Source organism: Primulina tabacum, chromosome 12 (assembly GCF_025594145.1).
Source record: "Primulina tabacum isolate GXHZ01 chromosome 12, ASM2559414v2, whole genome shotgun sequence".
Taxonomy (NCBI): domain Eukaryota; kingdom Viridiplantae; phylum Streptophyta; class Magnoliopsida; order Lamiales; family Gesneriaceae; genus Primulina; species Primulina tabacum.
Genome location: NC_134561.1, coordinates 6,922,504 through 7,066,682, shown reverse-complemented (window position 1 = coordinate 7,066,682; position 144,179 = coordinate 6,922,504). Strand labels below are relative to the sequence as shown.

The following is a 144,179-nucleotide window of genomic DNA, read 5'->3' as shown; positions in this document are numbered from 1 at the left end:
TTTGAAAAGTTGCATGATTTGATATCTTATGATGTTGAGTTAGTTTTTATTTCTGACAGACATAAAGGAATCATCAACGGTCTTGCCTATGTATACAAGCAAGCACGACATGGGCATTGCATGTGGCATCTTGGACAAAACATCAAGTCAGGGCCAAAGTCCAAGGTAGGTGGAATTGCGTTTTTTATGCGAGCTGCTAAAGCTTATAAACAGGTTGAGTTTGATGAATTGTATGAAGAGATGAAAAACAGCTATCCAGGTATCACAAAATATCTCGAGGGCAGTATTGATAGAGAAAAATGGGCAAGAGCATACTTTCCTGGTTCTCTGTATAATATTATGACAACAAATGGATCAGAATCAATCAATGCAAAGTTGGTGTTTGCACGAGAGCTACCAATTATTGCTTTGTTGGATGCGATTCAAAGTCTCATCTCATCGTGGTTTAATAATCACCGCAAAGCTGTCGTTGCTTCAACACAACATCTTACTCCATGGGCTGAGACGACCTTGCGATCAAGATTTATCGAGTCACAAAAAATGGAAGTTGTTCAGATGAATACTTTTGAATACCACGTCATTGGAGTTGGTCATGATGCAATCGTAGAGTTAAATAGAAGAACATGTCGTTGTCGAGTTTTCGATATTGATAAACTTCCATGTGCACATGCTATTGTTGCTGCTGTTCACCATGGTATAGACATATATGAATTGTGCTCACATTATTATACCATAAATGTATGGGCTTTGGCATACACGGAAACTATTTATTCTATTCCCCTCTCTGAAGAATGGAACATACCAGCTGGCATTGATTTTCTTATTGTACTACCTCCTAAGGTTAGAGTTAACAAAGGGAGAACAAAGAAAAAGAGGATTCCTTCTAATGGTGAATTTAAAATCAGAAAGAAGAAATCAATAGTTATTTAATTTTTTAATTATTGTTAAGTTGGTATTTTGGAACTTACACGTTCATATTTTTCCTCTGTTTCAATGACATGTTCCTTTGACATTTGAGCTAATAGGGAAGAACATACATGCTAGAATTTGTAATTATTTTCAATTTTTTCTAATTCTTGTTAAGTTGGGATTTTGGAACTTATGAGTTCTTGTTTTTCATCTATTTCAAAGACATGTTGTTCTTTGGACATTTGAGCTAATGAGAAAGAATACATCTGTTAGCATTTGTTATTGTTTTCAATTTTCTCACAGTTTCATAAGATTAAACTTTAAGTAAATTTTCACAAATAGCAAAATTAAAATAATAAACAGTCCATTTCTATTTATTATTTTTCTAATTTCTTAAGTATTTTTGGCATCTCATTATTAAATAAGCCAACCAAATACTTCATTGCATCCAATTTTTTTCTTTATTTCTCAATTTAAAATGAAAACTTGAAAATGAAAATTCATTTTATACATTTTTTCTGGTATGTCGTAAACAAAAGAACAAAACATCATTTGTGATTCTAGTCGTTTCTTTTCAAAACATATCTGTTGTCATTTGTAATTTTTTTCAATTTTGAAACATAAGCATTTTCTTATTAGATTTATGTCAAAATGATTTTCTTATTGGATTTATGTGAAAAGGGTAAAGAAGTAACAATAACTTAATTGAAAAAATAAAGTCATATATCTCTTATTGGATTTATGTGAAAAGGGTAAAGAAGTAACAACGACCTAATTAAAAAAATAAAGTCATATATCTAAGTGAGAGTCAAATGGAGGTTATATTTCTAAATATTCCCTTTTTTTTTTCTATCCTTTTCAGCATTATTTCTTTAGCAAGCTTTGGCCATGGCTTTTTCTTGCAAAAGAAAATCTCGGCCACTTCAATTCTTGCAACGAATAATTCTCCCGACGATCGTTCTTCGATCTCCTCGCTTCTATAACATCTAAGGCACGCTTTTACTTTCATTTTCTCATCACTTACACTCTAAGTATTATGTAATACATGTATATGTATGTTCGGTTTGCGGTCCTTCATGTGTGTGCGTTTTTGTGGTGTTTTAGTATGAAACTTGCATCACTTTGTTTAAACCACTCGCGTTGCCGGTGATCTGTGGAAGGGGATGCTGTGATGTGTTGTTAAGGGGCTGAACATGGAGACATGATGTTGTTTTGGGGATTATATCGCTGCTGGTGGCTGTGGGATGGAGGGCCGAGTGGCGGTGTCAAGTTTTGGTGAGGGTATGGAGGAGATCGTGTGTCAGGGATGTAGCCGGTGGTGCAAGGGCCGGCCCAGGGCCTGGACAAGACCATTTCGGGTATGAGCCGTGGTTAAGGGAGGCTCGAACACCGCTGATGCAATCCAGAAGACCGAATGAGTGTGGGTAGGGATGGCAATGGTTAGGGTATGGGTCGGATTTCATACATCCATCCCCATACCCATTTATTAAATTTGTGGTGCCCTTAGCTCCTAATCGTTATTACAATGCAATCTGATTAGGGTTAATTAATTACAGCGGGAAACGAGTTTAAATGTTCTTTACAATGAGCCCAAATCATTTTATTTGAATATTAAAAATGGTATTTCATCTCACGTCATACACATACCCACACGTAATCAAAACCAATCATATACAAACAACTCATATCCTCGGGACATGCCCCGGTATATAGATACATATACATATATAATGGGAACAAGACATAAACATGTGGCTCCCTCCAGAAGTACCCTCTCCGGTCTCCTGATATCCTGGAGTACCTGCCATTGTCCACACACAAAGACAACAACAGCCCCCCTTGGGGGTGAGCAAAGCTCCGTATGGAACAACCAATCATATATACCACAAGTATCTAAACAATGATATATGGTATGCAATGCATGTATGTCGTGAAGGTATCAGGTCAAATGCCCATCTACTGAGCACATGTCAGAATCAATCGAATCGCTATCAAATCAATGCTCGAGCTGGCACACATGCCAATATGGGATACTCGTATGATAGTGTCGGCAAAGAGCCATCAAATCCCAAATCTCATATCCAATCATATGGGGCCACAATTGTCTATGCTTTACGGGTCATATAATACCGGCATAGCGATTGTGTTCACAAACCCCGGAATCCAATCCAATCATATCAAGGTATCCAAGGATCATAGCTCAACGTGCATGTCATGTATCGATGTATGCATAAAATGATGTGTGTTAACAAAACATTTATTTTATACATCGATATCTCAATCTCAATGTCATGTATGCCACATCAATCAACAAATAAGGCATATAGACACATAATCTCATTCCAATCAATCAAATCAATCCGACATATATCATATAATACAGATACCTGTCGTATGTTACCCGGTCGCAACATACCTCAATTCTTCGTTTCCAATTGATGTAGCCTGAAGATATCGGTATAACACTTTATCTACATCAATAACATACTCATTCCAAACAATGACATACTCCAAAATCATTAATATGAGTTACAAATATCATTTGAAACTTCAAAAATTCATATCAAATCAAATTCATATCATAATTCAATTCCGACTTCGAATACAAGTTTCTTGTCGGTTATTCTACTACATATCAAAAATTCAACTTCAAATACATGCTATTCCAGCACTTTGATATTTAGAGCTGCTGGAACTAGAAGAAAATTACATCAGTCAGAAGCCCTCAACGCGAAGATCACAAATATATAATTTGTTTCACGTTTAGACAGCGTTTCGAAGTCGATTTGGACGAAGAAAATCGGAATTCTCTCGTGTCTCTCTCGAAGCCGTTGAAAACAAATGAAGAAAACGTACAGCAAACTCGTACTTATCTTCCACCGCTTACCGCGCTCGGGCGGTAGAATTCTCGCGCCCGAGCGCGAGACATTCTGCCCCCGGCTAACAAGTGCACCGCGCTCGGGCGGTCACAAATTACCGCTCGGGCGCGGCATGTTCTGCCCGAACATAAATGTCACATACCCTGGCGCTCGGGCGGTCATTTTCTGCCGCCCGGGCGCCACACGTTCTGTACAATTATTTTTGTTTGTACTAAGTTGGCGTCCGGCCTCTCCACTCGAGCTCTTACAACGTTAAGTCATATTCAATATTCATTTTCTCAATTTCCTTGTCACGATATACATCAAATACATAATCACATGACAATTACATACATTATCGATAATCACATAGGATTTACGATAATACAATTCACGGTCCTTACAAAATTCATCCCCATACCCATCCCCATACCCATCGGGATTAAATTTCATCATCATCCCCATACCCATCGGATTATCGGATACCCATACCCTACCCAAATACCCTATTATCATATACAATTGAATTTTTTCAAATTTAAATTGTTTCAATGAAGTTATGAATATTTAAAAAATTAGTTAAATGAACAATAAAAAAATATTAATTATAAAAATTTGCAAAATAAACTTTATAGAATAAATAACAAAATATTAAAAATAGTTTATATTAGTTGAACAAAAGTACGCAATTCAACAAAAATATAGCAAAATTTATATCATATCCAAAAATTCATAATTCAATTGCTTAATCATCTATGGGCTACCCCTAATTTAATCATATGTAAACATTATCAACCCAAAATCAAACTAGATCGGTTTATCTCCGAACTAATCGTACATGTCTTCATCACTTGACATTGTAGTGTCCTGCAAAATGATGAAGAACAAAATAAATAATTGACCCAACAGTTTATTTTCAATGTAAAATTTAACAAAATTAAATTATATTAAAAACTTACAATATCAACATCAATAATGTCCTCATCATATTCAACTGAAGAGTAATATGCTTCTGTTTCTTGTGAACTTGTTAGCTACAAAATTCAAAGAAAAAAATAATTACTTTATATTGTAAATTAATAATATTTTTGTTCAAAAACAATAAAAACTAAAAATGCAATTTATATTACCTTGTTTCTCATTCAATAACCAACTTTGAGTGCACATCAACGCTTCTATGGCTTTTGGATGAAGCCTGCTTCTATGGGAACTCACAAATCTGCCACCAGTACTAAATGCTAATTCTGAAGCCACCGTTGATATTGGAATGGCAAACAGATCTCGTGCCATCCTCATCAAAGTGGGATATTTGATTCCATTGGTTTTCCGCCACTCCAATATGTCAAAATCAACATTTCTAGGCAACACTTTGTCTTCCAAATAATGATGTAGCTCAGTCTTCATATCAGTGTAAACATCACAGTCAAGTGCTACTTTTTTATCAAAACTATCCAAAAAATCATCAGTACTTGTATTCAATCTAGTCTCCGTTGATCTTTGTTCAACACTTGCATAACCATTATTATTTGTATAATCGTCAAGCAAATCATAACACATCTTTTTAAATCTTTCTAACATGTTCTTTAAAACCACTCTCTCCATGTGTTCTTTTGAAACAATACTCAGCCAACTTTGTCTTATATCTTGGATCTAAAATAGTAGCTATTCCCATAACTCCATGAATATCACACCAATACATCTCAAATTTGGAAAGCATCCTTTCAGTCATGGAAGAAATTACCTTGTTAGGAGAAGTGGTCCACTTGAGCAATGAAGCTTTAATTTCACAAACATTGGGAAAAAAGATATTAGTTGTGGGATATTTTCTTCCAGAAAATACTTCAGTCACAGAATAAAACACTTGCAACATTTTAGAAACCTCTTCTGCTAACAACCACTCATCATCTGTTGGGAAACATTTATATGATGGATCACGAAATCTCAGACGAGCAAACACATCTTTAAAAGATATAGCAGTCATGAGCATCACATATGTTGGGTTCCAACGGGTTTTACAATCCAACACCAATTTTTTAGCATTCATATTGCGTACTACAATCCGTGCCACATCATCAAACTTTTGCTCTCTTTTAGGAGATGCTTTCCAATATGTGACACTTTCACGAATTTTCTCAACACTAGGTGCAATGATATCAAAACCATCTTGGACAACTAAATTCAAAATATGAGCAGCACAACGCATATGAAGTAATGACCATTGCAGCATAAGTGTAGAATAATCAACCTTATGCATCACATAGTTCATAAGAGAATCATTAGTGGAACAATTATCAACAGTAATGGTGGATATTTTCCTATCAATATTCCAATCCATCATAGACTTAACTATCACATTAGAAAGGACTTCCGAGGTATGTGGAGAACGAACATAAGCAAACCTACATAATTCAATTAAAATAATGTATAATGTAAGTATCTATTTAATTGAAATCATAAAAAATGTGAAAAATATTACATATTTGAGTGACAAATAGAATATATACCTCAAAATACGACCTTGCAAAGTCCAATTATCATCTATGAAATAGGCAGAAATAGGCAGCCAAAGCCAAAAATCCTTTCCTATGATTAGATGCAGTCCACATGTCGGTGGTTAAAGCAATTCTGCCTTTAATAGATTCCAATAAACTCAATACTTTTGTCTTTTCATAGTCATACATTTTCAGTATATCACTCTTGATGTTATTGCGACTTGGAACCTTGAACAAAGGCTGAAGACTTGATAAAAGTTTATGAAATCCATGATGCTCCACTATTGCCAATGGATACTCATGTAAAATTATCATTTCAGCAAGAATTGACCTTGATGTTTCTTGATCGAATTGAAAGCCTTTAATAGCAAAATCTCCCTTGTTTTGTTCTTTAATCAGCAGTTTCTGCCTTATATCACTAACAGTTATCCTTGGACAAATTTTGAAATGTTCACGTAAATGTGTTGTCCCATGTTTGCTTTGACCAGAAAGAGATTTTTTGCAGTAGTTGCAAATTGCCTTATCCATTCCATTAATTTTCTTCCTTTCAAAATGATTCCACACATCATAAGTTAACTGTCTCTTTCTTGTTTCACTAGGAGAGGCACCATCAACAGATGCTGTATTTTGTGGAACATGTGGAACCTCGTGATTTATTTCAGATTGTGGTACTTTATTTTCTGTTATATGATATGTTGAGTCCATTTAATATACCTGAAAGTGGTGAAGTAATGTATGTTAAAAAAAGACAATAAAATAAATAAAGAAAATAACAATGTTTTTTTAGTTCAAACTTAAGAAGAATGAGAATAAATATTAGAAAAGTCTTAGCTCTTTCTCATATTTGGACGCAAGTTTTTACTAAGATCAAGAAGTCAAAAGTAAACATCATAAAAAAAATAAATAATGACAAATACCTTGAGGATACACTCTTCTGTCACTTGTTGAAAATTTAGATTCACCTTCTTTTCATCCAAACACAAGACAAGTAAATCAAAAGGGAAAAAAAAGAGACATAATAAAAATAGCTACAATTGATAATCCACCAAATGAATCAAGGCATGGAATGCATAAAAAAATTCATAGAAAATACCAAATAAGATTAAATTGATTACTGAAAAATCCCAACATATATTATCCACAATTATGTTGCAGCAAGGATTAGTAAACCTCTCAATCAAAGCAAATTAATCAATAAACTTGGTAAACATACAATTATTGAAATAATCAAAATCCAAAACCTAGAAAACTATAATTTTAAATTATAGTTATATCATAATATATTTTGCTATTATCTTCTTTCGGCATTTGAAATGACAAGTGGTTTCGCTTTCTACTGTAACTTTTTATGGATTGTTGGATTTCCATCTCTCAATCAAATCTAACCTTAACGAAGAAATATTGAGAAAAATAGCCCAAGTTAAAAAAAAAACAAAACCAAAACCAATAAAAAACAAAGTCACGTACATTCCAAACTCCCAAAATTAATTGGTTAAAAAACCTCTAAAATGAATTGGGAAATATGCAAACAAGAAAAGAATACAATGAACCATAATCAAGAAATAAAGTATTTTTCAAATTTTGAGGTCAAACATGGAATAAACTTACCAGTGGAGAAGATGAGAAATTGAATGAAAAATAAAAGAGTGGTAAAACCTTGAAATGTAAAAGTGAAAGTGAAAGGGAAGAGAAAAGAAAAAGTACCGATTTACTTGGATTTGAGAATATGAATCTTTAATATAAATAAATATAATTACTATATATATACATATATACATACATATATATATATTTATATATATTAATTTAAACGGGTATTCGGGTCGGATTATATCAAACCCACCTCCATACCCGAACCAGAAAATCCCCCTACACGATTATCAAATTATTTAATCGGGTCTAAAAATACCTCCATACCATCTTAGATTCGGGTCGGGTATCGGATCCTCAAAAGGGTTCAGAGGAAATTGCCATCCCTAAGTGTGGGTGAGAGGTAGCGACCGTGCGTTGGAGATCTCGGCGTGCTAGTGGGTGATCTCGATTTCCAGCGCGCATGGGGCTGGGTTTGTGGGGGTAGCAGGTCCATTATGGTCTGGTCTATGTCCTAGGAGGGTGGGCTCGTGGCTGGTGCAAGTTGGTTGAGTCTAAGGATGCTTGATTTCGAGTTGGTCACGTCAAGGGTGGTAAGGGAGGGTAACTAATATATTCCAGCAACTCTAGGGACTTGGCCGAGGGGTTAAGAGCCTAGTATTGACTGATTTAAGGGTCTTTTAAGTGTTTATGAGGTGTGGTAAGAAGTTGGGAAGAATTTGGTTTAGTTTCGAGTCGATTCGGGTTAAAACCGGGACCCCGGTCTAAGTTTTAAAACAATTCGGTTAAGTTATGAAATGAGCTCGAGTTTACGTCTAGGAATGATTTTAAATATGTTTTGAGATATTTTTAAGAGTTTGAAAAGTTTCGAATCAAAATAATAAGTTTTGGATTTATCTGAAATTTAATCGCCGTACGAAACGTTAATTAAAGAATTAATTGAAACGTCTATAATTAAGCCAAATAAAAATATGAGAAAATTCATGTAGGCTTAAATAATTATTTGGAACATGTTAGAGTCAATGGAATTAAGAAAATGTCAAAAAAGTGAAATTTTACGTTTAGGGGCAAAATGGAAATTTTTGGGTTTCCAGGGGCAAAATGGTCATTTTGCATCCGTGGTGAGATTTTGGTTCTGGCAGCGCCCTGAGCACAAATTTATGATATTTTAAATGTTTATGCATCATGATCACGATTTTAAAATTTTATGAAGATATACGTCGCATGCTTGGATTTAAGAAAAATTTCATTGGTGTATGATTTTTATAAGTGATGAAAATGGTAATGTTTGAATGATTGAAATTGGTTGTGGCTATCGAATTATATGTAAATGCTGATGATGAGGCCTAGGCACAGGGGATGGGTAATCCTATCAGTGATGTCCGACAGCCGTCGGGTACCGCAGTTCTATGTATGATGGATCCATCGTAAATGATGAATGATGTACGATAGTCACTTCTAATGAACTGAATTCGCTAAATGATAAATGATGAATGATGAATGATGAGCTGTTTTTGACACGTCACGATTGCATATGACACGACACGTTTACATTAAGCTTTTAAAGTTCATGAAAGATATGTTGAGTATGTTATTTTTTTCACTGTTGTGTGCCATGTATATGTACCTGTTATTCCTTGTATAGGTGTATTGAGTTTTTAGACTCACTAGACATGTGTGATGCTGGTGAGCTTAATGATGAGGAGACTGGAGGTGCCGAACTCTGAGTAGGCAGACCTGGTGCGATGACACGACCCGAGGACCACATATTTTACGCATTATAATTTATGAGATTGAGTTGAGATCAATATTTTCATACGTTGATGATTTTTAAGATTTTGATTGGTTCATGTTTACGTATGATTTTGGGATGAGTTTGATTATTTTAAACTGCACTATTTTTACCGTCAAATATTTAAGATCATTTTTAAATGTTATAATTTTCTTTACAGCGCATGCAGGCGAAACGTTTAAATGTTATTTCGAAAATGTGAGTTTTTTTATAAAAAAAATTACGAGTTGACGTTACAGTTGTATCAGAGCAAGGGTCTTGTATAAGGTGGTGCCACCGCCAGCTTTTGCCGCTCAGTCTTCAAGCCTCAGCTCTGTAAGTTTAAATTTTTTAAATGTTTTTAATGCTATCACCTGCATGTTTACATGATATACATTTTACGAGACACGTTTATCTGTCGTTATGTTTTGAGATTAGATGCTTTAAAATTTTTATGCATGTTACGACATGAAACGAGAAATTACATGATTTTCATGCATGCTGGCTTTGTGGTGGAATTGGACATGATTAAGAATTTGGCTAATGGGTGTTAGGAAATGGTTGAAAATTATTCGACTATACTGAATTGTGGTTAGTGGTACTGATGTTTTACTTTTTGAGTCATAAGTTAATCATGAAAATTAAGAACATGCAGATTTTCTACAAAATTACTGATGGTACGTGGTTGCTAGTTGAGTTAATTTTTGAGGATTTCATGTAAGGAATAATGATTGAAAGACTACGAAGATCTTTGGAAGTATAAAGACGTAGAATTTATTTAGTATGCATGTTCTACCTAGTTAGATTTAAGGATTGAATTGCATGAATTGAGAATTTGAAGGATCTAATTGTGATAACCAATAAATTGAGGACCTAAGTGCAAAATAAAATCCTAAGAGACTATTTCGTATTTACCGAATTTTGGAATTAAATTTTGAGTTTGAGAATTTTAAGGTTAATGGGGTTAAATCAAAAATTTTATAAGGATAAAAATGTAAATTTCGAAGAATGGTATGGCCAAAAATGTAATTTTCGAGAACTTTAAGGACCAAATTGCAAATTCTGAAATTTTTTAGGGTTAAATTCGAACTTTTGAGGAACACTTGGGATTTGAAGTATATATGGAAATGTAAAACTGGTTATGGGAATTAATTTTGGGATTAATAAACTTAAGGCTATTGAACTTTATGATACGAGAAACCTATAAAATGAAATTGAGAACGCCGAGAACTGATGGTTAATTGTGGAATTTTCGAGATTAAGGAAAAAAAATTGGATAATTTTCGAGGAAATTAAGAATTAATTTTGTAATTTTTAAGAAATTTGAGGACTAGTTTAATAGTAAGTGAGAATCGAATGGTTTAAAGGATAGGAATTTTCGATGATTTAAGCTTGAAGAGATATTTAGAACCTGGAAAAATCTGAGTTATAATGTTGTAAGGAATGGTAATCAAGGGTATTGTCGGATAAATCAACATTGAGCTTGAAAATTTAAGCGTTAGTGAATTAATGTTGTGGCAAATTAAGAATTTAAAATTATGACAATTTAAGGTAAAGTTGATCGGTTAGCTAAGTTATAAAAATAGACATTGAGTTAGCAAATTTTTGGGAATTTAAGTTTGATGTGTCATAAGTTTTAATTATGATCTTAACAGTTAAAATTATACTTTTGTGGAATTTAATTTTCTAGAAAGTTGGGTATAATTGATGGTTAGGTTACTCGACAGACGCATGTAAGAAGTGAGTTAGACACCACCTCATAAGGAATTTTTTAAAATCATTAAGAAACTTGAGATTTAAGTGGATATGTGCGTTGAAATTATGTTACCTAATACTATTTGGGTTGTGTAAGTAAATTACAAGTTTGGGAGACAGGTGATTATACGAAAATTTTTGGGGAAAATAAAAAAAAAGAGGAAGTAGGGGGTTCTACATAGGTTACCAATGAACGAGTATTAAGAATAATATTCTATCGAATAAGTAATCTAAAATTTCGATATGAGAATTCTAGAACTCTATGGGTTATAAGTGGAGTTGATTATTAGAGTTAGTCTAATGATAACATGGGTTAACTTATTAAGTTTTACATTCTAGTATTAATTAAGAATTGAAGATACGTAAGAATGCGACATTCGTTTCAATGAAAAAAGTCCAAGGTCTTTGGGCTCAATTTTATTGTAATTGGGAAGATAATAGTTAGGCATGTAATTGAGGTTAGAAGGGTTTCATTATTTAGGTAGGAGATCGACCGACATGGGATATTTTGGGTTTTATGGATTATCACTACTTGAGTTTAAAATTTGCAACGATTTTATATTTGGGATGTACTTGTAATTAGTTAAAGTTACGAAAGATTGGTGTCGTAAGATAATGATTCGATTCAAAGATCTAGGCTAATATTATTATGAGGTTGAGATAAGGTAGAACTTTTAAGTGCATTACCAAGGATATAAGCCGATCAGTAAATTTTGGTGTTAAGATTTCTTAAGTTGCATAAATGATAACGTAATAGGTTGATAAACATTACGGGTACAGTATAAGAAAAGTAAGACACAATAAAATTCGGACTGCCATTTCTAATATTAGGAAGTTTGAGAAAAGTCAGAATTCGAGGCCTGAGTAGAATAGAACTAAGCCGCCATAAGTCGTTCTAGGTTGCGATTCGCAAATAAGGATTTCAATAGGCAAAATAATTAGGATTGAGGAGACGTAAGTACAACTTAACACTTATTTTATCATAGTAGCGCAGCGGAAGCGTGAATTATTGGGATATTAGAATTAAAAGTCTGAACTTTCTGTTTATCGAGGATAAGCGAATTTCGAGGACACAATTCAATTTAAGGGGGGTAGATTGTAACGTCCCAAAAATTTGAAGGTCCACGTGAACCACATGCATACAAGGTATTAAATTTCTTCGGTATTTTATTAAATTGTTTTAAAACATTAAATGCATGTTTATTTCATTAAGTTGTGTTTTAATTTATGATTTATTTAAACATCATGCATAATTATTACATAATAGAATTTATCTCATGAAATTTTAAAGGTTCATGCATTAAATATTTTTAAGTTGCATTTCGCGCTCGAACGAGGAGCGGAGACCGAGAAATTTTCAAGAAAATTATTTTTATTACACGATTAATTTTTATTAATTAATATAAGATGTTTTAAAGGTATTTTTTTTCAAGAATTTGGATTTAGTAGGTATTTTTAACCCCATAATTTAAATTTTTAACGGTACGTAAATTTTATCGAATCAGGGGACTTTTTGAGGGTTGGCTAATATTTTCAAAAACTTTCAAACACGAAATATTTTTTGAGAGTGTGTTTGGATTTAATGGGCCAACTTTTAATCTCTTTGGGCTTAAAACTCTTTTAATCTTTTAATTAAACAATTTAGGGCCCATTAGCCATTTGATTACTATTTAATTAACACTAAACTATTCTTTGACCTAAACCTAATTATCTTCTCTCACAAGCCGACACTCCCCTCTCCCACCATCTTTTTCTATTGTTTTCAGCATTATTTCTTCAGCAAGCTTTGTCCATGTTTTTTTCTTGCAAAATAAAATCTCAGCCACTTCAATTCTTGCAACGAATAATTCTCCCGAAGCTCGTTCTTCGATCTCCTCGTTTCTATAACATCTAAGGCACGTTTTTACTTTCGTTTTCTCGTCACTTACGCTCTAATTATTATGTAATACATGTATATGTACGTTTTGTTTGCGATCCTTCATGTGTGTGCGTTTTGGTGGTGTTTTAGTATGAAACTTGCATCACTTTGTTTAAACCACTCGCATTTCCGGTGATCTGTGCAAGGGGATGCTGTGATGTGTTGTTAAGGGGCTGAACATGGAGACATGATGTTGTTTTGGGGATTAAATCGTTGCTGGTGGCTGTGGTATGGAGGGCCGAGTGGCGGTGTCAAGTTTTGGTGAGGGTATGGGGGAGATCGCGTGTCAGGGATGTAGCGGTGGTGAAAGGGCTGGCCTAGGGCCTGGACCAGACCATTTGGGGTCTGAGCCATGGTTAAGGGATGCTCGAACACTGCTGGTGTAATCCAGAAGACCGAACGAGTGTGGGTGAGGGGTAGCGACCGTGCGTTGGAGATCTCAGCGTGCTAGTGGGTGATCTCGATTTCCTGGGCGCATGGGGCTGGGTTCGTGGGGGTATTAGATCAATTATGGTCTGGTCTAGTTCCTAGGAGGGTGGGCTCGTGGCTGGTGCAAGTTTGTTGAGTCTAAGGATGCTTGATTTCGAGTTGGTCACGTCGAGGTTGGTAATGGAGAGTAACTAATATTTTCCAGCAACTCTAGGGACTTGGCCGAGGGGTTAAGAGCCTAGTTTTGACTGATTTAAGGGTCTTTTAAGTGTTAATGAGGTGTGGTAAGATGTTGGGAAGAATTTGGTTAAGTTTCGAGTCGATTCAGGTTAAAACAGGGACCTGGTCTAAGTTTTAAAACAATTCGGTTAAGCTATGAAATGGGCTCGAGTTTACATCTAGGAATGATTTTAAATATGTTTTGGGACATTTTTAATAGTTTGGTAAGTTTCGGATCAAAATAATGAGTTTTGGATTTATCCGGGATTTAATCGTCGCACGAAACGTTAATTAAAGAATTAATTGAAACGCCTAGATTTAGGCCAAAGAAAAATATGAGAAAATTCTTATAGGCTTAAATAATTATTTGGGAAATTTTAGAGTCAATGGAATTAAGAAAATTTCAAAACATGAAATTTTACGTTTAGGGGCAAAACGGAAATTTTTGGGTTTCCAGGGGCAAAATGGTCATTTTGCACCCGGGTTGAGATTTTGGTCCTAGCAGCGCCCTGAGCACAAATTTATGATATTTTAAATGTTTATGCATCATGATCACGATTTTAAGATTTTATGAAGATATATGTCGCATGCTTGGATTTAAGAAAAAATGTATTGGTGCATGATTTTTATAAGTGATGAAAATGGTAATATTTGAATGACGGGAATTGGTTGTGGCTATCGAAGTATATGTAAATGCTTAAGATGTATATGTAAATGCTGATGATGAGGCCTAGGCACAAGGGATGGGTAATCTTGTCACTGATGTTCGACAGCCGCCGGGTACTGCGGTTCTATGTATAATGGATCCATCGTAAATGATGAATGATGTACGGTAGTCACTTCTAATGACTGAATTCGCTAAATGATAAATGATGAATGATGAATTATTGACGATGAACGATAAATGACGAATGATGAATGATGAACGATGATTAACGATGAGCTGTTTTTGACACGTCATGATTGCATATGACACGTTTACATTAATATTTTAAATTTCATGAAAGATATGTTGAGTATGGTATTTTTCACTGCTGTGTGCCATGTATATGTACTTGTTATTCCTGGTAGAGGTGTTTTGAGTTTTTAGACTCACTAGGCGTGTGTGATGCAGGTGAGCTTAATGATGAGGATAATGGAGGTGCCGAAATCTGAGTAGGCAAACTTGGTGCGGTGACACGACCCAAGGACCACATATTTTCCACATTATAATTTATGAGATTGAGTGGAGATGAATATTTTCATACGTTGATGATTTTTAAGATTTTTATTGGTTCATATTTACGTATGATTTTGGGATGAGTTTGATTATTTTAAACTGCACTAGTTTTACCGTCAAATATTTAAGATCATTTTTAAATGTTATATTTTTCTGTACAGCGCATGCATGCAAAACATTTAAATGTTATTTCGAATGTGAGTTTTTTTTAAAACAATTACGAGTTGACATTACACCTACGTTGCCTCATATTTAAATCAAATTGAAAAAATAGATATTTCAGATTCTTATGATTCGAAGAGATAACAAACTTTTTTCCATACAAATAATGACGCCAAATTTTCAGAGCAAACACAATGGAGGCCAATTCAAGGTCATGAACATGGTAACGAGCTTCATGAGATTTTAATTGACGAGATGCATAAGAAACCATCTTGACATGTTGCATCAGAACCAGATGCATCTGTACACAGTAAAAATCCTCCGGTACCTGAGAGAATAGTAAGCACTGGTGCTGTGGTCATCTTGTCTTCAATTCAAGAAAACTAGCTTCACTTTCATCTGACCAAATGAATTTCTGATTCTTCCGCGTCAGTTGCATAATAGGTTTAGTTATTTTCAAAAATCCATCAATAAAACGACGATAATAACCATCTAAACCCATGAAACTACGGATTTCAGGGACATTCGTAGGTCTCGGCCAATTCAATACAGCTTCAAACTTAGGAGGATCAACAGATATGTCATGTCTCGAAATTACGTGGCCCAAAAATATTACTTTGTCCATCCAGAATTTACATTTGGACAATTTAGCATATAAATGACCATTGCGAAAAGTTTGAAGTACAAGTCTCAAATGTTCAGCATGCTCCTTTTTTGATTTTGAATACAAATATATCATCAATATAGACGATAACGAATCGGTCAAGAAAATCTCAAAAGGCACGATTCATTAGATCCATAAAGACAACAGGAGAATTAGTGAGACCAAATGGCATAATCAAAAACTCATAGTGGCCATACCTGGTACGGAAAGCAGTTTTAGGCACATCATCTTCTCGAACTCGTACTTGATGATAACCAGAACAAATATCAATCTTAGAGTATACAGAAGTACCCTGAAGTTGATCTAATAAGTCATCAATACGAGGAAGCGGATACTTATTTTTCACAGTAGCCCGATTCAGTTGTCTATAGTTAATACACATTCTCATAGTACCATCTTTCTTTCGAACAAATAAAGATGGAGCACCCCAAGATGATACACTCGGTCGAATATATTCCTTATCGAGAAGATCTTGCAATTGTTCTTTCAATTCTTTCAATTCCAGAGGTGCCATGCGATAAGGAGCTTTAGAAATAGGCGCAGTCCACGGCACAAGATCAATACTAAATTCGCCTTCTCGATGAGGAGGAAAATCAGGAATTTAATCGAGAAATACATGGGAAATCTTTAGCAACAGGAATATAAGATAAATACATCTTCTTTTTAGAGACATCAACAACATAGATAAGATAACCCTCATCCTTGCTAAACAAAACCAGGGACATTTCCAGAGAGGATACCAAAGAAATTTTAGCTTGGGAACCTTTGCCATAAAACTTCTACCTATGTCCATTAACAGGCCGAAATCAAACCACCCCATGAAAACAATCAACAGTAGCTCGATTGGTTGTCAAGATGTCCATGCCAACAATACAATCAAATTCGTGCATTGGAAGGACAATCAGGTTCATAAATATCACATTATCCTCATATATCAATACACAATTATGCACAACTTGCTCACACATGATAATCTTTCTTGCTGGCGTGGCTATCGATAAATTATCATACAATAGAGTATACATTTTATCATGGGATGTAACAAATGCATGAGATATGAATGAGTGATATGCTCACGTATCAATAAAATACGTGAAGGATAATCGCAAAGCATGCAGATACCTACAATAACACAACCAGGAGCTTCCTTTGTCTGATCCTCGGTCATGGCATACACTCTAGCTTGGGGAGGGCCTTGGACAGTATGACCACCAGGTCCTCGATATCGTAGAAAGTTCGACTGCTGGAAAGAGGGAATAGGAGTAGCAGGTCTCATCGTACTATGACCACCTCGAAATCCTGGTTGGGGTTGGAAAGAAGACATTTCTCTATTCGGACATACATGTGTGAAATGGTCTTCCTGCCCACATGTTAGAGTAGGTGCCCGTCGAGCCAAGTGTTGGCCGATGGTTCATGTTTAAACTCTATGTATGAACAGTCTTTATTTTAATAATATTTGAATTTATTGTTTTGGCACTTCTTTATCTGTATACCCATGCTAGTTGCATAGATAAAGTCCTTGAATATACAAATAGTAGAAAGAATATGAGATGCTCATATGATGAGTATCATGAAACTCATATTTGGAATACTGTATATTCTAAACAGTTCCTAGTCGATTCAGCCGCCGCTAAGAAGGATATAGGCCGCTCGAGTTCGAGACTAGTATCTGCGATGTGAGTACCATGTTTCATTGGTCGGGAACATTGTGATGTCCGAGCATGCAGATAGGTGCTCCTGGTAGAGTGTACTGAACAACCCTCCATAAAGGACTTTCCAAGTGGTTCTCACTTATCGAGTGGAAAAGTCCTAGTTTATGGTTGTACACCATTAGTCCTTATGATCAGGGACAACATTGAGACTCTATGTGCTAGAATTACACTTTGACTTGTTTACCGACTCTCATGGGGTCATCAGGTGGCAAGGTTGGGTGTTCTGTCGAAACATATAGGAGTCGATACATTGTAGTCGGGGATTCATCGCTTAACTTCGGGTATGGATATTCTATGTGTTCTCATGTATGTGTAGTATGAAATCTCTGATCAGAGTATGGTGGTAATTATGAAAGGGGTTTCATAGATTACACCATCGATGCAACTACGACATGACACATAGTATCGATTCATTGACAACTCTCGATATACCAATGGTTGTCGAATCGATCGGGATATATGAGTTGAAGGGACCGTACTGTACGCTAACCATAATTGAATGGTTCTTGCAGGCACTATCATTTGATACCTAGGGAATCATGTAAGCGATGCTGCTAGGCGTTTAACATGATTGATTGGGTACTATCAGACTTGAGTTCTGACATTCTTGTTATCAAGGAGTTGATAAGTAAGAATGGAGCAATTAGGGTATGCTCGTATAAGGACATGTTTTGTCCGAATCACATGTAGATGTGAACCCACGGCTAGTTGTATCAATGAACCATTGAGGCCACACAAGTACTAGCTTTCTAGATCCCGTTGAGAAGTTAAAATAGTTCAATGTGTTGAACGGCTTATAAAGGAGTTTATAAGCTTGAGAAAAAATAGAAATATGACTTCAATGAGGGAAATGTAATTTTTAATTTATGAATGTGTTCTTAAATTAAAATTTGGCCAAATAAATAATGTATTTGAAAAATGTGATTTTCATAAACATTATTATGGACTAAATTAAATTAATTCAAGTGTTGAATTAATTAAACACTAGTGGGCCTAGTAGAGCCCAATTGAAAATAATTATTTATCTAGTGGGCTTGAGTAAAATCAAGCATTGTTTAATTGGGTTCAAATATGTTTGAGACAATTTAAATTAAAAGTCCATGAGCCCTTTGTAAATGTTACAAGCCCACTTGATTTGCTTGCTTGGGAGGTGAAGGGTTGTGGATTACTTTTGATTAAAATATGGGCATGACATGCACATGTTTTTTTTTAGCTTTTTGCAACCCCAAGACAACTCATTCACTCTCCCACTCTCCCTCACTTGGCCGAAAATTGGATGACATTATCTCTCCAATTTCTCTTCATTTTTGGTTGAGGAATTCTTATACTTCTCAAGAGAAAAATGCCCTACATTTTCTAGTGCAAGTGTAAGGTGGATCTTTTAAGTTTGGTGGTGGGCTTGATTTTGAAGTAAGGAAGCTTGTAGATTTGTCTTGCCTTGAAGAGCTTAGTTGTATATCAACTAAGTTGGAGCCATCATCAATCTCAAGAGATTGATAGGTAACGATTTCTCAACACCCTATGAATGTCATAGTTGTGTTTTTGTATATGTTACATGCTAGTACATGAGGTGTTCAAATTTTTCTTTAAAATTTTCGGTTTTCATGCCTTGAAAACAATTTTGAACTTCCGTTGCGCATTTTAACACCCTAAAATCGATCCCCTTTCAAGTGGTATCAGAGCTAAGGGTACTAGTTTGTGTAGCATATACATAATATTATATTGAGATCGATTTCTAACCGCATGAGATGAAATTTTTGCAACAAAATCAAGGCATTTTGGGGAAAATTTCGGGCAGCAAGGGCAGCCTGAGGGGCTGCCCGAATGTTCCCCTCAAAAATAAAAAAAAAAAATTTTTGTTGGCCGGAATCCGACGATGGCGATGACGACCAGGGTTTTCAAAAGGTGTTTTGAAATATCAAAGTGTCATGGGCCTTGAGTTGTTGGACCATTAGATGGCTAACATATTTGTGAATTTAAATGAGCCAAAATATTTTTGGTGAAAAATGAATTTTTTGGGCCCTTAAGTTTAAATTTACAAAAGTTGCAAATATTTTCTCATAAAATAAATAATTGAAGTTGGACTTTAATTATTTATAGTAAATTGTGATTTACAAGAAATTCAGTTATAAATAAATTAATTGGAAAGTAGACAAAGGTGTTTGTATACTTTGTTAATTTAGTTTATAATCGTGGCGGTTAGTGATTGGTTCAAGATATATAATATTGGATCAATTAATTATTGTGATAATTAATTGATGGTGTATGATATGTGATATTATGCATGAAGGATGATCAAAAGCCCAAGCCCAATTTGCTAGGTATATGCTAGGATATTTTGTGTTGAATGATTGTAATAATTATCAAATTTAAAGTGGGCTTGGTTTATGGGCCGTTCCCACCCCATGAGATGTATCCCTATTTGCCATGGATATTTATTTGTAAATATTAGTATAGTGGAAGATCAAGATTGGAAGATGGTGGCCTTGATGAGTATGAAGATCGAAGACATGTAAATATTGGAAGTTTATGTAATAGTTGCATTTGCATCCCTTGCATTTCCCTAGGATTGGGCCTAGGCCCGTGCTTAGCTCACACGGGCCATTAGTTTGGGGCGATTGATCATCCTTGTTTTGTTTACTGTTTATAATATATGCATGATATGTTATAAATAATGAGTATGTGCGTTATTATTATGATAATAACAAAGTTGCATGAATCCGGCAAACATACGATCAAACATGACGAGCTTTTAAATAAAATTAATGATGAGACCTTTCAAAATTAAAAACCCTCATTTTGAATAAGATTCAAAATTAATATCAAGCCCGAAAAGGGGAATTATAAAGTTGTTTATAATTTCCATGTCTTCCATCGACAATGGGTGCATGATGAACGCTACCCGTGCTCGGGGCTCGGCTCATATTATTGGGGGGGCCCTGGGTGCCGGAAAGCTGTGACATCCATTGACATAGTGATGTGAACTACGTGGAACTCCCATGATTTCGGCTCATATTATTGGGGGAACTCATGGCGACCGTCCATTAAGGTTCAACATCGATGGGTAAGGCTTGACACGTGTAACGCCCCAGATTCGACGACTGTCCTCACTGTACCAAGACGAGTCTTTACAGCGTGCTTATGTTCTCAGTCACACGCACCCTGGGAAACTTCCCAGGAGGTCACCATCCCAAAATTGCCCCAAGTCAAGCACGCTTAACTTTGGAATTCTTATGTGATGAGCTACCGAAAAGAAGATGCACTTTCGTGATATGAGTAGTACAAATCAAATCTTTTAAGCCCTCTTCAACTGTACAGTCCATTACATTGAACAGTCTCGGAATCCCTCTCATTCCCGTGTGGGTCGGTTCATTCATGTTCCCTCCACCTAGAAGCCTGCCAGGAGTCGCTCATTGTCCGTGCAACTGATGGCACCGACGATCACCCCTCGCCCTCTTCGGCCCCGGGCCTCACACCGTACTAAGAGAGGTCGGCTCTGATACCAACTATAACGCCCCAGATTCGACGACTGTCCTCACTATACCAAGACGAGTCTTTCCAGCGTGCTTATGTCCTCACTCACACGCACCCTGGGAAACTTCCCAGGAGGTCACCCATCCCAAAATTGCCCCAAGTCAAGCACGCTTAACTTTGGAGTTCTTATGTGATGAGCTAACGAAAAGAAGATGCACCTTCTTGATATGAGTAGTACAAATCAAATCTTTTAAGCCCTCTTCAACTGTACAGTCCATTACATTGAACAGTCTCGGAATCCCTCTCATTCCCGTGTGGGTCGGTTCATTCATGTTCCCTCCACATAGAAGCCTGCCAGGAGCCGCTCATTGTCCGTGCAACTGATGGCACCGACGATCACCCCCCGCCCTCTTCGGCCCCGGGACGTCTGCCCTCGGTCTCCAGTCCTCGATCATCACTTGAATATTCCTTAAAAATCCATTTTAATGCAATCAAGTAGAAAAATATATTTTAAACATGCAAATATGCACAATATAATTAATTCATGCAATTAAAACATTTAATTAAAATATAAAAGAATTTAATAATTGCATGCACGTGGTTTGCGTGGACTTTAAAATTTTCGGGGCGTTACAATCTTCCCCCACTAAATTGAATTTCGTCCTCGAAATTCGTTTATCCCTAATCACTCAAAGTTTAGACTTAGTTCTAATATCCCAAAAATCCACGCTTCCGCTGCGCTTACTCTAATAAAACTTAATTTCTAGAATGTCCTTACGTCTTCTTGATCCCAATTAATTTTTCTTCTAAATCCTTATTTGCAAATGGCAACTTAGCAAGACCCATAATTACTTAATGCTATATTATTATAACCTCGAATTTCAACTTTTCTTAAAATTCCCAATATAAAAATATGGATGACCATACTTATCGTATATTACTTTCTTATTTTATACCCAAAATGTTCATCAATCAATCAATTTAAATCTTAAAATCTCAAACGCAATCGTTAACGCTTAGATTTTCAAGCCTAACATCGTTCATCCCTAAAAATCCTTTATTAAAATTTCTTATAATACTAAAACCAAGATATCCCAAGGTTCCAAATATTCGTAAAAGTCTAAATCCTCAAAATTCTTATCATTTAAATCATTTAATTATCGCTTAATGCTAAACTAGTCCCCAAATTCCTTAATATTCACAAAATTAATTCTTAATTTCCTCAAAAATTATCTTAATTGGTCCTTAATTTCAAAAATCCTACAGTTAACCCATAAATTCTCGGTATTCTTAATTTTCTTCTACAGTTTTCCCATGACATAATTTCAATAAACTTAAACTTATTTACCCAAAAATAAATTTCTATAACCAATCTTACTTTTCATCAACTTAAAATCCCAATTTATCTATTTTTTTTATTCCCAAAGTCGTTGTAATCCTCGAATAATTATTCCTTATGTCTAATTCCCAAAAATTAATTCAACTAATAACCATGAATCATAAATATTTTCTTAGAAAATCTACGTGTCTCAAAAGCATTCATAATATTCACGATTAACTTATGGTCCAAAAAATAAAATGTCAATACTAAAACCCAAAAAGCAACACAGTCCAATTCCACCACAAAATCAACATGCGTTGAAATCACATAATTTCTTATTCCATGTCGTATCATGTATAAAAATTCCAAAGCATATAAATCATATATTATCATAAAGTTATTAAACATGTGACGTGAACATATAATTCATGTACTTATGCAGGTAATATCATAAAATCATATAAAGTGAAACGTCTGCTATTCGTTTTCTTAAAACGTGCTAGATTTTTTTTTTAAATCTCTCACAGCATCGGCCGAATTGCATACACAAGCATAAAATATTTTTGACATCATTTTAAAATAAATCAACCAACTAACATTTGAAAGTATAGCCCATACTATAACCTCTCAAAAGCCACTCATAAATAAATTGTGGTAAAAAAATATCTTTAACATTATTTAAAATCATAAATCATGACTAGTGCGGAAAACTAGCGTCGGTCCTCGGGTTATGTGCACCTTCAGTCCAGCAAAGTCAACCATCAAGACCTCCATTATCATATTCATAATCAATATAACCTGTATCAATCACACCTAGTGAGTCTAAAGACTCAACACGTCATATTCTTGATAACGAGTAATACGTAATACAGTTAACATATAACAGTGAAAAATACTTGTACTTAAAATATCGTTTTCATGAAGATGCATAAACATAAACATTTTCGTAAACATTTTCATGATGCATAAAAATTTAAACAGAAACATTTTCATAATGCAATCATAAACCTTAACTTTTTCCTTTTTCCTCAACATGACATGGCATAAAACCTTTAACATGATCATGAACATTTCCCTTTTTTTTCCTTTGTTGAATTCAGATCGTTAATTGTGACTTTCATGATCATGCTCATGAGGGTCGATGGATCCATCTACATAAAACCACAGTACTGGGCGGCGGGGGACACCAGCAACACTCTCACCGGTCAACTGGGCCCTGGCCTATCATGATTCGAATAGAAATATGATCGTCGGGGCTCCCTCTGGGGCCTTTTCCCATAAATAGGCTCCCTCTGGGGCCTTTTTCCCCACGATATTCCCATTCTTCCGTTACCACAAAATCGTTACCACATATCCATTACCACATATTCGCAATGATGGAAACACGATCGTCGGGCTCCCACTGGGACCATAACCCTCACGACGTCGCCAACATTAACGAATTAGTCACAATTATTTCACATCCTTCAACATTTTTCATTCATATCACTTTAGAAAAATCATGAATATCATTACGTTTTTCATTTTTGAAACCAAGCATGCAACATGTATTTTAAATGTCTTCTTAAATCATAAAAATCCCTTAGACATTTAAAAATCATCATTTAATCATGAACAATTCATAAACATTTAAAAATAATCATATTTTCATAAAAATAGCTTTTAGGGCACTACCATGACCTTTACTAATTTTTAGGTGTAAAAAGACCGTTTTACCCCTGGACTCGACATTTTACGTTTTCGACTTTTTTCTTGATTTCATGACTCTAACATGTCCCAAATAATTATTTAAGCTTACGTGAATTTTTTCATAATTTTATTTGGCTTAAATGTTAGACTTTTTTAATTATCTTTTCTTAATTGTTTTAATAGTGTTTTAATCCCGAAAAATACTAAACTTTAATATAAAATTCCTAAATTAAAAACTTAGATTTATAATAATTATTTTAGCTTAAACCTAATTTTTCATAATTTTATAAAGCTTAAAACTAGGCATTTCAATTAACTCGTTAATTAGCGTTTCGTGCGGCGATTAAATCCCGAATAAATCCAAAACTCGTTATTTTGATCCCAAATTTTAAACACAACATTTTTAAGATTTATTCTACCCTTCCAAGTCATGAGCCACCCCTGTGAACCCATGGAATCAATTTTAGCCTTATAATTTTCGAAATTGACACCCTAACGAACCCACCGAGCCATCTCCCAATTTACTCGAGCCACGCCCGAGCCACCTTGAACCAAAACCTAGAAAACCCATCTAGGGACCCTACTGTGCAAGCCCAGCCCGTAAGAGAAGCCCTAGCCCGCTCAAAACCTTCCTGAAACTTGACCCAAAATCTGTACATGTGTGTGTGAGTGCCTTTTAGCCTATCTTAGGACTCCTAGCCAACTAGGACACCTCCAACCCTTAACCACTTGACCCCTCATGACCCTAACCTTCCCTACCCCACGCCCAGACCAAGCCCAGACCAACCCATGCCCTGGAATCAAGCAGCGAACCACCCTCATGCCAGCAGCAGCTTACGCGCAGGTGCTCTCCTCACGCATCCAAGTTTCCCTCGAGCCAGCAGCCTCCCAAACCGCACCAGCCCCTACCCAGACCATCTTTCACCCTCTTAGGACCCTAAGGACCTAGCCCAGCCCAGCCTAGAGCCCCATGGCCGAGCCACTTCTCCCCTAACCCAACTGTCAACCTGCGCGCTATCCTTGCTCTCGGGTGGAGTCCTTCTTGGCAAGGACTCCTCCCGGCCCCTTATTTCCAAGTCCTAGCGTGGCTAGGACTCTTCCATGACTCAAACCATGACCCTGCCCTGTCCCCAGATGAACCATGCAAGGCCTAGCCTCTTATTCCCCAACATCCGAGCCCTCACAGTACACAACACCATGTTCAGTTCCAGCTTCACGTTTCTGTTTTGTTTTGTGCAGCGTTTTGTTGCTTCTGTGTGTGATTCTAGACTTTTAAACTTGTGTAAATACATGCTTATTCATATCCTAGTTCATGGCAGCCCCTTAAACATCATATAAACATGATTTGCATCCAATAACAAAGGTTTAAACACAAGCATCAGCATAGTTACGAAATTGTGAATTGTGTGACTTGTTTTCATGCAAAAATTCAATAAATAAAATACTATTGTGTGATGATGAGTAAAAGGAGAATATGGCGTGCCTTTGCGTAATTTACGCACGAATATACGTTGACGAGTCGAAGAACGGCGACGAGAAACCTTGGGTGAATTTTCCCTTGAACCTTCAAACTTTCTAATTGAAATTGTGTGTGCCGTGTCTTGAGTTTGAGGGGAGAGTTTGATAGAATTTTAAAGAGTGGGAGGCGTGTATATGTGTAGGGTTTGGGGAGGGTTTAATCATATTATATAGTTTAATTAATAACTAATTAGGCTTAAGCCCAATAAGGGATTTAATTAGGCCCATTAATCTTTAATTAAATATTAAAAATAATTTTGTGAAAATAAGTTTGTGAATTTATTAGCCGGGTTGCCCTAAAAGTTCGTATTTTTGTTTAAAAACCAACACCGATAAAATCTACATCCCGGCGTATAAAATCACCTCAAAATCCCATATTTTCAAAAATAAGAAAAAAGCATCACCCGTATTTTAAATAATTAAACACAACTATTTAATAAAAATATTTTCTATTTTTCAGCCACCGGTCTCCGTTCCTCGATCGCAACTCGATTACCCTTTAAAAATACATTTTAAGGCAACAATGTAGAAAAATATGTTTTAAACATGCAAAATGCACAAAATAATTAATTAATGCAATTAAAAAAATTAATTAAAATACACAAGGAATTTAATAATTGCATGCATGTGGTTTGCGTGGACCTTTTAAATTTTCGGGGCGTTACATAAAGCATGTAAACTTACAGATTGAGGCTTGACGACTGATCTTTCCGGCGCTGATGGTGGCACAACCCTTTACAGAACCATTGCTCTGATACCAACTGAAACGTCTGCCCTCGATCTCCGTTCCTCGATCGTCACTTGAATATTCCTTAAAAATCCATTTTAATGCAATCAAGTAGAAAAATATATTATAAACATGCAAATATGCACAACATAATTAATTCATGCAATTAAAACATTTAATTAAAATATGAAGGAATTTAATAATTGCATGCACGTGGTTTGCGTGAACTTTAAAATTTTCGGGGCGTTACAACACGTGAAGATGAACGACGTCATATTATTGGGTTATAATCAAACGTGAGACAAAAGTTTACGTAAAGGGTTGCATGGTGATGCAATTGGAAACTACCTTTTTGGAATTATGATTGGCTGATATTATTCAGGATCATAATTCGCTAATTGGACCTTACGTACCTACTGAGGAAAGGAGTTTCCCGTCTTCACTAGAGGGTAGTGAAAATGTCAAAACAGTGGGAGCGATTATTTATGAAGTAAAAGTCCTTACTTTATATCTTACTAAATATTTTAAAATAGTCATTAACATTTATATGTTTTACTTTTCAGTACAATTTTTTGACAATGTCTTCGATTCGCAATCCGCTATCTACAATACTCGACAAACACGTATTAACAGGACCTAATTACCTCACTTGGCTAAGAAACCTAAAGATCGTCTTGAACTCGGAAAAGATTGCATATACACTGACTGAGTCGCCCCCTGTTGAGGCTCCGACTAGCTGCACTCCTGAGAAATTGCAGACTTACAAGGAATGGTGTGACCATGACTTGAAAGCCAGGTGTTATATGCAGGCTTCTATGAATGATGAGCTGCAGAGGCGTTTTGAGGATGCAAAGAGTGCTGCTGACATTCATTTGCATCTCAAGGAGCTCTTTGGTGAGCAAACACGGCCTCTTAGGCATGCTACCGTCAAGGAGCTAATCACTTTGCGCATGCGAGATGGGGCTTCGGTCCATGAGCATGGCCTAAAGATGATTGGGCTCGTGGACAAGCTCGTTGGCATGGAACTTACGTTGCCTTCGGAGTTGACCACCGACGTGTTGCTCTTGTCACTGCCTAGCTCATTTGATTCTTTTGTGGTGAACTTCAATATGAACAAGATGGAGCCGACCCTTGAGGAGTTGGTGAACATGCTTGTGACCTTTGAGTCCACCATCAAGAAAGAGAAGCCGGTTCTTTATGTCGGTTCTTCATCAGGTACGAAGATTGATCCACATGGGAAGGGAAAGAAGCGTTCTTTCCAACGTCCCAATAAGAACGTGCCCTTGATGAGGCAATCTCCGAATCCCGTCATGGCAGCCACACTAGTTAAGGCTGACAAGACTAGTGATGTTTGTCATCACTGCAAGAAGCCTGGACATTGGAGGCGTAATTGCAAAGAATATCTTGCTCAGAAAAGTTTTGAAAATGGTATGTTCAACATTGAAATAAACATTTCAATTAACTCTACTTCTTGGGTATTGGATATCGGCTGTGGCTCACATCTCTGTAATGATTTGCAGGTGGTGGGAAGAAGTAGGATACTAAGAGGAGATGAGACCTTCTTGAGGATGGGCAATGGGGCAAGAGTTGCTGCCAAGGCTGTTGAAGATGTTTACTTATTGTTGAACAATAATTTTAAGTTAATTTTTAAGAGATGTTTTGTTTGTACCTGATTTGATGAAAAAACATTGTTTCCATTTCTATGTTGATAAAGATGGATATTCTTGTTTGTTTAGCAAAGGTTTTTGCAATATTTACAAGAATGAATGTTTGATTGGTACTGGTGAACTTGAAAACGATCTCTATAACTTAAAATTGAAATATATTCCACTAAATGTCCATTCAAAGGCAGACACCATATGAGATATGGATGGGTAAGCCTCCCAAATATTCTTATCTTAGAATATGGGGGTGCCCTGCTTATGTGAAGCAGGTAGTGGGAGATAAATTGGATAGTCGATCCATTTTATGTTACTTTGTGGGATATCCAAGGAATTCAGTTGGATACTATATCTATCATACCCAAGAAACAAAAGTGTTTGTTTCTAGGAATGCAACTTTTTTGGAAAAGGAATTTCTATTTGATAGAAAAGGGGAGATGATAGAACTCGAAGAGGTTCGAGAGACACCCACAATTATAGAACCCACACCCGAAGAGCTAAAAGAGGAGATACAAGCTCCTAGAAGATCCGAGAGAGTCTCGAGACCACCTATGAGGTATGGTCTGCTTCTTGAAGAGGGCCATGATGAGCCTAACCATGGATGTGATCCAAGGACCTTCAAGGAAGCGTTATCTGATGCCGATTCATCAAAGTGGCTTGAAGCGATGGAATCTGAGATGAATTCCATGCATTCAAACCAAGTGTGGAATCTCGTGGATCCACCTGAGGGAATTGTTCCCATAGGGTGTAAATGAATTTACAAGAGAAAACTTGGGGCGGATGGGAAGGTATTGACCTTCAAGGCGCGATTGGTGGCAAAAGGATATACTCAAAGACAAGGAGTTGACTTTGAGGAAACCTTTTCTCCAGTTGAAATGTTCAAGTCCATAAGGATATTGCTAGCCATAGCTGCATGGTATGACTATGAGATATGGCAGATGGATGTCAAGACAGCCTTTCTTAATGGGGATATTAAGGAAGAGATTTACATATCTCAACCCGAAGGGTTTACATCTGTCGGAAGTGAGCATATGGTATGCAAACTTCAGAGATCTATTTATGGTCTAAAGCAGGCATCTAGGAGTTGGAACCTTAGATTCGATAGTACAATCAAATAGTTTGGTTTTATTAAGAATCCTGAGGAACCCTGTGTGTATAAGAAGGTCGGTGGGAGTGCTGTGACATTCCTGGTGCTGTATGTTGATGACATTCTACTCATTGGGAATGATGTAGGAATGTTGCAATCAAATAAGATATGGTTAGCGAGTAAGTTCTCGATGCAGGACTTGGGTGAAGTATCTTTTGTATTGGGAATACAGATCTATAGAGATAGATCAAGAAAATTGCTTGGTCTCACCCAGTCCACATACATTGATACCATCGTGAAGAGGTTCTCGATGGATGAGTCCCAGAGAGGACATCTACCAATGTGTCATGGCGTGTCCCTATCCAAGTCTATGTCTCCCAAGACTGATGTAGAGATAGAGGCGATGACACGCATTCCGTATGCATCTGCGATTGGTAGCATCATGTATGAGATGATATCTACACGTCCTGACGTGGCTTTTGCACTAAGTGTAGTGAGTAGATATCAATCGAACCCCGGTCTTCCACATTGGAAAGCTGTGAAAGACATCCTCAAGTATTTGAGAAGGACCAATAAATTGTTCTTGGTCTATGGGGGTGGAGAACTGAAATTGGAAGGCTATACCGACTCTAGCTTTCAAAGCGATATCGATGACTCGAAGTCAACCTATGGATTCATATTCATGCTCAATGGTGCTGCTGTCTCTTGGAAGAGTTCCAAGCAAGACAGTACAGCGGATTCCACCACTGAGGCAGAATACATTGCTGCATCAGCTGCAGCAAAGGAGGCTGTTTGGATAAGGAATTTCGTCCAAGATTTGGGCGTCATTCCTAATGGAGTTGCTCCTGTCCCGCTGTTTTGTGACAACACGGGAGCCATTGCTCAAGTAAAGGAGCCGAGGTCTCATCAGAAGTCCAAACATATACTAAGAAAGTACCACATCCTCCGAGAGATAGTGGAAAGAGGAGATGTCTCGATTGACAAAGTCGGCTCCGCAAATAATGTTGCTGATCCGCTAACTAAGCCTTTACCTGGACCATTATTCGAGAAGCATCGCGAATCGAAGGGTTTGAAGCATATGGGTAGTTGGCTCTAGTGCAAGTGGGAGATTGTTAGAGTAGGTGCCCGTCGAGCCAAGTGTTGGCCGATGGTTCATGTTTAAACTCTATGTATGAACAGTCTTTATTTTAATAATATTTAAATTTATTGTTTTGGCACATCTTTATCTGTATACCCATGCTAGTTGCATAGATAAAGTCCTTGAATATACAAATAGTAGAAAGAATATGAGATGCTCATATGATGAGTATCATGAAACTCATAGTTGGAATATTGTATATTCTAAACAGTTCCTAGTCGATTCAGCCGTCGCTAAGAAGGATATAGGCCACTCGAGTTCGAGACTAGTATCTGCGATGTGAGTACCATGTTTCATTGGTAGGGGACATTGTGATGTCCGAGCATGCAGATAGGTGCTCCTGGTAGAGTGCACTGAACAACCTTCCATAAAGGACTTTCCAAGTGGTTCTCACTTATCGAGTGAAAAAGTCCTAATTTATGGTTGTACACCATTAGTCCTTATGACCCGGGACAACATTGAGACTCTATGTGCTAGAATTACACTTTGACTTGTTTACCGACTCTCATGAGTCATCAGGTGGCAAGGTTGGGTGTTCTGTCGAAACATATAGGAGTCGATGCATTGTAGTCGGGGATTCATCGCTTACCTTCAGGTATGGATATTCTATGTGTTCTCATGTATGTGTAGTATGAAATCTCTGATCACACGGCTAGTTATATCAATGAACCATTGAGAGCCACACAAGTACTAGCTTTCTAGATCCCGTTGAGAAGTTAAAATAGTTCAATGTGTTGAACAGCTTATAAAAGAGTTTATAAGCTTGAGAAAAAATAGAAGTATGACTTCTATGAGGGAAATGTAATTTTTAATTTATGAATATGTTCTTAAATTAAAAGTTGGCCAAATAAATAATGTATTTGAAAATTGTGATTTTCATAAACATTATTATGGACTAAATTAAATTAATTCAAGTGTTGAATTAATTAAACACTAGTGGGCCTAGTAGAGCCCAATTGGAAATAATTATTTAACTAGTGGGCTTGAGTAAAATCAAGCATTCTTTAATTGGGCTCAAATATGTTTGAGACAATTTAAATTAAAAGTCAATGGGCCCTTTGTAAATGTTACAAGCCCACTTGATTTGCATGTTTGGGAGGTGAAGGGTTGTGGATTACTTTTGATTAAAATATTGGCATGGCATGCACATGTTTTTTTTTAGCTTTTTGCAACCCCAAGACAACTCATTCACTCTCCCACTCTCCCTCACTTGGCCGAAAATTGGATGACATTATCTCTCCAATTTCTCTTCATTTTTGGTTGAGGAATTCTTATACTTCTCAAGAGAATAATGCCCTACATTTTCTAGTGCAAGTGTAAGGTGGATCTTTTAAGTTTGGTGGTGGGCTTGATTTTGAAGTAAGGAAGCTTGTAGATTTGTCTTGCCTTGAAGAGCTTAGTTGTATATCAACTAAGTTGGAGCCATCATCAATCTCAAGAGATTGATAGGTAACGATTTCTCAACACTCTATGAATGTCATAGTTGTGTTTTTGTATATGTTACATGCTAGTACATGAGGTGTTCAAATTTTTCTTTAAAATTTTCTGTTTTCATGCCTTGAAAACAATTTTGAACTTTCGTTGCGCATTTGAACACCCTAAAATCGATCCCCTTTCACCACATTGGTAACATTTACCAAACATACCGACACTGCTCGATAGTATGCTTGCCTCCACAATGGCTACAATAAGAAGCAATAACGGGACTTCCTCACTGGGATCCACTAGAACTAGAAGAAGATGTAGAAGCAGTAGAACCAGTATTTTTAAAATTTTTACCTTTTGAACGCAAAGTAGGCTGCTGAGCTGACACTTGAGGTGGAGGAAAGTACTAAGGACCTCCTCGCCTTAATCCAGCTTCGGCTGCCTTAGCTCGTTCAAATGCCTATGCGTAGCTAGTAGGCAAACCCGAAATGACAAAAGTATATATAGAAGGATGTAAACCATTCACAAACCTGTTATATTTCGCTTTTGAGTTTGCAGCTATGTGAGACGCATATTTTAGCAAAGTAGAAAATTTAGAAGCATATTCTATAACAGTCATTGTTTCCTACTGCAGACTATTGAATTCATTTTCCTGGGCAGTATAATAAGATGGAGGAGAATACTGCTCAAGAAACTGGGCCTTGAAGACATCCCATGTGACTTCAACACCGGCCTCTTTCAGTCCGATCTCAGCGACTTCCCACCAAGATTTTGCTCGGTCCTTTAATTGATAGAGGTCAAGTTTCATACTCCGAGGCTTGGAATATTCAACAATATTAAACAATTGCTCGATATCCTTCAACCATGTCTCTGCTCTTTTTGCACTTTTTGCACTCTCGGTGCCAAAGATTCTCGGTGGTTTCAGATCCTGGAATCGAGCCATAACCAAATACATGGACATTCATTCGAATTGTCCAACCATCCTCTTAGTAGTACTACTCATAGTAGTTTCATTTGTGGGATCCATCTATAAAATATAGTTTGAATATCAAAATAAATATCAATTATACATCATCATCATATCAAATCATTAATTTCATCAACAACTTACTCACACTAAATTAAGCAGGAGCAAGTAATACAAGTACATCAAACACAAACACACAATTCATTTGTGCATATTCAATTGTACAAAACACTCAATCGAGCATTCTCAGCTATGCTCTGATACCATACCGTGTGGGGCACTTAATCTTTAATCGTTATTACAATGCAATTTGATTATAGTTAATTAATTACAGTGGAAAACGAGAAAAAATTTTCTTTACAATGAGCCTAAAATGTGTCAACTATAATTACAATACTAAAAATAGTATATAATAAAAACTCGTCTAAACACATCAGATCATAAAATAAGTCGACACATGACTGAAATCAACTACAAACAAACAACTCATATCCTCGGGACATGCCATGATATATAGATACACATATACACTGGGATAGACCACTCGACCTCAACTCACATGTGATTCCCTCCAGAAGTACCTTCTCCGGTCTCCTGATAACCTGGAATACCTGCCATTGTCCAAACACAAAGAAAACAATAGCCCACCTTGGGGGTGAGCAAACGCTCCATATGGAACAACAATAATATATACAATAGGTATCTATACAATGATATATGATATGCAATGCATGTATGTCGTGGAGATATCAGGTCAAATGCTCATCCACTGAGCAAGTATCGGAACGAATCAAATCACTATAAAATCAATGCTCGAGCTAACACACCGACATTAGTCAAGTGTAGGGATAATCCGTATGATAGTTTCGTGAAGCGCCATCAAATCCCAAATCTCAAACAATCAATCATAGGAGTCACGAATAACTATGTTTTTAAGTGTCACATATTGCAAAACATAGCATCGTGCTCACAAACCCTAGAATCAAAATCCGATGATATAAAGGTATCCAAGGATCATAGCGCAACGTGCATGTCATGTATCGATGTATGAATAAAATTGTAAAGGCCCGAAAATTCTTACTTTGAAAATTTGCGGAAAATTAAAAATTTTTCTTTTAAAATAAATGGAGTGCCTCATCCATAAAATCAACTGATGAATCAAGTTCAATGTTTAAAAAAAAATATAGCAGCGGAAGAAAATAAAGTTTGCCAAAAATAACAATTCAAAGAATGTCCAACAACTGGTAAAAATGTTTGAGCATAGAATGACATGTGCTGAAACTGAGGTCCTCGGGTGCCACTACTGCCGACCCAAGCTGGCTCACTGGTCCCCGCCCTCGGCCCTGGCCTCATCAGTACCTACAACAATCAAGTCTAGTGAGCCAAAAGACTCAGCATGCAAATATCGTAGGTAACGAGAAAATGTAATTTGCATGGATAAAATATCATGTCATGAGGCATACTTAAAATAACTTGTACTGAGCAATTATAATACATGCATAACTGAACTGAAAGTCATAGTAAATAGAATGTTTGCTCCTTGGAGCCCTGTACTGAAATAACTGATAAAAATTTTCTGTTGAGATTATGGTCTACGCCTGTGGCCCCTGCACTGAACTGAACTGATCGATAACTGGCTACCAAGGAGTATCAAACTGAACTGAGCTGACCGGTCACTGGCGACCGGGTGGTACCAAACTGAACTGATCGGTCACTGGCGACCGTATAAAATAATGCTCCCATAATAGTGAATTGACTACAAGCAATATCGCATAAATCTCAAAAATAAATATTTTCTATTTTCATGCACGTAATATAATTAAATGGCATAACTGAAAAATCCTGTAATTTTTTCCAACTGGATTGGATCGTTCCCAGGCTCGCTGCAACCTAAATATGTCATGAAAAATATGCAATAGCTTAAACTTGGCCAACTATGCGCTTTAAGTTCAAAATGCGACTATGACGCCTAATGACTTCGTATTTAATCATGACTCCGAACCAACCCGAACCGACACTGAACCGACGTATAGTCATGATTAAAATACGCTTAAAATTATGAACTAATGCTCCTAAAATGATGAGGGTCGAAACCTCGGTGAAATGGAGGCCAAAACAAGAAACGCTCTTTCGAGAGTCAATTTGGCACATCGCACCGTAAATTCTCGTACGACCTCAAAAATGATCCGGATCACGAACGGTCAAAAACATGACCTTCCTAACTCAATGGGGCACTGTCCAGTCCAAGGCCATAGGCTAAAAGCCGACCGAGAACTCGAACGAGCCTCCGAACCGACACAGCAACTTGCTGTAAATTTCCAGCAGCTGTATCATCGCGTATCTTGTGTTGTTTTCGAGACTACCGGCCATTGGGGCGTGAACCACCGACCAGAGACTCTTACCAACATCCCAAGGAATGATTTGAACCATGGCTAAGGGCCCTAGGCCAGCCACAATCCTCACCATTCCAGCAACCAACCAAAAGCTCTTACCGAGGGCCCTCATGCGTGCGTGTGTGGTGTTGTGCTTCGCTTGCTGTCTCGACTCGTTCCAGTGGCCATTGATAGACCATGGCACGATCTAGACATCTAGGGGCATGGTATGAACCGTGGCTAAGGGCCATTGGCCAACCAAGATCTATACCAACCCAACCAAAGCCGAACTCATATGCTGTCAAAACCAAAGGGGGCCGAGAGGGGAGGGGGCTGTTCTTGTTTTTAAATTGAAAACCGATGAGCCATGGACCAAGCCACCAAAAGGGCGACTTAGTCTCGTCTTAGACATGCTAGGGGAGTGATCCAACCATAGCTATAGGCCCCTAGGGCAGCCATGATCAGATCCTTACCCTTGGACAACAAAACTGAATTTTTGAAGCTCAATATGACACTCATGGGGGATGTGCTGTCATTGACGAATTCTATTGTGTATGGGGCTAGAACCAACGTTCTATCATGACCCTAACATGTCCTAGTACATGTTCATATGCAGCTTTGAGCCCCTGGAACGAGCCATCCCTGAAATCGAAACAAAACATACCAATCGTGAAGCATGGTAGAACCGAAAATCTGTGCAGAATTATTCCTTGTTCTAGTTGCTTAAAATTTCGGTTTTTGCTCATTAAAACATGATCATGTACTGAAAAATAATTGATAATAGGACTTGATTGAGGTTTGAAAGAATCTAGACATGCCTGGTTTCGTTTCGAAAGAAAACGAACGAAACGACGACGACGCGGCACGGAGGAGACGGAGTTGCTTCTCTTGTTTTCTTCTACTCGATTTTCTCTCTATTTTGCCTCTTGAATTCTCACGGTTTTCAGCTTAAGGAGTTCACTCAGATTTCGAAAAAGGAGAGGGGGATTGATGGTTAGGGGAGTGAGGGAAGTGGTGCAAAATAAAAGGCCAAATCATGACCAAGTCCACTCTCATTTAAATTTTTAATTGTTGTTGCTAATCAAATAAATCTTGGAGGGATCTAGAATGGTGATGGCCGAATTCTTGAGCTTTTTAGACTAGGATAATGTTCAATATTTACTTAATTAAGGTGGACCAAGAATTAAAAAGATCCTTATGCTAACTCAACCAAGAATGGGTCAAAAAGGGGTGATGAGTTGGCAAGGGGTGGTCTAGATGCTAAGGCCGAAAATTTCCAAATAAATGAAGGGGGAAAATGTTAATTATTTAGTAAATTAATAACCCTTAAAAGCCTCACTAATCCTTTAATTAATTTAGTGAATTAATCTCTTAATTAAGTAACTTAAATGAGCTTATTTCTTAATCACCTCAAGTAACTTAAATTAAATCCTTAAACCTCCTTATTAACTTAAATTAACTTACTTGCTAGCTAAAATAAAGTCTGGAAATATTTATCGAATCTTAAATTCTATCTCAAAGCTCCAACTCCAGTCCGACCTCACTGAAATAATTGAAAAATCAAACTACTGCATGAAATAATAAAATAATTAACTTCAAAGAAAAGCATTAAAATAATCATGCAATGAAGTCAATTTAATTTAAAATACTAGAATTATGCATGGCTTATACGTAGACTGATTTACGGGTTCTACAATCCTTCCTCCCTTAAAGAAATTTCGTCCTCGAAATTAGAACTCACCGAATAACTCGGGGTATCGATCTCTCATCTCCGGCTCAGACTCCCACGTAGCTTCCTCCTCAGAATGGTTGAGCCATTTGACTTTGACTCGCTTAACCAGCTTGTTCCGAAGCTTCTTCTTCTGTCTGTCTAGGATCTGCACCTCTCTCCTCATAAGACAAGTTCGGAGTAAGCTGCAACGGCTCGAAATTCAGCACATGCGAAGGCTTTGCCATATACTTCCTCAGCATGGAGACGTGGAACACATTGTGTACTCCGGCCAGATTTGGCGGAAGAGCCACACGATAAGCTAGCGTCCCAACTCTGTCGAGGATCTCAAACGGTCCAATGAATCTCGGACTGAGCTTCCCTTTCTTCCCAAATCTCATGACACCCTTCATAGGTGCCACTTTCACAAAGACGTGATCGCCCACTGCAAACTCTAAATCTCTCCTCCGCTGATCGGCATAACTCTTCTGTCGGCTCTGAGCAGTCCTCATCCTATCACGGATCTTGACTACTACATCTGCTACCTGCTGAACAATCTCTGGACCCAACTCTGCTTTCTCTCCTACTTCATCCCAATGGACAGGAGATCTGCACTTGCGGCCATACAGTGCTTCATACGGAGCCATACCAATAGAAGACTGGAAGCTGTTGTTATAGGTGACTCAACCAATGGCAAGTTCGACTCCCAACTCCCTGAGAAATCAATGACGCAAGCGCGAAGAAGATCCTCCAAAATCTGAATAACTCGCTCCGACTGCCCATCTGTCTGCGGATGGAAAGCTGTGCTAAACAGCAACTTCGTACCCAAAGTCGAATGCAAACTCTTCCAAAACGAGGAAGTGAATCTGGGATCTCTGTCGGATACGATCGAAACTGGAACACCATGAAGTCGGACTATCTCCCGGTTATAAAACTCTGCATACTGAATCATGGTGAATGTCGTCTTAATAGGCAAGAAGTGCGCTGATTTGGTAAGACGATCTACAATCACCCAAATAGCATTCGATCCCCTGGCTGACTTCGGCAATCCGGTCACAAAATCCATGGTAATGTTCTCCCACTTCCACTCAGGAATAGGAAGAGGCTTGAGCAAACCTGATGGTCTCTGATGCTCGGCCTTCACTAACTGACAGGTCAGACACTCGGACACAAATCGTCTGATGTCCTTCTTCATACCAGGCCACCAATACAATAGCTGCAGATCTTTGTACATCTTCGTACTCCCAGGGTGAATGGAGTACGGGGACATATGGGCCTCTGATAAGATGTCTGCTCGGATAGAATCACTGCTAGGAACCCATATCTTGTCTCGATATCTCACAATACCGTCGCTGACTGTATACAAGACACTGCCCTTGGCTTCATCTCTCTTCTTCCACTGTGCCAATTGCTCATCTGCTGACTTACCACTGCGAATACCGTCCATAAGGGAAGATTGAATGGTCAACGTAGATAGACGAGGAACTCTACCTCGAGGATACGTCTCGAGATCAAACCTCTGTATCTCAAACTGAAGAGGTTTCTGAATCGTCAAATGAGCCATCACTGCGACTTTTCTGCTCAATGCATCCGCAACTACATTAGCTTTACCTGGGTGGTAGCTAATGTCAAAATCGTAGTCTTTCACAAGCTCTAACCAACGCCTCTGACGCATGTTCAGCTCCTTCTGCGTAAAGAAATACTTGAGGCTCTTGTGGTCGGTAAAGATCTGGTATTTCTCTCCATACAGATAGTGCCTCCAAATCTTCAAGGCAAAAACTACGGCCGCCAATTCTAGATCATGGGTAGGGTAGTTCTTCTCGTGGATTTTCAGCTGTCGAGAAGCATACGCTATCACTCTCCCATGCTGCATCAGAACTGCACCTAAACCGAGCTTCGAAGCATCGGTATAAAGGACAAACTCGCCGGGCCCTGATGGCATGGCCAAAACTGGTGCTGAGATAAGAGCTTGCTTCAAAGTATCGAAGCTCTTCTGACACTCCTCGCTCCAAACAAATTTCACATTTTTCTTGGTCAGTGCTGTGAGTGGAACGGCAATGGAGGAGAATCCCTGAATGAACTTTCTGTAATATCCTGCTAGCTCAAGAAAACTGCGGATCTCGGATGCATTCTGAGGCACAACCCAATCTCTGACTGCTGCAACTTTTGCTAGGTCTACCTCAATACCACTGCTAGAAACGATGTGGCCTAAGAACGCCACCTTCTCTAACCAGAATTCGCATTTACTGAACTTTGCGAATAATTTGTGCTTCTGCAATGTCTGCAACACTGTGGTCAGATGTCTGCTGTGCTCCTCCCGACTCTTGGAGTAGACGAGAATGTCATCTATGAACACTATCACAAACTGGTCAAGATACGGCTGAAATACGCGATTCATGAGATCCATGAAGATCGCTGGCGCATTCGTCAGACCGAACGGCATCACTAGGAACTCGTAGTGACCATAACGAGTCCTGAAAGCTGTCTTTGAGACATCAGCATCTCTCACCCTCAACTGGTGATAACCGGAACGCAGATATATCTTGGAGAAAATCGAAGCTCCCTGCAACTGGTCAAACAGATCCTCAATCCTCGGCAGTGGGTATTTATTCTTCACTGTAACCCTGTTCAACTCCCGATAGTCAATACAAAGCCTCATCGAGCCATCCTTCTTTTTCACAAATAAGACCGGCGCGCCCCATGGTGAAAAGCTCGGGCGAATGAACTCCTTGTCGAGAAGTTCCTGAATCTGCTTCTTAAGCTCTGCCATCTCTGTCGGTGCTAGTCGGTACGGCGCTTTGGATATCGGAGCCGTACCTGGCATAAGCTCAATGGAAATCTCCACCTCTCTCTCGGGTGGCATACCAGAGACATCTTCGAGAAAAACGTCTAAGAAATCTCTGACAATCGGAACATCTGAGGCTGACTGGCTGGGTTCCTCGGGGACAGATAAAAAGGTCGCTAGAAATGCCCGACACCCTCTATGCATGAGCTTCCTGGCCTGAACATAAGGAATAATGCGCGGTAAAGGAAAGTACCTATCCGGCTCAAATAAGAACTGCTCCATTCCAGGCGGTCGGACAAGAACGGATCTCCGCTGGAAGTCTATCAACACTCTGTTCCTCAATAGCCAGTCCATCCCTAGGATAATGTCAAATTCCGGCACCGGTAGCACAATCAGATCCGCATAAACAAGATTACCGTGCAGCTCAAGGTCTATATCTCGGATAACATTGGTGGCTGCCATCTCCTCGCCTGACGGCAACACTACTGAAAAGGCTATGTCTAGCCCAATGGTCTTGATCTTGAGAAAGTTTGCAAAGACCTCCGAAATAAACGAGTGAGTGGCCCCTGAATCTATCAAGGCCTTGGTAGCGAAACCAGATATAAAAATTCTCCCTGAAAGAGCGGAGCTCTAAATTGAATCCAGTAGTTACAAGAACTAAACTTAAAGACATGCAATGGTCAAAGTTCTTCTAACTTAAATCTCCAAAATACTACTGAGTAGAGCATGCAATCCTATCACAGTTCTAAGTTCAATCTTAATCCTTATTCCCAAAACACGGAAATTCAAATAATAACTTAAAGTTTAAAGGTACCTGTCAACAACATAGTGTCCGGGTTGGTTTCAGCGGCATGGAGAGCAAAAACTCTGCCTTGGGTAGGCAGATTCCTCTAAGGGCACTGCAGCAACATGTGGTCTGGACTGCCACACTTAAAACACTTTCCTGAGCCAGACATACATGCTCCAGAATGGCGGTGTGAGCACCTGGGGCAGACTGGGTGCTCATAAGTCCTCGGGGCTGGGCGTCCCCGCTGCTGCTGCTGTTGGTGGCCTCTGTTTCTAGGCGGTCCATGAAAAGACCTCTTGTTCTGCTGCTGATGCTGATGAGGATGAGGGCGGTGTGGTACCTGAACTGGGCGCTTGCCCTGGCGATCCCTCTCGATATCCCGCAGATCCTGCTCTACGGCTAGGGCCTTGGAGACAGCAATCTCATAAGTAGCAGGGTCAGACACCCTAACATCTCGGCGCAAGATCGGCCGTAGACCCACCAGGAAATGCATCAACTTGGCTTTGGCATCATTCGCGATCAGGGGCACAAAATGACAGCCCCTCTCGAACTTACGGATGAACTCCGTAGCCGTCATGTCTCCCTGTCTCAGGCTCATGAACTCAGTGGTCAACCTGGTGCGAACTTCCTCAGCAAAATATTTGGAGTAGAAAAACTCCGTGAAGCGTGTCCATGAAAGTGTAGCCAAGGTCAGGGCTACTGACGCTCCTTCCCACCATAAGCGAGCGTCTCCAGTGAACAGATAGGTGGCACATCGGACTCGGTCTGCGTCTCCCAGCTCTATAAACTCGAAGATGACCTCGAGGGATTTGATCCATCCCTCGGCGATCATGGGGTCAGACGTCCCAGAAAACTCCTTTGGACGCATCTTCATGAATCGCTCGTAAACAGCCTCTGGCCCTGTCGGCCTAGTCACCACCGCATTGTTCCCCGCAAACTGTACGAAGAAATGTGTCATCCCAGCTAGCATCTGGGCACTCATGTCAGGTGGGGGCGGTGGTGGAGGTGGAGGAGGAGGAGGAGCTGTCTGCCTCTCTTGTCTCTGATCGTCATCGTCCTCGCGACGGTGCTCGCCACTACCTCTCGGGCGTCCTACTTGACGTCTAGGGGGCATACTGTTCCAACATAACCCATACGTAACTAACATGCATAATTCCATAATTTATTTTTAAATGAACACTGAAATGCTGAAAATCTGGTCGAAATTATTTCATGGAAGCATGCTGTCAAAATAATTCATGCTTTAAATAAAATGCTGAACTGTAAAACTTACAGACCGAAGGCTTGGCTTCGTGAGCTTCTCGTGGTCAGTAGTAGTGTAACCCTATACAGAACGACCGCTCTGATACCAACTGTAAAGGCCCGAAAATTCTTACTTTGAAAATTTGCAGAAAATTAAAAATTTTTCTTTTAAAATAAATGGAGTGCCTCATCCATAAAATCAACTGATGAATCAAGTTCAATGTTTAAAAAAAAATATAGCAGCGGAAGAAAATAAAGTTTGCCAAAAATAACAATTCAAAGAATGTCCAACAACTGGTAAAAATGTTTGAGCATAGAATGACATGTGCTGAAACTGAGGTCCTCGGGTGCCACTACTGCCGACCCAATCTGGCTCACTGGTCCCCGCCCTCGGTCCTGGCCTCATCATTACCTACAACAATCAAGTCTAGTGAGCCTAAAGACTCAGCATGCAAATATCGTAGGTAACGAGAAAATGTAATTTGCATGGATAAAATATCATGTCATGAGGCATACTTAAAATAACTTGTACTGAGCAATTATAATACGTGCATAACTGAACTGAAAGTCATAGTAAATAGAATGTTTGCTCCTTGGAGCCCTGTACTGAAATAACGGATAAAAATTTTCTGTTGAGATTATGGTCTACGCCTGTGGCCCCTGCACTGAACTGAACTGATCGGTAACTGGCTACCGGGGAGTATCAAACTGAACTGAGCTGACCGGTCACTGGCGACCGGGTGGTACCAAACTGAACTAATCGGTCACTGGCGACCGTATAAAATAATGCTCCCATAATAGTGAATTGACTACAAGCAATATCGCATAAATCTCAAAAATAAGTATTTTCTATTTTCATGCACGTAATATAATTAAATGGCATAACTGAAAAATCCTGTAATTTTTTCCAACTGGATTGGATCGTTCCCAGGCTCGCTGCAACCTAAATATGTCATGAAAAATATGCAATAGCTTAAACTTGGCCAACTATGCGCTTTAAGTTCAAAATGCGACTATGACGCCTAATGACTTCGTATTTAATCATGACTCCGAACCAACCCGAACCGACACTGAACCGACGTATAGTCATGATTAAAATACGCTTAAAATTATGAACTAATGCTCCTAAAATGATGAGGGTCGAAACCTCGGTGAAATGGAGGCCAAAACAAGAAACGCTCCTTCGAGAGTCAATTTGGCACATCGCACCGTAAATTCTCGTACGACCTCAAAAATGATCCGGATCACGAACGGTCAAAAACATGACCTTCCTAACTCAATGGGGCACTGTCCAGTCCAAGGCCATAGGCTAAAAGCCGACCGAGAACTCGAACGAGCCTCCGAACCGACACAGCAACTTGCTGTAAATTTCCAGCAGCTGTATCATCGCGTATCTTGTGTTGTTTTCGAGACTACCGGCCATTGGGGCGTGAACCACCGACCAGAGACTCTTACCAACATCCCAAGGAATGATTTGAACCATGGCTAAGGGCCCTAGGCCAGCCACAATCCTCACCATTCCAGCAACCAACCAAAAGCTCTTACCGAGGGCCCTCATGCATGCGTGTGTGGTGTTGTGCTTTGCTTGCTGTCTCGACTCGTTCCAGTGGCCATTGATAGACCATGGCACGATCTAGACATCTAGGGGCATGGTATGAACCGTGGCTAAGGGCCATAGGCCAACCAGGATCCATACCAACCCAACCAAAGCCGAACTCATATGCTGTCAAAACCAAAGGGGGCCGAGAGGGGAGGGGGCTGTTCTTGTTTTTAAATTGAAAACCGATGAGCCATGGACCAAGCCACCAAAAGGGCGACTTAGTCTCGTCTTAGACATGCTAGGGGAGTGATCCAACCATAGCTATAGGCCCCTAGGGCAGCCATGATCAGATCCTTACCCTTGGACAACAAAACTGAATTTTTGAAGCTCAATATGACACTCATGGGGGATGTGCTGTCATTGACGAATTCTATTGTGTATGGGGCTGGAACCAATGTTCTATCATGACCCTAACATGTCCTAGTACATGTTCATATGCAGCTTCGAGCCCTTGGAACGAGCCATCCCTGAAATCGAAACAAAACATACCAATCGTGAAGCATGGTAGAACCGAAAATCTGTGCAGAATTATTCCTTGTTCTAGTTGCTTAAAATTTCGGTTTTTGCTCATTAAAACATGATCATGTACTGAAAAATAATTGATAATAGGACTTGATTGAGGTTTGAAAGAATCTAGACATGCCTGGTTTCGTTTCGAAAGAAAACGAACGAAACGACGACGACGCGGCACGGAGGAGACGGAGTTGCTTCTCTTGTTTTCTTCTACTCGATTTTCTCTCTATTTTGCCTCTTGAATTCTCACGGTTTTCAGATTAAGGGGTTCACTCAGATTTCGAAAAAGGAGAGGGGGAAAGATGGTTAGGGGAGTGAGGGAAGTGGGTGCAAGATATAAGGCCAAATCATGACCAAGTCCACTCTCATTTAAATTTTGAATTGTTCTTGCTAATCAAATAAATCTTGGAGGGATCTAGAATGGTGATGGCCGAATTCTTGAGCTTTTTAGACTAGGATAATGTTCAATATTTACTTAATTAAGGTGGACCAAGAATTAAAAAGATCCTTATGCTAACTCAACCAAGAATGGGTCAAAAAGGGGTGATGAGTTGGCAAGGGGTGGTCTAGATGCTAAGGCCGAAAATTCCCAAATAAATGAAGGGGAAAAATGTTAATTATCTAGTAAATTAATAACCCTTAAAAGCCTCACTAATCCTTTAATTAATTTAGTGAATTAATCCCTTAATTAAGTAACTTAAATGAGCTTATTTCTTAATCACCTCAAGTAACTTAAATTAAATCCTCAAACCTCCTTATTAAATTAAATTAACTTACTTGCTAGCTAAAATAAAGTCTGAAAATATTTATCGAATCTTAAATTCTATCTCAAAGCTCCAACTCCAGTCCGGCCTCACTGAAATAACTGAAAAATCAAACTACTGCATGAAATAATAAAATAATTAACTTCAAAGAAAAGCATTAAAATAATCATGCAATGAAGTCAATTTAATTTAAAATACTAGAATTATGCATGGCTTATACGTAGTTCTACAAAAATGATGTGTGTTAACAAAATATTTATTTTATACATCGATATACCAATCATGAATGTCATGTATACCACATCAACTCAATAAATAAGGCATAAAGACACATATTTTTCAGTCAAATCAATCAAACGTATATTATATAACACAGATACCTGTCGTATGTTACTCGGTCGCAACATACCTTAATTTTTCGTTTCCAGTTCAATGTAGCTTTAGGATTTCATTATAGAAAATCTATCTACGTAATCAAAACATTTATCTCAATCAATTAATTTATTCAAATGCAATACTAATAGAATATTTGAATGTATCAATTTGTTCTACGCTATTCGGTTTAACCTTTTCATTATTAGGATAATTATATCACATTATAACTCCTAATAACTCGTTGTTATACGATCATTATTATACATCCATTCATTTACAATCAAAATTCAAGTTTCAAAAATCTTTTGAAACTTCGAAAATTCATATAAATAAATCATAAAATAGTTCAATTCCAACTTTAAAAATTAGTTTCTTGTCGGTTATTCTATTGCATATATTGAAATCAAATTCAAATACATGCTATTCCAGAGATTCAATAAATACAAATTCTGAATCGAGAAGAAAATTACCTCAAAAAACGCTCTCAGCAAGAGAATTACGAATATATAATTTGTTTTGAGTTTCAACAACGTTTCGAGGTAGATTCGTACGATAAAACTTGGTGTCCAAACTTTTTCCTTCGAAATTTGCAGAGGAAAGAAGAGAATGTTATCGGGCAAACTCATTCTTATCAACTTTAAATATTGGTGTACGCATAGGGGCACAAAAGAAGTAGCGCCATAGTGCGCCGAGTTCTTCTCGGACGTGTTTTGCATAACCGCGCGCTGGTGCTCGGGTTCCTGCACGATTGTGAATTTTGTTCTGTCCGAAACACTATTTTAATTTTCGAATTAGCAAACGTAGTCAACACAAAAGTTGTAGATCTATGTCTTATATTTCATTTGCCACTAATCTCACTCAATGTGGATATCGGATGCGAGAGTGATTCTCATTATACCAAAATGTGGCAGTGTAGGAACTTCAATGCACACGATACACTTCAGGATGATTTTGCCCCCTATTTCCAAATTGATTTGGACAAAACTCAAAACATGAAAGTTTTAGTACTATGTATTAGCTTTCTAATGAAATTAGTTTCATTTAATTTGAACTAATACTCATATAATTATGTTAAAAACTGTAATATGTGTCACTTCTCTATTGCGATTCAGCATACTTTTCAAACACAAATCAATTACTACTACAATCTTTCATTATCACAACATATTTTCTCAATTTCATTGTCAATTATATACTTCATGCACTTAATAATATGACAATTTCATGAATTATCGAGAATCAAAATATGATTTATGATAATACGATACGAGGTCCTTACACATTCACGACTTGCTTCATGTAGTGCAATAATCTCGGCGTGATTTGATGAAGTTGTTACGAGTGTTTGTTCCTATGAACGCCAAGAAATCGCAGTGCCTCAACGAGTAAATACATATCTGATTTGGGAACGTGCCTTGTGTGGATCAGATAAATACACAGCATCAGTATAAACAATTATGCTGTGATTTGTATCTTTTGAATACGAAAGTCCAAGTCTGTCGTCAGAGCCATAACTACGTTGAATGAGGCTTGAAACGAAAATTGGAAATGGGTCTTCTTGTTGCAGTAATAAATATAAAATTCAATTCGCAAATAACAAGAAACAAAAATTGAAAATGGGCCCTCTTGTTGCAGTAATAAATATAAAATTCAATTTTCAAATAACAAATATACTAATAAGTACATAAATATTACAAAACCAATATATTACATTAATAACAACTCAATAAATATTTAAAATAACTATATAAATATTATTCGTCTAGTTTTTTAGAGGTAAAAATATTTATCAAATCTGTATAATCCAATTTTCAGACCATCTCTTTCTCAATCTACAACATAGTGAACCCATTTAGTCTATCTTGCAACATTGTTGATCAAAAATAATTCTTGTAGAACTATACTTTTAGTCTCTATCATTGTAGAAACTGCAAAATAAAAGAATTTTTTGAGTCTAAATAACACTCTACAAAATCAAAGGACAAAGAAATTCCAAAAACAATGAATTTCATCTTTCAAATGTCCACACATTCAAGCTCTATTCACAATTTATTTTATTTCCTTATATTATCCACTTATTAATTACACAATTCGTGCATAATATTTATATAAACTCATAGTTCAATTATAATTCAACAAAGAATTTAAATCATGCGATGCGTGCTTTAGTTATATATTTATTTAACTTGATCTCTAAACATATTACAGTGCCCATATCACAAGTAAAATTCATTTTCAGTGATGATCCTTTGATATATTAATCTACAAATATAAATATAAATGTGTATTTACAAAGAATATTTTAAATGGAAATAAAGCATAATTCATGAATAAAATTAATTACCTTCAGGCTTAAGAGAAGTGGGGGACCATAAACTTTATTTGTTGAATGAGAACAAAAATTAGGGTTGAGATTTGGAGTGGAATAGAGAACAAATAATATATACCACATATATATTTTTATATATAAATTTGGGCCCCTTATTGGGCTAGGCCCTGAGGCAACCGCTTGGTTGGCCTCCTAAGAGGTCCGGCTCTGTCTGTCGTTCCTCGTAGATAACAGAATATATGTTTAATTCCGTTCCAGTGTCTTTTTGTTGGATATGAGCTAAATCTTGCCAATAAATTTACAGCGAAAGATATATCAGGTCTTGTACAATTTTCAAGATACATAAGGGCACCAATATCACTGAGATATGGTACTTCTTGATCGAGAATAATTTCATCATCTTCACATAGACGGAATGTATTATTTTCTATGTTTAATTATCTAACAACCATTGGAGTACTTAAATGATTTAATTTATCCATATTAAAATGTTTAAGGACCTTTTCTGTATAATTTGACTGGTGAACAAATATTCCACATTTTTTTGTTCAATTTGCAAACCCAGGCAATACTTTGTTTTTCCAAGGTCCTTCCTTTCAAATTCTTCCTTCAAGACGCAACTTCTTGAATTTCCTTATTCATTCTAATGATGTTTAAATCATCAACATTACAACAATAATTACGCATCCGGATGTTGTTTTTTAATGAAAAACGTAAGAGCATATTGAATTGTTTACATATCTCTGTTTCATTAAGTATTCACTTAGCCGATTATATCACATATGACTGGATTGCTTTAACCCATATAATTATCTTTACAATTTCACAGAGTAACATTCTCTGGGTTTTGAACTTTGTGCTTCAAGCATATTAAATCCTTCAGGGATTTTCATATATATATATATATATATATATATATATATATATTACTATCGAGTGATCCGTATAAGTAAGCTGTGACAACATCTATAAGACGCATTTCTAAATTTTCATATACCGCCAAACTAATCAAATACCGAAACGTAATTGCATCCATAACAGGAGATCAAAACACACACACACTTATTTCATTCAGTTCTTATTACTTTTGAGAGGAGAATTACTAGGGTTCTTACTCCTAGAAGCAGCCGCCCCATCCCTCTATATTTCCTAGCGAGTTTTTGTTGGTTTTCTTCAAGAATTTTAGCGCCACGTTCGTCCCGGATCGACCCTCACTCCGTCTCCGCTTCGGTATCGTCATTACGGTATTTTAAATATCAAAAGGCACATATATTCTGTTATATCTGCATCGATCTCATCATATTATGCGTTGCGTTGTTATTTATGTGTAAAAATTCATGAGTGACGTTCATTGTTTGAGCGGAAACGATTTGGATCAGTTTTGAAATAAGTTTAGATCTCAAATCCCGTTTTTGCTGTTATTTTGAAAACTGATATTTTTCGGTTGGGATTCTGAGAAAACTTTCAACGCGAAAATTGTAGAATTTTTTGATACCTTCGATTTAATATAAAATTCGAAATATTTGGATAAAAATTGAGTGAGTTATGACGTTTTTCGTAGGACTGCTCAAACTTCGGTTTTCAGAAAATTATGTGTTGATGCGTTTTTGAGATTTTATTGTTGCAGGCTTCGTTGGGAATCGACGGATGATCGTTGCTGCATCTAGGTATGATTAGTATGATGTTGGGTTGTTATTTGACATGTCGTTCGGTGTTGTTAGGCACTCGAATACACTAGAAGTCGTAGGAACCGATTTGGTGTCAATTGCCACGTTTTTGAATTGTATGTGTCGTAGGGTGAACGTCGTTGCTTTGGGTACTTGTATGTAATTGGTTCGATGTTTTGGCATGTTAGGATGTGTCTCGAGGTGTCGGTTCTTGGTCCGTACAAACGAGTCTAGAATGTTAAGCATGACACGTACAAGATTTTCGTGAATTCGCGTCCAACGAGAATACACGGACCCGAATACGGACCCTGGCACGGGGTCCGTGTCTTTGTCTATTCTTGATCGTCATTTTTGTGCACGGACACGGACCTCCACACGGACCAGAGCACGGGGTCCGTGCCTTTGTATTCTTTTCGGTGTCAATTTGCGCACACACACGGACCCTTACACGGATCTAGACACGGGGTCCGTGCCTTCCTCCTTCTGCACGACACATTTTAGCGCACGAACACGGACCCCTACCAGGACCTAGGCACGGGGTCCGTGTCCTTCATATTTTGGGAACAATTTTATATAGCATGTTCGGGGTTTGATGTCATGGTTTAGTACGATGATTTACAAGGTCGGGTCATGGGAATTTTAGAACGTCCTAAGGAATTGAATGAACTCGTAAGTATGCATGATTACCTACGTCTAAGTTATGCAAGTTAAGCATGTAAATTCATGATTAGTATGTGCAGCAACGGCCCCAATCGAAGTCCAACGAATCCCTCAACGCCAAGTAAGTATGTTGACGCGCAAAAGAAAATATTTCAAGTCTTTTTGAGGTATGCTAAATGTCTTGTGACCAAATTATGAATGGGTTTGGAAGTCGGTGAACGTGGTCGAGGACCTCTCCACCCCGTTAAATTATGAACGGGTTTAGATCGTGATTGTAAAGCGTAAAATTATATACGTGGACCAATCAGCCCGTTAAATTATTAACGGGGATCTCATGTATGTGGCAGTGGATACGTCCCTGTCATCCCAGTACTGTGGTTTAGTCTGATAAGGAGAATTATGTTATGGGTCACTTGCTTTGAAACATCCTCTACGCAAAATGATGAAGTTATGTATGTTCAAGTATGTTCATGTATGCAAGCACGTTTAAGAAAAGTTTATGTTGATGGCACGTCTAAGTATGTATGTACGTATGTTCAGTTTTATTATGCAAGTTCAAGTTTTCAGTATGTATGTCCTATTTTAAAGTTGCATGTGATTTTATTATGTACTACTCGTTACTTCTAGTTTATACGTGTTGAGTCTTTAGACTCACTAGACTTGATCGATGCAGGTGAGGATGTTTATGAGGAGACCGAAGGTGGGGACCGAGGAGCAGGCTTGGACTGAGCGGGAGGCTAAACCCGAGGACCGCCATGTTTTAAGCTTTATGAAAATATTGAACACTTTTGTCAAACTTTAACTTTCAAATCTGTTGTTGCGACAACTTGTGAGGCGTAGAGTTTATATATTTTAGCAAATTTTGAATGTTCACGTTTATTTAAGAAAGATTTTAATTCTTCCGCAAATTTTGAGTAGTAAAAGTACGGTACGTTACAGTTGGTATCAGAGCGGTGTTCTTGTAAAGGGTTACGCCTACTGCCAGTCGCAAGAAGCTCACGAAGTCACATCTCAAGTCTGTAAGTTTCAAAGTTTTAAATTTATGTTATGTAGTAAGCATGTAGTTCTGATTTCAGCATGTGCATGTTTTTAAGTTCAAGTACGTGCATCTTATGTTGTCTATATCATGTTCATGCATGTTGGGTGTACGTGTTGAGTAAATGTGGGAAAAGTATACCTCCTAGACGTAGGATTGTGCGTGAAGCAGGAGATGAGAATAGGGAAGCCCAGGATGGGAAGAGGGCCACTCCTCCTCGTCCACCGCCAGATATGCAGGATTAGAAGCTTGTAGGGATGACTCAATTCGTCGCATAGTTTGCGGGGAACCAAGCTACAGTGGATGCAGGGGCGAGGCCCAGACCGGAAGCAGTTTACGAGAGGTTTAGGAGGGTGGATCCTAAAGAGTTCTCGGGGACTACTGACCCGATGATAGCAGAAGGATGGATTAAGTCCATCGAGGTAATCTTTGTGTTTATGGAGCTGCAGGATGCAGACAGAGTTAGATGTGTAACCTTTTTGTTGACAGAGGACGCCAGGCTATGGGGGGAAAGCGGGTCCATGTCAGTGAATCTGCAAACTCTGTCATGGGATGACTTTAAGGAGGTCTTTTACTCCAATTACTTCAATGAGGAAGTACGATTCAGACTGACTAGGGAGTTTATGACGTTGCGTTAGGGGGATAGCAGCGTTGCGGAGTTTGAGAGGGGGTGTCATTTTGTACCCCTGATTGCGAATGATGCGTGGGAGAAGTTGAGGCATTTTATTGTAGGTTACGGCCGATCTTGCGTCGTGATGTGAGGGTTGCTGGTCCGACGACTTATGCAGTTTCCGTGTCGAGAATTTTGGCGACAGAGCAGGACTAGAGGGACATTGAGGTCGATAGGCAGGGCAAGAGGCCCTATCAGGCACCTCGTCTTGAGGAATCTTCGTAAGTCATTAAGAAACTTAGGATTAAGTGGATATGAGTACTGGAATTAGGTTATCTAAGACTACTTTGGTTGTGTAAGCTTTAATTTCAAGTTTATGAAATAGGTGATTATACGGGGATATTTGATGAAATAAAAACAAAAGGGAATTAGTTGTATTCAACATAGGTTAGCAATGGTCGAATATTAAGATTTTTATCGAGTAAGAAATTTAAAATCTTTATATGAGGATTCTAGAATTCTGTGGGTTATAAGCGAAGTTGATTTATTAGAATTAGTCCATTATTAACATGGGGAATCTTATTAAGCTTTATACGTTAGAATGAATTAAGTACTGAGGATACGTCAAAGTGTGACATTCGTTCCAATGAGGAGGGTTTAAGTTTCTTAGGCCTCAACTATAACGTTATTGGGAAGGAAATAGTTTAAGCATGTGTTTGACGCTAGGAAGATTTTATTATCTAAGCAGAATATCGATAATGTATATTTTGGGGTTTTATGGATTAATGTTACTCGAAATTTAAGATTTGCAACAATCTTTATTTGGGATGTACTTATAAATGGCTAAGTTACGTAAGTTTGGTGTCGTAAGGTAAAGATTCGATTCAAGGATCGTAGGTCAATGTTATTACTGGGTTAAGATAAGGTTTAACTTTTGAGTGTAGAACTAAGATTTCTTAGGTTGAACTGCATAAATGCTAAGGTAATAGATCGATGAACATTACGGGTATAGTATAAGGAAAGTGAGATAAGATAAGTTTGAACCTCCATTTCTAATATTGGGAATTGTGAGAAAAGTCAGAATTCGAGGTCATAGTAAAGTAAAACTAAGACAACCTTCAGGAGTAGATATGAACATTACGAGTTTTTAGCGACTAATGCTCCAGCAATTTTCATGGATCTCATGAATCGAGTATTTCAGCCTTACCTCGACCAGTTCGTCATTGTATTTATTAACGATATCCTTATTTACTCGAAGGGCCACGAGGAGCACAGTCAGCACTTGAGGACAGTTTTGCAAACTTTGCAGAGTCGCAAGTTATTTGCAAAGTTCAGTAAGTGTGAATTTTGATTGGAGAAGGTAGCATTTTTGGGTCATATAATTTCTAGCAGCGGCATTGAGGTGGATCCAGCGAAGGTAGCAGCCGTTAAAGAATGGGTTGAACCGAAGAATGCATCAGAGATCCGCAGTTTTCTGGGATTAGCCGGCTACTACCGTAAGTTCATTCAGGGGTTTTCGTCCATAGCTGTGCCACTCACTTCGCTGACCAAGAAGAATGTTAAGTTCGTGTGGAGTGGCGAGTGTCAGAAGAGCTTCGATACTTTGAAACAAGCTCTTATTTCAGCGCCAGTGTTAGCCATGCCAACAGGGCAAGGTGATTTTTTGCTATACACCGATGCATCTAAGCTCGGGTTAGACGCAGTACTGATGCAACAAAGTCGAGTTATAGCTTATGCTTCCAGGCAGTTGAAAGTGCATGAGAAGAACTACCCGACTCACGACCTGGAATTAGCCGCCGTTGTCTTTGCGTTGAAGATTTGGAGACATTACTTGTACGGCGAGAAATGTCAGATATTTACCGATCACAAGAGTCTCAAGTATTTCTTCACGCAGAAGGAACTGAACATGAGACAGAGATGGTGGTTAGAATTGGTGAAAAACTACGACTGAGGTTAGCTACCATCCGGGAAAGGCTAATGTCGTCGCAGACGCCTTGAGTAGGAAAGTGGCAGTTGTAGCACAGTTGTCAGCACAGAGACCTCTTCAGTCTGAGATTCAGAGGTTTGATTTAGAAGTTTTTCGCAAGGGAAGAGCTCCAAGGCTGTCTAATCTGACAGTCCAATCTTCTTTGCTAGACCGTATTCGTGCGGGCCAGCCTTCAGAAGAGCAGTTGCAGAATTGGAGGATGAAGGATGAAGCCAAGGGCAGTGTACTCTACACAGTGTCAGATGGTATTGTGAGATACAGAGGCAGAATGTGGGTGCCTAGGGTCAATTCGATCAGAGAAGATATTTTGACAGAGGCACACGCATCTCCGTATTTCATTCATCCAGGAGGTACCAAGATGTACAAGGACCTACAGACTTTTTATTGGTGGCCAGGAATGAAGAGAGACATCCGCAGATTTGTGTCTGAATGCCTCACTTGTCAGCATGTGAAGGCAGAGCATCAGAGGCCAGCAGGATTGGTTAAGCCACTCCCCATCCCAGAGTGGAAATGGGAGAATATTACAATGGACTTTGTGGTTGGGTTGCCAAAGTCAGTCAGAGGATCGAATTCCATTTGGGTTATAGTGGACCGACTCACTAAATCAGCGCACTTTTTACCAGTAAAGACGACTTTCTCCATGACGCAATACGCGGAGCTTTATATCCGGGAGATTGTTCGATTGCATGGGATCCCAGTTTCTATTGTGTCCGATAGGGACCCGAGGTTCACATCGTCCTTTTGGAAGAGCCTACATGCAGCCATGGGGACGAAATTGCTTTTCAGTATGGCCTTTCACCCGCAGACAGATGGCCAGTCTGAGCGAGTGATCCAGATTTTGGAGGATTTATTGCGGGCCTGTATGATCGATTTCCAAGGGACTTGGGAATCGAAGATACCTCTAGTGAAGTTTACATACAACAACAGTTTCCAATAATCGATAGGTATGGCTCCCTACGAAGCGTTGTATGGAAGGAAGTGCAGATCACCAGTTCATTGGGATGAAGTTGGTGAAAGAGCAGAACTTGGCCCGGAGATAGTTCAGCAGACTGCAGATGTGGTGGTCAAGATTCGAGACAGAATGAAGACCGCCCAGAGTCGCCAAAAGAGCTATGCCGATAAGAGGAGAAGGGATCTCGAGTTTGCCGTAGGTGATCACGTTTTTATAAAGATAGCGCCCATAAAGGGTGTTATGAGATTTGGAAAAAGAGGCAAGCTGAGTCCGAGATTTATTGGACCTTTCGAGATCCTTGACAGATTTGGGACACTAGCTTATCGCGTTGCCCTTCCGCCGAATCTGGCCGGGGTACACAATGTGTTCCACGTCTCGATGCTGAGGAAGTACCTAGCTAATCCTTCGCATGTTCTGAGTTATGAGCCGTTGTAGTTGGCTCCAGACCTGTCATATGAGGAAAGACCCGTCCAGGTCCTAGACAGACAGGAGCGGAGACTTCGAAACAAGGTGACCAAGCTGGTCAAAGTCAAGTGGCTGAACCAATCAGTGGAGGAAGCCACTTGGGAGTCAGAAGCAGACATGATGAACCGCTTCCCGGAGTTGTTCGGTAAGATTTAATTTCGAGGACCAAATTTATATAAGTGGGGGAGGAACTGTAGTGCCCAAATTCAGTACACGTATAACCCATGCATTTATTTAATTATTAAAGCATTTATTTAATTTTAAAACGAGTCCTAGTAGTGCATGAATTATTTAAATGCATTATTTTAACTTAATTATGTTTATGCGATGCACGTTAAAATGTTTTTCGAGTTTCATGTTTCATGTTTCAGGCGATTATTCGAGGCGGGATCGAGGAAAAGACCGGGGACGATTCTTGGCAATTTTAAATGCGATATTTTATTTTAAAAGCTAGGAAGAGGCATTTTAAATAATTTATTTAGTTTAGCATTTTAAAGCCTTATTTATGTGTTTAGTTATTTAAGAGTTTAAAACTTTTAAAATTAGCATTTTTGTGTGCATTATTTTAATTGAGGGACTTTACTAAAGTTTAAACAGTGTTAGTATTTTAAATAGTTTTATTTATTATTTAATTAAGCAATTTTTCCCTAAATTACTAATCACACACACACACACACTTTTACACACACCTAGAACCGATCAAAACACACACACACTTATTTCATTCAGTTTTTATTACTTTTGAGAGGAGAATTACTAGGTTTCTTACTCCTAGAAGCAGCCGGCCCATCCCTCTATATTTCCTAGCGAGTTTTCGTTGGTTTTCTTCAAGAATTTTAGCGCCACGTTCGTCCCAGATCGACCCTCACTCCGTCTCCGCTTCGATATCGTCGTTACGGTATTTTAAATATTAAAAGGCACGTATATTCTGTTATTTCTGCATCGATCTTGTCATATTATGCGTTGCGTTGTTATTTATGTGTAAAAATTCATGGGTGACGTTCGTTGTTTGATCGGAAAACGATTTGGATCAGTTTTGAAACAAGTTTAGATCTCAAATCCCATTTTTGCTGTTCTTTTGAAAACTGAGATTTTTCGGTCGGGATTCTGAGAAAACTTTTAACGTGAAAATTGTAGAATTTTTTGATACATTCGATTTGATATAAAATTCGAAATATTTGGATAAAAATTGAGTGAGTTATGACGTTTTTCGTGGGACTGCTCAAACTTCGTTTTTCAGAAAATTATGTGTTGATGCGTTTTTGAGATTTTATTGTTGCAGGCTTCATTGGGAATCGACGGGTGATCGTTGCTGCGTCTAGTTATGATTAGTATGATGTTGGGTTGTTATTTGACATGTCGTTCGGTGTTGTTAGGCACTCGAATACACTAGAAGTCGTAGGAACCGATTTGGTGTCAATTGCCACGTTTTTGAATTGTATGTGTCGTAGGGTGAACGTCGTTGCTTTGGGTACTTGTATGTAATTCGTTCGATGTTTTGGTATGTTAGGATGTGTCTCGAGGTGTCGGTTCTTGGTCCGTACAAACGAGTCTAGAATGTTAAGCATGACACGTACAGGATTTTCGTGAATTCGCGTCCAACGAGAATACACGGACCCGAATACGGATCCTGGAACAGGGTCCGTGTCTTTGTGTATTCTTGATCGTCATTTTTACGCACGGACACGGACCTCCACACGGACCAGAGCACGGGGTCCGTGCCTTTGTATTCTTTTCGGTGTCAATTTGCGCGCGCACACGGACCCTTACACGGACCTAGACACGGGGTCCGTGCCTTCCTCCTTCTGCACGACACATTTTAGCGCACGAACACGGACCCCTACCCGGACCTAGGAACGGGGTCCGTGTCCTTCATATTTTGGGAAAAATTTTATATAGCATGTTCGGGGTTTGATGTCATGGTTTAGTACGATGATTTACAAGGTCGGGTCATGGGAATTTTAGAATGTCCTAAGGAATTGAATGAACTCGTAAGTAGGCATGATTACCTACGTCTAAGTTATGCAAGTTAAGCATGTAAATTCATGATTAGTATGTGCAGCAACGGCCCCAATCGAAGTCCAACGTATCCCTCAACGCCAATTGAGTATGTTGACGTGCAAAAGAAAATATTTCAAGTCTTTTTGAGGTATGCTAAATGTCTTGTGACCAAATTATGAATGGGTTTGGAAGTCGGTGAATGTGGCCGAGGACCTCTCCACCCCGTTAAATTATGAACGTGTTTAGATCGTGATTGGAAAGCGTTAAATTATGAACGTGGACCAATCAGCCCGTTAAATTATGAACGGCGATCTCATGTATGTGGCAGTGGATACGTCTCTGTCATCCCAGTACTGTGGTTTAGTCTGATCAGGCGAATTATGTTATGGGTCACTTGCTTTGAAACATCCTCTACGCAAAATGATGAAGTTATGTATGTTCAAGTATGTTCATGTATGCAAGCACGTTTAAGAAAAGTTTATGTTGATGGCACGTCTAAGTATGTATGTACGTATGTTCAGTTTTATTATGCAAGTTCAAGTTTCAGTATGTATGTCCTATTTTAAAGTTGCATGTGATTTTATTATGTACTACTCGTTACTTCCAGTTTATACGTGTTGAGTCTTTAGACTCACTAGTCTTGATCGATGCAGGTGAGGATGTTTATGAGGAGACCGAAGGTGGGGACCGAGGAGCAGGCTTGGACTGAGCGGGAGGCTAAACCCGAGGACCGCCATGTTTTAAGCTTTATGAAAATATTGAACACTTTTGTCAAACTTTAACTTTCAAATCTGTTGTAGCGACAACTTGTGAGGCGTACAGTTTATTTATTTTAGCAAATTTTGATTGTTCACGTTTATTTAAGAAAAATTGTAATTCTTCCGCAAATTTTGAGTAGTAAAAGTACGGTATGTTACAGTTAATAGCAAGTACATATATGTAGCGCACAGCAGTGAAAATACCTTAATCAACATACATTTCATGAACTAAAAAAACATGAACGTAAACGTGTCATATAAAATCATAACCTGTCAAAACATGTCCCATCATATCATCATATATGTATACATTTTCTTTTAATTGAATTCAGTTCATTAGTTGTGACTTTCGTATCAGCTCTATCGTATCAGCTCTATTCGATGGATCCATCTATAAACAGCAGTACCCGACGACGGGGACATCAGCGAAAGCATTACCCGTCCATTATGCCTTGGCCTACACTCATAATATCTCATATAATTGTGTTAGTGACAACCAAATCTCATCCTTCAAAACGTGTCATCATGTTCACCACTTAATAAAAACATGCATATACGTAAATTTTTCTTGAAACCAAACATACACCGTATTTTTCGTAATAACATAAAAATCATAAACATGATGCATAAACATTTTAAAACATGATAAATATGTGCTCAGGACGCTGCCAGGACTAAAATCTCAACCTGGTGCAAAATGACCATTTTGCCCCTAGAAAACTCAAAATGATTATTTTACTCCTGGACCTCTAAATTTTGACCCGAAGCTTACCAAACTCCCTATAAGATCCCAAAACATATTTATAAGAATTTCTTAGATGTAAACTTGAGTTTGTTTCAAAAATTAACCGATTCGTTTTAAAACTTGGACCAGGGTCTCGGTTTTAGCTCGAATCGAACCGAAACTTAACCAAATTATTCCAAAATTAAACCACACCTTATAAACACATTTATTGTATTTGAACCCTCAAGACCAGACTCCTAAACCTCTCGACCATAACCCAAATGTTGCTGGAAAAATTCTGCAACTTCCCAAGTGCGACCCTAGGTGCGATTCTTCCCATAATTTTCGATCCTAGCCCAAAACCGATCGAACCAGCCACACTTCAGTCTGTCTTAGCCAACCTAGGGACCCTAATGGACCTACATGACTCTCGTTTACAGCCATGCACGCCCCAACACTTGAATACCTGAGGATCAACCAAAACACCAACTCGCGGCCAACAACCAACCCTTCGATCGGCCGGCTTCGTGATCAGCTCTAGCCATGTTCGAGCCATCTTGGACCATGACTCCGACTCACCAGGGTTTGATTCATGTCTAGATATGGCCCTTGCACAGCCGGCTTTCTCACAACCCACTGATATATCCCAAAAACAATACCCGCTCGGCAATTCACGCTTAGCTACACTTCCACCCGACCACACGTGACTCCAGCTCCTAGTTCCTCCCATCCTTGATGTGAAAATCCCCCTAGCAGCAAAGGTCTATGCCCCTTTACACTACAAATCAGAAAAACGTGAGTAATACACAAAGACATGCGGGTTCATGTCAATAGAATGAAGGAAAACCGTTTTTACATGCAAGGCCGATAATTTCTACATACATGGCACACATCACAGCAACTATATGACGTAAATGATGCTTAAAAGAAAATACATGGCATGCCTCGATGATATAAGAACGAAAACTTGGAGAGAAACGCGTCGGGGAGGCGCTGGAGGAGCGGGGAATTAATTAATCTTGAATCAAAAGGGGAGAACCGAGGCTTGGCTGCTGTGAAGCTTTGAAAACCTGCTGGAAATCTCACATGAAAACTGCTGGATACTGGGGCGTCGATTGATGGAATAGGGTTATGTTCAGGGTAGTAGTTAAATAGGTAATTAAAGTGCTAATGGGCCCTAACTTTGTTTTAAAAAGGATTAGAAGGATTTTGAGCCCAATAAGCTTAAAAATATGCCCATCAAATCCAAACACATTCTAGAAAAATATTTCGTTTTGGTACATTTTTGAAAATATTGCCCAAACCCTAAAAAATTCCTCCATTTTGATAAAATTTGCGTACCGATAAAAATATGATATGACGGGTAAAAATACCCAACAAAGCTCATTTCTTGAAAAATACACTTAAAAAACCTCGTATTAATTAATAAAAATTAAACATGTAATAAAAATAATTTTCCTAATATTTCCCCGGTCTCCGTTCCTCGATCGAGCGCGAAATGCATCTAGAAACTCTAATGCATGAAATTTTTAAAAAATCGTGAAATGAACCCTATCATGCAATAATTATTCATTAAATGCATAAAAATAAATAAATAAATAATTTAAATAAAATCCTAGATTGCAAGCATTCAGGTTACGTAAATTAAATTTCCTGGACCTTACAATTTCATTTTTCTCATCTCGCTTTAAAATAAAAACACATTTGTACCCAACAGGTTTTAGACCTTCGGGTGTAAGGACTATAGGTCCAAAAACGTTAAATTTATTTAGCAAATCCAATTCAACCTGTATGACGTCTTTCCATTTTATCCAGTCCTGTCGATTTTTACGTTCACCAAAAGATTTTGGTTCATGATCTTCATTGTCATTTATGATGTCAAATGCCACATTGTAAGAAAACATCTCATCAATTTCTTTTATATCTTTTCGGTTCCATATTTTTCAAGTATTAATATAATTGATAGAGATTTCACGATTCTCATCAGTATGTGGTTCTCACATAATATTTTCATCATCATGTATTTCTGCCAGAATATCATTCTCTATTTTGTGATCATCGTGTTTCTCTATGCTTTTTCTTTTTGGAGGATTTTTATCCTTGGAATCGATTGGTCTTTCATGCTTCAAGTGTTTAATGGCATCACGAGTGTCTTCAATTTGTTTTTTTGGAATTTCAATTCGAGCAGGGGCATTTACAGCATGTATAAATGATTTAATTACCCCTTTTTTGTCTGCAATTGCATATTGTATTTGATTTTATATTCTTTGCAAGTGCATAATTTGCTGTACATCCTTTTCACATTGTTTAGTTCTTGGATCCAGATGTAATAATGATGTATATCATGTAATTTTCTTTTCGATATGTTTATTTTCTCCCCCTAACATTGGAATGATTTCCTCATTAAAATGACAATAAGCAAAACGTGTTGTAAACTCGTCACATGTTTGAGGCTCAATATATTGAATGATTGATGGACTATCATAACCAATATAAATTCCGATCTTTTTTGGAGATCTCATTTTTGTTCGTTGAGGCGGTGCAATAAGCACATATATCATACTTCCAAAAGTTCTCAGATGAGAAATGTCTGGTTCTTTACCAAAAGCAAGCTGCAATGGGAGTATTTATGATATGCACTTGATCTAATGCGAATTAATCCAGCAACATGTAAAATTGCATGTCACCATATAGAAACAAAGAGTTTTGTTTTCATAATAATTGGTCTAGCAATCAGTTGTAGACGTTTAATCAATGATTCAGCTAAACCATTTTGTGTATGTACATGAGCAACATGATGCTCAACAGTTATTCTCATTGACATATAATAATCATTGAAAGTCAGTGAAGTAAATTCACGGCACAATAAGTCTAATTTTCTTGATTGTATGATCGAGAAATTGATTCCGCAATTTTGTTATTTGAGCAAGTAATCTTGAAAATGCTACATTCCTAGTTGATAATAAACATACATGTGACCATCTTCTGGAGGCTTAAATCAATACCATAAAATATCTAAATGGTCCACATGGTGGCTTAATTGGCCCAAAAATATCACCCTGAATACGTTAAAGAAACATAGGTGATTAAGTTTGGATTTTAGCTGGTGACGGTCTTATAATAAGTTTTCCAAGAGAACATGCTTTGCATTGAAACTTATTATTTGAAAGATCTTCTAGTCTTTCAGCGGATGACCATGTGTATTTTCTATAATTCTTCGCATAATTGTTGAACCAGGATGTCCTAATCAATCGTGCCAATTAATCAGTATTGAAGAATTATCAACTACCATGTTTGATTCAATTGTACTTATATGTGTATAATGCAATCCAGTAGGGAGCATTGATAGTTTTTCAACTACATATTTCTTTCATGATTTATATGTGGTAAGACACATATATATCATTTCCTTCATTTATTGTCTAAGTATCATATCCAGGTAAATATATATCATTAAAACTCAACAAATTTCTTTTCGATTGTGGTGAATACAATGCATCATTTATCAGAAATTTAGTACCATTACGTAACACAAAATGTGCTTTACCACAACCTTTTATCAAGTCTACAGGACCTGATATTGTATTCACCATTGTTTTTGTTAGTTTCAGTTGCAAGAAATATATTTTATCTAAGAGAATAATGTGCGTTGTACCACTATCAGATATGCAAACTTTATTGTGATTAGTTCCTTGTTTAACTTTGTTCAAAGAATTTTCCATATTTGAATTTTGAAAAAAAATGTAATGAGAAAAAAATTGTTGACAATACATATGTAATCAAACACATATCATAATTTTACAATAAAATATTAGCATATGACCACGTGAAAAATAAAATATTTACATTTTTATTCTACCAATATATTGATCATTTTCAGAGAAATCATTCAGAAAATTTAAAGCATCAAAATAAGTTGAATCACTCAAACGTTCATTGTGTTCAGTGAAGTTGGTCTTTTTTCCTTTCCTCTTTATCGATTATTTATAGAGCTTACAAAGGTGCTCGGGGGCTCGAAAAACACGAAACCATTGTCCTGGAGTGCCGCATCTAAAACAAGGACTTTCAAATCGTTTTGAGCGATTTTCATTAATACTCATGTTCTTATGATGCCTTTTTAGTGGATAGTTCGTGATGGTTTTTTGAGATGAGTTATAGAAGTAACTATCTCGATTGTTTTCAAAACCACGACCGCGAACACGATCACTTCCACGTCCACGACCTCGATTTCGACCTCGACCAAAATCTTGTATTAGTATTTGATTTTGGTTTCCATGTTTAAATTCATTTTTACTTACAACATTTACTTCTGAAAATTATGTTGATCCAGTGGGTCTGGACTGATGATTTCTCATTATTAGCTGCTTTATGTTGTTGTTGTAGAGTTATATTTGATGCGTGAAAAGTGAAAATGTTTTTCATGCATTTCCGATTCTGTAACCTCATGTCCACAAAATTTTAATTGCGAGATTATTCGATACATCGCTGAAATGTAATCACCGAATTTCTTAAAATCTTGGAATCTTAACGTATTCCATTCATCACGGGCGGTCGGAAGTATAAATTCTCTTATATGTTCAAATCTTTCTTTTAATCTTTTTCATAAAGCCATGATGTCTTTTTCAATAAGATATTCACATTTTAATCATTCGTCAAGATGTCAACGCAAAATATTATAGCTTTTGCTTTTTCTTGTGATGATGAGATGTCATTTTCTTTAATGGTCTCACTTAGATCCAATGATTCAAGATGAATTTCTACATCGAGAATTCATGGCATATAAATTTTTCCCATAATATCGAGCGCTACAAATTCGAGCTTTGCCAAATTTGACATGGTGGTACTAGAAAATAACAATGCATTTTATTAGTTAAATTCTAAATCTATTAATATGATAATAAAAAGTAACAGATAAATTATAAGTACAAGCATTCTAAAAATAAAGAAAAAACGCGAGGCGGATATTCTCCGATAAATACATGACTGGTGAGTATAATAACAAAAATAATTGTAACGTCCGAAAAATCAACATACGTAAACCACATGCATGCAAAATTATTTTAATTGCTTGATTGTTTTATTTAATTGATTTTAAATGTTAGCATGATGTTTATTATATGATTAAATGTATAATTGCATGATTAAATGATTATATGACACGTTTACATGAAATTAAGAAATTTACCCGAATATTCAATAATAGGCAGGGAAAAGGAGACCCATGACGACCAAGAAAAGAATATGTATTTTTATTTAAATAATGACAAGGCTTCCTAATATGATTTAAAAATGATTTAATTTTCATAAAAATGTTGGAGTTCGAATTATTTTACGAGTCGAGCTCGATTTTTCCCAGGAAGCCGGTTTTGGGCAAACAAAGAGTTTTAAAAGATCAAAAATATTATTTTTGAGAAACTAATTTTATAAACTTTTATATTTTAATTAATTAAATGTTATTGGGCCCAATTTAATTATTTAAAGAAGGCCCAATTACCTTTAAACTTGCAAGCCCAAAACAAACACTAATACAAAAACGCAAAACGACAACGGATTTTATCCGTTGTCGTAGGCCATTTAAAACTGTTGTAACTGAGGGTGTTGTTGAAAGTGCCTTCAACGACAATGGATAAAATCCGTTGTCTTTTACTACCAACGACAACGGTTTTAAACCGTTGTCTTTTACTACTAACGACAACGGATTTGCAACGGTTTTAAACCGTTGTACTTTAACACCAACCACAACAGTTTCGCAACAATTTTAAACCGTTGTTATTTAATAACAACGACAACAGTTTCGCGACGTTTATAGACCGTTGTATTTTAGCACGATTGACAATAGTTTTGCAACGGTTTTAACATATTGTCATAATATATCAACGACAACAGTTTCGCAACAATTTTAAATCGTTGTTATTTAATAACAACGACAACGGTTTCGCGACGTTTATAGACCGTTGTATTTTAGCACGATTGAAAATAGTTTTGCAACGGTTTTAACCCGTTGTCATAATATATCAACGACCACAGTTTCGTCACTTTTGGGACCGTTTTTTTTTATATCAACGACAATAGTTTTGCAACGCCTAAAAACCGTAGTGTTTTGTTGAATCTACAACAATTTAAAATCGTTGTCTTTAAATTTTTTTCACTAGAATTAAAAACTGTTGTCTTTAATAAATTTTTTCATTAATTTTAAATTATTCTATTAATTTTTTTTTAATTTACAATATATATAATAATAATTAAACCAAAAATAACAATCGAAAATAAAATATTTACCAAGTTAAATCTGTGGCTATGTTATGTTCAAAATCCATCATCCAAAATATGCCAACGATAAACAAAAATTTTACAAATTTGAATTTAGTACTGCAATTGACCTTGATACACGTTCGTCATCAACGTGGCAATGTGGCAGTAGAGTCCCACAATATCAAAATTTTCCAAACGGAAAATATGGATATACTGCAATCTTTTGTCATCATCGGCCTCAATCTCCTCAAACCTCGTCAACATTTCTGCATCAAAACCTTCCCATGCCATTTCATCCCTGGCATATAATCCACACATAGAAAGCCCATTAAAACCCCATGTAAGAGATGAGATTGCAAGCAAAGACATGACCGGAAACGCAGCTAACACAAATGGTGCATAGAGACGATAATAAATTGTTTTCCCATAATAAATATATCCCACACAAAGGAATTTGAAATCTAAGCGAATTTTGACATTGTATACAACATATCGAATTAGTTAATGATATCAATTTTGCAGCCTTGCTTTGATAGTATCCAAACAATATTGACATTATAAAGAGTACACAAACAACATTTATATACGCAAAATAAAGTCATAACACTACAAGAAAAATGTCATACGACAACGGTTTTTATGTCGTAGCTAAAATAAAACCGTCGCAAATATCATTTGCGACGGAAAGCATATATAAACCGTCGCTAATTCGCGACTGTTTTTTATGCCGTCGCTAAATTTAGCGACGGTTTAATAATAACCGTCGCTAAAGGTAGCGACAGTATTCATGTACAAAACCGTCTCTACTTAGCGACGGTTCATACATGAATTCCGTCGCTAATATTTTAGGTAAAATAAAAAAAAATTAAGAATTTAATAAATCTGTGTTTTGAATTGGTACAATCGTGTAAGAGATAAAAAAATTTAAGTGTCGTGAAGTGATAAAATCGTGTAAGAGATAAAAATTTTAATTGTTTTGAAGTGGTAAAAAATCGTGTAAGAGATAAAAATTTTAAGTGTTGTAAAGTTGTAAAATCGTGTAAGTGAAAAAAATTTTAAGTGTTGTGAAGTGAAGTGAAAGAAAATGGAGCGAATTTGCAGGTATTTATAGAGAGTGGTGGAGGAAAATTGAGGGATGTTTAGGCGGGATCGAATTTTTGAATTTGCGACGGTTGGCTTACAGCCGTCGCAAATATTAGCAATGGTTTCAGCTAAACTGTCGCTAATGTTAGCGACGGTGTTAGCTAAACTGTCGCTAATTTCAAATTAGCGACGATATAGATAAAATTATCGCTAACATTAGCGACGGTTTTAGGCAAACCGTCGCTAAATAATGTTGTGTTTTATTCTAAGCACACGCTAATCGACAACGGTTTTCTAAAACCGTTGTCGATTGTCCGAAAAAACACGCTAATAGACAACGGTTCATGAAACCGTTGTCATAAACGTTCAAAGACAACGGTTTTACAGAACCATTGTTGTTGACCCTAAAAACCGTTGTCTTTGACCCCCAAAAGACAACGGTTTTATAAAAACCGTTGTCTTTTGCTTAAAAAATGATCTACGACAACGGTTTTAACTAAAACCGTTGTTAAAAGTTTTTTAACAACGGTTTTAGTTAAAATCGTTGTCGTATTTGTGTTGTTGATTCTGAAATTTCTTGTAGTGTAACTAGTATATACTGAAGAAAATAGAAACTTCGGCATGACCTCCCCTTAAATAGGACATCCCAAAAATTTCCAAACAACATTTATATACTCGAAACAAAGTCATAACATCAATTCACAAATCAACAAGCTCTGTTTCGTCAACCTACCTGGAATTGTTACCAAATATACAGTTCAAGACTTTGCATACCTCTTCGTAACACAAAGCACTTCATCAATACTTTGCATACCTATTCGTAAATATAATCACAAAAACCGTTGTCGTATGTGCGTTGTTGTTGGGCGTTTTTCTTGTAGTTAAAGCCCATTAGCATGTTAATTTATTTATAAATAAGTCACCTATGCTTTGAAAACACCACAAATTCACACCCTAGCAGCCGTGTAACACACACACACAAACTTCAGATTTTTGAAAAATAGGAGGAAAGAAAAAGCTTGTGTTCTTCGTCGTCTGGTCGTCCAACGTCGCACCCTCGCCGAAGATCGTATATTCGAGCGTTATAAACGCAAAGGCACGTTTTCTAAATCTTTTCAAACATCATACAAATCATATTATGTGTGTTTTATTTGATTATGGATGAAAAATAAATGGGTTCGATTATATTACGGTACGTTACGTATTTTCAAAGTTTTAACGATTTTATATTTATTTGAATAACGTTTTTGATTCCGACGGACACGCTGCCAATACATGATAAATTATGAAAGATTTATAGCCAAAATATGACAAAATAATTTAGAGAACAAGGCTGCTGGAAACCGTAGGATTTTTAAACAAAGAAACCGTGAGTTTGAGTTTTGTGTGCATGTTTTGGTCCAAGTGACTCGTTGTTTTGCATGGGGCTTGGGGGCTGGCCAGGGCTGGTTGAGGGCTTGGCCAGGATCAGGTTCGAAGGCTAGGTAGGGTCCTAGGGCGGCTAGGGTTCGAGCTTGGGGCTGGGAAAGGAGTCCACGCTGGATAGGACACTTCTCGAAGGGAATTTTCTTTGTGGCCGAGAGTTGCAGGGTGTGGCTCGGTTCGAGGCTGGGCTAGGTTGTCCACCAGGGTCCTAGGATGATGGTCAGGGGTCAGCTCAGGGGCTGGAGTGGTGGGCTCGCTGTTGGTTGAACAAAACGTGAGGGAGCGCAGCAGCAAAGGAACGCGCGCAGGTTGTCTTCTGATTTATGTGCTTCGCCTCTTGGGTTCAGGGCTTGGGCTTGTCTGGGTAGGGGCTGGCCATGGTCCAGGGATGGTTAGGGTCGTGTGGCTCAGTGGTGGCTCGGCTGGAAGGGGCCTAGGCTAGATAGGAGTCCTATTGCACCAAGGAACTCACGCTCACACACATGCAGGTTTGGGGTGCTTCTGTCCAGGAGAGTTTGAGCAACTTAGTGGCTTGTTCTTTGGTCCAGGCTTGGTCAGGAAGGTGCCTAGGAGGGTTAGCTAGGGTTTGGCTCAAGGTGGCTCGGGCGCGGCTCGAGTAAATTGGGAGATGACTCGGTGGTTTTGATTAGGTGTCAATATTTCGAATTTAAGAACTAAAATTGAATCCATGGGTCCACGGGTAAGGCTCATGAATTTGAAGAGTAGAATAAATACTAAAAATATTATGTTTGAAATTTGGGATCAAAATAATGAGTTTTGGAATTTTTCGGGATTTAATTGCCGCACGAAACATTAATTAACGAATTAATTGAAACGCCTAGTTTTAAGCTTTATAAAATTATGAAAAATTATGTTTAAGCTTAAATAATTATTAAAAGTCTAAGCTTTTAATTTGAGAATTTTATATTAAGGTTTGGTTTAATTCGGGATTAAAACGCGTTAATGCATCTTATTTAAAGATGAATTTAAAAGTCATCGATTTAAGCCAAATAAAAATATGAGAAAATTCATTTAAATTTAAATAATTATTTAGAATAATCCCATGTCATTAAATGTTAGAAAAATATAAATTCGAGAATTTTTACGTCCAGGGGCAAAACAGTCTTTTTACACTTAGGAAAATACGAAAACGATTGGCTGCGTCCCGAAGGATCATAATGCATGTAAAATAATATTTTATGATTTATTATGATGATTTTGATGATAATATATATTTTTACGATTTATGTATGTATTTTTACGATTTATGGTAAAGCTGTGCAATTTATACTGTCTAAAATGTAATTTTTGGAAAGCTGTCTTATTTTATGATTTTTAAAGAAAATAAAAAATATTTTGAGGGATGTGAATTGACTGTGACAAAAGATATAATATATGATATATGATTTGTGGGGGATCCGTTTATGTTGAGGACGGTGAACTTACATTTTTGTAGGGATGTCGTGAGGGGGAAAGGCCCCAGAGGGAGCCCATTTACGGGAAAAGGCCCCCGAGGGAGCCCTGACGATCGTATTTTCATGGTGAAGCCTAGTGCACACCCCCATGGACCATGTAGAGCTAAGACTGGAGTCGACCAAAGGATAAAAGCTAGTCACTTTAAAGGATCAAACTTCACCCAAAACGATATATGATTAAAAGCTTATGATAAAAATGATTTTTATGATATATGATTTATGATGATGATGATTAAAGCTATTTTTAAATGGTTTTCAAAGATTTATTTATGCTTAAAGTTATTTTAAAATGATTTTACTATTTATGATTTAATTATGCTTAAATGATTTTTAATGGTTTATTTATGTTCAAAAAATTATTTTAAATAAAAATATGATTTTTAAATGTATGTGAATGTATATGTATTATTTGCTATCCATGTTTAGAACGTGCTGAGTTTATAGACTCACTAGGTTTGTATGATGCAGGATTTGATGATTTTTGGAGGCGGTGACGATTGAGTCTGTAAAGGCCTCTAAATTCGTATTTGAAAATTTACGGAATAATTTAAAATTTTCTCTTTAAATAAATAAAATGCCTCATTCATAAAATATACTGATAAAAGATTCAATGTTTAAAGTAGCAGCGGGATAAAAGTTTTAAATGTCGAGATAGCAGCGGAAGTAAATATTTGTTTCAAAGCAACAACTTAATATAATTCATCGCGATAAAATGAGTTTGCATAAAATAATAAATAAACTGATAAATGAGGTCCTCGTGTTCCTACTACTGCCGACCCAAGCTAGCTCACTGGTCCCCGCCCTCGGTCCCGACCTCATCAGTACCTACAACAATCAAGTCTAGTGAGTCTAAAGACAAAGCATGCATATATCGTAGATAACAAGTAAATATATCATAAAATTTCATGCCGTGTAAAGATATCATGTCGTAAAGCATAACGTGAAAGTATCATGTCATGAGTAATTATAAATACGTACATAACTGAACTAAAAATCGTAAGTGAAATGTATGCTCGATAGAGCCTGTCATGAAATAGCATATAATAATTTTCTGTTGAGAATATGTTCTACGCAAGTGGCCCATAACGTGAAATGAATTGTCTGATAAGACTAAACCACAGTATACTGGACGGTAGAGATCATCACAGCCCTTGGACTGGATATCCGTACCAATACATGAACATGAACAGGTCAGTGACCACCGGATGAGGTAATAATCCCATGATAAGCTGCAATCCCATCAACGTGAGGTGACCACATGCAATAGCGCATATATCTAAAAAATGAACATTTTATATTTTTATGCACGTAATAAAATTAAATATCCTGTTTTATTTTACCGAATGGGTTGGATCGTCCCCAGGCTCGCTGCGACCTAATTCTTACATGAAAAATATGCAAATGATTTTTCCTTGAAAATAACTCAGTCATTGAACCCAAAAACGGGGCCAACTAGACCAACAATTAAATTTCTAACCATGACGCCGTACCAACCCGAACCGACATCGAACCATCATTTAGTCATGATTAAAATACACCTAAAATGATGAAATAAATCTCCTAAAATTGTGCAAGTCGAAATTTGGTGAATGGAGGCCAAAAACAAGAAACGCTCTTTCGAGAGTCATTTTGGCACATTGCACCGTAAATTCTCGTACGACCTCTAAACTTAACCGAATCACAAACGGCAAAAAATATGACCTTCCTAACTCGATGAGGTACTGTCCAGTCCAAGGCCATAGGCTAAAAGCCAACCAAGGACTCAGACGAGCCTCTGAACCGAAGCGCCAAGTTGCTGTCCAGAATTACAGCAGCAGCGCTTGCGCTTTCATCGCTTCATTTGCGAGGCTATTGGCCATTGGGGCTTGAACCACCGACCAGAGCCTCTTACCAACATCCTAAGGTATGGTTTGAACCATGGCTAAGGGCCCTAGGCCAACCACAATTCCAGCCAACACCTACGACAATACAAGCTTCACCAGAGAACACACACATGGCACGCGTGGGGGTGTTGCTTGTTTTGCTGTCAAATGAAGGATCCAATGGCTATGAGGTTAACCATGGTCCATGTTAGACATGCTAAGGTGTTGTATGAGTCATGGCTAAGGGCTAGAAGCCAACCACAACCCACTTGACACCTCAAAACCGAAACTCAACACACTCAACAAAAACCAGAATTTTAAAACCGAAGGGGGCTGTTCTTGTTTGTTTTGAAAACCGATGGGACCATGAACCAAGCCATGAAAGTGCATCTTGGTCACGTCCTCAACATGTCAAGGAAGGATTCTAACCATGGCTATAGCCCCTAGGGCAGCCAAGATCAGAATCTTCACCTTAGACAAGAAACATGCAAATCGGGACACAAAATGACATGATGGGGAGTTGCTGTCAAAACGTGTTGCAAGGGGGGAAAGGGGCTGCAACTAATGGACTACCACCTTCCTAGCACACCCTATAACATGACCATAAGCATCCTTGAGCCCCTGGAAATCGAGCCAACCCTGAAACCACAAAAACATCAAAACCGTGAAGAACAAGTGGGGACCGAAATTCTGTGCAGATTTTTCTTTGAAAGTTGTTGTCCAAATTCTGTTTTGCCATGGAAATCATGATCATGTAATTTTTTAAAATAATTATATAACTTGATTGAAGAGCAAAGAAATAATATAAACATGCCTTGGATTTGTTTGAAACGAAAACAAATCTTTTACGACGACACGGCGCGGAGGAGACGGAGTTGCTTTGCTTTTCTACTTTTCTCTCTTGATTTTCCTTGGACTCTCATGATTTATCTCTACTGAAATGCTCTGAAATTTTCGAAATTATGGAGAGGGAAAATGGCTAGGAGAAATAAAGGGAAATCTACTAATTAAATGAGGATAGAATGGCAAGGTCAAATCTTTCTATCCTAGAGTTTGAGAGATAAGGGAATTGATTTGATTTGAGGGAGATACAATGAGGTGGTGACCGATTTCTTGCTTACAAATATGGGTAGGAAAATTGCTTAATTAATGATTATTGAAGATTAAATGGTTAGGGAATTATCTCCCAAGAAAAGATAAGGAAATGAATTAAAGATGGAGGGTTGCCAAATATTTTAAATTCTATCCAAGGAGTGGCCGATTTCTACAAAAAAATGAAGGAGAAATATTACTTAAATCATTAATTATTGTTGATTAAAAATGAAGGGATTATCTACCAAGGATGGATAAGGAAAGAATCAAAGTTTGTCAGTTGTCAACTAAATTCAAATCTTCTACAAAGCGGTGACCGAAAATCTTTTAAATAAATGAGGTGAAATATTACTTAAATCTTGTATTTTAAATCTTTAAAGTTTTATCTACCCATTAGGTATTTTAGCGAATTAATAAATTAGTTTAGGATGATAATTATCTTGCATGCATGGCTAATTCTTTAAGTTTAATTACTAACATGTTAAGTTGAAATTCCTTAATTAAAATAAGCCTAGATTAACTTATCTCAATTGTTCACATATTTTAATTTAGGCTTTTAAATTAAATTATTGGACATAAAGGAACTTATTTACTACTTATCTCAAGTTAATTAAATAAATCCTTAAACATTCTTTTATTTTAAAATGACTTATTATTTATCTTAAATAAATTCTAGGAATGTTTTCTTAATTATAAATTTTATCTCAATACTCCAACTCCAGTCCGGCCTCGCTTATTTGACTGAAAATATAAAACTAAACTTATGCGATTTAAAATAAATAATCCTGACTAGCAACTTTAAAAATGCTTTAAATAATAAAGAAATCATTTTTAATTTAAATATTAGAAATTATGCATGGCTTATACGTAGTCTGATTTAACGGGTTTTACAGAGTCGATCAAGTGAAGCAGTACACATTCGAGGGCCTTTATGTTTCTGCAAAAGTGCATATTAGATTTATAATTTAAAGATTTATGTTCATGATTTTTATTAGAGATATTTTTATGCTTTATTTATTGTTAGTTGATCTTTTTAAAGGTCAATTTAGGAAGTTTTGGTTAAGTGATGATTTAGGATTTTGTTTTATGCACTTGAGATTTAAATTGTTAAATTATTTTATTTAGTAATTTAGAATTTATGGTTTAAAAATTAGAAAAAAAATCGAGGTCGTTTCAATAATTATACAAAATAACCTTGAAAGAACTATCTTCTTCTTCTTATTCGAAAATTTTGATGAAGAAAATTTTTAGGGAGGAAGAGTAAGTTTTGAGTGATTGAATGTGTTTGTAAAATCATATTTATAGGATAAAAACTAGCCGTTTATGACCATTTTATGACCGTTACAAAATCTTAAAAAATAAATGTATGTATATGTAAATTTTCTTATATAATGTTAATCATGTTTAAATAATTATGTATATCACATCATATTATTAAAATGAGCTGTAAGAGACTTCTTTTATATAATACTGTGACATATACAAATATATATATACATAATTAATATATAGCACAATAAAAGTATATAAACAGTGAAATAATCACATTATTTTATTATAATGAGTTGTCGTAAACTCATTTTATATAATAACATAATATTATTTAAATATATATACAATAAATAAACAGTAACACAATAAAAATATATAAAGCAGTGTACTAATATAATTCACATCACGTCATTATAATGAGATGTCATATACTCATTTGATATAATAACATAATATTATATATTAAATATATACACAATAAAAATAAATAAATAGTAAAATAAATTTTCTTACTTTTGAATATTGTTATATTTTTCTTGTATTTTGGAGCTTGGAAAAATATGGAGAACCAACCCTTCGAGTATCGTGCTGATAACATGTTAAAAGTAAAAATTTATGGTAAAAACTAAAAATTTTAAACTCACAAATATATTAAACTACACACTTTTATGAATTTTTTTCCACTCAGTTGTGTTTTTTTCACAAATTTGAAAGACCTATTTATAGAATTTCTTTGAAAATAATTCAAAAATAAATACATCATTACATACATACACTAATTTTCAATATTTACAACTTTTATTTTCAACATTCAATCTCTTGTTTTCAACCATTTTAATAATAGATATGTAATTGAACAATTAATTTATATTTTTTTTTCTGAAAAGTTGTTTGGACAACTATTAAAACAAAAGATTAAAAATCTGTTTGTATTATAATTCTATTAAAAATAATAATTATCGTTTAATTCATGTTTTTTATTTTAAAAACATAAAAAAACACATTTCATATGTTCTTTAAAAATTATATTTTACAAAAATCTTATTCAAAAGACATTTTACGTTCTTTTCACTAATACTAAAAATATTTTTAAAATACTTGTCCAAACGAAAATTAAGAATCTTATTTGCTCCTTTATGTTTTTGAAATATTTTCCTCAAAACAGGCCATCATTGTTATAAAATCGACGTCATTGGATTTTCGTAAAGAAACCAAGAATTAGATACATGCGAAAAACAGTATCGGGTATCATCCTTGCTGCACTGGTGATTTACATCTGATTGCAGTTGGAGGGATTCATGTATAAAACCTATGAAATTAGAGACATGCAAGAAACATAGGGGGTTGTCCTTGCTGCATCGGGTGATCTACGTCTGGTTGCATCTGGAGAGTCTGATAGAAGGCCAAGAAACTAGAGACATCCAAAAGAAGTGGGATTATCTCGTTGCTGCACCAAAGTGATCCATACCTCCTTACACGTCGGGAGCGGGATGGGGGGTTCGACTGATCCAATGGCTCCTGATCATAGTCGAAGCTAAAAAAGCAGGGATAACTTTGAAAAGGGGAGGAAGAGTGATTGAAGACTTTCCTTTGGTTCAAAAATATGTTGAACAAATTATTTCTTTCCTGGAAAGGAGCTGTTTGCTAACAGAATACATGGTGGCTAAGCTTTGAAGCCACGAATCATTTAACAGTTAGGAAGATCCTAAATCAATCTATTTAAATCACACCACATTTGCCTGGTGTTTTATTGTTGTTTCGACAGTAGAGCTTTACCAACCATTGCATCAACATCATCTACTCCATACCTAGCTGATGAGGATTTGTCTACTTTTACATATGAGTCAGTCTGAATTCGTAGCATTGAAACTGGAGGTAGAGATAGCAGGTGGCAGAGATGCAGCTGAGAGATTATCAATTAGTTGTCCAAACACGCGTCCATTTTTCATCATCGGCCTTCATCCTCTCGGCATATCTGCTGATGTCAAAACCAGTATCATCTTTACCACCGAAAGCCGACTCAACCAGCTCCATGCTGAACAAGTCGCTCATAATCTTGCTTGAATTGGGGTCATCTGAGTATACAAATTTGACTTTGTCCGCTGTTTTCGGCTCTAAGAAGGGCTTTGCAATCTGTAAACCACATTCCATGCACATAGTTATAAACTCAGTAATGAAACATATAGAGAACATAACAAAGCACATGCCACATTCCCTTATTCAACATTTGGAAATATAATTTCAGAAAACTCACAAGTACGACTTAACATTTCCTACGTTTCTTGTGAAGTGATAGATGGAAACCAATAACCAGGAAAACTTCACTATCCATTAGTTTGATCATTTTAGAAGACAATAATCATGGAATAGAAACAGCCGAGGAATTTTTGGACGCAATCGTGCCATGACTAAGTAGAAAAGAACAAGGAAATTCTTTCAATAGCTAAACAATATGAAGCACGAACATTCCTGGATGAAGATTGATCGAAATATCTCAATCTGTTGTCCAGCAGTTAATTTTATGGTTATGGGGACTTCTTAATGCAAAGTTGGTCCCGGATTTTTTTATTGCTATAGCAGAAGTTTTAGTTCATGACCGTAAAAAAGCTCAAGAAGTGATTACATACTACGGAATAACAATACTACAATCAAAAGCTTTTTGAGCACATAGAAATGCATATAATACATATAAGAATCTTAAATGTAACATAACATAAGTTAGATTAATGAAAAGATACCGTCCAAAATGGTTCGAAAATCTTTGGTGGATCGTATAGAATTGCGACACCAAGTCTCTCAGGATATTGCTCTTGCAGGACAAAAGCTGTTTCCCGGGTGACCTTGATTGATATGTTGGACAAACTGAACCCATGGAAATCAATCAACCAAACCATCTGTCCTTGGCCAGGGGCAAGATTTGAAATTGCGTTCTCCATGCAATAAACCAAATACTTAATTTGCCCTTCTATTGACTTTGAATTCTGTGAACATACAAGACATGAGAATTAAGAAGAAAGTCCAGAAAGGAAAATGAACTCATTAAACCACCCAAAAGTCGAGCATAAGACCAAGTGTTTGGTGCTTTACCAAAAAAGCTAGTAAACGATTACAGTATAACTCAAATATTTTAATATATTAATTTATAATACAAGCAACATGTTTCAATAGTTATTTTTCCAACGAGAACAATTGTTGTTTCCAGTAACCACCCTTCTACTTGCACCAACTTGCAACTTTACATGACCTTAGCAATGATAATATGATCATCGAAAGAGAAAGTCTTGACCGTATTAACAAATATCAAATATAACAATGCAACTCAAATATTTTAAATTAGTAAAAATCAACTGTCATATTTCGATAGCTCTTTTCCAACATTGCAATATAATGTGGAAGTACAAAACTTGACTGACAACGATTATGGAGTCAAGATAAATCAACTTAGTAAGGCAAATAGAAATCAACAGCTACTTTTTCCAAACAAAAAAAATGGGAAAAAGAAATCAACAGCTACAAAATATTCTATAGAAAATTATCAGTAGACCCTTAAGATCCAAAGGATTTTTACTAAATGGTAAAAATAGGAGAAATTCAATGTTTCACCTGGCACCTTGGTCTCATGACAAGAACTGTCCTCCCATACTTATCTTTATAACTCGTTGGGTATATTTTTCCAGTTTTTGCCTCTTGTGCAACTTCTTCCTGTTTTCCAAATGTAGACATACATGAAAACATAAAGCAAACTGAATCAGAATCAATCATGACCTATTTTGAAACTGAACAAACTTAGAACTTTTGAAAATTTACTAGAAATCTGTAAATATTCAAATATGAGAGGAGAAGATACATTAGACTTAAAACGAAAAGATTTGGAGATGTCATATGGAAAACGGAAGAATCGTGCACCCCATGTTAAGCATTAGCTTGGGTATCCCTCATGACCTATTTTGCTTATTTAAGTAAGTGGGTCTCACCCAACGAATCTCTTCCGGCTTATACTCCAACCTCCATTTCAAACTTGCTTTAAGCATTTTAACTGCCTTCTTCACATTCCAGTTCCGCGCTCTCAAGTATCTTGAAATGGATTCGTCCGAGCAGTAATTGGCCAGTTTGGGCTGTGGCCCGATCAACTTTCTTACCTCATTAATCTGCAAATGTACACATTATTAACCAGTCGTCCTTGCCGTAAACTGGCATCCGTGAGCAAACTTACCTACAAATCCTTGATAGAAGACTAAAGATACCTTTCCCTGCTCTTCTTCCAGAGACGAAGGATTCCCACCCCCATCTGGAGAGGGTTTCTTGAACTTAATGTTCATAGTTCTCAATGCTTTTCTTCAAGTAATTGACTGAAATAAATTTCGACGAGACAAGATAAATAAAATCGAACAACAAAATCTTGAAAAGAGAACAATTTTTATCGCAGTTCTATAGCTAAGAAATCGTAAGCAATCATAAAAAGAACTCGGTAACTTGTCCGCTAAATGATGGATCAAAGGCCACATAATCCACCAACCTTTTGGCTTCCACAGATAGAGAACTAGCAAGGCAATACGTAAACAGACTAGAATAGAATCTCTCCTTGTCCAAACATTACTTTGAATTTATTAAGACAGCCACGTTGACAGCTACACCAAAGCATGTACCAGAAGGCCTAAAGAACCCAACTCCCTCGCAAATAGGCTTGTAGTGCATGTCAATTCAACTAAATACAAATCAACCTTTGGTATTCGCTTAGACTAAATTTAAAACATTTCACACAACGTTATTCAGATTTTGTATCATGCTACTAAAATGTATTTAAGAAAAAGGAAAAACTAACGACCTTAAAAAAAAATCAGTTCACACAAATCCCTCCTAGCCCACATGAAATCATACACGGAAACACAGAGATCAAAGCTAATTACTATGCAGGATATCATCCTCAAAATCAGCTCAAACAGATGCCCATTATCATAGCCTTCTCAAACACGAAATCCCAAATTTAAGATTAATAATGTTCTTCACGACTAGCATCATCCACAAGAATTCAACAAAAGAACAGCTAATAAAAAAAAAAAACCCATTACTCAGAACATGCCAAGAGAGTCAAATTTAGCACAGATTCGATTTTTTTCAACAGTAAAGAAAAATTACTTGGAGAAGATGAAGTACCAGAATAATATGGTTTAAGGAATAAATATTTCCAAGATTATGTAACTTCAGAGAAAATCTGGTCAACCCAGTAGTATGATAAGTTGAAGATTGAAATCATGGCAACCATAAGGTGACACGAGATATTATTAGTTCGAGATCGTCCCGTTTAATAAGAAAATAAAATGGCAGGAAGGGGTCAGCATTAGTTTTCAAGGAAAAAAAAATCAGACAGCAAATTTTTGCGGGGATTTTTTTTTTTTTTTTTTAAATCTCGGTGAGCTATTTTTTTTAAGTAATATCCTCAAATGTATTCATGTCATTTCTTAAAAAAATCGTCAATTATGTTTATTTTACAAATTTCTCCGCAAAATTTTTATGCTAAACTTCAAATCTATACCATTAAATCTAATATTATACTATTCAAATATCTTGTATTTCCTAAGCACTCGAGAGACGGTCTCAAGATCAATTTTGTAAGATAAATTTTTAATTCAATCTGATTAATGAAAAATATTATTTTTTATGATAAAAATATTATTTGCCACTTCAAAATTTGATCGAGTTGATTGGTCTCACGAAAATAGATTCATGAGACAGTCTCACAAAAATCATGTTCTATGAACTATTGGTTGATACACACAACTAAAATACCCGGTCCAAGGGATAACATAGGATCTAATCAGAAAAATCCATCTATATATTTTTTTTAAATGAAAAAATATTTCATTAAATGATTAAAAAGTTAATATAAGAACCGCTATACTGGACATCCCCAGAAGAGATACACAATACATAACTCAAATCATTTATCTCTCTAGATTACTGTAGTACATTAATCGCATTTGGTAGACAGTGAAGACATAAAATTTTAATCTTCTTAATAGTTTCTTCAACACAAGTAGTCTCATTCTCGAATATTGCTCGGTTTCGCGCGTTCCAGATCTGATAAATAGTAGCAGCACACGCCAATAGCCTCAATTTGTTAAGCATAGACTTACCATGGTAAAAGCCTCTGAAGGCATGAAGGATTGTGGTAGCCGAGCCAATCAATTTCTTCGTATCAAGCCAATCACGAATTGCATCCCATTTTTTTGAGCTAAAGGGCACGGAAAAGAATAAATGGACCATAGTTTCAAACTCGCCTTTGCAAAGCACACACGATTTATCTTCAACAAAATCAAGTCGACCTCGAGTAAGGAGTTTAGCATGCGCAAATAACCAAAGGACGAAATGGTGCTTAGGGAGTAGGAAAGACCGTGCCACCAGAGGTTTCCAAGGCCATTCACCAACTCTATTTATAAAGAATTCATGCGCCTTGCGGACTCCTCCAGTGCCACTGAACCAACTGTCCATCCAGGAAATTGTATCATCAACCATATATTGCTTCTGTAATGGCAAGACCGATTCACTATATTCTGACTCCCAAGATCAATTACTAAATCATAATTTTTGTATACGACTACGTGAAAGGTTAACATAATTCAAACCTTCCACGATATTTTGATGTACGTATGAAGCAGCAGTGTGTCGGAGACCACATCGGAGTAGAATTTGGAGTTGGTAAGCAAGCGATCCACCATCAAAGAGAGGGGTTCTGGTGATACCACAGAAGTGCTCGGGTCATCTTAGAGCCCGGGTTGTGGTGAAATTGGAAGCTTGCGAAGCACAAACCAGGGAGACTGATAATGTAACGTTTGAAAAATCAGTCTACGTAAAAATTATATTTATTTAATTGCTCAATTATTTTATTTAATTGATTTTAAATGCTTGTATGATATTTATTATATGATTAAATGTATGATTGCATGAATAAATGATTATGTGACATGTTTTCATGAAATTAAGGATTTTACCCGAAAAATTCGATAATAGGCAGGGGAAAAGAGACCGGGGACGATCAAGATTTTTCATTAATTAATGGCAAGGCTTCCTAATATGATTTAAAAATGATTTAATTTTCCTAAAAATATTGGAGTTTGAATTATTTTACGAATCGAGCTTGATTTTTCCCGGGAAGCCGGTTTTAGGCAAACAAGAAGTTTTAAAAGATCAAAAATATTTATTTTATGGAAACTAATTTTATAAACTTTTATGTTTTAATTAATTAAGTGTTATAGGGCTCAATTTAATTAATTTAAGTAGGCCCAATTACCCTTAAATTGCAAGCCCAAAACCAAAGCCCATTTAACTTGCAAATTAAATTATAAATATGCTACCTAGGTCCTTGAAACCTCATAATTCCTCACATCAGCATCCGAAATACACTCACTCACACACACACAAATCTCGAAAAAAATAAGGAGAAGAAAGCTTGTGTTCTTCGTCGCCTGTTCGTCCTTCCTCGCCGACGATTGAAAATTCGAGCGTTATAAACGCAAAGGCACGTTCCTAAACTCTTTTTTAAACATCATACAAATCATAATATGTTTGATTTAATTATTTATGCATGAAAAATATGATGGTTGGATTATTTTTACGGTAGAGCGTATATTTTCAAAAACGCGACGATTCTACGTTTATTCGAAAAACGTTATGAATCCAAGGGTTAAGCTGCCAATACATGATAAAAATATGAATATATTAGGGCCAAAACATGGTAAATTAATCAAGAGAACAAGCTGGAACCGTGGGACAAAAGCTAATAAAGAACCGTGAGTTTTTGAGTTTTATGTGCATGTGTGGCTCAAGTGGCTCGTTCTTTTACATGGGGTCAGGGGTGCTGGCCAAGGCTGGTTGGGGGCTTGGTAAGGGTCAGGTTCGAAGGTTGGGTTGGGTCCTAGGGCGGGTAGGGCTCGTGCTAGGTTGGCTGGAAGAGTCCTAGCGTGAGAAGAATCTTCACGCGCAGGTAATTTCTGGGGTGGCCGAGAGTTGCAAGGTGTGGCTCGGTTTGGAGCTGGGCTAGGTGGTCCACCAGGGTCCTAGGGTGATGGGCAGGGGTCGAGCCAGGGGCTGGAGTGGCTTGGGTCACTGCTGGCTCGATCAAAATGTGAGGAGCGAGGGGCACTCCAAGTAGCGCAGCTGGTGTCTTCCGAGTTCAGAGCTTCGTGCTTGGGGTTCCAGGGCTGGGGCTGGTCTGGGTCGAGTTTGGGTGTGGTCTGGGCTCGGTGAGGGTCAGTGCTGGTAGATGGTTAGGGGCTGTAAGGTTCCTAGAAAGAGTAGGAGTCCTAGTGCACCAAAACTCACGCACACACAAAGGGTCATGGGCAGTAGGCTGTTCCAGGTGAGTTTGAACGAGCCAGGGCTAGGTTCAGGGGCTTGAGCTTGGTCAGGAGGGTGCCTAGATGGGTTGGCTAGGGTTTGGCTCGAGGTGGCTCGGGCGTGGCTCGAGTAAATCGGGAGATGGCTCGGGTTGATCGGTTAAGGGTCAATTTCAAAAATTAAAGAACAAAAATTGAATCCATGGGTCCACGGGTATGGTTCATGCCTTGGAAGGGTAGAACAAAAAATGTTATGTTTAAAATTTAGGATCAAAATATTGAGTTTTGGATTTATCCGACATTTAGTCGCCTCACGAAACGCTAATTAAATAATTAATTGAAAAGCCTAGTTTCAAGCTTCATAAAATTATGAAAAATTATATTTAAGCTTAAATAATTATTTAGAATAATCCCATGTCGTTAAAAGTGAGAAAGAGATAAAATCGAGAATTTTTGCGTCCAGGAGCAAAACGGTCTTTTTACACTTAAGAAAATACGAAAACGCTTGGCAGCGTCACAAAGGATCATAATGCTTGTAGAATGATATTTTATGATTTATTATGATTATTTTGATGATAATATGTATTTTTACGATTTATGATAAAAATGTGCAACTTAGGTAGCTCAAACTTTTAAAGAAAATTTTAAAATATTTATTCAACCTTCGCAACACATCAACGATCCTAACACTAGTACAACATATCATAAATATATCATACATTCCTCATCTATTAGAATATACCATAAATTTGCTAAAAAAAGACTATCCTGTAAATTTTTAAAAACTTATATTAAAAAATTTAAAAATCATTATAAAATAATTTCATATAAATAAATTCATATAGGAATCATCCCTCAGATAAATAAAGATTTAATAGATGTTTAATCTTTTTATTATATTTTATATTTACTTCTTATACAAAGCATTTGTTTAATTGGCTAGTACGGATCAAATATTTTTGTAATCTTACAACGTTCCTTCAGTAATTTTTTTTTTTTTTTGGCATTACATGTGACTAAATCTGCAGATGACGGACCCAAATATGCTTGCTTGGTGATTTCGCACGTTGGCAAATTTTGGATTACTAAGAAGATTATAAAGTGCAAGGCTGGATGGCCGCCTCCCTTGGGATAAAACAGACAAGCGCCAATATTGCAGGATGACACATGCATATGGTGAAAAATAGGAATGAAAAACCAGATATCAGTGTATTTAGGAAGATCCAGTTACATGCACGGTAAACTGGACTAGGAATACCCGGTGTATAATTTAATTGAATATTACCTGTGAAAAAAAAAGAAAAGATCCCTGTATATCACGAGATTGCTAAAAACCACTTGCGAAAAAATAATATATTTCCATATGTTTTCAAATCTTGAGCACATATTCTCATATTATCAAATTTTGTTCACATACCCTTTCTCCGTAACTCGGGGATATGTGTTATTAAAATTTTAAAACATTGGAAGTTAACAATCATTGGGTTTTCAGCAATATGTTGCGGAACCTGTGAGGACGCCTTCTCTCCCTCGGCCGCATATGTACATGAATACGGACTTTGACCAAAGTAAGAAATTCTTGCCATTAAGTTTATGGCAGGTGATGGAGAGGGGCGATGCGTTGCTTATGAGATGAAAAGTAGGTGCTGGAGTCGTGGCTTCAGAAGTGGAGGCCATCCCAGATTTTGTCCCGTATTTTGTCATTGATCGGCCGCCGCAAGCTCTGATACCATGTGAGTTTTTATGAAGAGATCGTGAAGATGAGAATCATTTATTTCACATCATAATAGAAGCTGAATACAAAGCCATACTTATAGAAAATAAGAAACCTAAAGCTAACAACTTAATCTATCCAAATATTTAAAAATACAAAGAAATGATAAAAGATTTAAACATAAACTGCATGATATGATCTTATCAAACCCTTATAGATATGATCTTGTAAAATCCTTTATAAGATTCTTATCTAATCTTCAACACTCCCCTCAAGTTGGGTTGTATATGCTGATCATGCCCAACTTGGATACCAAGTTTTCAAAGATTGGTCGGTATAAGGCCTTAGTTAAAATGTCTGCAACTTGTGAGTGGCTAGGGACATAACAGATTTTCAAAGTCCCTTTCTCAAGCTTTTCACTTATGAAATGACGATCGACTTCGACGTGCTTAGTTCGATCATGATGAACTGGATTCTTGGCAATAGTTATCGCAGCTTGGTTGTCACACTATAGTTCTATCACTTGATGCCCCCTACTTTCAGTTCTGCCAATAACCTTTGTATCCATATCCCTTCGCATGTACCATTGGCCAAGGACCGAAACTCGGCTTCTGCACTGCTTCTTGCTACCACAGGTTGTTTCTTGCTCCGCCAAGTTACAAGGTTGCCCCATACGAATGAGCAATACCCAGATGTGGATCGTCTGTCAGTGGAAGATCGTGCCCAATCAGCATCACTGTATACCTGTATGTTTCTTAGAGCTGTCTTCTGGAAGCATAGTTCCTTTCCAGGGGATCCTTTGAGGTACTTCAATATACGAAAAACAGCATCCATATGTTCTTCAGTTGGATTGTTCATGAATTGACTGACAACACTTACAACAAATCCAATGTCAGGTCTTGTGTGAGATAGGTATATAAGTTTGCCTACTAATCTCTGATATCGCACTTTGTCGATCTTTGGACTTTCCTCATTCTTTCCAAGTTTTATATTTGGATCCATAGGAGTATCAACAGGCTTGCATCCCAACAGCCCAGTCTCTTTCAAAAGGTCAAGGACATATTTCCTTTGATAAATAAAAATTCCATGTTTTGATCTGGCCACTTCTATTCCCAAGAAATATTTCATCTGCCCTAGATCCTTCATCTCGAATTCTCTTGAGAGTAGTTGTTTGACTTGAGTGATGTCTTCTTCATGGTTCACAGTAATTATAATATCATCAACATATACAATGATAACAGAAATCCTGTTTGGGTTGGAATGCTTGACAAACATAGTGTGATTTGATTGGCACTGTGTGTATCCACTTTCTTTCAATACTTTTCGTGAACTTGTGGAACCAAGTTCTAGGAGACTGCTTTAAACCATAAAGAGATTTCTTTAACCGATATTTATTGGCCGTTGTCTTGGATTCGAATCCAGTGGAATACACATGTAGATTTTCTCTTCCAAATCCCCATTTAAGAAGGCATTTTTGACATCAAGTTGATAAAGGAACCAGTCTAGATTTGCAGCAATAGATAGGAGAACACGAACCGTATTTAGCATGGCGACAGGTGCAAATGTCTCTTGATAATCAATGCCATATGTCTGAGTAAACCTTTTTGCTACTAGTCTTGCTTTATATCGTTCAACGCTCCCATCAGCCTTATGTTTGATTGTGAAAATCCACTTGCAACCAACCGTTCGTTTTCCAGGAGGGAGTTCCGTGATCTGCCAAGTGTTATTTTTCTCAAGAGCATGTATTTCGTCAAAGGCCGTAGCCCTCCATTGTGGATGTTCCAGGGCTTTAGTGATGTTTGATGGGACCTGTACTTGGTCTAAATTAACAACAAAAGCTCGATATGCAGGAGACAATAGATCAAGAGAGAGAAAATTGCTTATAGGATATTAGGTGCACGATCTGGTACCTTTTCTTAATGCAATTGGTCTATCATCAATATTATGTGAGTTGGAGATTGGCGTACCTTGATTGTTTTCCAGAGGATCTGGAATTGAGGGAGTGCTCTTGGTTTGCTGATTGTGTGTTTGATCTTGAGGAGACTTCCTACGAGTATAAACATGATCAAAAGGGAGAATTTGGGAATGATTTGGTGAGGTAGTGTTTATTGGGTCTAGATCATCAATATTTATTTGTATAGGATCCAGATTCTGAAGGTCATTAATCACCTGCTCCCCCTGAGCTGAGGAAGGTGAAAAAATGGTTCAGACCCAGTGAAGGTGACATCTATGGTATTGTAGAATTTTTTTATGGTTGAGGAATAACATTTGTACCCCTTTTGATTGGATGAATACCCCAGGAAAATGCATTTAACTGAACGCGGGTCAAGTTTGCTTCTATGCTGGGAATGAATATGCACAAATGATGCACACCCAAAGACACGCAATGGAATATGGTGAATTAAGTGTGAGTTTGGATAGATACCAAGGAAAGATTGAAGAGGTGTTTGGAACTTAAGAACTCTAGAAGGCATACGATTTATGAGATACGTGGCTGTGAAAACAGCCTCACCCCAAAAATGATGAGGAACATTATGTGTGAACAATAAAGAACGAGCTACCTCAAGAAGATGGCGATTTTTTCGTTTTGCGACACCATTTTGTTGGGGTGTATCAACGCAGGAGCTTTGATGAATGATTCCCCGAGTGGTTAGGTAGTCTCCAAGAACTGTGTTAAAGAAGTCCCGAGCCCGATCAGTTCGTAAAATTTGAATATCAATTGAGAATTGTGTATGTATCATGGCGGAGAATTTTTTAAAAATTGTAGACGTCTCACTTTTGTCTTGCATGAGAAAAACCCAAGACAGACGAGTATGATCGTCTACAAATAATAAAAACCATCGAGTACCCGTAATGTTTTTTACACGAGAAGGTCCCCAAATATCGCTATATATTAGAGAGAAGGGTTTTGATGGTGTATATGTTTGTGGTTTGAACGATTTGCGAGTATGTTTTGAAAATTGACAAATATCACAATGAGGTAAATGAGAAGTGTCGTTATTCACTAATGATGGAAATAGTTTCTTGAGATACAAAAAATTTGGATGACCCAGACGATAGTGCCATAACATAATTTTGTTATCTATAAAGGACTGTACTGCGGAAGTATGATGGCCAGAGGCATCGGAAGATAAGGACTCTAAGGGCGACTTCATCTTTAATAGGTAGAGACCTGCACAACATTCAGCATTGCCAATCGTCCTCCCCGATTCCAGGTCCTAAAAAACACATGAGTCAGTTGAAAAAATTGCAGAGCAATGTAATTTCTTGTTCAAGGCGCTGACAGACATCAGATTACAATGAAGTGCGGGAACGAATAATACGTTATGTAAGCATAATTCTGGGGATAACCAAATTGAACCCGAACCAAGTACTTTTGTACAAGAACCATCTGCAACTCGAACTGATTGAGGGGCCCGTAAGGGGCTGTAAGATGTGAACATTTGCAATTGGTTGGACATATGGTCTGAAGCACCAGAATCTACTATCCAGTAACTCGATAAATCAGTCTGTGAAGTAAGAGTAAGGGGAATATCACTTGGAATAGCTGTGCTACCCGTGCCGATAACAGAAGATGGGGATGGTGTCGTATGCTAGGAGAAAAACTTCTGGAGAACATCCAATTGTTCCTTGGTGAAAGGTGCTGCTGTAGATGAGGGCTGCTCAGAGACAACACTGTGAGCGCGACGTTCTCTGGCTGGTTTCCAATCCGCAGGTTTCTCATGTATCTTCTAGCAACTATCGATATTGTGACTTGATTTCTTGCAAAATTCACACCAAGGACGTCCCGGAATCATTTTTCCTTTTGTCTTGTTTGGAGGCTGTCCGTGACGAAATCCTTACTAGGTTGTAACATCAGTAGTTGATGAGTTATTTTGGTGTTGAACAACAAGGGCAGAGCTATCAGATGGTTGTGGTGATGAGCCCAGCATCACTTTTCGTCAACTTTCCTCCTGGCGAACCACTGAGAAAGATGCGCGGAGGTTAGGCAGTGGGTTTGTGCTAAGGATTCTGCCTCGGACATCATCGAAGTTATTATTGAGGCCCATGAGGAACTTGAAGACTCGTTTGTTTTCGATAAATGATCTGAACAGCTTCTCGTCTTTGGAGCATTTCCAATCATGCGTCTCGGTCAAGTCGATGGTTTGCCAATTGTGAGTAAGAGTGGAGAAATACTCGGTCACTGTGGAGTCTTCTTGTTGGAGATCGTGTACAGCCGATTCAATTGCAAAAAGCTCAGCCGTATTGTCGATGCAGGAGTAGGATTCACGGGCAGCGTCCCAAATCTCCAAGGCAGAAGAATAAAGAAGAAAATTCTCCCCAATCTCAGGGATCATTGAATTGATTAACCAAGCCATGACTTGGTTGTTTTCAGCCTTCCACGTCTTGTAGTATGGATTGGTGGAATCGAGGCGTGTTGCGGAACCTGGGAGGACGTCTTCTCTCCCTCGGCCGCATATGTACATGAATACGGACTGTGACCAAGGTAAGAAATTCTTGCCATTAAGTTTATGGCAGGTGATGGAGAGGGGCGATGCGTCACTTATGAGCTGAAGAGTGGGTGCTGGAGTCATGGCTTCAGAAGTGGAGGCTATCCCAGATTTTGTCATTGATCGGCCGCCGCAAGCTCTGATACCATGTGAGTTTTTATGAAGAGATCGTGAAGATGAGAATCATTTATTTCACATCATAATAGAAGCTGAATACAAAGCCATACTTATAGAAAATAGGAAACCTAAAGCTAACATCTTAAACTATCCAAATATTTAAAATACAAATAAAGGATAAAAGATTTAAACATAAATGATTGATATGATCTTATCAAACCCTTATAGATGTGATCTTATTAAATCCTTTATAGGATTCTTATCCAATCTTCAACAATAATTTTGGCATCTTCCTGTCGAAATTCGACACTCTTCTCAGTCACCAGAGCATTTCATAACAAATTATATATCGATTCGGGGAATAAATGTGACAACTTTGCGACACGCTGTCATCTTTATTCCCAGATCTTTGTTAATGCATCTGAAAAATCCTGGACTGAAATAGTCGTTGAAATAAGCAGGTATATGCACTACAACCAGCGGCAGCTTGAGGTCTAAGAATTCTTCCACAAAACTTAATCGAACCTTCAATGGAAGAAAATATAATTCCTGTAACAACGCGAGATAATCAAGAGCAGTTTGTTATATCCAACACAGACAATAGCAGAAGAGTTGGCAAAATAACAAATTCAAGGCCGTTTAAATTGTTACATAATGTCTTGCATCGCAAACATCGGAACAATCTTTTCTTGTCTACATCGAGACTGTTCATTTCTTTCAAATAAAAATGAAACAACCAACAGCCAATTGAACGTTTCAACAATAATGCAAAACATAGTAATTGGCCGTCGGGACGTAAATATCTAACAATTTAGGCTCAGTTATTCAAGGGGAGAACAACATCTATCTCATGAAATTGATGACAATGCTCCAAAATTGGTGAGGTGAAGCTTTCTTACAATCAATGGTCTCACCGTTACGAGGACAAAATGAATGAAACGAAAAAATTAAGCATCAACAAAAACTGATCCAACCCTCTGGACTAAAAGAATGGAATTTCCAAAGCTAAGTCTGGGATCAATATTAGCAGCATATGAAAACAAAGCACCAAATCAGTTTTATGCAACATGTAGAAGTCATATGGAAGTATCTCGAGATGGGAATTTACCAATAGATAAAGGGCAACTATAAAGCGATGATAAATTGATTTGCATAACAATTGTGCGGATTCAATACTAACTTACAAATAGAAGCTACCTAAAAGAAAACAAGAAAATAAAGGAAAAGTGAAGAAATTGCATTCACTCTATTAATGGTGCCAATTGGTTGCTATCGATCCAATAGCAATTAAAAGAGGAAACTATGCCGCTGCAATTACTTAGGTCACACCAACCCAGTTCGCAGCACCGCTGACATTTCTGCAGTTATATCAATAAGTACAGATATTGAAACGCTGCTCAGACATATTAGAAGCAGGGAATCACTGATGTTGATAAAATCATATTTTCTACCAAAATGTCAAAATACTAAATAATTCATATAATGAACTCCCAAACAAAAATTTCATTTTGGGAATCAGAAGTGAAAAAGATAACAATTATACACACAACAATAGAAAAAGCCCTAAAAGGATTGCATCTATTCTTCAGAATAAAAAAGGCTTGCAACTATAGTATCAACTTAGTAAACAATCATAGAGCCAAGTACGTAGATGCTTCAATATTTAAACAACAAAACATTGCAACACAAAGTAACTATATAAACAAGTCATTATTTCTAAAATTATTTCTTAAGCCAAGCATATCGGGATAGAAAAACCTGTTATTAAAGCACAAGGAGTCATCTGCTGCAATTCGAAATCCCGATTTATGCCCCTCAGGCTGCCAATCTCTTAAACTTCTGAGTTTTATTGCCACTTTCAGGGCATCCCGAATCCTAGAAATCAAATTCTGGCTCCACTTTGAGGGATACACACTTGGATAGGGATTCTGCTAGCATCCAAAAATAAAACCTGTATAGACAACTTTCGAGCAATGCAACTCAAAACCATGGCCAACAAGTTTTTCTGCCTCCACTTTGAGGGATACACACTTGGTTTGACTTCTCAGTTCTCATATAATACAGGGACAACAAAAAACCAAAACATAAGCAACTCACAGACCAGTAAACTGTTATTACCCGTGGACATGCACCAACTTTTGAATAAAAAAAGGTATCTTGCCTTTCAAATGCCTTGTTATTTTCAAATTTTCACTTAATACGATGCATTCCACAAATATATTGTAGATTTGTAAACAAATTAACGCTCTTTACAGTTTCATGAAAGATATAAACATGCATTGCCACAAACTTATTTAATCTCGTTTTATTATTATTATTACTATTATTATCTAATCTCGTTTTATTACTGACAAAACGACAAAAGTCTTTGTCACTCTGTTTCCCTAGTCAAGTGTCGGAGTGCTGTTATGATACCAAATAATTATTACAACTTGCAAAATTTATCTATCATCAGTCTGGCAGAATATAAACGCACCGGAAAATTAAAAATTGCAAGAACTGTAAATTGTGTCACATCATATGTGCAGAAATAAATCGAACGCGTTCAGCGGTTTGAGCAGATTTTGTGAAACCAGGACTCAAACGTGACTCACTATACTCGCCAAAACCCTGAAACACGCATTTAGCCTGAACCTTCTATTTTCTGATATACCAACACGACAAGCTAAGCTTGATCTTTGCAGCATGACCAGTTCACTGACCCAAACCAGCCCTGAATAGGTCAGATTTCGGTTCAGGGACCCACTAACCTGAATCCCACGCCAAATGCTGTTTTTGTAACATGGTAGGCAACAAAAAATGTGACAAGATACACAAAACATTGAATCATTATCCATAAATTGACAAGAATAAGAAAATGTACAAGAATGAGCTTAATTTTCTAGTACATTGTAAGAACCTGAATTGTAATAGGCATCAGGATGACTCCCTAAACATTTTCTGAAAAACTACCATATATGCCAAGCAATAATTTATCACCCCACAACCTTCATAGAAAATATAATCCAAGTTTGACACTCAATTCAGCAAAGACAGTTCCCATCTCGCATATTTTATCTTGAGGAGTCTGCAATCCAAACATGAGCAGTGCCACGTTACCAAAAAATTGAATGTATAACCCTAACCATAACTTAATAAGGAAAATTTCCTGTTTCCCGTATATGATCCAAGGTCATCTGCAACCCGAACTTCAGAGCTGCTTCATGACCAGTTCTAAAACCATTTCCATATACCATAGATATATCTGATGCAATTTGATGTTTGAAAAACACACCAAGTTTTATCTCAAATGGTGAATGTGCCCCTTGCCTTGATGGTGTAGAGGGTGGCATTGAGGATGAAGTTGATGCACCACTGGGGTCAGACATACATAAAATTTGGGATTCTAACCACTTACTCGCGAGAACTTGACAAATACCTTCTTCAACATCTTGTCTGAGATTTCGAAAACCTTGCATAAAAAATGGTGATATATCAGGAACTGAATCGAAGAGAGGAAAATGCATAGGAGGAAGGGCTGTTCATTTCATTTACGACTCATTGATTTATGATGAAATAGAACGAAAGGATTATGTCACCTAAATAAATACTTCAATATCGAAACTAAAAGTGAAAAGAATATGTGACGTTCATGTTTTTATTGAAAAAGTTGCTATGGGAAAACAAGATTTCTAATCAATACAGGGAGAGATCATACTGTATAAGTTACTACATAATTAATCAATATTAACATCACTAAATTCAACGTCATTTCAGCAAGATATTGCATGTTAAGAACTGTTCTTACTTCTTACAAAGCAATCGAATTATTCATACTTCAAGCAAAAACCGATTTCTGAAATTAAAGTTAATTGATTGTTGTATGAAATAAATTGAGAATTTTCACACTTACAAGTGTGGGGTGCAAATGAATCAATTTGTTCGCAAGCACGTCCGGAAAGCACAAAATCATTCGATTGTAGTCGAAATTATCAAATTTGAGCCGAGTTCATAATATAAAACGACAATTCAAGTCTAGCATAGTATAACTCAATATTTAAAATTCAACAAGATGATTCAAGCTTATGCAAATTATAAGGAATATTCAGCTTGACTTGGTTCATTTGTCTTCCTATTCATGGGGAGAGACAGATAAAATAAATTGTAGCCATTTGTGAGAAAATACCATTTAGTCGCAGCCACGCATGCATCATTTCATGAGCTAATATTGATCCTGTTAGCAACCTGCAGCTTTTAACAATTGAGTGACTAAATTTATTCTAATAGAAATCGAATATGCCCAAAATAAGAATGTGATGTAGAAAATACCTTGGAAAACTATGTAAAATAAGTATTGCTGTCACTTCGCAATGGCGGGTTAATTTATAAGGCCCGGTTCTCATTCCTATTGGTCGGTTTCCAGTACCTATTCTTGGTCGGCGCAATACCTGGTGATCATTGGCAAACCATGACACTTAAATCAATATTAGATCAAGTTTCAAATGAATGATCTTTCCGAGGATAGACCGAATGACAAAGAATAATAGTGCAGTGCCCTTACAGTGCTGATGGTTTGTTCCTCTGAGAGACAGAGACCTCGTGTCTCCGGCATGTGATGATGCCCCTAGAAAGAAAGGGTAAGGGAAATGAAAAGTAGATTTTCCCATTTATCTTACTTTTTCTTCACAAGAAAGGAAAGTCAAAACAAACAAGCAAATATCTTGGGATGTTGGACATAAATCTTACATGTCTCTCTCCATCCAATGCCTCATTCAGTGCCTGCCTGTCAACCAATAGTAAAGGAATTGGCTGTGTCACTTTCATATTCAAACCTTCATAAAAGTCTTGTACATCAATAAAAAGAGGCTGGCACTCATCGGTATCCATAATTGCCGAATCTAAACATTCCATGCATAGACTTCGACCATCATTAAGGGATACACATTTTGCATCCCTAGACTGTGAGCATCAAGTAATTTATCGAATCAATCAGCAGTTAGCACCCTAAGAAACGACCATTAAGATTTTCTTAGCAACAATGAAAATATTTTAATCTGGCTCCAATTTACCTCCATCCGCTCACAACTGCAGCATCTCCGAGTTCCATCATGCTCATGACAAGGACAGTATTTCTGGGACCAAAAAGGATGCGCCCTATATTCAATAAGGCCAATGGCATTTGTCGGGATCTGGAAAAACAAAAAAATAAATAAACTCGCCAAAGAAGTAAAAAATAGTAATGTAGTTCATGTTATGTGTGTTATAAAACCAAAAAGGATGCGCCCTATATTCAATAAGGCCAATGGCATTTGTCGGGATCTGGAAAAAGAAAAAAATAAATAAACTCGCCAAAGAAGTAAAAAATAGTAATGTAGTTCATGTTATGTGTGTTATATATATATACACACACACACACATATATATAAAGGGGGAGAGAGAGGGGAGAAGGAAAATAAAAATGGAAAATAAGGAAATGGTCCAAACTTTTGGAATTCAAAGAAATATTTTTCTTTTTTTTAATATAAGAAACGATATTATATTGATTACTAAAATTAATTATAAAAAGCGAACCAGAGGTCCATATAAAACGAAGTGAGATCCATAATCAAAATAGATAAACATAATACTAGACTCGATTCCTATACAAATCTGAGACCAATAACAATTTGAACTTTACATCCTCGAATTCCAACATGAAACTCTTATTTTAACTTTGTCCCAACACTCTTCAATCGAGTCTTCTTGATCTTTAAAGATTCATTTATTCCTCAACGTCCACATGAACGAACTCAAAAGTGAACCACCAAAAAAAAAATATTTTTCTTTGCCCTCAACTTCAAGCGGAACATGGACATATTCAAGTATATTCATATATGCCTACATTATTGGAGCGACTACATTGAATAGATCTTGTTTTCATAGAACACCCAAATGGATAACCCAGCTTGATACGTAAATGTAACAAACTTATTTCTTTAGTCAACGGTTTAATGCGAATAGGATGATCATTGATGTATCTAGAGTATAGAATATCTTCATTTTTATTCTTTAGCTCTCACAAAGCTGTTGCAGGAACTTGATCATTTCAAAATTGGTGGTAGAAGACAGCATATGTGATTCCTATCCAAGCTCAATAAAGAACTTGATGAGGTATGGTAACATCTACTTAATACGGACACATGCCAAAACATTAAATATTTATTTTAATGGCAGCAAAAAAGCTGCAAATAGGATTAAGGGCAGGATAACTATCCAGTGCCACGAACTTTTTCACGTGTCATGGAAAATGTTAGTAAGAAAACCAAATTCAGAAAAAGAGCTGTAATCTTTGCGAACGCTGAGAACCTCTCAAAACCCAAGTATGTCAAGGCTCATATACCCTAAACTACGTCCTATCCACTACCACCACCCCGTGGTTGACAAAATTCGATGGCAACAGTCAAACTTTGTCCATTCATTAGCACCTCTCTTTAAACCTAACCACCATAAACACTATTTCATTTTCAACCTTCAGTCTACCGGAGACTGTCCCTTGGCCCGTAGGGCGGCTGGATCACCTCCTTTTCAGGGAGAGCTAACCTATCACCTTTCAAGAATCACACATCTTTAAATAACCACCTCCCGTGCCATCCTCCACTTTGAATTTCTCAGCCTTCCACCACTCACTTTGTATCCTTACCCAGTTAACATCTAAGGCTAGACATTTAAGAAGCTGAAAAACACATGGACGCAAACAATTTGAAAGTAGAAATAGCAAAAGATGTGAAGTAATATTATTACTACAACACATTAGTGAAACAAAAAGCCTTTGAGAGATTCAAACAGCGAATAACCAATAGGATAAAGTACTTACAAAGTGTTTGCACACATCACATTTAGGTAGATAAGACTCCTTGTAACAAGCTTTATGATATGGGTTGCTCCCAGACATGGAAAACTGTATCAGAGATTTACAACTGAGATTAATTAATTTTACTTGTAAAAAAGATCAAGGAAAACGAAGAGTACAACTTTTTAAATCTGTATTGCACTTGTTCAGTTGACTTCACTATCTATAATCTGAGCTCCACCACTTTTTTCCTCTTGAAAGATTTGATTTTTCTATTGCACATGGAGTCATGAACTACAAGTAATCTTCATGTTAAGCATGGTTACAATTCTAACGAGTGTGAACAGCTTAATGGTAATCAACAAGAAACTTGGTGAAGGGAAAATGCAGTAAAGACATGGTAAAATGTTATGCCAAAAATATTTAAAAACCAAGTTGGGAGTCAAAAAGAAGCCAAAAGCAACACAAGAAAGTTTCCAAAAGCTGCAAATTACTAAAATAAATTACTGAAACACTGAACAGATACCAGATGCAGAGTGGAATGCTATTAGATTATTTCTGGATGGCTCGTAGGGAAAATTAGTAAGCAAATTTACCATAAAATTAGAATGTCGCTACTATTTAGCCTAGAATTGTTCCATGAATTACTCTTATTTGGCCTATTTATTGTACACATCTTTAACCGATGAATAACGAGAAATAATAATATTTTCTTACCCATGTTTTCTCCTTCTCTACTTGACATGGTATCAGAGCCACAGCTCGATAATTAAAAAAACAAGGGTTTGCGAAATTGCAAAGCAGCTGCAGAGCCCTTCAATTTGCTGTTCTCGGTAGTCCTGAAAAACGTGGAACCCTACCCAGCGTTGTGTTGCACTTGTTCCGTGCTTCTTATGTGTTACGCTGCCAATTTCTTTGCACAAATGACACTGGTTTTGTTCTGCCGCAACCTGTTGCTTAAGCCCAAAAATCCCAGCATCTCATTATTTGAAAAAAGGCCCAGAAACATCAGGAAAAAGATGGACTAGAAAACAGCGATGAAGGGCTCAAGCTCTCCAGCATCCAACTGCGAGTTCCTTCAACAAGGACGTAATTTTGCAACCATCACAGACAATGCCAATTTACGAAACTTCTCTGCAAATTACCGTTCATAAATTGAATGACAGAAACTACTTGGAATGGGCTCAATCTGTCCGGCTACTGGCTAGTGATTGACTGAAAGGAAAATTGGGCATCTTGACTGGGGAAACAAAATCTCCAGCCATAGATGATCCAAAATATCTCCAATGGCGCTTGGAAAACTACATGGTCAGTGCTTGGCTTATTAACTCCATGGAACCTACTGTGGGAAAGCCATTCCTATTTTTGCCCATTACCTGTGAAGCTTGGGGAGGTGAAAGGAGAAGGTCCTGTTGATACTGGCAGATATCAAAGATTAGTTAGGAAGTTAATTTATTTGTCTCCCACTCGACCCGATATAGCTCTCGCTGAGTTTGGTAAGCCAGTTCATGCATTCTTCTTATAAGTATCATCTTTAAGCTATATTTCGTATGTTTCGATATCTAAGGCAACTCCTGGAAAAGGCATGTTCTTTAAAAAAAACGGGGAAAGAAAAGTTGAAGTCTGATGTAGACTGGGTTGGGTCAATAACCGATAAAAGATCTACATCGGGATATTGTAAGCTTCTATGAGGCAACTTAGTTAGTTGGAGAAGCAAAAAATTAAGTGTTGTTTCTAGAAGTAGTGCATAAGCTGAATTTCGATCGATGGCCCAAGGAGTGTGTGAAGTATTGTGGTTAAAAAGTTCTCGAATGTCTTAGACAAACAGTTAATCTTCTCATAAGATTATATTGTGATAGCAAATCGGCTATAAGAATTGCTCATAATCTTGTGTTCCACGACAAGACAAAACATGTTGAAATTGATAGGCATTTCATCAAGGAAAGTATTCTCTTTGTTTCTACCCTGAAACAACTCGCAAATAAACCCCCCAAAGGTTTGAAGACACACGTTCGAGGATCAAGTCAGCAAGTTCGGCATGATTGTTATCTTTGCACCAACTTGAGCGGGAATGTCGCTAAATCAGGGATTTTAATATTTTTGTAAAGCAGCAATTTACCATAAAATTAGAACTTGTCACTAGTATTTAAGCTGGAGTTGTTCCATAAATAACTTTTTTTTGGCCTATTTATTGTACACGTCTTTAACCGATGAATAATGAGAAATAATATTTTCTTACTTATGTTTTCTCCTTCTCTATTCGACAAAAAAAATGACCAAATGCGGATCGTCATTGACCAAAACCAAATCAAAATGTCTCCAACAGCTCCATTTTGAAAAACTACTTCTGTATCTCACACCATCCAACAAATAAACTTTTGGTGCTCATTTGCTTTAAGATAAAGAATAGGAAAGCTATAATAATAGTAAATACTAAATACCAACTTGACGATAATAGCCCAATGGAATTTTAAAAATACTCTGAATCTGTTTAAAGGGCTACTAAAATATGATTGGCACATCTTCAATCTTATCTTTCCTATTGAAACAAACGCTCATCAATTATCCACCTTCGAAGGAAGCTAGTTACACGATTTCATTAATCAATCAATCCACTTGATGATAGCTCTCTTCAAAGTGGTTTTCATATCTTACAACCCCAAATACACTTGAAGCCTTAGATGAGAACCGTGTTAGAGTGAGTGTCTCAATTTTGGATAATTGTTTAGGAATGAAATAATATGGAAAGGCTGTAGGATACAATTTCATTATCTAAAATGATTATTCTGAAATCCTGTAGATAAACCTCTTCACAGTAAATATAAGAATTTCCTTTGCAACCGACCTTTTGAATTATAAGTGCTATAACCTTTCCAGTTCGAAATATTTATTTTGATAAAAATTCAATCTAGCATGTATGCTTCCGGGTCCAGAAATTATCGGATATTTTGTTATCAACCTCTTGTCCTAAGAAAGTAGTTTCTCGATAAAGTCCACTTATCATAGCTATCGCACAAGGGCTGAGATCAAGATTTCACTTTCTTACTGCAGCAGGTACATTTTTTGTCATTCGACATGTAACTGATGCTTAGGGTTTGACTTTGATGGTTTCAGCATTTATTATATCACATAGAAAAAAATTCCATCAAATTTGGAACAACTACTTTGACATAAAAACAAAATCTAACAAAGGACTGAAAGGAATCTCTTATTAAATCATAGTCGTTGATGAATGTGGTGGCGCTGCAGAAATCAGAAGTTGTACCTCAGTTTTGGATTTTCCTCATGGAATTTTTATCGACATCCAGGTGAATGTAATTGCGTATTTAGAACAGCCTCAGAGTAAATTTTACTTCTTAGGCTTATTAATCACTTCAAAGCTCCTAGAATTTCTAAAACAGAAAATGAAACTACAATATACAAATAAAATTCAAATGGTCTTAAAAAATGTGTTGCAAGTTCAAGCATGAGTAATATTTGGAATCTGGTTTATTGCAATCGCAGAGTCACTTTCTTATTCACAGTATAAAACATAAGTAGTGCCTTTTATTACATTTAAGTAAAGAATTTAAATAGAATTCCTCCAACAAAATGGCAGTTTTTGTGTAAGTTAGAAACTACAGTCATTTTGCTGAAGTTGCAATTAAAATTAAATTTTGTTCGGTTCCAATGTTTTAATATTTTATCCATAATATTTGCTAAAACAGGTAGCTACCCTCTGGGATCATACTTTGTCGAGTTGAGCTAAACTAAATATATTGTTCCTTTCATCAAACAAAAGCATAAATTGAGTATTGACAATTTTCCCCTAAAATAGTATCAATAGTAGCAACGGAATTTATTTGTTTTACAGATGGAAATAGGTCGCTGCCAATAAAATATTCTTTACTATCAGTATAATTTACAACTTGAGAATATCATTAGACTGATTAGGCTGGACATCAAATTTGATTCAGACAGGTATTTGTTAAAGTAAAATCATCATTTTATTCATCAAAACCTGCTCTTACCTGGACCGTGACGACCATACCCTTAATATTGCTTTTTAGTAATATCATTAATCTTTAGACAGGTTAAAAAAAAAAGCATGGCCTTGGAACTCTACCACATCTTGCTATCATCCACACAATATTTTTAGCATACAGAAACAATTAATTATCTGCTGGAGAGTTAAAATTGGTAAAGTCATTCTAAAATCATTCACTGACAACAAGGTGCCAGCAAACATCCAGCGTGAGTCAGCACCAAAAGTTAAAAATCATCACATGAAAATTTTCATATACGAAGTTCAGGTTGCAAAAGCATACAACATACATTACAATCTCTTGAATACTGATACCATGAATATAAATAAAGGATAAGCTACCAGAACAAGTACTTTGAATGATAACGTTTATTGTACCTCAAAGTCATATATTGGTTGGTTGCAACCATGGCATCTGAAACATTCTGGGTGCCACATTGCACTCAAACGACTCAAAAATCTTCCATGGCCAATCTCTGTGTTACAACCAGCACAATTCCTACAATAGAAAGCAAACCAAAAAAATTATGCATCGGATTGTAAACAAGTGAAATTGATTAAGACTATCCCGCAAATAAAGGTTAACATCGACCCCCAGGGTTCCTCAAATTAGGAATCATCTCTACCATCATAAGAAATGTGTTGTACATATACCTGATTGAAGTCATAATTAACAACATTTATGTACTATTCACCAGCACAAGCCAAAGTAGATGAAAAATCTTGAATGCCAAACATATGCATACAGAACTAATATGTGGCAAGATGTTACGTGAATTTTTAACAAGGCTCACAACAACAACATTTAATAATAAAATAGGTTTGCGTATCAAATAAACCATAGCCCTCAAAGTGGACATAAAAAATTAACTTGGAACTTGTGAGCGTATTCTAATGGAATATGACAGCATATCGAAAAATGATCAACTCAAAGAAATTCAATTAATATAAGCTCTGAACTGTGAAGAAATTCATAAGATGAAATTTCATTTCTTACTTGCAAAGAGAATTGTACAAACGTTACAGCTAGAATGACAACAACTGGAAAAGGAAAAGATAGCTACAAATCAAAAGATAATAATCAGCAAATTTAATTTTGGTAAGTAGATCAAATTAACTCCTAAATATCAGTGTGTAAATCTCGCAGATCTTCAAGGATTTCCGCATTCCCCTTCAAGCTAGGCTGTAGATGTTGAGCAGTCCTAGCTTAGACTTTAGTTCCTCAAGTTGATTCTTAGGCACTGCTTTTGTCAAGATATCTGCAGTTTGATGACTTGTTGGGATGTAGCGTAAGTGAGATGATGCTTGCTTCAAGTTTTTCTTTTACAAAGTGTCTATGAATCTCCACATGTTTAGTTCGATCATGACACACTGGATTTTTTGCTATGCTGATGATAGACTGGTTATAACAGAACAATTTTATAGACCCTGACATGTGTATGCTCAGTTCATTCAGCAATCGTTTTAGCCATATTCCCTCACATATGCCTTTTGATAAAGCTCTAAATTCAGCTTTTTCACTACTCCGTGACACTACCGGTTGCTTCTTGCAACGCAAAGTAACAAAATTTCCCCAAACATGAGTGCAATACCCAAGTAGATCTTCTATCTTCTATAGATCCAGCACAATCAGCATCAGCAAATTCCTTTTGAAGAATAAACCTTGACCAAGTGCATTTTTTAAATACAATAGGATTCTATACACTGCCTCATGTATTCTTTAGTTGGTTTATTCATGTACTGGCTTACAACACTGACAACAAAAAATAAGGTTTGGTCTAATATGTGAAAGGTAGATGAGTTTTCCAACCAATATTTGATATATTCCTTTGTCGACAAACAAATTTCTTCTTTAGTTCTTAGTTTTGAATTTTGATCTATAGGTGTGTCAGTTGGTTTACATCCCAGCATCCCAGTCTCCTTCAATAGATCCATCACATATTATGTTGTGGAACTAAGATTCCCTTATTCGATCTAGCCACCTCCATGCCCAAAAAGTACCTAAGGTTTCCCAAGTCTTTAATTTCAAATTATTTGGCTAGAAACTTTTTGAGTTTTTTGAGTTCTACGAAATCATCTACAGTTAGAATTATATCATCGACATAGACAATAACGATTGCCCTTTGATTGGAGGCGGACTATTTGACAAACATGGTATCATCATCTTAAGTTTGACTATACCCGAATTGCTTCACAACTTTTGTAAATCTGTCAAACCAAGTCTTTGGTGATTGTTTAAGACCATACAAAGATTTCTTGAGTTTCCAAACAATGTTTGGATTTGTGAGATCATCAAATCCAGGAGGTATCACTATGTATACTTCCTCCTCTAGATCACCATTTAGAAAAAGCATTCTTTACATCTTATTGATGCAATGGCCAGTCAAGATTAAAGGCACGAGATAACAACAGTCATGATAGAGTTAAGTTTTGCAAATGGAGTGAATGTTTCCTAGTAGTCTATGCCATAAGTGTTATGATCATCATAAATACACTCCGATCGGATTAACAGAAAATATGTTATATTATTCCATTGAAAATAACAAACACTCTGTTACAACCAACATCTCACACTAACAGATTGTTAGTGACTCACTCACTGTATAATAACTGAATGGCTCCTCCACCCAACCCCCCTTCTCATTTTATACTTCTTTCTCACGTGTCTTTCCCCTCCTTTTCCTAACGTACACGTTTACAATCTTGGGCCTAGGCTTGTCTATCTCTTAAACTGTTGGGCTTGATAATTATGAAGTAACTGGGCAATAAGTTTGGGCCCATAACATGCCCAGCCTCTTCAAGAATCGCCTTGTCCTCGAGGCGAAATCCTGGAAATTGTGCTGTGAAATCTTCCTTGTCTTCCCACATTGCATCTTCATCCGTTCTTCCTTTCCATGGCACCAGTAACTGTTGGCATGACTTCTCTTTCACTCGCTTAGTTCTTCCAGCCAAAACTCCTTCAGGTTCAAAGGTGAGAAACAAATCGATGTCCACTTCTCTAGACAACTTAACTTCATTCGGGTCTCGACCCACTGCTCTTTTTAGACATGAATGTATTTTGGACCCCTCTGGTAGCTTCAGACGATATGCCATATGTCCCACTTTCTTCAACACTCGATAAGGCCCATAGTACCTAGCTACCAACTTCTGAAACACCCTTGTACAAACAGAATTTTGGTGGTGCGGTCGTAGCATCAGGTATACCAATCGCCTTCTTGATAATGGATCTCCCTACGGTTTTTGTTAGCGTACTTGGTCATCCGTTGTTGAGCTGCCTAGATTATATTTCAGCTGCCTTAGAAGTTCATCCCTGTCCACCAAGGCTTGTGAAACCGCTGATACCTTGGTTTTTCCAGGTGAAAACTTAATTAAAGTAGGAGGTCTTTGTCCATACACCACTTCAAATGGGGTCATTCCAACAGCTGTCTGATAGGAAGTATTGTACCAATACTCCGCCCAATGCACCCACTGTGACCAGTCCTTGGGTTGTTCGGAGCAGAAGCAGCATAGGTACGTCTCGACACATTTGTTCAAAGCTTCACTTTACCCATCTGTCTCAGGATGGTAGGCTGTACTCATTTTGAGGTGAGTCCCCTGTAGCCTAAACAGCTCAGACCAAAATAAACTCATGAACACCGCATCTCTGTCATTGACGATGGTCTCTGAAAACCCATGCAATTTGATCACATTGCGTGCGAAAATTTCCGTACATTGTTTAAGAAGTAGAAAGTTTCCATACTTAGATAGCCTGTCAATCATCACTAAGATCACTTCAAAACCCTTTGATTTCGCCAGTCCCGTAATAAAATCCATAGCCAAATCTTCCCAAATTGCTTCTGAAATTTCCAAGGGTTGTAGTTCTGCCGGAGTAGCAGCCTCATACTTAGGTTTTTTACATACTCCGCATTCGGACACAAACTTATAGACATCCTTCTTCGTCCATAGCCAAAAGAAATTATTTGCGATTCTTTTATACATTCTAAAGGCTCCTGAGTGTCCCCCAATACGAGTGGCGTGGAATTCCATCAGTAACTTGGAAACCAACTGTGATGTCCAAGGAACAACTAATCCTCTTTTAAAGAGTAAACACCCATTAACCAAGGAGTAGTGTTTGTTACTGTCTTGGAAAATGCTCACTCTTTCTATGATCTGTTTAAAAACTGGGTCATTTTTTACAGCTTCTCGAATCTCTTGTACTCCCATCCATTCTGCTTTTGTTAAAGCATTCAATTCTCCAATGTCCTCTCTTCTCGATAAAGCATCTGCTGCTCCATTGTCCGCCCCAGCTGTATGCTTTATTTCAAACTCATAACCCAGTAATTTGGCCAACCAATATTGTCGATCCGGCGTGGTTATACGTTGCTGCAACAAGTTCCTCAAAGGTTTGTGATCAGTCACCTCTAGGAACTTTCGTCCTAGTAGATCGTGACGCCAATGTTGGACCGCCAATACTAGTGCCATTAACTCCCTCTCGCATTCTATCACAAATTCTTTAGAAAAATCGGGCATCCTCAGTACTGGGGCAGTCACAACAGCTTGTTTGAGCAGCTCAAAAGCTCCTTGGGCTTTCTCATTCCACCCAAAATTATTCTTCCTCAGCTGCTCAGTGAGTGGCCTCACAATCCTAGCGTAGTCTTTAATGAATTTCCGATAATATCCCGTTAATCCCAAAAACCCTCTCAACCCCTTTGTGCTTTGCGGCTGCGGCCAATGTACCACGCTGTCAACCTTATTAGCATCCACTTCTGCCCCGTGAGCCATGATTATTTTTTGTTCAGAACCAGCTGGTGTTGCTTGAACAACTCCAACACTACTTCCACATGTTGCACATGTTCCTCCCAACTCTTACTGTAAATCAAAACATCATCAAAGAAAACTAATACAAATTTTCGCAAGTAAGGGCGAAATACCTCATTCATGGTTGCTTGGAACGTGGCTGGAGCTTTTTTCAGCCGAAAAGGCATGACCAAAAATTCGCAGTGGCTTTCATGTGTCCTGAACGCTGTTTTATGTACATCGGCAGCTTGAACTTGAATCTGGTGGTATCCAGATTTGAGGTCCAGCTTGGTAAAATGTGTCGCTCCATGTAGTTCATCAAATAACTCCTCCACCACATGAATTGGATACTTGTCAGCAATGGTAATGTCATTCAATGCTCGGTAGTCAATGCAAAATCGCCAACTCCCATTTTTTTTTTACTAGTATAACCGGACTTGAGTCGGGACTGTTGCTGACTTGTATCGCTCCTAATGTAAGCATCTCTCTCACCATCCGTTCAATTTCATCCTTCTGATGATGAGTGTATCAATAAGGTCTTACCGATACCGGCCCACAACCCTCTTTTATACCTATAGCATGATCCTGTCGACTACTAGGGGTAATTCACTAGGTTCTTGGAATATCCCCTCGTAGTTGGCAAGAATGTTGCTCATTGCTTCCTCGCCTTCCTTCTCGTCTGCCCCACCCTCTTCTCCCCACTCCATTTGATTAATACTGCTCCGCAGAATTCAACCTCACTCACTTTGGCGATCCCCTTGAATGATACAATGGATCTCCTAAGGGATGGATCCCCCTTTAAGACTACCGTTTGATCACGCCAACTAAATCGCATCTCCATTTTATTCCAATTCAGCAGGACATCACCCAATGTACGAAGCCAATCAACTCCCAAAATAAGATCAATACCTCCTAATTCGAACAAATATCCATCAATCTGAATTCGACACTACCCCATATCCACCTCCAACTCCTGCACACCCCTTGACATTACACCCGACACCCATCCCCAAGAAACACCCCAAAAAACACGCTCTAGTCAAATACGAGCCCCAACTCCGCAATTAATTTTTTTGAGACGAAGTTGTGGCTTGCGCCACTGTCCACCATTGCTACCACCTCCCGCCCAGCCACCTTCGCCCTCATTTTCAATGTTTGTGGATGGTTTGTGCCATTAACTTTAATACAACGGTAACTCTAGAGTGTTATTCCACGTCGGGTTCCCCTATCTCCCATGTTTCTCGCATCGCCTTCTCCGTTTTTTCCTCTAACTCAACATGTTCCCACTCAGCATCTTCTCCTTCCTCCTCCGCTAGAATCGTCACTCTCACTCTCAAACTCTTGTTGGCACATCGGTGCATCGGGTGGTAGGGTTCTCCACATTAAAAGTACAATCCCTTTCTCTCGCCTGTGCAGGAATTCTTATGAGATACAACCCTGCTATCACGGTTTTTTTGATGTAGTATCCTCGTCGCCCCTTCACCCCGATCTCCTCAAACACTTCCTCCCGATGGACCCCGAGACCCACCACCGTAAGATTGCGGTGTAAGTGGATTTTACATCCTTTGCTCTCCTGGGCTCACTGTCCCCATACTAATATTGGGTTTTGGGTAATTTTTGATACGGTCCCTATCATGCACTGGGGTTTGATTGGCCCAGCCCACATTAGTTACCAATTTTTGTGCATACCCCAGGCCCGATCCCACTTTATTTCTTCCCTTATCCATTGTCGTCCCATACAATTCCCTCTACAGCCTTTTGCCAACATCATCGCACGATCCACCGTTCGGGGTGCGTGTACAATCATCCTCCACCGTATCTCCTCCCGCAACCCGCTCTTGAAGTAGCCCAAACATTGATCTTCCTAGACAACACCCAGCTGCGCAACCAACATCTCAAAGCGCTCGATGTAAGCGTCCACCGACTACTGACCTTGGTTCAGTGACGCCATTAGTTCAAAAGAATTGGCATCATATCCACTGTAGCGTTTGATCAGTTCCTCCGCAAATATGTCTCGATCCATGTTCGGGATCCTTACCTTCATCCAACGGAACCAATGCACCGTGGTACCATGCATACAAATGTATGCCAATTTGAGCCTACATTCCAGTGGTGTATCATGGACTTCGAAGTACTGTTCCATCCTCCCCAACCATCCCAACGTGTCCTCTCTTTCAAATCCAGTTATTTCAATTTTTTAATGCTATTCTCACTTCCTCAGCGACTTCTTCCCGTCCCTCTCCTTGGCACGCCACGCTCTCATCCTCCCGTGTATCTCACTTCTTACCCCTTGCTGCCCTCCACCTTCATTGCTCATAACAGCCGCTCCCCTTGTGCCTTGATCATATGTTCCATCATCTCCCTCAGGCTTAGTAATCCCTCCACAGCCTTGTCGATTTTATCCAATCTGTCGTGCACTTGCGACATGTTGTCGTGCACCCTATCAACACCTTTTCCATGCTCTCCATCTTGGCTTCTGAACGAGTGCTGGCCATGGTATTCCTCGGCTCTTTCGGATCCGACTGGTCGGACCAATGTTATGATCCTCAGAAATAAACTCCGATTGGATTAACATAAAATATGACACATTATTCCACTGAAAATAACACACACTCTGTTACAACCAACCTCTCGACTCACACTAACAGATTGTTAGTGACTCATTCACTGTATAATAACTGAATGCCTCCTCTACCCAACCCCTCTTCTCATTTTATACTTTTTTCTCGCGTGTCTTTCCCCTCCCTTTCCTAACGTACGTTTACAATCTTGGGCAGAGGCTTGTCTATCTCTTCAGCTGTTGGGCTTGATAATTTTGAAGTAACTGGGCTCAATAAGTTTGGGCCCATAACAATATGATTGAGTGAGTCATTTTGCAACAAGTCGTGCTTTGAGCCTGTTAACCCATCAACATTCTGCTTAACTGTAAAGGTCCATTTGCAACCCACTGGTTGTTTTCCAGCTGGTAATTTGATATTTCCAAAGTACCAGCCTTTCCAATGCTCGGATTTCCTCCCAAACAGCAGCTTTCCACTCTGGTTTCTTAAGGGCTTCATGAATAGACTTTGGAATCTGTATGCTTTAAAGATTACTAACAAATGCATAATATTTTGGTGATAAAGCATTGAATGAGACAAACTTTTGAATAGGATGATCAGTGCATGACTCTTCCCTTTTCTTAAAGCAATAGGTTCACCATCATCTAGGTGCATTGATAGGAAGAGAACTGGGACTAGTGTTACCTGGTGAATTGATTCAGGAGTTGGATTGGATTCATGGCAATGATTCAATGTCTCAAGTTCCTTTTCTTCATGATTTCATTTTCTCCTCGAATAGACTCGAAGCTCAGCAGTTGGTTCAGGCTGCAAAGAGCCACTACGTGCTGGTTGATGACTTGAAATTGGTTGAGATGATTCAGACTGATCAGTAGAGTTTTGGACTGGATTTAGGTATGACTCTATAGTTTGTATGAATGTACCAGTGTTCAAAGATTGAAGTTCTAGTGAGGCAGTTTCATCAGAAATTTCTGACTTGTATAGTAAGGTTGTTCTTCAAAGAATGATACATACATAGAGTTGTAGAACTTTTGAGTGACATGTGAATAACACTGATACCCTTTTGGTGAGATGAGTACCCAACAAATATGCACTTAACAGCTTTTGGGTCAAGTTTACTCCAAAGATGATCATGAATATGAACAAAGCAAGTACACCCCAAGGCCTGTAGAGGAATGCTAGATATGACCCGAGAACTTGGGAAGGACTAAAGGAGTTGACATGGAGTCTAAAAGTTTGAAGTCCGAGAAAGCATCCTATTTATAAGATAGGTGGCTGTAAGGAATGCTTCGCCCCTTAGGAACATGAGTTGAAAACATCGAAGATCGAGCAACTTCAAGAATGTCCCTATTTTTTCGTTCTGTGATCTCATTTTGTTGAGGTGTATCAACAAAAACTAAATGGATAATCTCTTGGTTTTCCAGATATTCACCCAATTTTGTTTCAAAATATTCTTTGCATTATTAGTCTTTATCACCCATCTTTTAGTTTGAAATTGAGTTTGAACCATAACATTGAATTTTTTTGGAATAGTGTTCCCATTTCAGATTTTGATTTCATAAGGAACAACCATGTGGCTCTAGTGTGGTCATCCACAAATGACACAAACCATCTAGCTCCTATCACATTTTTTTTGTTTTGGATGGCCCCACACATTATGGATCATTGAAAAAGGCGGGGAAGCTTTATGTGGTGTATGGTGATAAGAACTACGAGAGTGTTCAGAATATTGACGCACCTCACAGTGAAACAATTGAGAAATTTTCTTGCTAAACAAGGATGGAAACAGTCTTCGTGGGTACAAGAAATTAGGGTGACCTAGAAGATAGTGTCACAACACAACTTCACTATCTTTATCATTATTTTCACAAGAAACTGAACCTTTTGAATGAACATACACGACATTAAAATCCTGGCTTCTAACAGAATCTTCATTCTTGAGAAGAAAAGGTCCATAGCACATCTTAGCATTGCCAATTGTCCACCCCGAATCCAAATCCTGAGTTCACAAATATTTGAGAAAAATTTAGCAACACATTTATGTTCTTGAGTAAATTTTCTGACTGACAAGAGATCATAATCGAGATTTTGCGCATGGAGGACCAAGGATAAAGATATATTCTCATAAATAATTACGGAACCTCTTCATGCCACCTTAGACAAGGATCCATTAGTAATTTCATAGATAGTACTTGTGGAAAAGAGTAGCATCTCCAGTCATATGACCAGTTGCTCCCGAGTCCACTATCCATGGGCTGTGTTTCTTTGAATTTACAGCAAGAGCACTTAAAAAATTAGCTTTTTGTGTCACAATTCCTGTCCCCACTACGTTATTATTCTGCAGTGAGAAATTTTTTTGCAATAACTCGAGTTGCTCCTAGCTGAATAAGCTGGAATCTGATGTGGACAACTCTTCATTGACTGAGGTGTGCATTACTGCCTCGGCTCTCCTTGTCTTGGGTTGAATGTGTAGGCTTCCAATTTGTTGTTTTTCCATGAATTTTCCAGCAAGTGTCTAAGTTGTGAGTAGGCTTTTTGCATTTTTCAGACCATAACTTCCCTTTTCTTTGTCCACTGTCACTATTGACTTGTTGAGTGCCTCGTGCTGCCAAAGCTGAGTTCTCCGTAGAATAGTTGGTTGTTTGTTCCCCCGTCATCACCTTTTTCCTGTTTTATTCTCTGCGGACTTCAGAGAACACTTCTCGAATATTCAGAATTGATTTCATCCCTAATATTCTCCCTCGAACTTCATCTAGGTTCATGTTAAGGCCCATTAGAAACTCGAATATTCTTTTCCTTTCAACAATTTCACGAAATTTCTTTACATCATCCGGACAGCCCCACTGGTTCTCTTCAAACACATCCAGCCGTTGCCAGTGGCGTGTGAGTATATTGTAGTAATGAGTGATAGTGTGGTTTCTATTTCGAAGATCTTAGATGTGTTTTCTTTACCAGAGAGAAGGAAATTTTCGCCGATCTCCTTTGTCATTGAGTTGACAAGCAAAGACATCACCATATTTTTCCCTATCTTCCAGGTTTTGCACTTCGAGTCATCAGTTTTTGGAACAGAGATTTTTCCGATAAGATAATCATCCAAACCTTTGCTGCAAATGTACATCATCACAGATTGTGACCATTGAAGGTAGTTTTGCCCATTCAATTTGTGTCATGTGACAGGATGTGAACCACTTTCCACAAATATGGGGTGGTTGGGAGTTCGACCTAGTGAGGCCCCTTTTCATCAGAGTCCGAAGCCATTCCGTATTTGGTCATTGGAATTATATCAGAGGTTTACAACCCTCTATGATACCATGAAGAAATTCATAAGATGGAATTCTATTTCTTACTCACAAAGAGAATTGTACAAACATTATACTACTAGAATAATAACTAGAGAAGGAAAAGATAGCTACAAATCAAAAGATAATAATCAGCAAATTTAATATTAGTAAGTAGATCAAATTAGTCCCTAAATATCAGTGAGTAAATCTCGTAGATCTTCAAGGATTTCCACAAACTGCAATGTCAACAACCTATACCTGAAGCTAGCAGAGTACGGGACAGATATAGGTTGATAAATATTTTCATTTCCATGTCCATATCCATTTGTCGCATCACTGTCATTTCTACTCTGTCGCTGCTGTGGAGGCTCAACATTCAAGCTCTCTTGAAAAGCCCTAGCAAGTTGTTCATCTTCTTCCAATTGTGGTTCACTATCTATGCCACAATAGATATACAAAATATAACTTTTAGTGCGCAGGTATATACAATATAAAAACATACATGCAAAGAAAAAAATACTTAGATAGCGCCCAGTAGGTACAGAAAGGTACTTTCTGAACACAAGCATTGGGTTCAAGGTCAGAAACATACGGAGTTCCAATCTCCCATTAATCATAGTCTCTACCAAGTAAGAGATTCGAGAAAACCCAATTCTATTCTGACGCTAGGGGTGGCATTTGGGTATGCGTACTCAGTACCCGACCCATCTGGTAGGCCCACTTTAAAAGAAATTATCATGGTTCTAAAATTATCTAGAGATTCTAGACGCTAGTGGTGTGCGAGACCAGCCCATAGCGCCTAGGCGGGGGGCAAGATGTCATTAGGCAGATTCCACGGTGTTAACATAATAAGATGAATTTTGGTGTGTTATGGCAAGCCAACAAATCGCATTTTTTGTTGGACTTTGATCTAGGGCCAATAAAAAAAAGTTTTTTTCATATTTTTAATTTGGGCTTTTAATTAGCCTAAAAAACTTTTCAAAAAATAATCCCAAAAAAGTAATTATCGGCCGCCTAAGTCCTCCTAGGTTGGCCCACTAGTTCGGTGAAGTCGGCCGGCGCATATTGCCTAGGCCGATTTTTAGAACACAGGAAATTATGTATTTGAGATTTTATTCATAATATTTTTTCCATAATTTAATTGAGTTGTTCCTTAAAATAATTTTTTTACACTTTCGAATATATCATATTACAACTTAAATATATAATAGATTAATTCAATAAGCACATGTTTCAATTGCAACATTACATAATAAAAGATCAAACTAATATTATACAGTTATACTCAAATAACAAAGTTACATAAATTATATCATTTCAAATATCTAAATTATAAAATCCAAATCTTTAACGAAAATCAAAGTCTTATGACCACTCTCTTCATTTTTATATTTATTTTTTTGAAATGTTCTTTCAAATTTTCAGCTAAAGTATATTACTGCATGAAAATCCTTGTTGCCGTGCAATTTATCATGATATATCCAATGATATCACAATTCATAGTAAATATATTATTAGCACAACAGAGATATAACCAGACTTAAGAAATAAATTATAACTTGTAGTTTGTTAATAAAATCATATTCTAATATCACAAATTCAACATATCTAATAAACGGAAATGGCATAAATTGTTTACATATAAAAGAAGATGAAAGATTTTATATACATATAACAAATGATAAAAATATTCTAATACTCGACATGGCATCTAATAATCGACAATGAAGGACTTTTTCCTCTATTTACAACCATTATTAATAATTAGAAATGACTAGGTGCTACAGAATATAATGGCCAGGAATAATTAGTGTTTGGTTTTTGTAAGTGTAAAATCCTTCCGCAAATGAAACATTAACTTGTGTAAAACTTGATACTTGCAAAAGGGAGAAAATCTCACACTCAGGTGGTTGTAGAAAATGTGATTGCCTTAAAAAAGTGTAAGCTAATGACTATCGAGTAAGATGCTGCACTACGCAAGTAAGAAATTTACATTTGAACAAACCATGCATAACCATCCAATAAAATTGGAAAAAAATTGGCACGAATAATTCAAAACAAAGAATTAACTAATTGAAAGTCAATAGTTGATTACTGGAGAAAAGTTGAGGGAGAACAAATTTTAAAAGTAATTAAAAATTCCAATTAAAAGAAATTTATATAAAGGCCACTTTATACAATATTTCAGTCTTCAGATTTAATCTTGCCACCAAGAAATCAAAACAAAGAATGAACTGATTATACTTTATCCAGTCATCTTACTTTTACAATCACTCAGATGATCAGTTCTTTCAATCCACCACTCTTGCCATGCACACCTATATTGAAATCCCTTCCTTCGTAATAATTAGAAATGATTAGGTGCAACATAGTATAATGGCTAGGAATAATTATTGTTTGGTTTTGTAAGTGTAAAATCCTTCCGCAAATGAAACATGAACTTATGTAAACCACGATTCTTGCCGAAAGGGAGAAAATCTCACACTCAGGTGGTTGTAGAAAAAATGATTGCCTTACAAAAGTGTAAGCTAATGAATCTCGAGTAAGATGCTGCACTATGCAAGTAAGAAATTTACATTGAAAAAACCATGCATAACCATCCAAAAAAAATAGAAAAAAATGGCTTCATCTATGTTTCTTGGCAGGATCATCATGCATATCACAAGGCTCTTCATAGAACTATAACTCAGAGATTACCAATATATCACAAAATTAAGTTACTATAAAACTCACCAATAAAAGTTTTTGCTTTTTCTTCTTCTGAAAGAGAGAGTGCAATAGCATGGTCGATGTCTTCAATCTCCGACCATGAATCCTGTATTAAGATTCACAATGAAAATGTTTTTCTATTAAATAAATTGCCCAAAATTAAAGAAATTAAGCAAAATAAATAAAAATCCAAAACCATCAACGACGGTACGACATGCCGCCAAGAGCACAATTGACTGTATTTTATTTTGAGAAAGTTGTATGTTCACTTTGATATCGGAGCATAATATGACATAGAGACAGAAACATTAAGGTATAAAATTAAATCTTACAAAAGAAGTAGAGGGATCATTCTCCAGCGTATCAGTTCCATATCTCAAATCATAACGCCCCTCGGAAACTTTATGGTTCAAACCCTTGAAGATTTTACTAAGCCAACCCATTAGAAGAGCTGTGGTGGTCGCATGGTCAATAAACCTTTTCAGTATAGAGCAGAGAATGTTCTATATTTAAGCAAAATTCTCGTTGGACTATGAAAACGGTCTAGATTACACACCTTCAGTTATTGTTGATGCAGGATCACTCGGTCATACACTCTTCTGTATTTAAATGGATAAAAATGATTATATTTTAAGGATTCCCCGCTGAACTGAATGAGTATGTGGAGGATAAGAAGCTAACGTATCCAATCCAAAAAGTATTTGATTCATCCTAGAAGAACTCCTAGAATGTACAAGAACAAAAATCAGAACAAAACAAATTAACCAGCCAAAAAATAAATAAAACAAACAAAGAGACAAATCAGATTTATTTCTTATGTAAGCAAATACATAACACAACATGGAGCAGGTGAAATGGAGCTATCTTTCCCTTGCCAATATGAGCTCATGTCCTCTTTTCTTTGTCATCATTTTAAAAATATCAAAATTCCAAGTTTTGTTTGAGCAGAGCAATATTTTGAGCCCAGAAATAAGATTAAAATTGCTTACATTTGCCCGGAAGGAATGCCAGTCCATTGGTTCAGGCGAGGAATTCCAACCGAGGAGCTTATTCAAAGAAGACCCTTTTGAATTGTTAGCTTCTTTAAAACAAAATCAGCAGCCAGTCGAACAATTTGAGGTTCCCAGACCGAGAATTTACCAAAAGAGAGGAATTTAGGTCAATAGACCTTGTCAAATTCCAATTTCAAAAAATAGGAAAGCGAATTGCTGGTAATTAGGAAATTTTTTAAAAAAATAATGAAAATGATGACATAAGTAAGTCGCCACTCAATTGCTATAAAATACTTATTAGTCGTTCATGTTCTCTCGGTCGACCTTTAGTTGCTTGTTGGTGAAACATAATGACCAAAATTAACTCTTATTATATTATTTAAAATGAATCAAATGATATAATCGTGTTGGGGCACCGATTTCTCGTACCCAAGACGGAGCGACAATTTTAAAATTTTAGTTTTGATGCTCGAAACTAACATTGGGCGTCGTATGTTATTTAAAATCCATAGGATATTTATTGTATACATGTGCGTTTTAAATGCTGGACTCCAAACTAATCCGGGATTAGTGGAGATGACTCTTCTTGTATCTCTCTTCGAACAGATCTCTGTCTTTTGATCGTCAAATTGGGTCCACAGTCAGATATTGTGTTTTTTGTTTGGATTGTACTAGAAATCGCAAAAAAATTTGCATTGAGACCGGAACGTCCGAATTTCCAAAATCCGGAGTCGGTGTGTAAAGTCCAAGAATTTAATTCACGTAACCTGAATGCATGCAATCCAGGATTTTATTTAACTATGTGTTTAATTATTTTTATGCATTTTATGCATAATTATTGCATGATAGGATTTATTTCATGAAATTTTAAAAGTTCATGCATTAGGGTTTCTAGATGCATTTCGAGCTTGAACGAGAAACGGAGACCGGGGAATTTTTTATTTTCCTGATTAATTTTTATTAATTAATATAAAATGTTTTAAAGGTATTTTTCTACAAATGGACTTTGTTGAGTATTTTTGAAACGTCTGCCCTTTTTATCGCTTTAAAAGTACTAGAAATTTTTTTTTTAATCCTCTAAATTTCGGCTTTCCCTAAAATATTTAAAATAAAACATCATCTAACTAGCATTTTAAAAATCAAGTGAAAAGGTCATAAAAATGAAATCGTCGCATGTTACCAAACCTAAAAAGCAATAAATTTGAAAAGTATACCACATATTAAACCCCTCAAAATTCTCTCAAAGCATAAATAAATAGTCTTAAAATCTTTAACATAAATCATGAGTCATAAACCATAATGCGGAAAAAGTAGAAGCGCTGGTCCTCGGGTTGTGTGCCCTTCAGTCCAGTCAAATCACCCGTCAAGTCCTCCCTCAAACTCACATGCATCCATCACACCTAGTGAGTCTAAAGACTCAACACACCATCATCTTTATAGCAAGTAATACGTAATACAGTCAACACATAACAGTGAAAAATATTTGTACTTAAAATATCGTTTTCATGAAGATGCATAAACTTCAAACATGAACATTTTCGTAAATCTTTTATGATGCATGAACTTTAAATAGAAACATTTTTATAATGATGCATCAACCTTAAGCATAAACATTTTCATGACATGTATAACATAAACCTTAACCTTTTCCTTTTTCCTCAATATGATATGACATAAAACCTTTTTAACATGATCATAAACACTTTTCATTTTCCTTTTCTTTTTCCTTTGTTGAATTCAGATCGTTAATTGTGACTTTCCTCAAACCTCAAAAGTCGATGGATCCATCTACATGTAACCACAGTACTGGGCGGCTGGGACATCAGCGACACTCTCACCGGTCAACTGAGCTCTGGCCTATCATGATCGAATAGAAATACGATCGTCGGGGCTCCCTCTGGGGCCTTCTCCCATAAATGGGCTCCCTCTGGGGCTTTCTCCCCTCACGATATTCCCATTCTTACCTCAAACCTCATATCCTCATAACCTCATATTCGCAATAAAGGAAACACGATCGTCGGGCTCCCACTGGGACCATCACCTTCACGACATCGTCATCATTAACGAATTAGTCACAATCACTTCACTTCCTTCAACATTTATCATTCCCATCACTTTAGAAAAATCATGAATAATATTAGTATTTTTCATTTTTAAACCAAGCATGCAACATGTATTTTAAATGTCTTCCCTCAATCATAAAAAATCAAATAGACATTTAAAAATCATAATTTAATCATGAACATTTTATAAATAATTAAAAATGACATTTTAACCTCAAAACATATATAATAACATTTTTACATATTAAATCATAACCATCTAAAATTCCTTAAACATTTAAAATATCATTTTAACATATAAAATCCCATAAACATTTAAAATATCATTTTAACATAAAACAAATTCCATAAACACCAATAACTATAGAAAATAATCATATTAGCACATAAAACAGCATTCAGGGCACTGCCATGACGTTTACTAATTTTTAGGTGTAAAAAGACCGTTTTACCCTTGGACTTGACATTTTTCGATTTCGACTTTTTCCGTGATTTCATGACTCTAACATGTCCCAAATAATTATTTAAGCTTACATGAATTTTTCCATAATTTTATTTAGCTTAAATATTAGGCTTTTTCATTTATCTTTAATTAATTGTTTTGACGGTGTTTTAATCCCGAAAAATCCCAAACTTTAATATAAAATTCCTAAATTCTGAATTTAGTCTTTTTATATTATTTTATTCCTTATGAACCACGACTCGACCCTCGTGAGCCGTTTTCCCATTTTCATTAGTTTAAAACCCTATTTTGACACCTAAACTTCGACCCCGAGCCAACTTCCGATTTTCACGAGTTACCCCCGAGCCATGTCGATCCAAAACTTAACCAGCGTCCCAAAGTACCCTACTGGACTCTAAGTTCACCAAGAACCCATCCCCAACAACAAAAACGTGAGCCCCCTTAAAGATTCATATGCTGGCCGAGAGTTGCAATGGCACTAGGACTCTTGTTTCTCATCTAAACTCTGCCCAACCGACTCAGCCCCTGTACACACCTTCCGTGCCCCCTTCTAGGACTCTTCCCTTGACCTCTCTACGACCCTGGCTAGCCCTGGACAGGAGCCGTGACCAAGCCCAGCCATAGGACCCAACAACCGAACCCTACATACACTATGACAGAATTTTGGTTCCAGCTTGTGTGTGTTGTGGTTGTGCAGCGTTTTGCTGCTTCTAATGACTTCAAAACTTGTGTAAAACCTTTCCCCTAACTTCCTAAGACATGGCAGCCCCTACCTTCGTAAAAGACATGAATTTTTGTGCATAAAATCAAAAGTTCAAACCATGCACATGAGTAAATCCGAAAATTCTGAAAAATATTTCATGTTCTTCATGCATATAATAATTCAAACCGTAATATGATATGATGGATGAGAAAAAGGAGATGTATGGCGTGCCTTTGCGTTTTTAATGCACGATTTTACGTTGACAAATCGAAGAACGGCAGAGAGAAGACGATGGCTTGAAACCCTTTGCAACTTTTGAACTTTTCTTCAAATTATTTTGTGTGTGTGTATCGTGTACAAGGTGGGATGGGAAGAGTTTGAGTTGATTAAAATTGTGTGGCCGTGTGTAGTTGTGGAAATAATGGGGAGAAATTGCACTTTAAATAGCTAAATAAAACACTAACCAAGCTTAGGCCCATTAGGTAGTTAATTAGGTCCATTAGGAGGTTAATTAAAATATTAAAAATAGCTTTCTAAAATAAGTTTGTGAATTAAATAGCTGGGTTGCCAAAAAGCTCGTATTTTAGTTGAAAACCAGCACCGATAAAATTTACGCCCCCGCGTATAAAATCACATAAAAACCCCATATTTTCAAAAATAATAAAAAGCATCTCCCAAAATTTAAATAATTAAAAAAAACTATTTAATAAAAATCATTTTCTATTTTTCAGTCATCGGTCTCCGTTCCTCGATCGCAATTTGAATAACCTTTAAAAATATATTTTAATGCAATCATGTAGAAAAGTATATTTTAAACATACAATTATGCACAACATAATTAATTCATGCAACTAAAACATTTAATTAAAAATACAGGAGAATTTAATAATTTATATGCATGTGGTTTGCGTGGACCTTTAAATTTTCGGGGCGTCACAATTTTTACCCGCCAGAGCATATTTTTCAGCGGTACGCAAATTTTATCGAAACAAAAGACTTTTTGAGGGCTCGGGTAATACTCAAAAAAACTTACCAAAACGAAATATTTTTCGGTTTGTGTTTGGACTTAATGGGCCTACTTTTAAGCTTAATTGGCTCCCAACTCATTTTCTACCCTTTAATTTTATACTAGGGCCCATTAACCATTTATTTAAACTTAAACCTAGCACCTAATTAACCCTAAACCTAAATATTTCTCCCCACCAGCCGACACCCCCTCCATTCAAAAATATCCTCTCGGTTTCAGCACCTCCATAGCAGCAAGCTTCGGCCATTTCATTTTCTTGCAAGATAAATTTCTCCGGCGCTTCCCCAGCAATCGTTCTTGTGTTGAATTCATCAAGGCATACTTTATATCACCTCTTTACTCATCACTTACATTTTATATGCTGATGAATGTGGTTATGCATGAAAAACTTTCGATCCAGCCTTGTACATGAAGAATTTTTGGTTTTTACATATGTTCTTGCATTTCCTTGATCGCTACTCACTATTTCCTTGATATTGTTGCAAGGGAGGCTATTGTGTGACGTTTCTGAAGGGTTGTTTTTTTCGAGAGCATGCTGTCATTAAGTTTGGAACGAGCTGTAGGTGTTGTACGCTAGGAACCGTGGAAGGCAGCAAGTGGTTTGGTTCAGTATGAGGTAGATCGCGTGCAAAGGGTGGGGCTGACTATGCAAGGGTCGATCCAAGGCTTAAACCAGACCATGTGGGGTCTGAGTCATGACTGAGGATGGCTCGAACGCTGCTTGAGCCACCCTTGAAGTCGATCGATCGTGGGCTAGGAGGTTATGCCGCGGGTTGGGTTCTCCAGGGAATTATCGATCGGGGTCGAGCTGCGGCTTGCATGGGGCTGATTGCGTAGGTCAGTAGGTTCAGAGAAGTCCTAGGGTGGTCTAGGAAAGGTTGAGTCGTGACTGGTTCCATCGGTTTTGGGCTAGGGGAGAAAACTTGGAAAGGGTCGTGCTTAGGGTTCGAGTGAGATGTTTGAGGAATTTTTCCAGCAGCCTACAGGTTGTGGCCGGGGTGTTTAGGAGTCTGATTTTAATGATTTTAGGGCATTTTAGATGTTTTTAAGATGTGGTAAAGAGTTGGTAAAAATTTATTTAAGTTTCGAGTCGATTCGGGTTAAAACCGGAACCCCGATCCAAGTTTTAAAACGAATCAATTAAGTTTTGAAACGGGCTCGAGTTTACGTCTAAGAAATAATTTTAAAATATTTTGGGATGTTTTAAGGAGTTTGGTAAGCTTCGGGTAAATTTTAGAGGTCCAGCGGTAAAACGGTAATTTTGGGTTTCCAGGGGCAAAATGGTCATTTTGCACCAGGGGTGAGATTTTTGGCATGGCAGTACCCTGAGCACATTTTATAATGTTTTAAATGTTTATGCATCTGTTGCGTGTTTTCACTACCGCAAGTGTACGGTGTCAAGTTTTAGTACTGGTTAGAGTACAAATATCGATCCCACGAAGAATGTGAATAAAAATGTATATCAGTGCTCGTAATTAAAATAGTCTCAACTTTATTTAGAAAAATCAAATAAAAGGTTGGTTTGTTTGAACGAATTAATTGAAAACAATGAATTAATTAAATCATCGAATTGAGAAATAATAATGAGAGAAAATATCTAGAGAAAAGATTTCACAAAGTTTCCACGATAAATATTCACAGTTGAATTTATATTCCTGAATTCCAATTATTTAATGGCCAAGAACACTTAGGCTATGTTATTCCTCCTTTCCCAAGTGAAAAAATAACTGTATCTATCAACTTCGATTCAATTATTCCTAATTAGAATCTAAGTTTCATAGATAAATGCAAACAATGTTCTTACTAAGCCTCGCTAAAGTTATACGCCTTTCGAACGCTATAAACATTTAACGATGTGTTCTAATGATCTATAATCCTAGTCCTTTCCCGAGTTGTAGAATTAATCAGACAACAAACAATTTATGGCCAGTAAATTGCAGTGCAATAAACACAGAGAAACACAATTAAATATGCAATGGAATTCAATCATATAAAATAACCACGTCAAATCATCGTGTCCACAAAGCTACATCATTCTCTAGAATGGGAAATTAGTTCATCACGAAATCCAAGCAAAGACAAGACATATTTTCAGTTCTAGACATCACCACACAGTATATAATATATAAAAAAAACAAAGGAAAAGATAACAAATCCGAAGTGTCGTCTCCGTCCCCGGATCCGTTGTTCTTCGTATTTGTGGCAGTTCTTCGCACTCTGAATCCTCGTCTCGTGTATGCGCTCTGATTTCTCGTGATTTTCTCCAAGGCGGCTAGCTTCTCTCGTATCTTTCTTCCCCAAGACGGCCCCCTCCTTTCTGACCTAGCGGCGCGCATTTTATAACTTTTCTGGACGCCGCGCGCGCGGTTGCTCAAGTTCTGGTGCGGCTGCGTGGCTGCTTCTGCTCACTGGCCCGTGCATGTGTGCGCGCGGTCGCGCGGCCGCGCGTAAGCGTCTGGTCATTGGCCTGTATTGGTGCGCGCGCGCCTGCACGTGTCTTCAGGTTCGTCTGTGTGCGCGCGATAGCGCGTGATGTGGCGCGGCCGCGCGCACACCTCTGCCAATCACCTTGCATATCATTGCGCGCGGCTGCGCGTGATCTCGCGCTGCTGCGCGCGAGGTTTTTTCCGATAATGGTTGGTTGTGCACTTGTTTTCTTGGCTCACTTGGCTTCGTGTCCTCTTTTTCTCCATTCTTGAAAAGACAATCAAAACAAACCAAAAACGCATAATTCTGTTCGAAACAAGCATAATTCAAAATGGATTCCAATATAAATTAAGTGCAAATCTTGCACTTATCAAACCCCCCAAACTTGAACTTTTGCTAGTCCCGAGCAAAATAAAAGCTAATAAAGAAGGGAAAAAATAACGCAAACTACTACAGTCATGGATATGCGAAAAGTGATATTGGCCTCCGACTTATCTTATGTCATGTAATCATGATTTCCCAAGAGTCACGTGCGTGTGTGATATGTCAATGTTTATTTACCTCATCGAATGCTCAAATAGAGTTGTAATGCACATTCGCCTTACAGAATCAAGAAATCCTCAGTTCAGTTCAACTCACACTTCATCAAAATATAAATTTGCATTCACAGATCACATAGGACTTTATCGGTGATTATTTGGCTCGAAAGATGGTCAATCACAAGTATGCCAAAGATGAAATCACAAAATGAGATGCTTGCAAGCAAGTGATTAAAGTCTATACTCGTTGACAATGTTTTTCAGGTATCCATAGGCTTGATTTGAACAACTTTTCTCTACTGGTATATTGGATAAATGTGACAAGGTTAATAGGTCTTGTAAGCTTGTAACGTCAGACCACGGTTCACGGCTACAATAAAGGATATGAAAATCAAAATTTGAGAGAAATAATCAAATTTTCATCATTTGATTCACCATCACTTTATTGATTTCTTCTCATTCATATCCTTCATCTCCAATATATTTTCTTTTTTCACCACTTTTGATTCACATTTTTTTTAAACAACTCCTTTTAGCACATTTAACTTTTTCTTTTCTTTTCAAGGAGTATTTGAATCATTACAACACCCATGAACTTATTTCTCTCAAAATTAGGTAAGACAGTAAGTGTATAAGCTTCATTAGGTAGTCGTTGTGGGAAATAGAATAAATACAAGTGGGGGCTAATTGTATGTCATTGACATACACCACTTGATTTTTTAGTAGGCTCAAAATGGGGTACTAGGGATATTTCATTTTCGTTTGGAAGGCTCGAAGGCTCAAAACGGCTCCAAAGATCGCCTAAATCATTCCTATGTCACATATTATCCGTATTTCGCCTCGAAAAATGTTCAAACAAGTTCTAGACTTTCGTCAATCCATTAGTCAACTCATACAAACCAGTCACATGCAATTTTCAATAAAAATGATAGATGAAATAGGTGCACGAAGAAAATTTAAGCATCTCAATTAACTTGAAGCTCAAAGGGCTACAAATGACAGTAAGCAAAGAATATAGGCCCAAAGATATTGTGAAAAATTGCCTAGCTCATTCCTATGATTGCAAAAGTGTCAATCAACTTCATGCATACGGGGGTCGCTGGTCTGTGCATGTGACGGCTGTGGGGCGGGTTGTGTCGGTGCACCACTACCTGAGGCTTCTGCTGAATCATGAATAACCCTTTGGCTTCTCCTATCCCTCGGGAGGGCTCCAGATAGTGATATATCGCCTTTTGTATGTAGTAACGTCTCACTGTCATCCCAAGTAACACCCGCTACACGGCAGAGGTCGGTGATAGTCGATGAGTGGGGCACGCTGACAGTGGATGTACCCCTAGCAGCCTGTAGAATAGATGTCATAATAACTCAACCTGCGTCCACAGTCCTGCCATTGAGGATGCAAAAGACCAATGCCGCCTTCTTCTTCGTCACATCTGACACGTGCCCAGATGGCATCAACTGCGAGGCCACGAAATGATACCAGTTGTAGGCCTCCCTTCTCAGTGACGTCGCTGGGAATGTGACCGGGGCTCGTTGATTGTTGAGTTTCCAAACTGTACCCGGTACACAAAGTGTGTTGATGACAGTGTCATAGGGATACGGGTCTCTCATAAACAATGTGTACCCGTCTATCTCATAATCTGGCATCCCATACAGTGAATTGATAGTCGTGCTGTCGAAGGCAACCATCCGCCCTCGAATCCTCACGTGAAACTGCTCATGCTTTACCTTTAGATTTGCATAAAACTCCCTCACAAGGGACATCACAGCATCAGCCGGGGGCTTAACAAATTCACCCCAATTCAATTCTCTAGCTCGAACCAACGTAATAATATCTTGGTGGCACTGTTCCATACCACTCTCTCTCTGCATGCTTTTCTCTAACAACTTCATATAATTCTCGGTGGCCTTTGCATCCCAAAATCGTCGTCTATCAAAAGTGACAGCGGACGACGACTCGCCCTCGCCAGATTCACCACGCTTGCTCTTTTTCTTTTGTGCCATATTTCAATTCAATATCAACTCACTTTACAACTGCAGAAGGCCCTGTAACTTCTTGCTTGAAAATTTGCGGAAAATTAAAAATTTTCCTTTTTAAAAGAACTTAAATGGCCTCATTCATAAAATCACTGGTGAATCAAGTTCAATATTTCAAAATATTGCAGCGGAAGAAAATAAAGTTTGTCAAAAATCACAATTTAAAAATATCCAACGACTGATAAAATGTTTGCGGAATAAAATAACAACTGCTGCTCTGAGGTCCTCGGGTGCCACTACTGCCGACCCAAGCTGGCTCACTGATCCCCGCCCTCGGCCCTGGCCTCATCAGTACCTACAACAATCAAGTCTAGTGAGCCTAAAGACTCAGCATGCATATATCGCAGGTAACGAGTAAAAATCTGAATTTAAAATATGCATGAGATAACATATCCTGTCTTGAGGCATGCTGAAAATAATCTGTACTGAGCAGTTATAATACGTGCATAACTGAACTGAAAAGCACTGTAAAAATATTTGCTCCTTGGAGCCTGTACTGAAATAACTGGTAAAATTTTATGTTGAGATTATGTTTTACGCCTGTGGCCCCTGCACTAAGCTGAACTGATCGGTAACTGGCTACCGGGGAGGCTGAAACTGAACTGAGCTGGCCGGTCACTGGCGACCGGGTGGTACCATACTGAACTGATCGGTCACTGGCGACCGTATAAAATAACACTCCCACATAGTGAATGAACCACAAGCCATATCGCATAAATCTCACAAATAATCATTTTCTATTTAATGCACGTAAAATAATTAACTGGCATAATGAAAATGTCCCGTAATTTTACCAACTGGATTGGATTGGATCGTCCCCAGGCTCGCTGCAACCTAACTGTGCCATGAAAAATATGCAATAGCTTAAACTTTACCAACTATGCAATTTACGTTCAAAAGATGCGACTATGACGCCTATTGACTTCGCATTTAATCATGACTCCGAGCCAACCTGAACCGACACCAAACCGACGTATAGTCATGATTAAAATATGCTGAAAAATCATAAAATAATGCTCCTAAAATGATAGGGTCGAAATCTAGGTGAAATGGAGGCCAAAACACGAAACGCTCTTTCGAGAGTCAATTTGACACATTGCACCGTAAATTCTCGTACGACCTCAAAAATGATCCGAATCATGAACAGTCAAAAACATGACCTTCCCAACTCAATGAGGCACTGTCCAGTCCAAGGCCATGGGCTAAAAGCCAACCAAGAACTCAAACGAGCCTTCTAAACGACACAGCAACTTGCTGTAAATTTCCAGCAGCTGCACACCCGTGTAACTTGTGTTGTTTTCGAGACTACCGGCCATTGGGGCGTGAACCACTGACCAGAGACTCTTACCAACATCCCAAGGAATGATTTGAACCATGGCTAAGGGCCTTAGGCCAGCCACAATCCGCATCACACCATAACTCAACCGAAACTCCAACCGAGAACCAACGTGCATGCGTGTGTAGTGTTTTGCTTAGATCGATGTCTTGCGTCGTTCCAGTGGCCATTTGATTGACCATGGCACGATCTATACATCTAGGAGCATGATATGAAACGTGGCTAAGGGCCATAGGCCAACCAAGATCCATACCAAGCAACCAAAAACCGAAACCATATGCTGAAAAATGGAAGGGGCCGAATGGGGAAAGGGGCTGTTCTTGTTGATTATTTAAAAACCGATGAGCCATCGACCAAGCCATCAAAAGGGTGACTTATTCACGTCTTAGACATGCTAGGGGAGTGATCCAACCATGGCTAAGAGCCCTTAGGGCATCCAAGATCAGATCCAACCCCTTGACATAAAAACTGAAATTTTCGAACACAAAAAGGGACACAAATGGTGTTGCTGTCATTTTTTGATTTCCAGTGAACAAGGGCTGAAACAGATGGACAAATGTGGTTCTAATGCATCCTATTACATGTATTGAGGTTGCCTTGGGAGCCTGGAGTCGAACCAATCACCTGAAACTCACAAACCAAAAGAAACCGTGAAGCTTGCCAAGGAAAAATTGAAAATTCTGCATGTGTTGTTTCAAAATGTTTTGACATGTATCTCGGTTTTTGCTTGAATAAACATGATCATGTACTGGAAAATAAATGATAATATGACTTGATTGAGGTTTGAAAGAAATCTAGACATGCCTGGTTTTGTTTCGAAAGAAAACGAACGAAACGACGACGACGCGGCACGGAGGAGGTGGAGCGCTTCTCTTGTTCTTTCTAGTTCTCGATTTTTCTCCCTTTCTCCCTAGCTATTACTCACGTTTTTTCTACTGAAAATGGGTCTGATTTCGGTGGGGAGGGAGTGTGATGGAGTGGTTATGAGGGGTGAGGAGGATGGTGCAGGATATAAGGATCATATCAAGACCAAGTCTTCATGCATTTGAATTTTGAATTTTGAATTGCTATCAAATGATCTCTTGGGTGATTCTAGAGTATAGTGGCCGATTTTATCATGCCAAACAAGGGTTAGGATAGTGGTCTAGTATTAATTAATTAAGGTGGAAAAATAGCTAAAAGAATTAGCATGCTAATCAACCAAGAATGGGTCAAAGGTGAGTTGGCAAGTCCTAGTTTGTTCTTCTAGGGGTGTGGCCGAAAATGCATGATAAATGGTAGGGGAAAATTGATTATCTAGTAATTTAATAACCCTTAAAAGCCTTACTAATCCTTTAATTAATTTAGTGAGCTAACCCCTTAATTAAGTAACTTAAATGAGCTCATTTCTTAATCACCTCAAATAATTAAATTAAATCCTCAAACCTCCCTTTCTAACTTAAATGAACTTACTTGCTAGCTAAATTAACTTCTGGAAATATTTCTCGAATCTTAAATTCTATCTCAAAACTCCGACTCCGGTCCGGCCTCACTGAAATAACTGAAATGCTAAAAATCAAACTACTGAACTGAAATAATGAATAATTAACTTCAAATAAATGCATTTAAAATAATCATGCAATGAAGTCAATTAAATTTAAAAATCTAGAATTATGCATGGCTTATACGTCTACTGATTTACGGGTTCTACAATCCTTCCCCCCTTAAAAGAAATTTTGTCCTCGAAATTAGAACTCACCGAATAACTCGGGGTAACGCTCCCTCATCTCTGACTCAGACTCCCACGTAGCTTCCTCCTCAGAATGGTTGAGCCATTTGACTTTGACTCGCTTAACAAGCTTGTTCCGAAGTTTCTTCTCCTGTCTGTCTAGGATCTGCACGGGTCTCTCCTCATAAGATAAGTTCGGAATAAGCTGCAACGGCTCGAAATTCAGCACATGCGAAGGATTTGCCATATACTTCCTCAGCATGGAGACGTGGAACACATTGTGTACTCCGGCCAGATTCGGCGGAAGAGCCACACGATACGCTAGCGTCCCAACTCTGTCGAGGATCTCAAACGGTCCAATGAATCTCGGACTGAGCTTCCCTTTCTTCCCAAATCTCATGACACCCTTCATAGGTGCCACTTTCACGAAAACATGATCGCCCACTGCAAACTCTAAGTCTCTCCTCCGCTGATCGGCATAACTCTTCTGTCGGCTCTGAGCAGTCCTCATCCTATCACGGATCTTGACTACTACATCTGCTGCCTGCTGAATAATCTCTGGACCCAACTCTGCTCTCTCTCCTACTTCATCCCAATAAACAGGAGATCTACACTTGCGGCCATACAGTGCTTCATACGGAGCCATACCTATAGACGACTGGAAACTGTTGTTATAGGTGAACTCTACCAATGCTAAGTTCGACTCCCAACTCCCAGAGAAATCAATGACGCAAGCACGGAGAAGATCCTCTAAGATCTGAATAACTCGCTCCGACTGTCCATCTGTCTGCGGATGGAAAGCTGTGCTAAACAGCAACTTCGTACCCATAGTCGAATGCAAACTCTTCCAAAACGAGGAAGTGAATCTGGGATCTCTGTCGAATACGATCGAAACTGGAATACCATGGAGTCGGACTATCTCTCGGATATACAGCTCTGCATACTGAACCATGGTGAAAGTCGTCTTAATAGGCAAGAAGTGCGCTGATTTGGTAAGACGATCTACAATCACCCAGATGGCATTCGATCCTCTGGCTGACCTCGGCAATCCGGTCACAAAGTCCATGGTAACATTCTCCCACTTCCACTCGGGAATAGGGAGAGGCTTGAGCAAACCTGCTGGTCTCTGATGCTCGGCCTTCACTAACTGGCAATTTAGACACTCGGACACAAATCGCCTGATGTCCTTCTTCATCCCTGGCCACCAATACAATAGCTGCAGATCCTTGTACATCTTCGTACTCCCAGGGTGAATAGAGTACGGGGACATGTGGGCCTCTGATAGAATATCTGCTCGGATAGAACCACTGCTAGGAACCCACATCCTGTCTCGGTATCTCACAATACCGTCGCTGACTGTATACAAGACACTGCCCTTGGCTTCATCTCTCTTCTTCCACTGTGCCAACTGCTCATCTGCGGCCTGACCACTGCGAATATGGTCCAAAAGGGAAGACTGAGTGGTCAAGGTAGATAGACGAGGAACTCTACCTCGAGGGTAAGTCTTAAGATCAAACCTCTGCATCTCGATCTTAAGAGGTTTCTGAATCGTCAAATGAGCCATCACTGCGACTTTCCTGCTCAAAGCATCCGCAACTACATTAGCTTTACCCGGGTGGTAGCTAATGTCACAATCGTAATCTTTCACAAGCTCCAACCAACGCCTCTTGACGCATATTCAGCTCCTTTTGCGTAAAGAAATACTTGAGGCTCTTATGGTCGGTAAAGATCTGACACTTCTCTCCATACAGATAGTGCCTCCAAATCTTCAAAGCAAAAACTACGGCCGCTAACTCCAGATCATGGGTAGGGTAATTCTTCTCGTGGATTTTCAGCTGTCGAGAAGCATACGCTATCACTCTCCCATGCTGCATCAGAACTGCACCTAAACCAAGCTTCGAAGCATCGGTATAAAGGACAAACTCGCCGGGCCCTGATGGCATGGCCAAAACTGGTGCTGAAATAAGAGCTTGCTTCAAAGTATCGAAGCTCTTCTGACACTCCTCGCTCCACACAAATTTCACATTTTTCTTGGTCAGTGCTGTGAGTGAAACGGCAATGGAGGAGAATCCCTGAATGAACTTTCTGTAATATCCTGCTAGCCCAAGAAAACTGCGGATCTCGGATGCATTCTGAGGCACAACCCAATCTCTGACTGCTGCAACTTTTGCGGGGTCTACCTCAATACCACTGCTGGAGACAATATGGCCCAAGAACGCCACATTCTCTAACCAGAATTCGCATTTACTGAACTTTGCGAATAATTTGTGCTTCTGCATTGTCTGCAACACTGTGGTCAGATGTCTGCTGTGCTCCTCCCGACTCTTGGAGTAGACGAGAATGTCATCTATGAACACTATCACAAACTGGTCGAGGTATGGCTGAAATACGCGATTCATGAGATCCATGAAGATCGTTGGCGCATTCGTCAGACCGAACGGCATCACAAGGAACTCGTAGTGGCCATAACGAGTCCTGAAAGCTGTCTTCGAAACATCAGCATCTCTCACCCTCAACTGGTGATAACCGGAACGCAGATCTATCTTGGAGAAAATCGAAGCTCCCCGCAACTGGTCAAACAGATCCTCAATCTTCGGCAATGGGTATTTATTCTTCACTGTAACCCTGTTCAACTCCCGATAGTCAATGCAAAGCCTCATCGTGCCATCCTTCTTTTTCACAAATAAGATCGGCGCGCCCCATGGTGAAAAGCTCGGGCGAATGAACTCCTTGTCGAGAAGTTCCTGAATCTGCTTCTTAAGCTCTGCCATCTCTGTCGGTGCTATTCGGTACGGCGCTTTGGATATCGGAGCCGTACCTGGCATAAGCTCGATGGAAAACTCCACCTCTCTCTCGGGTGGCATACCAGAGACGTCTTCGGGAAAAACGTTTAAGAAATCTCTGACAATCGGAACATCTGAAGCTGCCTGGCTGGGTTCCTCGGGGACAGATAAAAAGGTCGCTAGAAATGCCCGACACCCTCTATGCATGAGCTTCCTAGCCTGAACATATGGAATAATGCGCGGTAAAGGAAAGTACCTGTCCGGCTCAAATAAGAACTGCTCCATTCCAGGCGGTCGGACAAGAACAGATCTCCGCTGGAAGTCTATCAACACTCTGTTCCTCAATAGCCAGTCCATCCCTAGGATGATGTCAAATTCTGGCATCGGTAGCACAATCAGATCCGCATAAACAAGATTACCGTGCAGCTCAAGGTCTATATCTCGGATAACATTAGTGGCTGCCATCTCCTCGCCTGACGGCAACACTACTGAAAAGGCTGTATCTAGCCCAATGGTCTTGATCTTGAGAAAGTTTGCAAAGACCTCCGAAATAAACGAGTGAGTGGCCCCTGAATCTATCAAGGCCTTGGTAGCGGAACCAGATATAAAAATTCTCCCTGAAAGAGCGGAGCTCTAAGTTGAATCCAGTAGTTACAAGAACTAAACTTATAGACATGCAAAGGTCAAGGTTCCTCTAGCTTAATTCCCTCGAAATAAATCTGAGTAGAGCATGCAATCCTATAACAGTTCTAAGTTCAAAAATCTAAATCCCGATTCCCAAAATGCTGAAATTCGAATAATAACTTAAAGTTTAAAGGTACCTGTCAACAACATAGTCTCCGGGTTGGTTTCCACGGCATGGAGAGCAAAAACTCTGCCTTGGGTAGGCAGATTCCTCTGAGGGCACTGCAGCAACATGTGGTCTGGACTGCCACACTTAAAACACTTTCCTGAGCCAGCCATACATGCTCCAGGATGGCGACGTGAGCACCTGGGACAGACTGGGTGCTCCTGAGTCCTCGGGGCTGGGCGTCCCCGCTGCTGCTGCTGCTGCTGGCCTCAGTTCCTGGGCGGTCCATGAAAAGGCCTCTTATTCTGCTGCTGATGCTGATGAGGAAGAGGGCGGTGCGGTGCTTGGACTGGGCGCTTGCCCTGGCGATCCCTCTCGATATCCCGCAGATCCTGCTCTGCGGCTAAGGCCTTGGAGACGGCAATCTCATAAGTAGCAGGGTCAGACAAGATCGGCCGTAAACCCACCAGGAAGTGCATCGGCTTGGCTCTGGCATCATTCGCGATCAGGGGCACAAAGTGACAGCCCCTCTCGAACTTACGGATAAACTCCGTAACCGTCATATCTCCCTGTCTCAGACTCATGAACTCGGTGGTCAGCCTGGTGCGAACCTCCTCAGAAAAATACTTGGAGTAGAAAACTTCGTAAAGCGTGTCCATGAAAGTGTAGCCAAGGTCAGGGCTACCGAAGCTCCTTCCCACCATAAGCGGGCGTCTCTAGTGAACAGGTAGGTGGCACACCAGACTCGGTCTGCGTCTCCCAGCTCCATACAATCGAAGATGACCTCGAGGGATTTGATCCATCCCTCGGCAACCATGGGGTCAGATGTCACAGAGAATTCCTTCGGGCGCATCTTCATGAATCGCTCATAAACAGCCTCGGACCCTGTCGGCCTAGCTGCGGCTGCGGCATTGTTCCCCGCAAACTGTGCGAAGAACTGTGCCATCCCAGCTAACATCTGGGCACTCATGTCCGGTGGGGGCGGTGGAGGAGGTGGTAGGTCTCCCTCCGGTCTACGCTCCTCCCTGTCCTCTCGGCGAGGCTCCTCCTCTCTGTTGCGCTCTAAAATGCGTCTAGGGGGCATAGTGTTCCAACATAACCCATACGTAACTAACATGCATAATTCCATAATTTATTTTAAACGAACCCTGAAATACTGAAAATCTGCAAGCATGCTGACAAACTAATTCATGCTTTAACTAAAATGCTGAATAAAATGCTGAACTGAAAAACTTACAGACCAAAGGCGTGGCTTTGTGAGCTTCTCACGGTCAGTAGTAGTGAAACCCTATACAGAACCACTGCAGAAGGCCCTGTAACTTCTTGCTTGAAAATTTGCGGAAAATTAAAAATTTTCTTTTTTAAAAGAACTTAAATGGCCTCATTCATAAAATCACTGGTGAATCAAGTTCAATATTTCAAAATATTGCAGCGGAAGAAAATAAAGTTTGTCAAAAATCACAATTTAAAAATATCCAACGACTGATAAAATGTTTGCGGAATAAAATAACAACTGCTGCTCTGAGGTCCTCGGGTGCCACTACTGCCGACCCAAGCTGGCTCACTGATCCCCGCCCTCGGCCCTGGCCTCATCAGTACCTACAACAATCAAGTCTAGTGAGCCTAAAGACTCAGCATGCATATATCGCAGGTAACGAGTAAAAATCTGAATTTAAAATATGCATGAGATAACATATCCTGTCTTGAGGCATGCTGAAAATAATCTGTACTGAGCAATTATAATACGTGCATAACTGAACTGAAAAGCACTGTAAAAATATTTGCTCCTTGGAGCCTGTACTGAAATAACTGGTAAAATTTTATGTTGAGATTATGTTTTGCACCTGTGGCCCCTGCACTAAGCTGAACTGATCGGTAACTGGCTACCGGGGAGGCTGAAACTGAACTGAGCTGGCCGGTCACTGGCGACCGGGTGGTACCATACTGAACTGATCGGTCACTAGCGACCGTATAAAATAACACTCCCACATAGTGGATGAACCACAAGCCATATCGCATAAATCTCAAAAATAATCATTTTCTATTTAATGCACGTAAAATAATTAACTGGCATAATGAAAATGTCCCGTAATTTTACCAGCTGGATTGGATTGGATCGTCCCCAGGCTCGCTGCAACCTAACTGTGCCATGAAAAATATGCAATAGCTTAAACTTGACCAACTATGCAATTTACGTTCAAAAGATGCGACTATGACGCCTATTGACTTCGCATTTAATCATGACTCCGAGCCAACCTGAACCGACACCGAACCGACGTATAGTCATGATTAAAATACGCTGAAAAATCATAAAATAATGCTCCTAAAATGATAGGGTCGAAATCTAGGTGAAATGGAGGCCAAAACACGAAACGCTCTTTCGAGAGTCAATTTGGCACATTGCACCGTAAATTCTCGTACGACCTCAAAAATGATCCGAATCACAAACGGTTGAAAACATGACCTTCCCAACTCAATGAGGCACTGTCCAGTCCAAGGCCATGGGCTAAAAGCCAACCAAGAACTCAAACGAGCCTTCTAAACGACACAGCAACTTGCTGTAAATTTCCAGCAGCTGCACACCCGTGTAACTTGTGTTGTTTTCGAGACTACCGGCCATTGGGGCGTGAACCACCGACCAGAGACTCTTACCAACATCCCAAGGAATGATTTGAACCATGTCTAAGGGCCTTAGGCCAGCCACAATCCGCATCACACCATAACTCAACCGAAACTCAAACCGAGAACCAACGTGCATGCGTGTGTAGTGTTTTGCTTAGATCGATGTCTTGCGTCGTTCCAGTGGCCATTTGATTGACCATGGCACGATCTAGACATCTAGGAACATGATATGAACCGTGGCTAAGGGCCATAGGCCAACCAAGATCCATACCAAGCAACCAAAAACCGAAACCATATGCTGAAAAATGGAAGGGGCCGAATGGGGAAAGGGGCTGTTCTTGTTGATTATTTAAAAACCGATGAGCCATCGACCAAGCCATCAAAAGGGTGACTTAGTCACGTCTTAGACATGCTAGGGGAGTGATCCAACCATGGCTAAGAGCCCTTAGGGCATCCAAGATCAGATCCAACCCCTTGACATAAAAACTGAAATTTTCGAACACAAAAAGGGACACAAATGGTGTTGCTGTCATTTCTTGCTTTCCAGAAAACATGGGCTGAAACCGATGGAAAAATGTGGTCCTAATGCATCCTATTACATGTATTGAGGTTGCCTTGGGAGCCTGGAGTCGAACCAATCACCTGAAACTCACAAACCAAAAGAAACCGTGAAGCTTGCCAAGGAAAAATTGAAAATTCTGCATGTGTTGTTTCAAAATGTTTTGACATGTATCTCGGTTTTTGCTTGAATAAACATGATCATGTACTGGAAAATAAATGATAATATGACTTGATTGAGGTTTGAAAGAAATCTAGACATGCCTGGTTTCGTTTCGAAAGAAAACGAACGAAACGACGACGACGCGGCACGGAGGAGGTGGAGCGCTTCTCTTGTTCTTTCTAGTTCTCGATTTTTCTCCCTTTCTCCCTAGCTATTACTCACGTTTTTTCTACTGAAAAGGGGTCTGATTTCGGTGGGGAGGGAGTGTGATGGAGTGGTTATGAGGGGTGAGGAGGATGGTGCAAGATATAAGGATCATATCAAGACCAAGTCTTCATGCATTTGAATTTTGAATTTTGAATTGCTATCAAATGATCTCTTGGGTGATTCTAGAGTATATTGGCCGATTTTATCATGCCAAACAAGGGTTAGGATAGTGGTCTAGTATTAATTAATTAAGGTGGAAAAATAGCTAAAAGAATTAGCATGCTAATCAACAAAGAATGGGTCAAAGGTGAGTTGGCAAGTCCTAGTTTGTTTTTCTAGGGGTGTGGCCGAAAATGCATGATAAATGGTAGGGGAAAATTGATTATCTAGTAATTTAATAACCCTTAAAAGCCTTACTAATCCTTTAATTAATTTAGTGAGCTAACCCCTTAATTAAGTAACTTAAATGAGCTCATTTCTTAATCACCTCAAATAATTAAATTAAATCCTCAAACCTCCCTTTCTAACTTAAATGAACTTACTTGCTAGCTAAATTAACTTCTGGAAATATTTCTCGAATCTTAAAATCTATCTCAAAACTCCGACTCCGGTCCGGCCTCACTGAAATAACTGAAATGCTAAAAATCAAACTACTGAACTGAAATAATGAATAATTAACTTCAAATAAATGCATTTAAAATAATCATGCAATGAAGTCAATTAAATTTAAAAATCTAGAATTATGCATGGCTTATACGTCTACTGATTTACGGGTTCTACAACAACAGTAGTCAACAATTCAATACCCCCAATATCAACACAAACAATCAATTAACGATTCCGTCCAACAAGCAATTCTCCGAATCAAACAATTCCTAACAACAAACTCACTGAGACAATTGATCGAACACCTTACGTGTACCAACCCAAGAACTCAATTCTACAAATCCCGAACATGAAAATCGAGCATTATGATACCAATAGCAAGTACCTTGTTGTAAAGGGATGAAATTTTGTTCTACTTCGTCGTGGGTTGATTTTTTTTGTCCAAGAAATTTCGTTGAAATCTTGAGCCAACTGGTGTTAGGAGTGAGCAACTTTAGGTGGATTTGGAGTGAGGATGATATGAGTGGTGTATTGTAGTGTTTAGAGGTTGAATTTGTGGGAGATTTAAGGTGGAAGTCGATTTTTCGGTGGTGGAGAGGAATAAGAGCCGCGGCGCTAAATTCTTAGGTTTCTGAAGAATGAAATCTCGCCCTTTTTTTTTTATAATTCGCGAACTAGCGCCGCAGCGCTAGACCCACGGCCCTTTAGCGCTGCAGCACTGTCTGTCTAGCGCCTAGGCGCTAATAAATTCGAAAGTCTGGTGCCGCGGCGCTGTTATCCTAGCGCCAGGGCGCTTGCTCTTCAGATGCCTTACCGCTGCGGCGCTATTCTTGTGGCGCTGCGGCGCTGACTTTTTCGGATTTTTGTCCAATTAAGTTCATTTCCATGCCCAGCTAAACTTTTTACCTGCAAAAGAGAACAAATATCAATGTCTAATCTTCACATGTCAAATTAAATAAAATAAAATAAGAAAACGTAAAAACAATAATACTACTGAAATAAAATAAAATAAAATAGAGAAAACGAAAGCAATAAGTGATACTGGTTGGGTTGCCTCCCAACTAGCGCTTGGTTTAACGTCGTCAGCCCGACTGTCACTAGTCTGTTCATGGTGGGTCGTTTGATTTCTTGGATGCCTTTATTTCCACCAGCTGACCTTCAACTCCCATGGTCATCTTTCCTCGTTTCACGTCAATGATAGCTCCAACAGCAGCCAATAATGGTCGTCCTAGAATAACGTGAACGTTCTGACTATTCCCCATGTCGAGTACCACGAACTCCGCTAGAACCTTCAATTTGTCGATCCGAAGTTCAACATCTTCTACAATACCCAACGGTGTCCTGATAGATTTATCAAGCAGAGTTTCTCGTAGAGAGAACTTGGCATTATATTTATGCTTGCTCCTGAGTCACAGATAGCTTTTTCCACCAATTGACTCCCTATTTCACATGGCATAATAAATTCACCGGGATCTAGTAACTTCTGAGAAAGATTTCTCCGTGTTCTTTCAGTAGATTCACCTTCCACCTGATATGCAAACTCATTATTAATGTGTGGGTTCTTGAGATCTTCAAGACCTTTTTTCATTTGAAATTCAGCTTGTAATTGTAAAAATCTCTGGGGGTAGGGAAGTAAAGAAAGATCAATGAATTGATTTAAATCATACCTCTCAGATTTCTTACCTCGGGCTCTTTTGGTTGGAATTAGCTTTTCATCCCGAACAGGTGTGGGTTCAACCTCCTTCTCTTCTCTGCCTACCACACCAAACTCTTTGTGCTGTATAAAAATGGCATTCACTTCTCTCAGATTTGGGTCTGCAGTCTTTTGGACTGCGCCTGAAGGTTGAGACGTGAGTTGCTTCATTATCTGTCCCACTTGCGACTCAAGGATTTTCAAAGTAGCACCAATACTCGCCATATGTGTCTCAAGGTTGTCAAGTCTAGACTCAGTTCTAGACATCCTCTTATCAGATTCAACAACAAATGTCCCCACTAAATCCTCAAATGATGGCTTTCCTTCCCCATTTGATGTATTGAACCCCGGTGGAGGATTCAACACATTCTTATTGTTTGCATAAGAAAAATTTTCATGATTTCTTAACCCAGGATGATAGGTATTAGGGGGAGGGTTACCTCTATATCCTCCATAGCCTCCAAAGTTCTTGTTGGTGACGTACTGCACCTCTTCAGGAACTTGCAATTCTTCAACAACAAACGATTTTCCCTCAGTGTTTGATGTACTCACCTTATTCATGGTTACTAACTGTGTAGTTAATGCTGATACTTGCGCAGTGAGTGATGTGATAGGATCCACGGCATAAACTCCAGCAGTCCTTTTTACTCCTGATCTCTCAGACGGCCATTGGTAGCTATTAATAGTCATCTGCTCAAGCAAGTCATAGGCTTGAGCAGGGGACTTGGCTAAGATCGTGCCACCTGCCGGTGCATCTACTGTTGTCCGTGTCTGACCATTCATTCCATTATAAAACAACTCAATCTGCACCCAGTCTTCGAAACCATGATTCGGGCACCTTCACAACAACTCTTTATACCTTTCCCAAGCTTCATTCAACTGCTCGAAGTCTGTCTGTCTAAAAGTGCTGATCTCAATCTTTAATTGTGCAGACTTCGCAGGTGGAAAATATTTAGAAAGGAACTTCGTCGCCAGCTCTTACCATGTCGTGATGCTTCCTAACGGTAGTGATTGGAGCCATCCTCTTGCTTGATCCCTGAGAGAAAAAGGAAACAAACGCAATCTAATAATGTCGTCAGGAACATTATTAATTTTTACCGTATCTGTGATTTCCAAGAAAGTTCTCAGGTGAACGTGAGGATATGAAGTAGCAGTTCCAGCGAACTGGTTTTGTTGAACCATATTGATCAGGGCAGGCTTCAGCTCAAAATTGTTGGCATTTATGGTCCCCCGAGCAATACCAGAGTAATGATTGTTGATCACTGGTCTGAAGTGATCTCTGATGGGTATAGCCTCTGGCGGGATGTGTCTGTCATTTTCTCTGTGTTCAGCCATTGCTTGGATCTCTTCTCTTCTTGCTTTTCTTAATCTTCTCGCAGTTCTTTCGATCTCCGGATCAAAAATAAGCAAGTCAGGGCTTTGCGATCTTAGCATGCACTGCCAAACAGAAAAAAATGAAAAACTCAATCAATATAAACTCAAATAAAAATAAAAGCTCTAAATTAAAATCTAGACTAATTGATAACAATACTGATATAAATTCAAATTTTACACTCCCCGGCAACGGCGCCAAAAACTTGTTGCGTGTTTTCACTACCGCAAGTGTACGGTGTCAAGTTTTAGTACTGGTTAGAGTACAGATATCGATCCCACGAGGAGTGTGAATAAAAATGTATATCAGTGCTCGTAATTAAAATAGTCTCAATTTTATTTAGAAAAATCAAATAAAAGGTTGGTTTGTTTGAACGAATTAATTGAAAACAATGAATTAATTAAATCACCGAATTGAGAAATAATAATGAGAGAAAATATCTAGAGAAAAGATTTCACAAAGTTTTCACGATAAATATTCACAGTTGAATTTATATTCCTGAATTCCAATTATTTAATGGCCAAGAACACTTAGGTTATGTTATTCCCCCTTTCTCAAGTGACAAATAACTGTATCTATCAACTTCGATTCAATTATTCCTAATTAGAATCTAAGTTTCGTAGATAAATGCAAACAATGTTCTTACTAAGCCTCACTAAAGTTATACGCCTTCCGAACGCTATAAACATTTAACGATGTGTACTGATGATCTATAATCTTAGTCCTCTCCCGAGTTGTAGAATTAATCAGACAACAAACAATTTATGGCCAGTAAATTGCAGTCAACTCAATACAAAGAAACACAATTAAACAGAAAGGAATTCAATCATATAAATAACCGAGTCAAATTATCGTTTCCACAAAGCTACGTCATTCTCTAGACTAGAAAGTTAGTTCATGACGAAATTAAAATAAAAACAAGACATGTTCAAAGTTTTAGACATTGAAATACGAGAAATGATATACACGAAAGACAGATAACAAATCCGAAGTGTCGTCTCTGTCCCCAGATTCGTCGCTCTTCGTCTTTGTAATTGATCTTCGTGTGTCTTGCCTTCGTCTCGCCTTCGCTTCAAGTTTCTCCCTGTATTTTCGTCCAAAAACGGCGTCCTCCTTCTCTGAACCCTCGTTTCTCTTTTTATATCCCTCTTCCGGGCCGTAAGTCGAAGCCCATTTAGTCTTGTTTCGCCGCCATTAGCGCCGCGGCGCTAACGCTCACGAACGACGGGTGCCTAGGCGCCACTTACTCAGCGCCGCGGCGCTAATGGCGGCGAAACAAGACTAAATGGGATTCGACTTACGGCCCGGAAGAGGGATATAAAAAGAGAAACGAGGGTTCAGAGAAGGAGGACGCTGTTTTTGGACGAAAATACAGGGAGAAACTTGAAGCGAAGGCGAGACGAAGGCAAGACACGCGAAGATCAATTACGAAGACGAAGAGCGACGAATCTGGGGACAGAGACGACACTTCGGATTTGTTATCTGTCTTTCGTGTTTATCATTTCTCGTATTTCAATGTCTAAAACTTTGAACATGCGTTGTTTTTATTTTAATTTCGTCATGAACTAACTTTCTAGTCTAGAGAATGACGTAGCTTTGTGGAAACGATAATTTGACTCGGTTATTTATATGATTGAATTTCTTTCTGTTTAATTGTGTTTCTTTGTATTGAGTTGACTGCAATTTACTGGCCATAAATTGTTTGTTGTCTGATTAATTCTACAACTCGGGAGAGGACTAGGATTATAGATCATTAGAACACATCGTTAAATGTTTATAGCGTTCGGAAGGCGTATAATTTTAACGAGGCTTAGTAAGAACATTGTTTGCATTTATCTATGGAACTTAGATTCAAATTAGGAATAATTGAATCGAAGTTGATAGATACAGTTATTTGTCACTTGGGAAAGGGGGAATAACATAACCTAAGTGTTCTTGGCCATTAAATAATTGAAATTTAGGAATACAAATTGAACTGTGAATATTTATCGTGGAAACTTTGTGAAATCTTTTCTCTAGATATTTTCTCTCATTATTATTTCTCAATTTCGTGATTTAATTAATTCATTGTTTTCAATTAATTCGTTCAAACAAACCAACATTTTATTTGATTTTTCTAAATAAAGTTGAGACTATTTTAATTACGAGCACTGATATACATTTTTATTCACACTCCTCGTGGGATCGATATCTGTACTCTAACCAGTACTAAAACTTGACACCGTACACTTGCGGTAGTGAAAACACGCAACAAGTTTTTTTTGCAATATCAGCAAACCAAGGAATTACAGTGTTGACCTCAAAGAGTTGCTCATCCGGAAAAGTTTCCTGTATAGCTCCCTCTTCTTTCTTCTCCTCCAGCTCAAGCCTCGACAAATGATCAGCTACCTGATTCTCACTACCTTTTTTATCCTTGACCTCAAAGTCAAATTCTTGTAATAGCAAAATCCACCTTATCAAGCGTGGTTTTGCAACTTTCTTGGCGAAAAGGTAGCGAATAGCTTCATGGTCAGTGAAAACGATTACCTTTGTGCCAATCAAATAAGGCCTGAATTTGTCGAAGGCAAACACTACTGCAAGCATCTCCTTCTCGGTCGTAGTGTAATTCTGCTGAGCAACATCCATCGTGCGGCTTGCGTAGTAAATCGCCCTAAACATCTTGTCCCTTCTTTGGCCTAAGACAACGCCCACCGCATAATCACTTGCATCACACATTAGCTCAAATGGCTCCTTCCAGTCCGGCACTATCATGATCGGTGCGGTCACCAATGCCATTTTGATCTTCTCAAATGCCTGCAAACAATCATCATCAAATATAAAAGTCGATTCTTTTTCAAGTAAATTACATAGGGGTTTAGTGATCTTAGAAAAATCTTTAATAAATCTACGATAAAACCCCGCATGTCCTAAGAAGCTCCTTATTCCCTTGATGCTCTTTGGTGGAGGAAGTTTTTCAATGGTAACCACCTTGGATCTGTCTACCTCTGATCTCCGAGAAGACACTTTATGTCCAAGAACAATGCCCTCTTGGACCATAAAATGGCATTTCTCCCAGTTAAGAACTAAGTTCTTTTCTTGGCATCTCTGCAAAACAAGGGATATGTTATGTAAACAATGATCAAACGACAAACCGAATACTGAAAACTCATCCATGAAGACTTCCATTATTTCCTCTACCATATCTGCAAAAATGGCCATCATGCACCTCTGGAAAGTGGCAGGTGCATTGCATAGCCCAAACGGCATTCTCCAAAAAGCAAACGTGCCATAGGGACACGTGAAAGTAGTCTTCTCCTCATCTTCTGGAGCTATAGCAATTTGGTTATAACCTGAATAACCATCTAAAAAGCAATAATGACAATAACTAGCAAGTCTATCTAGCATCTGATCAATAAAAGGCAGTGGAAAATGATCCTTACGTGTGGCATTGTTTAACTTTCTATAATCAATACATACTCTCCAACCGGTAACAGTGCGAGTCGATATCAGTTCATCATTTTCGTTTCTAACCACAGTTATTCCACCTTTTTTCGGTACAACTTGTACATGAGACACCCAACTACTATCAGAAATGGCATAAATCACACCAGCATTTAGTAATTTCAGTACCTCATTTTTCACAACATCTTTCATTGCTGGATTCAATCGCCTCTGGTGATCCACAGAAGGAGTATATGACTCCTCCATCAAAATTTTATGCATGCATATAGTGGGGCTAATTCCCCTAATATCAGAAATCAACCATCCTAAAGCAGTTTTAAATTTCCTCAATACTCTCAATAATTTATCTTTTTCAGTACAAGTAAGAGAGGAATAGATGATTACCGGATATGTCGACTTTTCACCTAAAAATACATAACATAAATGGCTTGGCAGTTCCTTCAAGTCAGGCGAAGGTGCTTTTACCTCAATTTTCTCATTTATATCCAACTCTTCAGGCGGTGCATCTATTTTTCTTTCCTTTTGAGATGCTTCAAGAGCCAACAGCTGTTCTTTCACTTCCCAATTGTCTTCATCAACAGATCCTGCAGCGCTTGTCAAACAACACTCCAAAGGATCCCTAGTTCCTGCACAACTAAGGGACATACATGAGTCTAAAATATCAATGCTTTTACAAGTGCTTACCTCATTTGATCCCTTCATGGCGTGATAGATATTAAAAATGACTGCTTCTCCGCTAACTCGCAGGGTAAGTTCACCCTTGTGCACATCTATCAATGCCCTTCCAGTTGCCAGAAACAGTCTCCCAAAGATTAATGGAGCATCATGATCCTCTTCCATATCTAAAATCACAAAGTCAGCAGGAAAAATAAATTTATCCACTTTTACCAGTACATCTTCGACGATCCCACGTGGGTACGTGAGACTTCTTTCCGCAAGCTATAAGGTGATAGTGGTAGGTTTGACTTCCCCGAGCTCCAGATCCCTGTAAATAGAAAATGGCATCAAATTAATATTTGCTCCTAAATCACATAAAGCTTTACTGCATTTAGAACCACCAATAAAGCAAGGAATAGTAAAACTCCCTGGATCTTTTAGTTTCTGTGGTAGCTTCTTCTGCAGTATGGCGCTACACTCTTCAGTAAGGTTCACTGTCTCAAACTCCTGCAGCTTCCTCTTCTTAGACATCACATCTTTGATAAACTTTGCATAATTCGGCATTTGCTCTAAAGCATCAGCAAATGGTATGTTGATGTATATCTTCTTAAAAATCTCCAAAAATTTTGCAAACTGATCTCATCCAAATTCTTCTTTTTGAATCTCTGAGGGTATGGAAGGGTCGGTTTATATACTGGAGGTCGTTCAACTTCCACTTCTGTCTTGGATTCCTCATTTTTGCTTTCTTCAACTGTCTTCTCACTTTCCACTCTCTCTTTAGGAATGTGTACCTTCAATTCCTTTCCACTTCTCAAGATGACTGCCTTGCACTGTTCTTTTGGGTTAACCTCTGTGTTGCTAGGAAATTGACCCATATTCTGATCTTTCAACGCGTTGGCCAACTGTCCAATTTGAGTTTCCAAAGATTTCATTTTGGCACCCATATTTCCCATGTGAGTCTCCATGTTATCAAGACGAGACTTAGTCCTTGCCATCCGCTTTCCCAACTCAGCAACAAACGTTCCTACCAAATCTTCAAATGAAGGCTTTCCCTCCCCCTTTGATGTATTGAACCCCGGTGGAGGATTCAACACATTTTTATTATTTGCATAAGAAAAATTTTCATGATTTCTTAATCCTGGATGATAAGTATTAGGAGGAGGGTTACCTCGATATCCTCCGAATCCTCAAAAATTTCTGTTGTTGACGTACTGCGCTTCTTCAGGAATAGATTGTTCTTCAGCAACAGTTGATGGACTTTCAGTTTCGGATGTGCTTACCTTATTCATCGCTGCTATTTGAGTGGTCAATGCAGATACCTGAGCAGTGAGTGACGTAATAGGGTCCACAACATAAACTCCAGCTGTCCTTTTTACTCCTGCCCTTTCAGACGGCCACTGGTAGCTATTTATCGTCATCTGTTCCAGCAAGTCGTAAGCTTGCTCGGGAGATTTAGCAAAGATCGTGCCACCAGCTGCAGCATCTACTGTTCCTCTTGTTTGTCCATTTAGACCGTTGTAGAATAATTCAATTTGCACCCAGTCTTCGAAGCCATGGTTCGGGCACTTCTTAACAGCTCCTTGTATCTTTCCCATGCTTCATACAATTGCTCAAAATCAGTCTGCCTGAACGTGCTAATCTCAATCTTCAACTGTGCAGACTTTGCAGGGGGAAAGTATTTTGCCAGAAATTTCGTCGCCAGCTCTTGCCAAGTAGTGATACTTCCTAAGGGAAGCGATTGAAGCCATCCTCGTGCTTGATCCCTGAGAGAAAACGGAAACAAACGCAGTCTAATAATATCATCAGGCACATTATTAATCTTTACCGCATCCGTTATCTCCAAGAAGGTTCTTAGGTGAACGTGAGGATCAGAGGTGGCTGTCCCAGCAAACTGATTTTGCTGAACCATATTGATTAGAGCAGGCTTCAGTTCAAAATTATTGGCGTTGATTGTCCCTCTTGCAATACCAGAGTAATGATTGTTGATCACTGGTCGGAAGTGATCTCTTATAGGAATCGCCTCTGGCTGGACGTGTCTGTCATTCTCTCTGTTCTCAGCCATTGATTGGATCTCTTCTCTTCTTGCTTTTCTTAATCTTCTCGCAGTTCTTTCGATCTCCGGATCAAAAATAAGCAAGTCAGAGTTTTGCGATCTTAGCAAACACTGTCAAGCAGAAAAAAATGAGAAACTCAATCAATATAAAATAAAATAAAAAATAAAAGCTCTAAATTAAAATCTAGACTAATTGGTAACAATACTGATATAAATTCAAATTAGACACTCCCCGGCAACGGCGCCAAAAACTTGTTGCGTGTTTTCACTACCGCAAGTGTACGGTGTCAAGTTTTAGTACTGGTTAGAGTACAGATATCGATCCCACGAGGAGTGTGAATAAAAATGTATATCAGTGCTCGTAATTAAAATAGTCTCAACTTTATTTAGAAAAATCAAAAAAAAGGTTGGTTTGTTTGAACGAATTAATTGAAAACAATGAATTAATTAAATCACCGAATTGAGAAATAATAATGAGAGAAAATATCTAGAGAAAAGATTTCACAAAGTTTCCACGATAAATATTCACAGTTGAATTTATATTCCTGAATTCCAATTATTTAATGGCCAAGAACACTTAGGTTATGTTATTCCCCCTTTCCCAAGTGACAAATAACTGTATCTATCAACTTCGATTCAATTATTCCTAATTAGAATCTAAGTTTCATAGATAAATGCAAACAATGTTCTTACTAAGCCTCGCTAAAGTTATACGCCTTCCGAACGCTATAAACATTTAACGATGTGTTCTAATGATCTATAATCCTAGTCCTCTCCCGAGTTGTAGAATTAATCAGACAACAAACAATTTATGGTCAGTAAATTGCAGTGCAATAAACACAGAGAAACGCAATTAAATATGCAATGGAATTCAATCATATAAAATAACCACGTCAAATAATCGTGTCCACAAAGCTACATCATTCTCTAGAATGGGAAATTAGTTCATCACGAAATCCAAGCGAAGAAAAGACATATTTTCAGTTCTAGACATCACCACACAGTATAATATATAAAAAAAAACGAAGGAAAAGATAACAAATCCGAAGTGTCGTCTCCGTCCCCGGATCCGTTGTTCTTCGTATTTGTGGCAGTTCTTCGCACTCTGAATCCTCGTCTCGTGTATGCGCTCTGATTTCTCGTGATTTTCTCCAAGGCGGCTAGCTTCTCTCGTATCTTTCTTCCCCAAGACGGCCCCCTCCTTTCTGACCTAGCGGCGCGCATTTTATAACTTTTCTGGACGCCGCACGCGCGGTTGCTCAAGTTCTGGCGCGGCTGCGTGGCTGCTTCTGCTCACTGGCCCGTGCATGTGTGCGCGCGGTCGCGCATGAAGTCGCACGGCCGCGCGTAAGCGTCTGGTCATTGGCCTGTATTGGTGCGTGCGCGCCTGCACGTGTCTTCAGGTTCGTCTGTGTGCGCGCGATAGCGCGTGATGTGGCGCGGCTGCGCGCACACCTCTGCCAATCACCTTGCATATCATTGCGCGCGGCTGCGCGTGATCTCGCGCTGCTGCGCGCGAGGATTTTTCCGATAATGGTTGGTTGTGCACTTGTTTTCTTGGCTCACTTGGCTTCGTGTCCTCTTTTTCTCCATTCCTGAAAAGACAATCAAAACAAACCAAAAACGCATAATTCTGTTCGAAACAAGCATAATTCAAAATGGATTCCAATATAAATTAAGTGCAAATCTTGCACTTATCAGCACCATGTTTATGATTTTTATGGAATTATGATAAATACGGTGCATGCTTGGTTTTAAGGAAAAAGTTATGTATATGCATGTTTTTATTAAGTAGTGAATATGATGATGTTTTTGGAAGATGAGAATTGGTTGTGACTGACGATGTATATGTATACGATGACATGAGATATGATAAGCTGAGGCCAAGGCTCAGTGGACGGGTAATGTTGTCGCTGATGTCCCCGCCGCCCGGTACCGCAGTTATATTATATGGATATTTCGAATAGAGCTGATACGAAAGTCACAACTAATGAACTGAATTCAATTAAAAAGAAAATGTATACGTATATGATGACATGATGAGACATGCTTCGAAACGATATAATTTTATACGATACGTTTATGTTCATGTTTTTAAGTTCACGAAATATATGTTGAGTATGATATTTTTCACTGTTGTGTGCCATGTATATGTACTTGTTATTTCTGGTACATGTGTCTTGAGTCTTTAGACTCACTAGGCGTGTGTGATGCAGGTGAGCTTGATGGTGAGGGGACTGGAGGTGCCGAACTCTGAGTAGGCAGACTTGGTGCAGTTACACGACCCGATGACCGCATGTTTTCCGCATTATGATTTACGAGATTTGAGTGGAGGTGAACATTTTCATATGTTGAGGATCTTAAGATTTTTATTAGTTTATGTTTGCGAAAAATTTTTGATGAGTTTGGTTATTTTAAACTGCACTATTTTTACTGTCAAATATTTAAGGTCATTCTTTTTAAATGTTATATTTATATATATATATATATATATATATATATTTCGCACTTTTAAATGAGTAGACGTTACACGGTGTGAGGGCACAAGAGGTGGCGGCACAAGGAAGTGTCTGCCGAAATTTGCTTGATTCACAATCAACAAAGTGGCTGAGACTTTGGTTGACTTTTTCC

The 144,179-nt window shown here is 38.1% G+C and overlaps 5 protein-coding genes across 9 annotated transcripts in view; 1 reads left to right on the top strand and 4 right to left on the bottom strand.

Annotated features, from left to right (window-relative positions):
- Window positions 1-930, top strand: part of LOC142520183 (uncharacterized) — a 1,047-nt gene extending 117 nt beyond the window's left edge. Inside the window, exon 1 of the mRNA XM_075623184.1 lies at window positions 1-930. This exon is cut by the window's left edge and continues 117 nt beyond it. Within this exon, the coding sequence (XP_075479299.1) occupies window positions 1-930 (930 nt within the window).
- Window positions 931-74,074: 73,144 nt separating this feature from the next.
- On the bottom strand, window positions 74,075-77,800 carry LOC142520802 (uncharacterized). 3 transcript variants are annotated; one of them, XM_075623939.1, is made up of 6 exons: window positions 77,656-77,800; window positions 76,746-76,850; window positions 76,476-76,649; window positions 76,105-76,203; window positions 75,240-75,482; window positions 74,075-74,634 (listed from the first exon to the last, which is right to left on the bottom strand). In XM_075623939.1, exons 2-6 carry the CDS (start codon window positions 76,818-76,820, stop codon window positions 74,416-74,418), a joined length of 810 nt encoding a protein of 269 aa, XP_075480054.1. In that variant the 5' UTR covers window positions 76,821-76,850; window positions 77,656-77,800; the 3' UTR covers window positions 74,075-74,415. The 3 variants fall into 3 exon arrangements, with proteins under 3 accessions (XP_075480054.1, XP_075480055.1, XP_075480056.1); XM_075623940.1 differs by lacking the exon at window positions 77,656-77,800 and adding an exon at window positions 77,409-77,631; XM_075623941.1 differs by lacking the exon at window positions 77,656-77,800 and adding an exon at window positions 77,571-77,589.
- Window positions 77,801-78,456: 656 nt separating this feature from the next.
- Window positions 78,457-79,014, bottom strand: LOC142520182 (uncharacterized). Its single transcript, XM_075623183.1, has one exon. It carries the CDS (start codon window positions 79,012-79,014, stop codon window positions 78,457-78,459), a length of 558 nt encoding a protein of 185 aa, XP_075479298.1.
- An 11,258-nt stretch (window positions 79,015-90,272) lies between these two features.
- On the bottom strand, window positions 90,273-112,539 carry LOC142521069 (protein DA1-like). 3 transcript variants are annotated; one of them, XM_075624256.1, is made up of 13 exons: window positions 112,298-112,539; window positions 111,865-112,031; window positions 111,641-111,760; window positions 111,333-111,414; window positions 108,858-109,035; window positions 98,366-98,486; window positions 93,988-94,071; window positions 92,204-92,323; window positions 91,881-92,093; window positions 91,696-91,758; window positions 91,464-91,582; window positions 91,321-91,379; window positions 90,273-90,606 (listed from the first exon to the last, which is right to left on the bottom strand). In XM_075624256.1, exons 3-13 carry the CDS (start codon window positions 111,749-111,751, stop codon window positions 90,287-90,289), a joined length of 1,470 nt encoding a protein of 489 aa, XP_075480371.1. In that variant the 5' UTR covers window positions 111,752-111,760; window positions 111,865-112,031; window positions 112,298-112,539; the 3' UTR covers window positions 90,273-90,286. The 3 variants fall into 3 exon arrangements, with proteins under 3 accessions (XP_075480371.1, XP_075480372.1, XP_075480373.1); XM_075624257.1 differs by lacking the exon at window positions 111,865-112,031 and having other exon boundaries at window positions 111,641-111,759; XM_075624258.1 differs by lacking the exons at window positions 111,333-111,414; window positions 111,641-111,760; window positions 111,865-112,031; window positions 112,298-112,539 and adding an exon at window positions 109,192-109,332.
- Window positions 112,540-135,452: 22,913 nt separating this feature from the next.
- On the bottom strand, window positions 135,453-140,490 carry LOC142520181 (uncharacterized). Its single transcript, XM_075623182.1, has 6 exons — window positions 140,130-140,490; window positions 139,921-140,064; window positions 138,536-139,680; window positions 137,924-138,190; window positions 137,676-137,809; window positions 135,453-135,462 (listed from the first exon to the last, which is right to left on the bottom strand). The coding sequence occupies exons 1-6, from the start codon at window positions 140,488-140,490 to the stop codon at window positions 135,453-135,455; spliced, it is 2,061 nt and encodes a 686-aa protein (XP_075479297.1).
- Window positions 140,491-144,179: the final 3,689 nt, after the last annotated feature.

Coding starts and splice junctions, on each gene's coding strand:
- LOC142520181 (XM_075623182.1), bottom strand. CDS start 140,490: ATGGCAAGGACTAAGTCTCGTCTTGATAACATGGAGACTCACATGGGA. Junction 139,681..139,920: donor GAAACTAAAAGATCCAGGGA/GTTTTACTATTC, acceptor TTGTGATTTTAG/ATATGGAAGAGGATCATGAT. Junction 137,810..137,923: donor CTTATTTGATTGGCACAAAG/GTAATCGTTTTC, acceptor TTTGAGGTCAAG/GATAAAAAAGGTAGTGAGAA.
- LOC142521069 (XM_075624256.1), bottom strand. CDS start 111,751: ATGGGTTGGCTTAGTAAAATCTTCAAGGGTTTGAACCATAAAGTTTCC. Junction 98,487..108,857: donor CCGTACTCTGCTAGCTTCAG/GTATAGGTTGTT, acceptor TTTCTATTGTAG/GAATTGTGCTGGTTGTAACA. Junction 91,380..91,463: donor ATTTTACATAGTTTTCCAAG/GTATTTTCTACA, acceptor TAAAAGCTGCAG/GTTGCTAACAGGATCAATAT.
- LOC142520802 (XM_075623939.1), bottom strand. CDS start 76,820: ATGAACATTAAGTTCAAGAAACCCTCTCCAGATGGGGGTGGGAATCCT. Junction 76,204..76,475: donor AGCCGGAAGAGATTCGTTGG/GTGAGACCCACT, acceptor TTTGGAAAACAG/GAAGAAGTTGCACAAGAGGC. Junction 75,483..76,104: donor TCATGAGACCAAGGTGCCAG/GTGAAACATTGA, acceptor GTATGTTCACAG/AATTCAAAGTCAATAGAAGG.
- LOC142520182 (XM_075623183.1), bottom strand. CDS start 79,014: ATGGTTGATGATACAATTTCCTGGATGGACAGTTGGTTCAGTGGCACT.